At 50.3% G+C, this 139,568-nt stretch overlaps 4 protein-coding genes, 2 long non-coding RNA genes and 1 pseudogene across 11 annotated transcripts in view; all 7 read right to left on the bottom strand.

The window, feature by feature from the left end:
• The window catches only part of BCL3 (BCL3 transcription coactivator), an 11,650-nt gene extending 4,537 nt beyond the window's left edge, over positions 1-7,113 (bottom strand). The window contains exons 1-2 of the mRNA XM_015441828.3: positions 6,775-7,113; positions 4,420-4,573 (exon numbers count right to left, since the gene is read on the bottom strand). Coding sequence (XP_015297314.1) covers positions 4,420-4,573; positions 6,775-7,030 — 410 coding nt within the window. The 5' untranslated portion in view covers positions 7,031-7,113. The remainder of the gene's footprint in view (positions 1-4,419; positions 4,574-6,774) is intronic.
• A 19,479-nt stretch (positions 7,114-26,592) lies between these two features.
• LOC102135277 (uncharacterized) lies at positions 26,593-32,573 on the bottom strand. 4 transcript variants are annotated; one of them, XR_012427679.1, is made up of 5 exons: positions 32,435-32,573; positions 31,478-31,571; positions 30,846-30,911; positions 28,162-28,326; positions 26,593-27,204 (listed from the first exon to the last, which is right to left on the bottom strand). It is a non-coding gene; the product is annotated as an uncharacterized lncRNA (long non-coding RNA). The 4 variants fall into 4 exon arrangements; XR_286643.5 differs by lacking the exon at positions 32,435-32,573 and adding an exon at positions 31,899-32,028; XR_012427681.1 differs by lacking the exon at positions 30,846-30,911.
• Positions 32,574-45,990: 13,417 nt separating this feature from the next.
• Positions 45,991-55,000, bottom strand: CEACAM16 (CEA cell adhesion molecule 16, tectorial membrane component). Its single transcript, XM_005589544.4, has 6 exons — positions 54,964-55,000; positions 52,783-53,127; positions 52,180-52,458; positions 50,632-50,910; positions 48,338-48,664; positions 45,991-46,214 (listed from the first exon to the last, which is right to left on the bottom strand). Exons 1-6 carry the CDS (start codon positions 54,998-55,000, stop codon positions 46,204-46,206), a joined length of 1,278 nt encoding a protein of 425 aa, XP_005589601.1. The 3' UTR covers positions 45,991-46,203.
• A 4,739-nt stretch (positions 55,001-59,739) lies between these two features.
• LOC135968610 (uncharacterized) lies at positions 59,740-64,857 on the bottom strand. Its single transcript, XR_010583529.1, has 2 exons — positions 64,355-64,857; positions 59,740-59,921 (listed from the first exon to the last, which is right to left on the bottom strand). It is a non-coding gene; the product is annotated as an uncharacterized lncRNA (long non-coding RNA).
• Positions 64,858-73,652: 8,795 nt separating this feature from the next.
• On the bottom strand, positions 73,653-86,589 carry CEACAM19 (CEA cell adhesion molecule 19). Of its 2 annotated transcripts, XM_045379004.3 has the most exons (8): positions 86,369-86,555; positions 85,395-85,763; positions 81,941-82,091; positions 79,283-79,366; positions 77,897-77,943; positions 76,920-77,005; positions 75,381-75,434; positions 73,773-74,574 (listed from the first exon to the last, which is right to left on the bottom strand). In XM_045379004.3, exons 1-8 carry the CDS (start codon positions 86,421-86,423, stop codon positions 74,521-74,523), a joined length of 900 nt encoding a protein of 299 aa, XP_045234939.1. In that variant the 5' UTR covers positions 86,424-86,555; the 3' UTR covers positions 73,773-74,520. The 2 variants fall into 2 exon arrangements, with proteins under 2 accessions (XP_045234940.1, XP_045234939.1); XM_045379005.3 differs by lacking the exon at positions 79,283-79,366 and having other exon boundaries at positions 73,653-74,574; positions 86,369-86,589.
• Positions 86,590-91,293: 4,704 nt separating this feature from the next.
• On the bottom strand, positions 91,294-113,620 carry LOC102136444 (poliovirus receptor homolog). 2 transcript variants are annotated; one of them, XM_045378998.2, is made up of 8 exons: positions 113,290-113,620; positions 109,625-109,972; positions 107,339-107,635; positions 103,428-103,545; positions 99,407-99,555; positions 98,419-98,577; positions 96,077-96,108; positions 91,294-95,679 (listed from the first exon to the last, which is right to left on the bottom strand). In XM_045378998.2, the coding sequence occupies exons 1-8, from the start codon at positions 113,366-113,368 to the stop codon at positions 95,608-95,610; spliced, it is 1,254 nt and encodes a 417-aa protein (XP_045234933.2). In that variant the 5' UTR covers positions 113,369-113,620; the 3' UTR covers positions 91,294-95,607. The 2 variants fall into 2 exon arrangements, with proteins under 2 accessions (XP_045234933.2, XP_045234936.2); XM_045379001.3 differs by having other exon boundaries at positions 93,866-95,679; positions 109,625-109,895.
• LOC123570221 (mitochondrial import receptor subunit TOM6 homolog pseudogene) lies at positions 111,315-112,038 on the bottom strand (annotated as a pseudogene).
• Positions 113,621-139,568: the final 25,948 nt, after the last annotated feature.

Below are 139,568 nucleotides of genomic sequence, written 5' to 3'. Positions count from 1 at the left end.
TTTTGTATTTTTAGTAGAGACAGGGTTTCACCATGTTGGCCAGGCTGGTCTCTAACTGCTGGGTTCAAGTGATCCTCCTGTTTCAGCCTCCCGCAAGTGCTGGGATTACAGGCATGAGCCACCATGCCCAGTCTGGAACAAAAGTTTTGACTAAAAGGGAGATAAGGACAAACTGGGATGGGGCCATTGTTCTGGAGGCTATACAGCCCAGAACCCCCTTCCAGACTGAAGGACTTACTCCCTCAGCTTCTGGGAAGATCATCAGCTTTCAGACCATTTGGGAATTACCCTCAGCTGAAGAGAGCTGCTTGCCCAAGGTCACGCCCCATGTGAATCAAGAGCAGTTGCCCTTCAATGGCATCCAGTCACTGGTTAATGCCAGCGTAGAAGGCCTAGCCTCCTGACCCCAATGCTGAAGGCCATTCCAGCTTCAATATTCTCTGTGGGATGGCTGAGGCCGCGCAGAGGCGACACTGCAGCTCAACTTCTCCTTCTGCCCAGATGGGCTTCCTTCATCCCACAGGTGTTGATGGAGAGCATTTCCAAGGAACTTCCTGCTCAGTTTCCAGAGACCCCAACCTGGAACAGCTATTTGGAGACTGATGTGTGTGTGTGCGCGCGCGCGCGCGTGCGTGTGCACACCTGTGCATGTTTGCTTGGGATGGGGGACAGAGTGGAGGACCCAAGGAGGCCTGTGTGTACACAGTGGGCGGCAGGATCTTTATTTAAAGTCTGTTTACTGAGTAATTCCTTTCTCACCACCACTCGTCTCTCTCGTGGAATGTGTCTGTAGAATCCAGTTTAAACCAGCCTCCCAGGTGGTTCTGATGGAAATGAAGAAATCCTGGGGCCAGAGTTGCAAATTGGGCCACAACCGCTCCTAGCCTAGCCGTGTGCTAGGGCAAAGCCATGGCGGCCTTTTGGAGCCTCAGTTTTCTGCTAGGTGAAGTACAGCGCCCACATGCCAGGGTGCGATCACGCAGGTGAATTGCTGAACCTGACTCCTAATTCGTGAAAAACCAAATTTAAAAATAAAACGTTGAGGGAGGGGCCGGTGTCCCTGGTAAGGCCCCTCGCTTCTCTGCATCTCCCAGGACCCCTGGCCTAGGTCCCTCTCGGGGCGGCCAGGGTTAAGTGAGGGCAGACGGAGCGAATGATTTCAGAGAAACCGTCCAGGCCTGAGTTCCCATAAACGCGCGGGCCGCAGGGGGTGGGGCGGGGCTGGAGGAAGTGGGGACGGGAGGGGCGACCCAGCCCTCGGACTTCCAGTAACAGGTCTGCTGGGCGGGGCTCCGCTTCCTGCTCCCGGGGGAGGGAAGCCTGTCCCGCCGGGGATCTACCCTGGCCACCCCCGGCACCCCAACTTCCATCCTCGAATGGGGCGGGGGAAAGGGGAGCCCAGCCAAAGAAGACCTAGCTCCCTTGAGGTGTGTGTGTTGTGGGGGGGGGGGCATATAATCCCGAGTCCTCCAGCCTGGGGGACCCTCTGGAACTCCACCCGTTAGGGTTCAGACTCCAGCTGGCTGCAAGTCCTCCTTATCCCGGCATCCACTCCCAACATCTCTCTGGGAGCCAGAAATAGCCCTAACTCTTCTTTAAGAATAAGGACGTCCCCCGTCCTTCGGAGCTCCAGGATCCCAAACTACCTTGCCTGTCCTTGTCCCCTCAGAGACCCAGAAATACAGCGCCTCAATCCCTGCCCTTTTGGGGACACTGACTTTCAGGCCCCTCGGCGTGAGCAGTTTCACCCGCCCAGCGCTTAGAATGTCCTGCCGCCGCTGTCGTGAAATTCTTAAGTTTTGAGCAAGGGACTCTGCAAATTTCTGTATCTGGTCCTGCCCCTAAAGTCCCTCTGAGTGCCAGGTCCCCAAGCTGCCAAGCTGCTCCTCATCCCCTCGGAGATTAAGGAATAGTTTCCCAACTTCTGCCTTCTGAGACTCAGAACATCCCCCCCACACCGCCCCCCGTCATCCCGCCCCCTCCCCAGGTTTCTAGCTGCCCAGTCCCTAACCTCTTGGGGGTCCAAATGCCCCAAGGCTCGTACCCGCCTGTGAGAAGATGCAAGCCCAGCCTCCCAACCTTTTGGCTTCTGCGGTGACCCAGACTTAGCGTCCCCCGCCCTCCTCGCCCCCACTGCCCGCCCCCGCGGGTGTGAAGTGGAGCCGGTGGCGCAGGCTGGGGCCGGGCCGCTGCCCGTTCCGGTAAAGTCTCAGCCCCAGCGGAAGGGGTTAAGGTTGGAGGAAGCGCCAGGAGGGGGGAGGCTGCGAGTGAGTGACGGGTGCTGACGTGGGGGAGGCAGAGCAGCTGGGTTGCGGTCAAGTTCTGCGGGAAGGGATTTCCCCCAGCAGGCAGCTGAGGCAGAAGTGTTTGCCTTGGGGGAGAGTCGGGGAGGGAAGGTGGGGGGAGGGCCCGGGACTGGAGACTGGTGGGCCGAGCGGCCTCTAGCAAGCACACTGCTTTTCAACGGCATGGAGAGTTCACCCCTGGGGGCAGAGACTAATTAAGTCCACTTCATAGATGACCCCCCAGAGGTACCTAGAAGGGGAGGGAACTAGGTTTTATTAGCTCTTTATAATCTCAGCCACTTTCTCCTGCTAGGGCTCTCAAGATGGCCTGCAACCACCCTGGGAGCTCTGCTCAAACACTACCCATTTCCATGCATTGAGCACTCACTCTTTGCCCAGCCCTGTTCTGTGCACTGTATTAAAACATGTATACAAGATCTCACTGAATCCTAATTGTGATAGGTGCTATTATGAGATCCAGTTTCCAAATAGGGAAACTGAGACTCAGTGACATGAAATCACTCAGTGGGCCAGTGGCGGAGCAGCCCCCCTGCTACTTCTCTGCAGAAGTAGGCCTGTTCATCTCTACCTGTGGTTTCCAGGCCCCAGACTAATTCTCACATAAGCGCTTTGTATAAATCATGTCATTTCTTCCTCCCAGAGACCCTCACACGTGATGGTTCCTGTTTTTACAGAGAGGGAAACTGAGGCATAGAGTGAGGAGAAAGTGGCCATGCTGAGATTCAAACCCAGGTCGATAGAATAATAAGAATCATGATGATCAATTGTAGTGAGTGCTTACTATGTGCTAGGCACAGACTAAACCCTCCCGTGCAACACTTCTCAGCAGCCTCACAAACATGTTCTTCAAACTGCAGGTGATAAACCGTGGGGGTTATGAAATCAGTTTAGGGGATCTTCAAATTAATGTAGTGGGCTGTGACCACAAAACAATGAAGTCGACTAGAATAGAAAATGGCAAAGTAAAGCTGTAAAGCTGGGCTCGGTGGCTCGCACCTGTAATCTCAGCACTTTGGGAGGCTGAGGTGGGAACATGACTTGAGCCCAGGAGTTTGAGACCAGTCTGGACAACATAGCAAGACCACCATGTCACTACAAAAAATATATATATATATTAGACAGGTGTGGGAGGAGTGCCTGTGGTCCCAGTTACTCAGGAGGCTGAGGCGGGAGGATCACCTGAGCCCAAGAGATCAAGGCTACAGTGAGCTATGATTGCACCACTGCACTCCAGCCTGGGTGACAGATCGAGACCCTGTCTCAGAAAAAAAAAATAGAAAAAAAAGAAAAAAAAAAAGGAAAAAAAGAAAATGTCAAAGTAGAACCCACATAGTAAGGGTGAGTATTGTTTCATTTTGTGCAACTTTAATTTCAGGTTTGTGTGTGTGTGTGTGTGTGTGTGTGTGTGTGTGTGTGTGTGTGTGCTGGGTTTGAGATAAAGTAATAGTAATATTAACAAACACTCAACATTTATGCCAGGTCCAGTGATAGGAGTTTTACATGTATAATTCATATAGTAAGTTAATCAATGAACTGTCTTTCTTAAGTTGTGATAAAAAATCTGAAGACCACTGTTCCAAAAATAGTGTTCTAGGGGTGGGCTTGGGGCTCATGCCTGTAATCCCAGCACTTTGGGAGGCCAAGGTGAGTGGATCACTGGAGGTCAGGAGTTGGAGACCAGTCTGGCCAACATGGTGAAACCCTGTCTCTATCAAAAAATACAAAACTTAGCTGGGCGTGGCAGTGGGCACCTGTAGTCTCAGCTACTGGGGAGGTTGAGGCACGAGACTTGCTTGAACCTGGGAGGTGGAGGTTGCAGTATGCCGAGATCATGCCACTGCACTCCAGCCTGGGCGACAGAGTGAGACCCTGTCTCAAAAATCAAAAACAAAAACCAAACAAAAATAGTGCCCTAGGAAGTAAATGCTTTCCGGGTGCCCATTATTCAGAGGAGGAAACTGAGGCTCAGAGAGGGGAAGGGCCTTATTCAAGGTCACACAGCCTGTGGTAGAGACCGAGTTCTGACTCAGGTCCACGGGAGCTGAGTGGCCCTGTGTTATGGACAGCTGGTCTTCCCAACCACCCCTCCCCTTAATAGGGGACTATCACTCACGTGTCTCCGTCCTCATCTGCTCGGGTGGCCATGGCGATGTCAGCAGAAAGGGGGTGTTCCATGGGGCACATCATGGGGTACAGGGGTGTAGGCAGGTTCACCAGAGGAAACGGGGAGCCCATGGTCCGAGTGGGGTACAAAGGCAGTAAGGCTCCTAGGCAATGGAGGACAGAGGAGGGACATGGGTGAGGCCACACTCACAGACCCTCAACCTGCTCCCCACTTCTAGATCGCTCCCTACTTCTAGATCTTTGCTCCTGCAGTGTCACCTACCTTTTCTCCCAGGTCCCTTTTGCATCCTATACTGGGTCCTCAGGGCCTAAAACAAACCCCCTTCCACATCCCTCCTCTGGGCTCCGGCAGCTTCCTCTCCCTCCAGGGCTGGTCACCCTTATTGTCACTTATCTTCTGACCCCAATCTCCAATCAGACAAAGGGTCCCTTAAGAACAGAGGGCGCACCCATCATCACCTAGCAGGGAACCTGAGGGACTGTCTGCGGAGTGATTGTGTGGCTGATGAAGAGCTGGGTGCAGGGTGTGGGATAAATGTAGAGTGGGTTTGGAGAGAATGGAGGGAGAGAGGAGGTGTCACCAGAAGCCTGTTCAAACTGTTTTTGAGATGGAGTCTTGCTCTGTTGCCCAGACTGGAGTGCAGTGGCACGATCTTGCCTCACTGCAACCTCCGCCTCCCAGGTTCAAGCGATTCTCCTGCCTCAGCCTCCCAGGTAGCTGGAATTACAGATGCTCACCACCACATGTGGGTAATTTTAGATCAAACTGTTAAAAAAGGGGCCATGGCAGGCCGGGGGCAGTGGCTTGTGCCTCTAACACCAATACTTTGGGAGGCCGAGGCGGGTGGATCACCTGAGCTCAGGAGTTCAATACTAGTCTGTGCAACATGGTGAAACCCTGTCTCCACTAAAAATACAAAAATTAGCCAAGTGTGGTGGTGCATGCCTGTAATCCCAGCTACTCGGGAGGCCGAGGCACAAGAATTGCTTGAACTTGGGAGTCGGAGGTTGCAATGAGCTGAGATCACGCCAATGCACTTCAGTCTGGGTGACAGAGCAAAACTCTGTCTCAAAAAAACAAAACAAAGCAAAACAAAAACAAAAGGCGGGGGACCACAGCAGCAGGCAAATCTATACCAACCCATCACACAGACGGGGAAAACTGAGGCCTGCGTTCTTACTCTTGGAATGGGAAAGCTGGGAGGCCGTGGCAGAACTCCTGACGCATATAGCTTGAGGCTCTCCAGCTGTCACACTGATGGGGTGGGAGGTGCAGAAACTACCTAAAGTCTTGGGGCTCTGGAGAAGGGCTCTCTGCAGCTTTGGGGGTCAATTGGGGATGGTGACACGGCTACAGCTGTGCTAGGGGACACCCCTTCTTGAGATCAGGGATGGAGATGGGTTGGAGGGAAAAGTGTGCTGTCTTTGTCCTCTGCTGATCCTTGTGGGTCCTCTGTTCTTGAACTCTCAAGTTTCCAGGTCCCCGTATCTCCAATACCAGGCCTTGGGGCCCTGAGGCTTTCTGTCTGGAGACCCCTGAATCTTTCATCCTGCCTCTAAATTACCCAGAGTCTCAGAATTACCCAATCTTAGGATCCTCAGTCCCCCGATCCCCTCCGGCCCACCTGATCTTGACCTCAAATAGGACCCTGATCGCTCGTGGTCCCACATAACTGAGTACCCAGAACCCCGGGTCTCTGTTCCCCTGGGTCCTCAAGACCCCCTGGTATCTGGGTCCCTGGAGCTCTGGTTCATTCCCTTGGATCCTTGTGATCCCAGGTATTGGGGTGCTCAGAACCCCATCTCTGTTTTCATAATGCCCATGTCTCCAGATATCTTGGGTTCCTGAGATTGTGACATCCTGAGATCCTCAGTATCTGTCTCCTTAGAACCCCAGTCTCTGTTACCCTGACTTCCTTTGATTCTAATAGCAGGATACAAGGAACCCCAGTTTCTCCAGCCCAGCTCAGCTTCCTCATAACCCTACACATCTGGTTTAAAAGCTTGTACTTTTTTGTCCCCAGGACACCAGGCTCTGTGTCCTGATTCCTTGACACCCCCATATTTGTACCAGTGGGCATTGTCCCTGGCCCCCCCATGTCACTCAGCCCTTGGGCTCTGCCCCCCAGGGTCCCCAAACCCCCAGATGCCTGTGTCCCAAGGCACAGCTTACTGGCTCCCTGATGATCTCCTATCTGTATCCCTGGAACCTGGGGTTACATCCTCTTGTCCCCCAGGTTCCTGGAGATAGACGGGTTTGTGCCTCCAGCTGTGTCTCCTGGCTCTGGTGACCCTATGCTCTGTGTGGCTCCTACCAGGCCCAGACCCTCGGGGGGCCACTCACCCGGGTAGTACAGCGCCTCCGGCCTGGCCAGGCCGTGGGGGGGCCCGGGGACCGCCGGCAGGTCGCAGCCGCCGCGCAGGGGGTCCAGGGGGACAACAAGGCCCGCAGCGCCGCGGGGAGCGGCGGGCTCCGGGGAGGGCGCGCGCAGCGGGCGCTTGCGGAGCGGCAGTGCGGCGCCCGGGAGTCCGGCGGCCTTGGGTCGGGTGCGCAGGTCCACGGGCCCCTCGTCCATGGCCCCCGCGGGGCATCGGGGCATGGGGCCGCCGGGGACGGCGGCCGGAGAGCTGCTGGGCTCGGCTGCACGGGAGGGTGGTTTCGCCGGGCGCCGGGACTTCCCCTGCAGCCGGCTGAACTGAAGGGACTTTTGTCGGCCGGGGCGGTGCCGGCCGCCCGCCTCCCCGCCCCCGGCCCCCCCCGGGGCCACCCGTACGCCCCAGGGGTTTCCTGGACCCGCCGCTGCTCCCGCCGCTCTGCGGTGCAGCCTGCTGTGCGCCCCGCCCGCGCCGCGCCCCGCTTGCCCCCTCCCGGCCCGCGGCGCCCCGGGCAGCCAGGCCTTGGCGGGGGAGTGGGAGGAAAGGAGGGGTGGGGAGAGAGGAGGCGGGGTCGGAGGGTGGGGGGGTGTCCCTACCCCTGCTGCCAAGGGCCGCTCTCAGTCTCTCTGCCTCTGTTTTTATCTTTCTGGCTCTATCTCTCAGCCTCTCTATCGCTGAGTCTGTAACTGTCTCTCTGGTTCTCCTGTCTGAGTAGGTGTTTCTCTTCGCACCCCCGCGTTTGTCTCTGTATGCTCTGTTCGGTCTCTGTCTCTCTCTTTTGTCTCTTTGTGTCTGTCACCATCTCTCTGTCAGTTGCTGTCTGCTTCTCTGCCTCTCAGGAGGCCTTGGCATCTCTGGGACGCAGGTTCGAATCTCGGTTCCCACTTCCTCGCTGGGTGACCTTGGTCAAACACTTCCCCTCTCTGAGCCGTTTCCTCCTTAGTGGGAGTGAAGAGACGCACCCGGGGCAAGGACTGGCACTCGGCAGGCGGCCAGGAACGATTCCTCTCCCTCCTCTCTTCCATTTCTGCCACTCCACGTGCCTCTTCGGCTGTGGGTCTAAAGGGGCTGGGGGTGGGGTGAGGGTGGGGAGCGCTCTACTGATTGTGTCTCTGTCCGCGTTGGGGGCCCTGCACCCAGCCAGGGCCCCCAGGGCACCGGGGTGGGTGCTCGGAAAATCCTAGGTGCACAGAGAGAAAGAGACATGGAGACAGGCGCAGAGATCTTGAGAGAAAGAGAGATAGCAAGAGACACAGACGCCAGGCCAGAGTCAGCGCGACCGAGGCCGGTGCTGCAGGAGAGGGGAGCAGTTTGGCTTCCCCCTTACTTCCCCTCCCACCGCGAAGAGGGGTTGATGGGTGGGGAACAAGCCAGGCGGGTTGGGGGCATGACTCAGGCAGGAGATGGGAGGGAAGGAGGGGGGAGGCGGGACTCTTCCCGGTCTCCTCCCCTTCTCTGCCTCTCCCCGCCCCGGGGTGGGGCCCCGAAGGTCCGGGGCTTTCCCGGATTTCCCTGGGGGCGGGGCAGCCGCTGGGGTTGAGTCCGGGTCACTGAGTCACAGGAGGCGGAGAGGGAGGCTTTGGGCACACAGAGGGCGGGGCATGGTGGCTGCACCCCAGACCTGCCCAGGGGGCTTGCGGCGTCTCTCTGGTTCTCTCCCCCGGTCTCCTTCTGTCTTCGCAACTTGCCTGACCTCCCTCTGGTTGTCTCCCGCCCCGCCCTCTGTCTCTGTCTCCCCATCTCTGTTGCTGTCTCTGTCCCCTGGGACCTTGAAAGTGGGTGTTGGGGCCCAGGGAAGGGACTTTGGCCGGACTCAGGCCCCACCCGAGTGGATCGTTAACCCAGGATGTGAGAAGTGGCTGTGGGGAGAGGCCTCATCCCTTCCCTCCCTGATCTTTTCTGCCTACCCCGCTTCATCGTAAAACATCCCGGGCACAGACCTGTGTTCAAATTCTGCCTCTACCCCTTGCTCCGGGTGGGACCTTGGACAAACCATTCCATCCTGAGACTCAGTTTGTTCTTCTGGAAAATGGGACCAATGGCAACCCCTGCCTGCTGGTGTTGCGAGGGCCACAGCAAAGGGAGAGGAGGAATTGGGTTGGATAGGCTGAGTTTTGTGTTCCCTGCCCACCCAACCCCACCCCTGGGGACCCTCAGACACAGGAGAGGGGTGTGGAGCACTACCCCACAGCACAGAAAGGAAAGCTGAAGTTTGGAGGGGTGAGGCTTAGGGTGGGGACCCTCAGAGGTAGGGTCGGAAGGACACCCAAGCCTGTCCCACTCCTGGCATCCCGGGGCAGGTGGTGCAGTGGTTCCAACCTAGCAGGACTGGAGAGGGGAGAAGATGTGATGGGTCCTGCGGGGGCTTCGAAGGGCTGGGAGAGAGCTTCCCGCTGGGAGAGAGGGTGCTGCTGGGAGAGAGGGTGCTGCTGGGAGAGAGGGTGCTGCTGGGAGAGAGGGTACTGAAAGTTCTCTGAGGTTGGATGAGGGATAATAGGGTCTGAAGGAGGAGGATCTGAAGAAGGAAGACAGGTCTGAGAGAGAAATAGATGGGTTAGTGGGAGGAGGGGGAGAGGATCTGAAGGAGGAGGTAAGAGTCTGAGGAAGGAGGCGAGGGTTTGAGAGAGGAGGTGAGGGTCTGAAGGAGGAGGCAGGGGTCTGAGGGAGAAGTTGAGGGTCTGAAGGAGGAGATAAGCATCTGAGGAAAGGGGCGAGGGTTTGAGAGAGGAGGTGAGGGTCTGAAGGAGGAGGTAAGGGTCTGGGGGAGGTGGTGAGGGAAGGGGAGAGTATCTGAGGGAGAGCACACAGTCTGAGGAGTCTGAGAAGCTCTAAGTGAGGAGACGCAGCTCTAAGGGAGGAGGAGAGAGTTGGAGGGGAAAGAGGAGTCTGAGGGAAGAAGATTTGGAGAGAGTCTGAGGGTAGAGGCCAGATCTGAGGGAGGAGAAAGAGGTTGGGGGAAAAGATCTGAGGGTGGAAGGCATGGACTAGGGGAGGAGGAGCTCATGGGGTGGAGGGGTAGAGAGGCGTGCCTCCGGAGCCAGCGGGGACCAAGGGGAGGGAAGGGAAGGGAGGCTGGGAGGCAGCCCCGCCCTGCAGCTGTCTCTAATTTCCCAGAATCTTCTGCTCTCAGGAAAGTCCCAGCTCCCATAGCAGCCTCCCTCCAATGTCGGGAACGGAGGATGCGGAACCAGGATGGCCACCCCCACTGTTCCCCCCTCTCCTTGCACCCCAGACGGAAAGGACTAGGGTCTCCTTTCTCTGGGCCTTGGCCTCTGGAGGGCCCCCACCCGCAGGGGCAGCCCCTGGATGAGTCTCAGAAACTTCCCAGAGGAGGCCCGGAAGTTCTGCTTGGTGTCTAACCACTTTCCCCTCATGCAGGCCGCCCTTTGTACCTGTTCAGATCTCCTGCCCAGCTGCTGCTTCTTTTCCCCCAGCCCATCCTGGGAGAGGAAAGGCCAGGAATTTACCTGCTCAAAGTCCTGAGAGGGAAACGAAATTCCATCTGGAAGTCTGTAGGTTTGAGGCATCTTTCTTGCTCTTAGGGGCCTCAATTTCTCTTTCTAAGAGGAGAGAGTAGGGCTGGTCAGGGCCTAAGTTCCCATCTGGCTCAATTATTGGGTCTTGTCCTGCTTTTTTTTTGAGACAAGATCTGGCTCTGTCTCCCAGGCTGAAGTGCAGTGGTGGGATCATAGCTCACTGTAGCCTTGAACTCCTGAACTCAAGTGGTCCTCCTGCCTCAACCTCCCAAGTAGCTGGGACTACAGGCATGTACCACAATGACTGGCTAATTAAAAAAAAAAAATTGTAGAGTCAGGGGTCTCACTGTGTTGCCCAGGCTGGTCTCGAACTCCTGGGCTCAAGCGATCCTCCCGCCTCTGTCTCCCAAAGTGCTGGGATTACAGGCGTGACCACCACATCTGGCCTCCTTTGTTTTGAATTGAGGCCTGGGTGCAAGTCCTGTCTCCTGATCCTTAGCTTTGTGACTTCCGGGTGGTTACTTAACCTCGTGGAGCCTCAGCTTCCTCATCTGCAGAGTGGATCACATCAAGAAAATATGACTCTGTCCTATGGAGCCTGATGTATAGAAAGCTCTCAATGCAATTTAGCTGCTATTAGTTTTATAATAATAACAATAATAATAATAATATAACATTATATATTATTATTGTCCTCATCAAATATCCTATGTTTTCTTTTTTTTTTTTTTTGAGATGGAGTCTCGCTCTGTTGCCCAGGCTGGAGTGCAGTGGCCGGATCTCGGCTCACTGCAAGCTCCGCCTCCTGGGTTCACGCCATTCTCCTGCCTCAGCCTCCGGAGTAGCTGGGACTACAGGCGACCGCCACCTCGCCCAGCTAGTTTTTTGTATTTTTTAGTAGAGACAGGGTTTCACTGTGTTCGCCAGGATGGTCTCGATCTCCTGACCTTGTGATCCGCCCGTCTCACCCTCCCAAAGTGCTGGGATTACAGGCTTGAGCCACCGTGCCTGGCCCTATGTTTTCAATAGCAGGACCTGCTTCATTGGGGAAAATAGGATTCAACATGCTGGGCTTAGAGACATAGTTTTGAGCCCTGGCTCTTTCATGTGCCAGTTGTGTGACCTTAGGCAGGTGGCTTTCCCTCTGTGTGCCTTCCTTGTGACTTTATTATTTTTTAATTTTTATTTTTTGAGATAGAGTCTCGCTCTGTCACCCAGGCTGGAGTGCAGTGGCATGATCTTGGCTCACTGCGATCTCTGCCTCCCTGGTTCAAGCAATTCTGCCTCAGCTTCCTGAGTAGCTGGGATTACAGGTGTGAGCCACCGTGCCCAGCCCCTTGTGACTTTAATAATGGGGAATGGGGCTGGGCATGGGGTGTGCTCCTGTAGTCCCAGTACTTTGGGAGGCCAAGGTAGAAGGAAGAATCCCTTGAAACCAGGAGTTCAAGATCAGTCTGGGCAACAAGGTGACACCCTGTCTCTACAATTTTTTTTTTTTTTTTTTTTTTTTTTGAGATGGAGTTTTGCTCTTGTTGACCAGCCTGGAGTGCAATGGTGCAATCTTGGCTCACTGCAACCTCCACCTCTCGGGTTCAAGCGATTCTTCTGCCTTAGCCTCCTGAGTAGCTGGGACTACAGGCTCATGCCACCACGCCCAGCTAATTTTTGTATTTTTAGTAGAGATGAGGTTTTACCATATTGGCTGGGCTGGGCTCGAACTCCTGACTTTATGATCCACCCACCTCGGTCTCCCAAAGTGCTGGGATTACAGGCGTGAGCCACCACGCCAGACTTACAAAAAATTTTTAAAAATTAGCTGGGCTCAGGGGGCACCTGCAGTCCTAGCTACCTGGGAGGGTGAGACGGAAGGATCGCTTGAGGTGTAAGGCCGCAGTGAGCTATGATCATGCCACTGAACTCCAGCCTGGTCGACAGAGTGAGACTCTGTCTCAAAATAATGGTGATAGTAATAATAACAGGATGATACCAGATCCTGTTTCACAGGCCTATTGAGCAGATTAAATAAGAAAAGTGTGTGGAATAAATGAATGAATGTAATGTTTATTTCTGTCTCCACACTGCTGGCCTTAACCCTTACCCTATCCAGCAGACCAGGGCCTCCTTCTCACCCTTTTCTACACACAGAGGACACAAGACAGAAACATTCACTCTGGCCTGAGCTGCAACTAAGAATTGGCCCACTTAATCCTCTCAACACCTTGTAAGAAAATTCAGCTAAAAACCCCATTTTATAGAGGAGGAAACAGGCACAGAGAAGTGAACTCACGGCCCGGGTCACACGGTGAGGAACTGGGGAGAGCTGAGATTTCAAGCCAGGTCCCTGTGACCCCAGCACGCTTCTGACCTGGGAGAAGTGGTCATGAGTCTCGGAGACTGCAGGTGCACCCTTCCAGTTTGATTCTAGACCCCTTCTCCCTGGGAAGAAATGGTTTGGATGGGGAAACTGAGGCATGGAGAGGGAAAGTCACGTGCCCGAGGACACCCATGGAGATCCACACCCGGGAGCTCTTCTCTGCTGCCTCCTGGTATGGGGAGGGTCCGTGGGTGGAGAGAGGATGGCATTGCAGCAGGAGGGAATAGAGTTAGACTTAAGGGGCCGGGCATGGTGACTCATGCCTGTAATCCCAGCACTCTGAGAGGCCGAGACCGGAGGATCCACCTGAGATCAGGAGTTCAAGACCAGCCTGGCCAACATGGCGAAACCCTGTCTCTACTAAAAATACAAAACTTAGCCGGGTGTGGTGGCGGGCCCGTGTAATCCCAGCTACACGGGAGTCTGAGGCAGGAGAATCGCTTGAACCCGGGAGGTGGAGGTTGCAGTGAGCTGAGATCGTGCCACTGCACTCCAGCCTGGGCAACAGAGCAAGACCCTACCTCAAACAAAAAAGAAAAAAAAAAACTAGAGATAGACTTAGGGGTCCCTTGAGGAGGAACAACCACTAGAGTCTCTAGGGAGGTTCAGGGAGAGCAAGTGAGTTCTGCAGACAGAGGGATACAGAGACTCTAGGCCCGGATGGGGAGGGACAAGCCCAAGGTCAGGCTGCCTCCAGTCTGGGCCCTGGGCTGGAAGTCTACACCGCTCCCTGAGGCTGCTCTGCCCCACCCCCATGGGTGAATGCGGGCCAGCTTCCTGGAGCATGGCCGGCACCTCCTGGTTCCTCCCCACCCTGGAGCCTTGGCAGCTGTGGGAGCTCCTGGCATTGAGCAGAATCAGCCCATCTGGGGCCTAAGCCAAGACTTAATCTTCCCCTTTCTGCCTCTTGCTGGGTCTGCACGCACGACGCTGAGTCAGAGGATTGCGACATCCTCTCTTGGCAGGCCAGGGAGACTAGGCGCTCTCGCCCACCCCTCCGCCGCCCCTGCCAGCTGCCTTGATCACAGCGGGGTGATTCGGTGAGGGGAGTGTGGAGATCAGTATCTGCCCTGGGTGGGTGGATGGGGGTCTGGGAAGGTGGGGTGTAGGAAGGAAGGTCCCAGTGGTCCCAGCGAGGTGACAGTAGACAATCGGGTATTAGTGGGCTAGTGTCCTTATCTGTGAATGGGGCCCTGTCTAATTGTTTGGGTTCGAATCCCAGTTCTGTCACTTACCAGCTGTGTGATCCTGGGCAAGTGATTTATTTACCCTCTCGGAGCCCCAGTTTCCTCATCTATAAAATGAGGGTGAAAACAGTGCATGCCTTCCAGCAGTGTTGTGAGAGTCAAATGAATTCACACACGTCAGCACAGTCTTGGCACAGAGGAAAGTCTCAGTAAATGGAAGATATTATTTTAAAATGATTGCTATTATTCATATAGGATGGGAGTGGCAGCCACAGAGACAGGCAGCTCACATCCCCCTTCAAGAAAAAACCTGTTGGCTGGGTGTGGCAGCGCATCCCTCTAATCCTAGTTCTTTGGGAGGCCAGGATGGGAGAATCTCCAGGGCCCAGGAGTTCGAGACCAGCCTGGGCAACAGAGCAAGACCCCATCTCTAAAAAAAAAATACTTTTTTTTTTTTTTGAGACAGAGTCTTGCTCTGTTGCCCAGGCTGGAGTGCAGTGGTGCGATCTCGGCTCACTGCAACCTCCGCCTCCCAGGCTCAAGAGTTTCTCCTGGCTCAGCCTTCCAAGCAGCTGGGACTACAGGCACACACGACCATGCCCAGCAAAAAATTTTTTTTTGTTTTTGAGACAAAGTTTCACTTTGTCATCCAGGCTGGAGTACAGTGGCAGACGTGGCAACCTCTGACTCCTGGGTTCAAGTGATTTCTCCTGCCTCAGCCTCCCAAGTAGCTGGGACTACAGGCAGGTGCCACCAATCCTGGATAATTTTTCTATTTTTGGTAGAGATGGGGTTTCGCCATGTTGGCCAGGCTGGTTTCAAACTCCTGACCTAAGTGATCCTCCTGCCTCGGTCCCCCAAAGTGCTGGGATTACAGGCATGAGCCACCATTCCTGGCCTCTACAAAAAATACAAAAATTAACCCGGCATGGTGGTGGTGTGCCTGTGGTCCTAGCTACTTGGGAGGCTGAGGTGGGAGGATCGCCTGAGCCTGGTGGGGCTGAGGCTGCAGTGAGCTATGATCATGCCACTGCACTCCACCCCGGGTAACAGAGTGAGACCCTGTCTCAGAAATTAAAAAAATCAAATGGACTTTTGATCTTGCTGCCAGGCATGCAGAGATAGCCGACAGCCTCTGACGTTGGCAATTGGCTTCTTTGAGTTCTGCCTCAGCTTACCAGCCAGGGCATGGTCTCCTGGGCAGTCTCCAGCCAATGACAGGTGGGGTTCAGAGGTGCTAGCCATTTCTGACCAGTGTGGGACTTCTCTAATGAAAAAGCCTTTCTGTGGGGGAGCATTACAACTTGGTCGTCCCCCTTGCTCACTCCTCTTGCTTCCCCCTTTCCTTTCTGAGGTGCTGTGCCCTGCATATATATATATTTAATATATATATGTGTGTGTGTGTGTGTATATATGTATTTAAGAGACATATATGTATGTAAGAGACAGGATCTCACTCTGCTGCCCAGGCTGAGGTGCAATCATAGCTCATTGCAGCCTTAACCTCCTGGCTCAAGCGATTCTCCTACCTCAGTCTCCCGAATAGCTAGGACCACAAGTGCAGTGCTCCCACCTCAGTCTCCTGAGTAGCTGGGACTACAAGTGTGTAGTAGAAATTAGCCTGGCTAATTTCTTTTTCTTTTTTTTTTGAGATGGGGTTTCTCTCTTATTGCCCAAGCTAGCAATGGCAGGATCTCAGCTCACTGCAACCTCTGCCTCCTGGGTTAAGTGATTCTCCTGCCTCAGCCTCCCGAGTAGCTGGGATTACAGGCATAGGCTACCACGCCTGGCTAATTTTGTATTTTTAGTAGAGACGAGGTTTCTCCATGTTGGTCAGGCTGGTCTCAAACTCCTGACCTCAAGTGATCTGCCCGCCTTGGCCTCCCAAAGTGCTGGGATTACAGGTGTGAGCCATCGTGCCCAGCCACTCCTGGCTAATTTCTAAAATTTCTGCAGAAATGGGATCTTGCTATGTTGCCCAGGCTGGTCCATAAATCTTTTGCATGCCCAATTCCCTATAAACGTCTGTCTTCTGGGGGAGCTGAGCTGTGACAATGGCACTGGAGTCAGACAACCTGACTGTGAGTACTGGCTCTGCTACATACTCATCTAATCTCTTTGGGCCTCAGTTTCCCTGTCTGAGTCACAGAATAATGACAATAAGAATAACAACACCATGGCTGAGAAGATCTAGTGAGTCAGCAATACAGCCCTTGGCAGGGTTGCCTGGCAGAAAGTGAGGACTGTATACATACATCATCCTCATCCTTGTTCCTAAAGAGCCGGGGCTCTGGAGTCAGACCCACTTGGGTCTGTTCCCCACTCTGCCAGTTTCTGGCTGTGTGGCCTCTGGCAAGTGCCATGCCCTCTAAGCTTTGTTTGTAAAGTGAGGACAGACTCCTTCTTCTCAGGGTAGGGTACTGGCGAGGTCAGGCATGGAAAGCCCCAGTGGGGCCTGAGATGCTGTGGACATGCAATAACCAGGGTGTCCTGGGGGCTGGGTGATAGGTGAGCCGTGATCTGCAGGGCAGGCATGTCTGGCCCCCCAGTGAGGCCCTGGGCTTGGGCTGACGGATAAAGGGAAGTCCCAGGGCTGGGGAACCATGGTGTCCTCCTGCAGAAGTTCCCTGATTCTAGGATTCACCAGGGAGATGGGGAGGGGAAGCCCCCTGCCGTGCTCATTCAGGCAGCCAGAGGGCAGGGAGAAGGTAAGGGAAAGAAGGCGCTGACATGGTGGGGGAGTGCCTCCCCCATTGGACTAGAGCTTCCCAAGGATGGGAGGAAGACCTCTGCCACCAGACTTGGAGGCCCCCAAGGTGGGGACCTGTTTCCCGTCAGTGTAAGAGTTCCTTGAGGGTTTGGATTGCATTCTTCCTCCTCCATCAGATCAGAATCTCCCCGAGAATGAAAGTGTGACTTCTTCACAGATTAGATAGCTCTAAAAGTGGATTTTGCCTCTCCCATCAGTTCCCTGAAGATGCATGGGGCATCTGGGTTCAGGACTAGATCTAAAAGGAAAAATATAATAAAATAAGGTGGGGCAGCATGCCTCCCTCCTCTGCCTAGATTCTCAATTGAGGGGAGCAATTTTGCCCCTCCTCCCCCGAGGACATTTGGATGAATGTCAGACTAGACTAGAGTTTCCTGAAGATAATGGACATGCCTCCACCCTCATAGGAAACCTCCCTGAGGGTGGGTTTGGGTCCTGCCTCCTCCATCAGACTAGAGCTCACTATGCTGTAAAGCTTGAATCCTTCCTGGGACTAGGAGTACTGTCCGAGTAAAATTAAGTTTTGTCCCTCAAACTAGACTAGGAAATATAAATTTCCCCAGGAGGGAGTTGGTATGTGCCTCCTCCATCAGATTTGTGGTTCCTTCTTGACTTGAGTTGGGGGAAATCATGCCTCCCCTATCAGCCTAGCCACTCCCTGAGTAGGGGCAAGCCCTCCCACTGAATTAGCAGCCCCTCTTCTTAAGCCCACCCCGGCAGGGTGGAGCATGGTGCCCATCCAGGAGGAAGGGACAGTCCCTTTCCTGAAACTCCAGCCTTTTCCCTGGAAGTCGGTGCCTCCCCTACTCAAGGCCACAACCTGCCCTGTGGCCACCAGGGTTTAAAAATACAGATGCAAAAGTCCCTCAGGCTCCTGGGAAAGCCGAGTGACACTGGGCCCTTCCTCATTTGAGCCGGGGACATGGCACGCTCACCTCCCTTGTTCCCAACCGTCATCCCAGTGTCCCGGTCTGGGGCACCCTACCCTCCAACACATTTCCAGGATACTGAGGATGGGGCGGGGCTGTCTCTACTGCCTCATCCCTGCGGAGTCAGGTGGTCACAAGCCAGGAGCAAATGCCGACACGGCAGCCTGTCAGCCAAGCGATCCTGGGCAGGCTCAATTTCCACATCCAAAAAGATCGGGACTGGCCCAGGATTGTTGAGGTTGCACCTCCTCCCAGGGACAGCCAGGCTCTGTGGTGGCTGGTGGGAAGAGAAATAGATGACCACTCTTACTGACGTCATGCTCGGCAGGAGGTGGGGTGGGGGCGGGGAGGCGCTGGCTTGTGGCCTTTACTTTGAACATCACCTACCCCTGAACTTGCCACTTCAGCCCACTGTGGTCACACAGAGTCACAGCACATTTGCTCACTTCTGGGAAAATCAGATTGTATTTGGTGTTTTGGATCCCAAATTCTCCCGTGGGTTCCCGGTGTACCCTTGGGTCTCCGTGCCAGGGCTCAGAACTTTTGCCCACTGCCCCCTGGAAAGCCACGTCATTTGAGGAACAGAGATTTGGAATCGTGTGATTAAAAAAAAAAAAATCCCTGAAAATTATGAAATATAACATGGGGAGAATTGCGTACAATTAAAATACACTGTTCTGTTTCAGAGACTTTTGTAAAGGAAACAGTTAGGTTAAGAAATAGTGTTGCTGGGCCAGGCACGGTGGCTCATGCCTCTAATCCTAGCACTTTGGGAGGCCGAGGTGGGCGGATCACCTGAGGTTAGGAGTTTGAGAGGAGCCTGCGCAACACGGCAAAACCCCATCTTTACTAAAAATACAAAAATTAGCGGGGTGTGGTGGTGCTCGCCTTGTGGTTCCAGGCACTCCGGAGGCTGAGGTGGGAGAATCGCTTGAACTGAGGAGGCGGAGGTTGCAGTGAGCCGAGATTGCACCAATGCACTCGAGCCTGGGTGACAGAGTAGGACTCTGTCTCAAAAAAACAAACAAACAAAAAAAACCAAAAAAAAAAACCCAAAAAAACAAAAACCAGAAATAGTGTCACTAGTTCCTCAGAAGTTCCTTCATGCCTCTTCATGCCTCACAGCTCCCTCCCTCCTGGAAAGGTAACCTGTATTCTGACTTTTATGGTATAATTTCCTTGCTTTTCTTTATATTTTTGCTACCTACGACCACTATGGTTTTGAATTTTTAATAAAGGAAATCTTTTTTTTAGATGGGGTCTCACTTTGTCATCCAGGCTAGAGTACAGTGGGTGTGATATAACTCACCGGAGACTCGAACTCCTGGCCTCAGCCAATCTTCCCGCCTCAGCCTCCTGAGTAGCTGGGACCCCAGGTGCATGCCACCATGCTTGGCTAATTATTTTTTTATTTTTATTTTTTTGAGACAGAGTTTTCCTATTGTCGCCCAGACTGGAGTGCAATGGCGCTATCTCGGCTCACTGCAACCTCCACCTCCCGGGTTCAAGCGACTCTCCTGCCTCAGCCTCCTGAGTAGCTGGGACTACAGGTACCCGCCATTATGCCCAGTTAATTTTTTTTTTTTTTTTTTTTCGGTATTTTTAGTTGAGACGAAGTTTCACCATGTTGGCCAGGCTGGTCTTGAACTCCTGACTTCAGGTGATCCACCTGCCTCAGCCTCCCAAAGTGCTGGGATTACAGGCAGGAGCCAACGTACCTGGCTGCTTGGCTAATTTTTAACGAAACTTTTTATAGAGATGGATTCTCGCTAGTTGCCCAGTCTGGTCTCTAATTCCTGGCCTCAAGCGATCCTCCTGCCTTGGCTTCCCACAGTGCTGGGATTACAGGTGTGAGCCACCATGTCAGGCCAATAAAGGGAACCTTTTTTTATTTTATTTTATTATTTTTTTGAGACACAGTTTTACTCTTGCTGCCCAGGCTGGAGTGCAATGACACGATCTCAGCTCACCGCAACCTCTGCCTCCTGGGTTCAAGCGATTCTCTTGCCTCAGCCTCCTGAGTAGCTGGGACTATAGGCATGCGCCACCACGCCAGGCTAATTTTGTATTTTTAGTAGAGGCAGGGGCTTCTCCATGTTGGCCAGGCTGGTCCTGAACTCCTGGCCTCAAGTGATCCACCTGCCTCAGCCTCCCAAAGTTTTGGGATTACAGGCTTGAGCCACTGTGCCCACCTATATAGCACAATTTATGAATTTGTTGATGGGCAGAAGGTTGGTTTCCATTTTCTGACTGTTTTGGCCAATACTGCTCATGCTCGTGAGCGTGTGTTTTTCTGCATTCTCCAGGACTAGAATTGTTAGGCTACAGGGTTTCCCCATGTAGAAGACATGGCCAGACGCTTTTCCCACATGCTCATGCCAATTCTCACTCCTATCTTCAATGTCTGTTGTGAGTTATCCTTGCCCCACATCTTTTCCAGTACTGGATCTACCAGATTTAAAAATATCAGTCATCCTGGTATGTGTATGTGTGGATTGGAATCTCAGGGTGGTTCTAATTTGCATTTCCTGGATCAATAATGAGATTCAGCACTTTTTCCTATATCTATTGTTCACTTGAATTCAAGCATAAGTGAATCTTAAGGACAAAGAATTCTAGACCCCTACAATCTTAGGGGCAAGGAATTCCAGGCTGGGCACAGTGACTCATGCCTGTAATCCCAGCACTTTGGGAGGCTGAAACAGGAGGATCACTTGAGCCCAGGAGTTTGGGACCAGCCTGGGCAACAAAGTGAGACCCTACCTGTGGTTCCAGCTACTTAGGAGGCTGAGGGGGGAGAATCTCTTGAGCTTGGGAGATTGAGGCTGTAGTGAGCTACGATCATGCCACTGCACTCTAGCCTGGGCAACATAGTGAGCCCCTGTCTCAAAAAGAAGAAGAAGAAGAGGAAGAGGAAGAGGAAGAGGAAGAATTCTAGAATCCTAGACTTTTAGGAACAAGGGATTCCAGAACCCTATGCCTCAGTTTCCCCATTTGGATAATGGGGATAATAGAAGTCTCTAACTCATCATGTAGGTAATGTTATATGTGTACACCTGGCATGAAACTTGGCCCATAGTGAGTGCTCAGTAAATGTGATTTCTGTCATGGCAAGAATTTTATACATTTTGTTCTCCCTTGAATCCTTGGGACCTAGGGCAGAATAGAGGCTCAGTAAGTATTTACTGAATGAATGAATCTTAGTATCAAAGGATCAAATAAACCTGCAGTTACAGAACTTTAGGAGCAAAAATGGGTAGGATTTAAGAAATTAGGCCAGGCGCGGTGGCTCACACCTATAATCCCAGCACTTTGGGAGGCTGAGGCAGGCAGATCACCTGAGGTCAGGAGTTCGAGACCAGCCTGACCAACGTGGAGAAACTCCATCTCTACTAAAAATACAACATTAGCCGGGTGTGGTGGTGCATGCCTGTGATCCCAGCTACTCGGGAGGCTGAGGCAGGAGAATCACTTGAACCCAGGAGGAGGAGGTTGCAGTGGGCTGAGATTGCACCATTGCACTCCAGCGTGGGCAACAAGAGCGAAATTCTGTCTCAAAATAAATAAATAAATAAATAAAATAAAAATTAAGAATGATCAGAGTATTGGATAAAGAAAAATGTGAGCCGGGCGCGGTGGCTCAAGCCTGTAATCCCAGCACTTTGGGAGGCCAAGGCGGGTGGATCACGAGGTCAGGAGATCGAGACTATCCTGGCTAACACGGTGAAACCCCGTCTCTACTAAAAATACAAAAAACTAGCCGGGCGTGGTGGCGGGCGCCTGTAGTCTCAGCTACTCGGGAGGCTGAGGCGGGAGAATGGCATGAACCCGGGAGGCGGAGCTTGCAGTGAGCTGAGATCACGCCACTGCACTCCAGCCTGGGAGACACAGCGAGACTCCGTCTCAAAAAAAAAAAAGAAAAATGTGGTACGTATACACCATGGAATACTATGCAGCCATAAAAAGGAATGAGATCATGTGCTTTGCAGGGATACAGATGGAGCTGGAAGCCATTTATCCTCAGCAAACTAATTCAGGAATAGAAAACCAAACACCACATGTTCTCACTTATAAGTGGGAGCTGAATGGTGAGAACACATGGACACAGGGAGGAGAACCACACACACTGCGGCCTGTTGGGACGGAGAGTGGGGAGGGAGAATATCAGGAAGAATAGCTAATGCATGCCGGGCTTCATACCTAGGTGATGGGTTGATAGGTGCAGCAGACCACCGTGGCACACCTCTACCTGTGTAACAAACCCGCACATCCTGCACATATACCCTGGAACTTAAAAAAAAAAAAAAAAAGAATGATCAGAGTCTTAAGAACTAAAGAAAGGTAAAAATGCATCCTTGGCAAACTTAAGATTCACTATTTATTTATTTATTTATGTATTTATTTTTATTGAGATGGAGTCTCACTCTGTCACCCAGGCTGGAGTGCAGTGGTACGGTCTTGGCTCATGCCAACCTCTGTCCCCCAGGTTCAAGTGCTTCTCATGCCTCAGCCTCCTGAGTAGCTGGGACTACAGGTGCGTGCTAGCACGCCCAGCTAATTTTTTTGTGTTTTTTAGTAGAGACGGGGTTTTGCCATGTTGGCCAGGCTGTTCTCGAACTCCTGACCTCAGGTGATCTGCCCACCTCAGCCTCCCAAAGTGCTGAGATTACAGGCAATTCATTATTATTATTATTTTTAGATATGGGGTCTTGCTTTGTCACCCAGGCTGGAGTGCAGTGATGTGATCATAGCTCACTACAGCTCCAAACAGGAGGCTCAAGTGATCCACCTGCCTGGGCCTCCCAAAGCACCGGGACTACAGGCATGCACCACCTCGCCAGCCCTCTATCTTAAACTTTTAGAAACGAGGAAGCTGTCCGGCCAATGCCGTCTGGCTCAGAGTGAGAACAGAGAAGAGAAAGGAATGGGGGCCCAGGTCTTCTCACCCTCCCTGTGTCCCCTCCCCCAGGTGTCTCTTATAGCCCCTTCTCATTTCCATGGCCTTTCCTTGGCCTCCCCACCTCCTCCTGCCTGGTCCTCCCTTTGCACAGGATGAAACTTGAGGAAGCTGCTTCTTCCTGAGCCCCATCATTGGGAGAAAGTCCAAGATCCTGCTGCAGAGGACCCACGCCAGGTACCGTGTCCCTTCAGCCTTATCCCTCTGGCTCTGTCCCACCCACAGCCCTTTCTGCCTCTTAGCCAAGGCCTCTCCCCCGCCATCCTCCTTGCATACATACCCCTTTCACTTCAACCTCAAAACTATGCCTCTTTCTTGGAGATCCAAACCAGGTCACATGGTAAGTGCTCAGTAAACACATCAGGCTCCAGCTCTGACCGCCTTTCCTCCAGGAAGCCCTCCCTGATTTTTCTTTCCAGTCTGAGTCAGGAGCCCCCTGACCCTGCCAGCCCCAACATTCTGGGATGCGACTGTCTGCGGAGGGATGGACCAGTCTTCCCCATGTGTGAACCTGTGAGGGCAGGCCTGGGGCTGTCACTGCTGTGTGTATCCAGCACTGCCCCAAACAGCAGAGGCCTCTGGGTACGGGCTGTGAAGCCCGTCTGACTGTTCACAAGGCTACTGTTAATTGTGTGCCCTCAATGCCATTCCTCTGGGACCCCAGGATGGCTCTACTCACTTTTCCAGGTCAGCAAAGGAGTGCCCGATGGTTCAAAGGGATGCAGGTGAGGTCCTGACAGTGCTCAGCCCACCGCCCGCCCTCCTGAGACACAGAAGCCATTGTCAGCTGCTCAGGTCTTTGTCTCTAGTTCCACTCTAAAAGCTCATAAAGCCCCTCTGTTTCAAATGCAAACGTTTCTTGCATTGTGAATCCACAGTGAGACCTGAGACCTCAGCACCTGCCCTCAGTGATCATTCCCTCCTCCCCAACTCCCTCATCCTTTACCCAGGCACAGAGAAGTTAGGAGCTTTGTCTAAGGTCACACAGCCAATAAGGGGAAGAGGAGCTAAGTGTGTGTGTGTGTTTTTTGAGACAGAGTCTGGCTCTGTCCCCCAGGCTGGAGTGCAGTGGCACGATCTCGGCTCACTGCAAGCTCTGCCTCCTGGGTTCAGGCCATTCTCCTGCCTCAGCCTCCTGAGTAGCTGGGACTACAAGCGCCTGCTACCACGCCCGGCTAATTTTTTATATTTTTAGTAGAGACGGGGTTTCACCATGTTAACCAGGATGGTCTCAATCTCCTGACCTCGTGATCCACGCACCTCGGCCTCCCAAAGTGCTGGGATTACAGGCATGAGCCACCGCGCCCGGCGTTTGTTTGTTTTTTGAGACGGGGTCTCACTCTGTCACCCAGGCTGGAGTGCAGTGGTGCAATCAGGACTCACTGCAGCCTACACCTCCTGGGGATCAGGTGATCCTTCCACCTCAGCCTCCTGAGTAGCTGGGACTACAGGCATGTGCCACCATGCCCTGCTAGTTTTTGCTTTTTTTTTTTTTTTTTTTTTTTGTAGAGACAGGGTGTTGCCAGGCAGCCCAGACTGGTCTTGAACTCCTGGGCTCCAGCGATCCTCCTGCCTCAGCCTCCCAAAGTGCTGGGATTACGGTCCTGAGCCACCGCACCAGGCCAGTAATTTAGATTTTGAAAATCAACTGTATTGAGGTATAATTAACATACAATAAAATACACCTGTTTCAACTGCGTGTGTTTGGCCGGGCATGGTGGCTCATGCCTGTAATCCCAGCACTTTGGAGGCCAAGGCAGGCAGATCACTTGAGCCCAGGAGTTTGAGACCAGCCTGGGCAACATGGCGAGACCCCATCTCTACAAAAAATAAAAAAATTAGCTGGGCGTAGTGGCGCATACCTATAATCCCAGCTACTTGGGAGGCTGAGGCACAAGAATCACTTGAACCCGGGAGGTGAAGATCGTAGTGAGCTGTGATCTTGCCACTGCACTCCAGCCTGGGTGACAGAGCGAGACTCTCTCAAAAATAAATCAATTAAATTAATTAAAATTAAATTAAAGAAGAAGTATGTTAGATGAGTTCTGATAAACATGTACAATCATTTAATCATATGCTGATCAAGATGTAGAACATTTCTAGCACCCAGAAAAGGTCCCCTGTGCCGTCCCTGCAGTCATCTCCCGTTGTCCTCAGACCCTGGCAGCCACCAATCTACTTTTTCTTTTCTTTTCTTTTCTTTTCTTTTCTTTTCTTTTCTTTTCTTTTCTTTCCCCCCCTTTTTTTTTGAGATGGAGTCTCCCTCTATTGCCAGGCTGGAGGGCAGTGGGGTGATCTCTGCTCACTGCAACCTCTGCCTCCTGGGTTCAAGCAATTCTCCTGCCTCAGCCTCCCAAGTAGCTGGGACTACAGGTGCCTGCCACCACGCCTGGCTAAGTTTTGAATTTTTTGTAGAGATGGGGTTTCACCGTGTTAGCCAGGATGGTATCAATCTCTTGACCTCGTGATCTGCCCGCCTCGGCCTCCCAAAGTGCTGGGATTACAGGCATGAGTCACTGCGCCCGGCCTCTTTTCTTTTCTTTTTTCTTTTTCTTTTTTTTTTTTTTTTTGAGACAGAGTTTTGCTGTGTCACCCAGGCTAGAGTGCAGGGGCGCAATCTTGGCTTGCTGCAGCCTCTGCCTCCCAGGTTCAAGTGATTTTCCTGCCTCAGCCTCCCCAGTAGCTGGGATTACAGGCAGACGCCACCATGTCTGGTTAATTTTTGTATTTTTAGTAGAGATGGGGTTTCACCATGTTGGCCAGGCTGATCTCGAATTCCTGACCTTAAGTGATCTACCTGCCTGAGCCTCCCAAAGTTCTGGGATTATAGACATGAGCCACCATGCCCAGCTACATCTGCCTTTTTTTTTTTTTTTTTTTTTTTTTTGAGATGGAGTCTTGCTCTGTCACCCAGGCTGGAGTGCAATGGCACGATCTCGGCTTACTGCAACCTCCACCTCCTGGGTTCCAGAGATTCTCCTGCCTCGGCCTCCTGAGTAGTTGGTATTACAGGTGCCGGCCACCACGCCTGGCTAATTTTTGTATTTTTAGTAGAGATGGGGTTTCACCATGTTGACCAGGCTAGTCTCGAACTCCTGACCTCAAGTGATCCACCTGCCTTAGCCTCCCAAAGTACTGGGATTACAGGCATGAGCCGCCACACCTGGCTGCTTTTTATCCCTATAACTTTGCTTTTCCAGGATGACATGTAAATGGGATTACAGAATACGTAGTCCTTTAAAAATAAAAAATCATTGGCCGGGCGCGGTGGCTCAAGCCTGTAATCCCAGCACTTTGGGAGGCCGAGACGGGCGGATCACGAGGTCAGGAGATCGAGACCATCCTGGCTAACACAGTGAAACCCCGTCTCTACTAAAAAATACAAAAAACTAGCCGGGCGAGGTGGCGGGCGCCTGTAGTCCCAGCTACTCGGGAGGCTGAGGCAGGAGAATGGCGTAGACCCGGGAGGCGGAGCTTGCAGTGAGCTGAGATCCGGCCACTGCACTCCAGCCTGGGCGACAGAGCGAGACTCCGTCTCCAAAAGAAAAAAAAAAAAAATCATTAACAAATTTACCTACAGTAAAATTCGCTCTTTTCAGTGTGCATTTTTTTTCTTTTTTTTTGAAGAAGGGTCTCACTCTGTCACCCAGGCTGGAGTGCGGTAGTGCTATCACCACTCACTGCAGCCTCAACCTCTCAGGCTCTAGCGATTCTCCTGCCTCAGTTTCCTCATTAGCTGGAACTACAAGTGCACGCCACTACGCACAGCTAATTTTTGTATTTTTGGTGGAGATGGGGTCTCACTATGTTGCCCAGGCTGGTCTTCAACTCCTGGCCTCTTGCTTTGGCCTCCCGAAGTGCCTGTGGGGCATGCAGTTCTTTAAGCTTTGACAGGCTCATGTGGTTGTGTAGTCACCAGCAGAATCAAAATATGGATATGTCCAACCACTCCTAAAACCCCTCATCTGCCCTTTTGGGGTCATGCCCATCCCCAACCCCACCCCTGGCAACCACAGGTCTGTTTTCTGTCCCTATAATTTTGCCTTTTCCAGAATGTCTTGTAAATGGAGTAATGTAGTTATTATCATTATAATCATCGTCATCATCATCATCATCATTATTTTTATAAAGATGGGGTCTCACCATGTTGCCTAGGCTGGTCTCAAACTCCTGGGCTCAAGCAATTCTCCCACCTCGGGCTTCCAAAGTGCTGGGATTACAGGCGTGAGCCACCGCACCCGGCTGAATACTGTAATTTTTGAGCCTAGCTTCTTTCACTCAGCATAACACAGTTGAGGTTCATCCATGTTGTGTGTATCGATAGCAGTTCCTCTTCATTGCCGAGTGATATTCCACTCTGTGGATGGACCACAGCTCACTTACGCACGTACAAGCTGAAGGACATTTGGGTTGTTTACAGTTGTTGGCAATTATGAACAGAGCTGCTGTGAGTGTGTGCATACAGTTTTTTTGTGTGTGAAAATAAGTTTTCATTTATCTCGGGTCAATACCAAGGAATAAAATTGTTGGGTCCTATGGGAAGTATATATTTAATCTTGCGGGAAGTTGGCAAACCATTTTCCAAAGTGGCTGCTCGGGGCTTGCATGCCACCAGCAGCCTGTGGAAGTTCTGGCTGTAGAGCTACGACGTGAGTCCGGGTCTGAGAGATGATGCTGAGCTCCTCGGCATCAAGCCACACCCGTCCTGAAATAGAATAACAATTGCGGCAAGAGCTGTCTTCTGTCCACCAGTCGACACTGTGCGTGCAACTATTAAAAAAAAAAGAAGGGGCCGGGCGCGGTGGCTCACGCCTGTAATCCCAGCACTTTGGGAGGCCGAGACGGGCGGATCACGAGGTCAGGAGATCGAGACCATCCTGGCTAACACGGTGAAACCCCGTCTCTACTAAAAAATACAAAAAACTAGCCGGGCGAGGTGGCGGGCGCCTGTAGTCCCAGCTACTCGGGAGGCTGAGGCAGGAGAATGGCGGGAACCCGGGAGGCGGAGCTTGCAGTGAGCTGAGATCTGGCCACTGCACTCCAGCCTGGGTGACAGAGCGAGACTCCATCTCAAAAAAAAAAAAAAAAAAAAAGAAGGAGGAAGCTTTTCTGGTGCTGATGCGGTGTGATCTTCCAGATGTATTGCTGTATTGCTAGGGGAAGATGCAGGCCACAGCAAGACCGTGCACAATTTGCATAAAGAGGGAAGGACACAAGGATTACAGGCGAAGTGGCTCCCACCTGTAATCCCAGCACTTTGCAAGGGCAAGATGGATGGATCCCTTGAGCCCAGGAGTTCGAGATCAGCCAGGGCAACATGGTGAAACCCCGTCTCTACCAAAAATATAAAAATTAGTTGGGCATGGTGGTGCGTGCTTGTGGTCCCAGCTACTAGGGCCGCTGAGGTGGGAGGGTCATTTGAGTCCAGAAGGTTGAGGCTGCAGTGAGCTATGCTGGCACCACTGCACTCCAGCCTGGGTGACAGAGTGAGACCCTGTCTCAAAAAAAAAAAAAAAAAAAAGAAAAGAAAAGAAAAAGAAAAAGAACAGAAACTGGGAGGTGAGAACGGGACTGGGGAGGGGACGGGCAGAGTCGTAGTAGGGAAGTGACTGCTCACTGCCATTTGGTCCTTTTTGAATTTTGGAACTTGTGAACGCCTTACCTTTTCAAAACAAACACATCCGATTCATTCACTCTGCTAACAGGTTTTTCAGGCCATGCCCCGGTGTTGACCAAATAAGATTCCTGCCCTTGGGGAGTCACAGACTCTTCCATCCATCCAGGAGACAGTCAACAAGACAAGGAAAATACAGCCAATGGCAGGTATCTGCTATGGAGAAAAATAAAGCTGGTGAGGGAATAAGGGAGATGGAGGGTAGGAAGTCGAAGCTGTTATTTAAATCCAGCGGCCAAGGGAGGCCCTCCAAGGAATGACGTTTGGGGCTAAGACTTGAGGGAGGGGAGGGAATGAACCATGTGGACATCTGGGGGAAGCGTGTTCTAGGCAGAGGGAACAGCAAGTGCCAAGGCCCAGAGGTGGGTCGGAACGGCTCTTTGAGGCCAGTGTAGCTGGAGCAGAATGAGCTGGGGGAGAGTGGAAGGGAGGATGGCGGGGGAGATGGTGGCAAGGAGATGGATCAGGATCTTATGAGCCACTGTAGGGACGTAGGCTTTTACTCAGAGGGAGATGGGAGCCATGGAGGGTTCTGGGCAGGGGAGGGATAATCTGACTTTTTTTTTTTTTTTTAAGATGGAATCTCACTCTGTTGCCCAGGCTGGAGTGCAGTGACGCTATCTCGGCTCACTGCAACCTCCGCCTCCCAGGTTCAAGCGATTCTCCTGCCTCAGCCTCCTGAGTAGCTGGAATTACAGGCATGCGCCACCACGCCCAGCTAATTTTTATATTTTTAAAGTAGAGACAGGGTTTCGCCATGTTGGCCACGTACCATGTTGGCCAACTCCTGACCTCAGGTGATCTACCTGCCTCGGCCTCCCAAAGTGCTGGAATTACAGGCATGAGCCACCACGCCCAGGCCAGGTTTCAATTTAATTTAATTTGTTGTTATTATTATTGTTTAGAGACAGGGTCTTACTCTGTTGCCCAGCCTGGAGTACAGTGGTGCCATCTTGGCTCACTGCAGCCTCGACCTCCTGGACTCAAGCAATCCTCCCACCTCAGCCTCCTGATGACTTAGGTGTTAACAGGATCCCTGTGGCTGCATGTAGGGGAAAGACAGGTCCCTTCGGGCACGCGGCAAGGACCCAGGCAGGGAGACCCGTGAGGAGGTGACTGCATGGTCCAGGCCGTCCGTGATGGTGGCTGGACCAGAGTGGGGACTTTTTTTTTTTTTTTTAAGAGAGAATCTTGCATTGTCACACAGGCTGGAGTGCAGTCGCGTGATCTTGACTCACTGCAGTCTCCACCTCCCGGATTCAAGTGATTCTCATGCCTTAGCCTCCTGAGTAGCTGGGATTACAGGTGCATTCCACCACACCCAGCTAATTTTTGTATTCTTTAGTAGAGACACCACCATGCCCAGCTAATTTTTGTATTTTTTGCAGAGATGGGATTTTCACCATGTTGCCCAGGCTGGTCTCGAACTCCTGGGCTCAAGTGATCTGCCTGCCTTGGCCTCCCAGAGTGCTGGGATTACAGGCATAAGCCACCATGCCCGGCCAATTTTTTTTTTTTTTTGAGATGGAGTCTGTCCGTCGCCCAGGCTGGAGTCCAGTGGCGCAATCTCAGCTCACTGCAACGTCTGCCTCTGGGGTTCAATCAATTCTTGTGACCTCAGGTGATCCACTTACCTCAGCCTCCCAGAGTGCTGGGAATTACAGGTGTGGGCCACCACGCCCGGCCCCACATCTTTACCTCTTTCGGTGATGGGGGCTTTTGGAGAGGTACAGGGAACCAGGAGAGGGAGGACAGAGAGGACCAAGGAGACCGGGCCTGCCCTGTTTGAGCTGAGACCTGAAGAGTGCGGGGAAGTGTTTGAAGGAGGTGAACAAAAGGCTTTATTAGGAAACCAGAAAGGAGGCTGGGCGCAGTGGTGCATACCTGTAGTCCCAGCATTTTGGGAAGCTGAGGTGAGAGGATGGCTTGAGCCCAGGAGTTTAAGACCAGCCTGGGCAATGAGTGAGACCCTATCTCTAAAAAAAAAAAATTAAAAAATTTACCCAGGTGTGGTGGCATGTGCCTGTAGTCTCAGCTACTCAGGAGGCTGAGGTGGGAGGATCACTTGAGCCCAGGAGGTTGAGGCTGCAGTGAGCTATGACGGCGCCACTGTACTCCAGCCTGGGGCCAGAGCAAGACCCTGTCTTTTAAAAAAAAAAAAAAGAGAGAGCAAGAAAGAGAAAGAAAATACAGGCAGCGAGTGGTCAGGCTGTGGCTGTGGTACAGCACTTGGTTTTCTCCTGGGGGCACTGGAGAGCCATGGCAGATTCTGAGCAGGGGTCAGGATTGGGTTTCCAAAGACGCCTCTGGCTGTGGTGCGGGCAGGGAGACCAGCTGTGTAGCAAGACACCAGGTGGCCTGGGTTAGGAGGTGGGTCAAAGAGGGAGGGGTGAAGGTTACCAACCATAGGTTTAGGAGGCAATCTTCTTGGAAGGAAAGGGTGGGGTGCATGCTGGCTTGCTGACGCCACTATCAGCCACTGTCCCAAGGTTTTCTTGTGCGTGAACTCATGGAGCCTTCACCACCACCCAGTAGGGATCCTCATTGCACAACTGGGGAAACTGAGGCTGAGAGAGACGCGCTCGATGGCCCCAGATCTCACACAGCAGGTTATAGGAGCCAGCATTCAAACGCCTGGAGTCTGACTCCAGAGCTGGGGCGTTTTCACACACCTGACTCCTTAAAGCTGGAGAAGCTGAGGCTCCCAGTGGGGGTGAAGTTCCAGGTTCAAGACCACACTAGAAAAGAAGAATTGAACCCACACCTTACCACGGGACACGGCCCTGCCCATCCCCTCTGCTCCCAGCAGCGTGAGAGCTCGACCTCCGGGGAGTCCCCGTTCTGGGTTGGGCGCCACTCCTCCCTCCCTATCCGCTTTGCGCCCAAGCTGTCTCCGGACTTTAACCCTGGGCTGCCACCGGTGGCTGGCGACGCTGCCGATAAGGGGAGGTGGTTGGTGCAGAGGCCAGCAGGGCAAAATTCCCCTACTCCCGGTGCCAGGGGAGTTACCCAGGGCAGGGGCGGGGGCGGGAGAGGGTGGGGGCAGAGCAGCCGGCGGAGGAGGAGGGGGAGGCATCTGCAGCTCGACAGAGAAGTAGTATTTGCTTCTCTGTGCCTCAGTTTCCCTCTTGGTAAAATAGGCATGGTTCCTTCTATGGATGTAAGAAGGACTCAGGAACCTTTGCAAGGGCGGAGGAGTCCAACCCTCTGGTCTGACTGGGAGACAAGGTGTTCCCCAATCTGATGGTGGGGGACAAGGTGGCCCAGCACAGTGAGAAAAATAAGGAAACTAAGGAGCTCTCACCAAATCCCATGAGGGAGACAGGATTGTCCAAATCCAGTGAAGCAGATAAGAAGTCCCCTGCAGCAAGAACGAGTGTCCAGTCTGTATTTCCAGTCTGTCAGGGAAGATAAGGAGCAACATTATGATGTGTGAGACAATGCATTTCTAATCTGATGGGGGAGATGGGTAGTCCTAGTCTGATGGGGGTGTTGAAGGGCTCCCATGCCTTCTGGGAGAGCTGATGAGCTTCCAAATGAATGATAGAAATGGGGAACTCCTCAAACTGGTAGGGAGACAAGGAGTCTGCTAGTCTGATGAGGGAGGTAAGAATCCCCCTGTCTGAAGTGGGAGCCAGGGTGCTCCAGTCTGAGATTCCAAAGTGAGGAAAGAGACGTGGCTTCAGTCTGAGATTCCAAGGTAAGGAAAGAGACAAAGAACATACTCGCTGCAGCTCAGCCAGCTCCTTCCTGAGCCCGGGAGTCAAATGGGCCCAGGATGCCTGGCCAGGGAGCCAGGACCTAAAGACAGAGAGGATTTGCTCTCCTGATCCCGGGGCAGTTCTGTCCAGCTCTGGGCCTGATCTACTTTTGGCAAACAAAGACCTGGCTGGTGGTGTACGGGCACCACCTAGCGGTTGCCATGGGCACGCCTTCCATCTGGAACTTGGGGAGAGCGGCGCCTTGGAAGACCAGAGAAGGGCTCCTTGGACTCTCTCCCTGGGACCTGGGTCCAAGTCCCAAACTACCCCCTGAAACTGGGTTCTATGCGTCACTCCATTCACCCTGCACATGGCAGCTGGGGGAGTCTCTGGGAAGTACAAGCCTACCCCTGTCTCTCCCTTGCTCACAACTCCACGGTGGCTCCCCGGTGCCCTGGGAGGAAGTCTACACCCGGCCACAAGGCTGACTTCTTCTGAACAAGCCTCTGCTTCAATTGAACAATGAGTAGTTTCTCAAAGGTGTCATATGCAAAACTTACCTTCAGGCCTTCGCACAGGCTGTTCCCTCTGCCAGGAGCACCCTTCCCTGCCTCTTCCCCAGCATCTCTCCTACTCCTCCTTCAGGTCTTGGAGTAGATGTCTCTGCACTTGTGAGCTCCCTGGTCAGGGTCACGGTCTGGTGGGGCTGTCGTGGTCACTGCTGTGTTCCCCTGGGGCCTGACACTGACAATGCACTCCAGGGAATGTTTATTGAATGAATGAATGAATGCCAAACTAAAGTGTTTGCCAGGGCAGTCGTAGGAGATTTTAATCAGGGCCAGGACATGGTTGGATTTAGAAGCCCCTGGGTTCCCACTTTTTTTTTTTTTTTTGAGAGAAAGATGGAATCTCACTTCGTTGCCCAGGCTGGAGTGCAGTGGTGTGATCTCGGCTCACTGCAACCTCCACCTCCCAAGTTCAGGCAATTCTCGTGCCTCAGCCTCCCGAGTAGCTGGGATTGTGGGTGCAGGCCACCACGCCTGGCTAATTTTTGTATTTTAGTAGAGACAGGGTTTCACCATGTTGGCCAGGCTGGTCTTGAACTCTTGACCTCAGATGATTCGCCCACCTCAGCCTTCCAGAGTGCTGGGATTACAGGTGTGAGCCGCTGCGCCTTGCTGGAAGCCCCTAGGTTCCCTCTCAACCCTGGGCTTTTGTACATACTCTTCCCTCTCCCTGCACTATTTATACCTAGTAACCCCCGTTCATCCTCTAGGTATCAGATGAGCTGTCCCTTCCTCCAGGAAGCCCTCCTTGACCCCAGTCTGGGTCAGGCACCCGCTCTGAGCTCCTGCAGCCTCCTGGGCTCCTCCATCCCAGGCTGTGAATTCTACTGAGTCATTATTACCTGGGGACAAGTCTGCCTTCCCACTGGATCTGGGAGGGCAGGGCTGGGTTCTGTTCACCCTCTCTGCCTTCTCCTCTGAGCTTACAACATCTGCCAGGACCTAAGTTCAAATCCAGACACCCCCATCTTTGGAGATCCTTAGGTGAGTGTGGGCTTCTCTTGGAGCCCCTGCTTTCTCGTGTGAAATGTGGGGAGGATGAGAAGCGTGCATGGAAAGCCTCCCAGCGCTGCGGTGGGGCAGTGAAGAGATGAGATCCTGAAGTCCCCAGCTGACCATGGGCCGGGTGACTATGGGTGACCCACTTCCCCTTTTGGGGTTCATCTGGCTGGATGAATGGTAGCAGTAGCCCCATCCTGCCGGGACATTCTGGGAGGCCCGCCTGGGGCTTCCCGAGGTGGGAGGGTCAGGGACAGGCTGAGGGAAGAGGTGTCTGCTGGGTTAGGGGAAAACCAGCCTTCCCCATCATGAAACGGATGATGGGAGGGAAACAAACAAAGCTGGCTCCACCAGGTCGTGAGGGGAAGTTCGGGGAGAGGATGAGGGGGCCCCACGAGGCGGGTGAAAACCACAGTCCACAACTCGTCGCCAACTTCCCGCCTGGAGCCTGTGTGCCTCGGGTGAGGCTCCCTGCTCATTGGCCTTAAACAAGGCATATCTTCATTCCGACCTCCAACCCAGCCCTGCCTGCAGGCTCTGGCCTCAGAAATGGCAGCTTCATCTTTGCAGTGGCTCAGGCTCAAAGCTTGGAGACCCCTAACTCTTTTCATCCCTTGCAGCACAATTCTGCCCCCAACAGTCTCTTTCTACCTGATGGCCAGAGGGATCCTGTTAGAATCTGAATCAGGGCTAGGTATGATGGCTCACACCTGTAATCCTAGCACTTTGGGAGGCCGAGGCGGGTGGATCACCTGAGGTCAGGAGTTCTAGACCAGCCTGGCCAACATGGCAAAACCCCGTCTCTACTAAAAATACAAAAATTAGTTTGGCGTGGTAGTGTGCACCTATAATCCCAGCTACTCAGGAGCCTGAGGCAGGAGAATCACTTGAACCCAGGAGGCAGAGGTTGCAGCGAGCTAAGATGGTGCCATTGCACTCCAGTCTGGGAGACAAGAGCGAAACTCTGTCTCAAAAAACAAAACAAAACAACAACAAAATTAGCTGGGTGTGTTGGCACATGCCTATAATCCCAGCTACTGGGGAGGCTGAGGCAGGAGAATCACTTAAACCCCGGAGGCAGGGCGTTGTAGTGAGCCACTGCACTGCAGCCTGGGTGACAGAGCAAGGCTCCATCTTAAAAAAAAAAAAAAAAAAAAAGAACCTGAATCCGAAGAATCTGAATCCGAACCCATCCAGCCTCTGTGGCTCCTACCTCACTCGGGATGATGGCCAAAATCCTCACCATGGCCCTCAAAGCTGTTGAATCCTTGTTCCTTTTTTTTTTTTTTTTTTTGAGAGGGAACCAACCTCTCTCTGTTGCCCAGGCTGGAGTGCAATGGTGCCATCTCAGCTCACTGCATCCTCTGCCTCCTGGGTTCAAGTGGTTCTCCTGCCTCAGGCTCCCAAGTAGCTGGGATTACAGGTTTGCAACACTACACCTGGCTAATTTTTGTATTTTTACAAAAATAGAGTCGAGGTTTCACCATATTGGCCAGGCTGGTTTCGAATTCCTGACCTCAAGTGATCCGCCCACAGCGGCCTCCTGAAGCGCTGGGATTACAGGCGTGAGCCATCACAACAGGCCATTTTTTGTCTTTTTGATGACAGCCATCCTAACTCAGGTGAAATAATACCTCATTGTGGTTTTGATTTGCGTTTCACTGATGAGTTCACGATGTTAAGTATGTTTTCATATATTTGTTGGCCATTGTATGTCTTCTTTTGAGAAATGTCTGTTAAGATAATTTGCCCATTTAAAAAATTATATTGTTGACCAGCCATGGCGGCTTACGCCTATAATCCTAGCACTTTAGGAGGCAAAGGTAGGACAGCGGCTTGAAGCCGGGAGTTCGAGACCAGCCTGAGCAACACAGTGAGACCTTGTCTGCACAAAAAGTTAAAAATAGCCAGGTGTGATGGTGCACAGGGTGGTCCCAGCTACTCACTTGGGAGGCTGATGTGGGAGGATTGCTTGAACCCGGGAATTGGAGGCTGCAGTGAGCTGTAGTTGTGCCACTGTACTCCAGCCTGGATGACAGAGCAAGATGTTGTCATCAAAAAGACAAAAAAATGGCCAGTCGTGATGGCTCAATCCTTTTTTTTTTTTTTTTTTTTTTTTTTTTGAGACGGAGTCTCGCTCTGTCACCCAGGCTGGAGTGCAGTGGCGCAATCTCGGCTCACTGCAAGCTCCGCCTCCCGGGTTCACGCCATTCTCCGGCCTCAGCCTCCCGAGTAGCTGGGACTACAGGCGCCCGCCACTGCGCCCGGCTAATTTTTTTCTATTTTTAGTAGAGACGGGGTTTCACCATGGTCTCGATCTCCTGACCTTGTGATCCGCCCGCCTCGGCCTTCCAAAGTGCTGGGATTACAGGCGTGAGCCACCGCGCCCGGCCAAGGCTCAATCCTATAATCCCAGCACTTTGGGAGACCGATGTGGGCTGATCACTTGAGGTCAGGAATTCGAAACCAGCCTGGCCAACACGGTGAAACCCCGACTCCACTAAAAATACAAAAATTAGCTGGGCAAGGCAGTGCAAGCCTATAGTTCCAACTTCTCAGGAGGCTGAGGCAGAAGAATCACTTGAACCTGGAAGGCAGAGGTTGGAGTGAGCTGAGATCATGCCACTGCATTCTAGCCTGGGTGATGGATTGAGATTCCATCTCCCCCCAACCCACCCAAAAAAAAGTCAGATTTTTTTTTTTTCTGTTGAAATGTTTGATATATTGTATATTCTAGATAGAGTTCAAGACCGGCTTGGCCAACATGGTGAAACCCGTCTCTACACAAATACAAACATTAGTTGGGCGTGGTGACAGGCACCTGTAATCCTGGTTACTCAGGAGGCTGAGGCTGGAGAATCGTTTGGACCTGGGAGGTGGAGGTTGCAGTGAGCCAAGATTGCACCACTGCACTCTAGTAGCCTGGACGAGAGTGTGAGACTCCATCTCAGGAAGAAAAAAAAAAAAAAAAAAAAATATATATATATATATACACACACACACACACACACGCACACACACACATGCATACATACACACACACGCATATATACACACACACACACACACACACATAATTAGCAGATCATGGTCATGGTGGTGAGCACTTGTAGTCCCAGCTACTTAGGAGACTGAGGCAGGAGGATTACTTGAGCCCAGGAGTTCGAGGCTGCAGTGAGCTGTGATTGTGCCGTGGTACTCCAGCCTGGGCAACAGAGCAAGACTCTGTCTCAAAAAAGAAAAAAAAGAAGAAATATAAAATGTGAAGTTGGGTTAGTTGTGTAAGCGATAAATGCTGTGAAGAATAAAGCCAGACAACTTTGGGTATACAGGGGACCCCTCTGAGGAGGTGACATTTGAGCAGAGACCTGACTGGGGTGATGCAGGTGTCTGAGGGAAGGACATTCCTGGCAGCGGGAACAGCCAGTGCAAAGGCCCTGAGGAAGGAGTTGCTTGATTTGTTCAAACAATAGCCAGGAGGCCAGGGTGGCTGTAGTGAGTGAAGGAGAAGAGAGGATGAAGGGAATGAGGCGGGGGGTAGGCCTGCAGACCGTTGTAAGGGCCCTGGAGTCTGATCCAAAGGGGAGATGCTCCAGGAAATGTGACTCTACCTCTCGGGGCCTCAGTCTTCTCTTCTGAGAAATGTGCAACATGACGCCTGCGTCTGAAGGTCGCGTGGGGACTCAGGGAGCTCCTGCCTCCACAGGCAGGAGACAGCCGCACAGGTGAGGCCCTTTGGCTGCACTGGTCCTGTGCAACCTTGCAGATTTGGGGTGCCCTCTCTGGACTCGGCATTCTCCACACTGTGTGTCAGGATGGGCTGAAGCTGATGGGGTTCACTCCTTGGTTCCCAAAGTCTGGCCTGCCTTGGCACCCCCTCCTCTGTCCTCCTCGTCTGTCTCCTTCCTCTTTCTTCTCCTCTTCTTCCCCCATCCCTCCTCCTCCTCCACCTCCTCCACCTCCTTCTTCTCCCTTTTTCCCGTTCCCCTTTTTTCCCTCCTCCACCCTCTTCCTACTCCCTTCTCTTTCCTCTTTTTTTGCTCTCTCTCCCTCCTCCCCCTTCCCTCCTCCCTGCTCTCCATCCTGAATCAACATTCCAGTCCGTGGAAAAAAACAGGGCAGGCTTCCTTCCTCTCCCTGGCAGGGCTCCAGAGAGGGACTGGGCCATTGTGTATTCTGGCCTCAAGGTCACCCCGACTCCCTGCCCTCCCCAGTGCGGTTATTTGAGAAAAGGCAGCTTGGGTAAGGGGGAAGGGATTGGGGCTGAGAGGGGTGTGATCTGCCTCCCCGCCCATGGCTGGTGGCATCTGAGGGCCCCTGGTGCCATAGAGCTTCGTGGCTTTATGGGGGAGGCGAGGAGCCACTGTGGACCTGCTCAGGACAGCGAAGGGCGCCAGTCTCAGCCCTTGTCTGAAACCTGCTGTGTGACCCTGGACTAGTTCCTGCTCCTCTCTGGGCCAAATCCTGGCCCCCGCTCCTTTCTGGTTGAGTAACTATGGGCAAGTCACCTCCTCTTCTTTGTGGTGTCTCACTTTCCTTTTTTTTTTTTTTTTTGGTCAAACAGTCTCTGCATCTGAGTCCCCCAACTTTCCAGCTGACAAAAATTCCCTAGACCCTTTGTTAAAAATTCTGCTTTCTGGGCGTGGTGGCCAGCGCCTGTAATCTCAGCTACTCGGGAGGCTGAGGCACAAGAATAGCTTGAACCCGGATGGCAGAAGTTGAAGTGAGCTGAGACTGCGCCACTGCACTCCAGCCTGGGCGACAGAGCAAGACTCTGTCTCAAAACAAAACAAAATAAAACAAAACAAATTCCGCTTTTAAGTCCTCGCCCTGGAGAGACAGGTTTTCTGGGCCCATGGATATATAATTTTTTATTTTATTTTATTTTATTGTATTTTATTTTTTGAGACAGGGTCTTGTTCTGTCTAATAGGCTGGAGTGCAATGGCACCATCGCAGCTCACTACAGCCTCAAAATCCTAGGTGAAAGCAATGCTCCCATCTCAGCCTCCCAGGTAGCTGGGACGACAGACAAGTGCTGCCATGCCCGGCTCATTCTGTTGTTTGTTTTTTGTTTTTGTAGAGACAGGATCTTGCAATGTTTCCCAGGCTGTTCTTGAACTGCTGGCCTCAAGTGATCCTTCTGCCTCAGCTTCCCAAAGTGCTGGGATAATAGGCGTTAGCCAGTGTTCCTCGCAAGGACGTTTATGTTAATAAACATCTAGGAGATTTGGGAAATGTATTGATAGTTCCATTTCAAAGGGAAGCTTTGAGGAGCAAGTCAGAGAATTTGTGCTGACAGCACCTAACCCTGGAACCTGTGATGATGAGCATTGTGTTTCTAAAACTTCATATGCATTTATTATTATTACTTTTATTACTTTTTTTTTTTTTTTTTTTTTTTTGAGACAGAGTCTCACTCTATCTCCAGGTTGGCTGGAGTGCAGTGGCGCAATCTTGGCTCACTGCAACTTCTGCCTCCTGGGTTCGAGTGAACTCTCCTGCCTCAGCCTCCCAAGTAGCTGGGACTACAGGTGTGCACCACCACAGCCAACTAATTTTTTTTTTTTTTTTTTTTTTTTGAGACGGAGTCTCACGCTGTTGCCCAGGCTGGAGTGCAGTGGCGCGATCTCGGCTCACTGCAAGCTCCGCCTCCCGGGTTCCCGCCATTCTCCTGCCTCAGCCTCCTGAGTAGCTGGGACTACAGGCGCCCGCCACCGCGCCCGGCTAATTTTTTGTATTTTTAGTAGAGACGGGGTTTCACTGTGGTCTCGATCTCCTGACCTTGTGATCCGCCCGCCTCGGCCTCCCAAAGTGCTGGGATTACAGGCTTGAGCCACCGCGCCCGGCCAAATTTTTGTATTTTTTAGTAGAGATGGGGTTTCACCATGTTGGCCAGGATTGTCTCAATCTCTTGACCTCGTGATCCACCTACTACTTTTTTTTTTTTTTTTTTGAGATGGAGTCTCACTTTGTTGTCCAGGCTGGAGTGCAGCAGTGCGATCTCCACTCCCAGCAAATTCTGTCTCCTGGGTTCAAGTGATTTTCATGCCTCAGCCTCCCAAGTAGCTGGGATTACAGGCATGAGGCACCGCTTCCAGCCTATTATTACTTTTTGTAAGCAAATCTCAGTGATTACAATGTAAAGAACATCATATATTACATAAATCGAGGCAAACCTGCTTAGTAGGATTAAGTTTGCCAGGACAAATGTTATCTTTGAGGCAGGGTGTGGTGGCTCACACCTGTAATCCCAGCACTTTAGGAGGCTGAGGTGAAAGGATTGCTTGAGCCCAGGAGTTTGAGACCAGACTGGACAATATAGCAAGACCCTGACTCCACAAAAAATATAAAAATTGCCAGGCATGGTGGCTCATGCCTGTAGTCCCAGCTGCTTGAGAGGCTGCAGTGAGCCATGATCACATCACTGTACTCCAGTCTGGATAATACTGAGACCCTGTCTGAAAAAAAAAAAAAAAAAAGAAAAAAAGAAAAAAAAGAGGCTGGGTGCCGTGGCTCACGCCTGTAATCCCAGCACTTTGGGAGGCCGAGGCAGGAGGATCACCTGAGGTCAGGAGTTCTAGATCAGCCTGACCAAAATGGAGAAACCCCATCTCTACTAAAAATGTCCAAAAAAAAAAAAAATTAGCTGGGTGTGGTGGTACATGTCTGTAGTCCCAGCTACTGGGGAGGCTGAGGCAGGAGAATTGCTTGAACCCAGGAGACAGAGGTTGCAGTGAGCCGAGATCGTGCACTGTACTCCAGCCTGGGCAACAAGAGTGAAACTCCATCTAAAAAAAAAAAAAAAAAGAAAAAGTAAAAGAAAAATGTTATCTTTGCTTTTTCCATCTGCCTGTTGTTAAAAGCTAACACCTGGCCAGGTGCGGTGGCTCAAGCCTGTAATCCCAGCACTTTGGGAGGCCGAGACGGGTGGATCACGAGGTCAGGAGATTGAGACCATCCTGGCTAACACAATGAAACCCCGTCTCTACTAAAAAATACAAAAAACTAGCCGGGCGAGGTGGCGGGCGCCTGTAGGCCCAGCTACTTGGGAGGCTGAGGCAGGAGAATGGTGTGAATCCGGGAGGCGGAGCTTGCAGTGAGCTGAGATCCGGCCACTGCACTCCAGCCTGGGCGACAGAGCGAGATTCCGTCTCAAAAAAAAAAAAAAAAGCTAACAACTTAGTCCGGGTCATAGGCACTTATTGAGCATCCATGTTCCAGGCTCTTTACTTGTATTAACTAATGTAATCTTTTCAACAATCCTAGGAGGCAGGGGCAGTATTATCATCTCCATTTTACAAGGAGGAAAAGCAAGCAATGTACCCAAGATCCCACAGCTAAAAAGAGTTCTGTCTGACCTCAGAGCTGTGCCCTGAAACCCCCTGCTCTGCTGAACAATGGAGAGGACTCCCCCACCAGCACCACCACCTAGGACCCATGGGAACTGTGAGACTTGGAGCAAAGTTTTCAAGTCTCTGTGCCTTAGTTTCCTCACCTGTAAGTTGGGGGAATGATAGTAACTTCTCTTAAGAGCTGCTGTAGGAATTGAGATCTTGCATGAAAAAGGACAAAACCAGTTGATACGGTTTAGCTCTTCGTTCCCACCCAAATCTCAGGTCCAGTTATGATCCTCAGTGTAGGAGGAGGGACCTCATGGGAAGTGATTGGACCATGGGGATAGTTTCTAATGTTTTAGCACCATTCCCCTCGTGCTGCTTGTTTAAAAGTGTGTAGCACCCCACCTTCTTCTCCTGCTGGCCATGTGAAGATGTGCTTGCTTCCCTTTCACCTTCTGCCATGATTGTAAGTTTCCTGAGGTCTCCCCAGAAGCAGAAGCCTGTATAACCCACAGAATCATGAGTTGATTAAACCTATTTTCTTTATAAATTACCCAGTCTCAGGTATGTCTTTATAGCAATGTGAGAATGGACTAATACACTGATGCTCGAGATATAGGAGTGATTATTATTTTGTGGTTATTGTTATTATTCTTTCCTAGACTCTTAATGAAGGGGATTGTACTACTTGGGATAATTCAGTAAAAGAGCACAGAGATGCCCAGAGGGACGGAGGACCTAGTCTTGGGGACATCTGAGCCTCCACCACACCCTGAGGCTATGGGATCTGACTTGACCTAGAAACCTGAGCTGCTTCTCTTTCCCTCCCTCTACCCCTCCTGCTGGCCTCATTCTGCATCAACTGCACACAATTACAGCTCAGAGCAGCAGCTCCCATCTTTCCCAAACCCCTGCTACTGGGGCTGTGACTCTTACTCCTTGGGCTCAGGTGAGGAAGGCCATTTTGCCTAGCTGGGAAGGTAGAAGTTCCAAGGCTTGGAGTGGCCAAGCCTGCCAGCTGCCCACCTGGGACATTCTTTCAGTCTTTCTTAATACAAGAACCTTGATGTTAATTGGGGCAGCAACATACCCAAGGCAATGACTGAAATTCCTTGCCTCCCTTGCAGCTAGGGTGGCCATGGTACTATGAGCTGGCCAAACAGATCTAAGCAGGGGTTGTTGGATGGGCCTTAGGTAAAGTTCCCTTAAAAGGAGCACAGTTCATAAATTGGCTAGGAGGAATTTTTTTGTTGTTGTTTCCCTTTGTCCCCTTCTTTGTGCTTCTTGCCTGGAATATGGATGAGGCAGCTGTGACTCCAGCAGCCATCTTGGGCCATGAGGTGATGGAGAGGAGGGAAGCCCCAAGGTAAGGAAAATGGAACAGAAAAATAGAGCTGTGTCCCTGATGACACTACAGGGCCTCCATTCCAGCTCTGAACAATCTGCTTCTGGAGATTTTTTACGTGTGAGAAAAATAATCTTCTAGCCATATAAATGAATCCCTGTATATCTATTTCATCTATTTGTTTATGTTAGTTCCAATATCTCTTACTAGCCACTGAAGATAATTTCTTTTCCTTTCTTTTCTCTTCTTTTTTCTTTTCTTTTTGAGATGGAGTTTCACTCTTGTTACCAGGCTGGAGTGCAATGGTGTGATCTCGGCTCACTGCCCCCTGGGTTCAAGCAATTCTCCTGCCTCAGCCTCCCAAGTAGCTGGGATTACAGGCCACCCTTTTATCTTATATATTAATCTCCTTGGCTCTTTATTATTTGTGTTCCTTATTTATACTTCTGTTTTTTGTTTTTGTTTTTCTTGATCACACCACGCCTGGCTAATTTCTTTGTATTTTTAGTAGAGATGGGGCTTCACCATACTGGCCAGGCTGGTCTCGAACTCCTGACCTCAGATGATCAGCCCACTTCAACCTCCCAAAGTGCTGGGATTATAGGTATGAGCCACAGCGCCCAGCCTAGCCACTGAAGATAATTTTTTTTTTATTTTTTTTATTTTTGAGACGGAGTCTTTCTGTGTCACCCAGGCTGGAGTGCAGTGGTGTGATCTTGGCTCACTGCAAGTTCTGCCTCCTGGGTTCACGCCATTCTCCTGCCTCAGCCTCCTGAGTAGCTGGGACTATAGGTGCCTGCCACCACGCCCAGCTAATTTTTTGTATTTTCAGTAGAGACGGGGTTTCATCGTGTTAGCCAGGATGGTCTCGATCTCCTGACTTCGTGATCCACATGCCTCGGTCTCCCAAAGTGCTGGGATTACAGGCGTGAGCCACCGTGCCTGGCCAAGAATTTCTGTTATATCTAGACTCTAGCCCCATCTATGTCAAGTTTTTATGTGAACTTGGGTGGATAGGGGTGGGGTGAGGGTGGGAATATGGATGCTACTTCTTCTTTCTGGGCTGGATAGTGTTGGGGTTAGCAGCATGGGCTCAAGTCCATCCTCATGTCCCAGCTAGAAGCCCCACAATGGAGACCACTAATTTAGATAATAGCTTTAAAACTCCATAGAGCTCCCTCAGGGTCCCCTCAGGTGAGGTGGAGTCAGTGGGTGGAACTTTAGACTCTCTGCTTCCTCATTGGCTTGAATTGGTCACATGGCTGCTTGTAGCTGCAAGGCAGTTTGGGAAAGTGAGTACCTGACGTTTTCAGCTTCTAGAGAGGGAGGCAGTGTCTGTGTCATGGAAGCAGGGTGGGCAGTGGTATGGGGAGCAACCAACAGATCCCTCTTCAGTCAATGTATATTTATTGAGCAACCTTTGCTTCAACCAGATCAGTTTCTCTTTTCTCTCTCTCTCTCTCTCGTTTTAGAGACAAAGTCTTGCTCTGTTGCCCAGGATGGAGTGCTGTAGGGTGAGTATAGCTCACTGCAGCCTTGGCCTCCTGGGTTCAAGCAATCCTCCTGTCTTAGCCTCCCATGTATCTGGGACTACAGGCATGCACCACTATTCCTGGATAATTTTTGAAAAATTTTTGTAGACATGAGGTCTTGCTACATTGCTCAGGCTGGTCTGGAACTCCTGGGCTCAAGTGATCCTCCTGGCTCAGCCTCCCAAAGTGCTGGGATTACAGGTGTGAGCACAGCACCCACCCCAGGGCCTTTTATCTTACATATTAATCTCCTTAGCTCTTTATTATTTGTGTTTCTTATTTATACTTCTCTTTTTTTTTTTCTTGATCACACCTGCAAAAGGTCTGTCTATTTCATTTATGTTTTCAAAGAATCAGCTTTAGGTTTTATTGGTCATGTTTTGTTTTGTATTTCATCTATTTCTGCTTTTACCTTTCTTCATTCCTTAGCTTTTTTCTTTGGCTCATTTTGTGGACTTTTTCTAGTGTCTTGAGTAGAAAGCTTGTTTTGTTCATTTTCAGTCTTTTTCCTTTAGTACTCTCAGTGCTGATAAGCTATCATTTTTCTCTTCAAGGATGGCTGTGGCCATATCCCACAGGTTTGATGTATATGATGCTTTTACTGTCATTTGATTCCGGTTGATATTTTGTATTTTAGTTGCTTCTGTAGTCCAAGTGTCACTTTTTTTTTTTTTTTTTTTGAGATAGAGTTTTGTTCTGTCGCCCAGGCTGGAGTGCAGTGGTGTGATCTCAGCTCACTACAACCTCCGCCTCCCAGATTCAAGCAATTCTGCCTCAGCTTCCTGAGTAGCTGGGATTACAGGCACACACCACCATGCCTGGATTATTTTTGTCTTTTTAGTAGAAACGGGGTTTCACCATGTTGGTCAGGCTGGTCTTGTACTCCTGACCTCGTGATCTACCCGCCTCGGCCTCCCAAAGTGCTGGGATTACAGGGTTGAGCCACTGTGCCTGGCCCCAAGGGTTACCTTTTATTCGTAAAATGTAACATTTTTTATGAGATGTAGTCTCACTCTGTTGCTCAGGCTGCAGTGCAGTGGTGCGGTCATGGCTCACTGCAGCCTCGAATTCCTGTGCTCCAGTGATCTATAGGCATGCACCACCATGTCTGGCTAATCCCAATGTTATTTAAATTTAAGGAATTCTTTTTCAACTCTGTAGAAACTTTGGAGGAGACGAGTGTAGCTATTGAATTGGTATCTATAGGTGGTTTCATTTATTTATTTATTTTTAGAAATAGAGACGGGATTTTGCCATATTGCCCAGGCTGGTCTCAACTTTCCAGGCTCAAGCGATTCTCTCACCTTAGTCTCCTAAAGTGTTAGGATTACAGGCATGGGCCACTGTGCTGCGGCTATATTTGTTGCATTGCTATTTTAAATATTAATAATAAATTGACCTGCTGTGTAAACTTGCATTTGAAGAAAGGGCTCTGAGTCTTTTAAAAATGGTTTGGAAAAGTCTGGTCTACCTCAAGTCCACACCTTTTTACTGATGGGCAAACTGAGGCTCCAGTGAATCCGTGGCAAATTCAGGATTATGATCCAGATTTTGTAACCCACATTCTGGAGGTCTTTCACCACCCATCACCCCAACTCAACACAATCATCCCCAAAAGGGCCTTTCTCGTCCCTGCCCAAACCTGTCTTTCTATTCGAAGCCTGGACTCGGCCATCACCACTCTGACCAATGCCAAGAGCCTCTTTCCAGTGGGGCATTGCGGCTGGGTGGGGCCTGTGGCTCCCATTAATGAGAAGAGTTAGAAAACACACTCATTCTGGCCCCCACTTCCCAGCTCTCCACTCCTAGCCTCTACCTCTTCCCCGCTTGCATTCATCCACCCACAGGGTCTTTTCTGTGGCTAGAGAAGGATGGAGCTATTTTTAGGGTTGTGCAGGTAATGTTTGAGAGACGTGCGGGGAATCCCAGGACAAAGTTGTGTCTTTGATTAAATGGGTGAGGACTACCAGAAGGTGATGGAAGTCTTCTTGCGAAATATGGTCATTTCCTAAGCACAAGCAGCCCTGTTTTGGGGCCCAGGTGACAAAGTGAGGTGCAGTGTAGGGGAGAGCCACGTCCCACAGAATGCTGGTGCCTCAAGAGGGGCAGTCCTTGGCCAGCTGGGGAGCAGGAGTCTCACATATAACCTGGGGCACTGCGGGAGGGGCACAAGGCCCTGGCATCCAGCAGTGGGGTGTGGAGCACGGTGATCTGGGCCCATCCTCCTGCATGTGCACACCCAGACTGAGAAAAGTCTTGGGCGGGAAAGGAAATGAGTGTGGCCACCAGGAAATGGCGGGGCTAGCGGTGGTGGAAGGAGAGACTGACACACATGTGCATTAACCAGGACTTTTATGGCCTCGGTGGCTCCCCAATAGCTCAGCGAGGGAGTGGGGCCCTGTGGCTCTAGCTCTAGGGTGGAGGCAGGAGAACAGCAGGACCACAGCCTGGCATCCTTGCTGTGGGGGGAGCGGTTCCCACTCAGAGGGCGAGGACCAGAGGATGGTGCGAAGAGCTCTTCTCTCTGGATGTCTCCAGGGTCACGCTGCTACCCCAGGGCTGTGGGGGCAGATGGGGCGAGGGGACGAAGGAGGCTGTCAGAGAGATGGAGGACCAGGTCCCCAGTGCCCCCACCCCTTCTGCTCCCCTGCCCACCCCGGGCCACCCAGTGACCCAATCCACCCCACGCTCAGCCTGTGCCAGGTTCAGGTTCAGGAAGGTAGCGTTGGTCCTTGTGCGAGGGAGGGAGGTTGACTGTGAGAAGAGAGAATGGGTGAAAAGGAATCCCGATGCTTTGTTGGGGTGGCCTGCTGCCACTGAACAGCATTCTCCCTTAACACTGACCCAGAAAACCAGGGTTTGATCAGTGAATGGATGAAAGTGGGTGACTGGCAGTGGTTGAGTCCTTGATCCTGGAAATTTCCAGTGATAGGGGAGGCACCATCCCGAACTCAGGGACATGGCTTCTGAGAGTGCTCTGGCTGCTGGGGGAGGCAAGATTCCAGACTTGGGGAATGATCTCATCCCCAGTGTCTGAGAGCTAATGGGGGAAACCTGGCCCTACTGTAGGGACATGGACTCATAGACCTCTGGGGATGCTCAGTCAGATGGAGGAGACATGGACCCTGACTCTGGGAGCTCCCAGTCTGATGGAGGAGACATGGTCCCTGACTCTGGGAGCTCCCAGTCTGATGGAGGAGACATAGTTCTTGCCTCTGGGAGCTCCCAGTCTGATGGAGGAGACATGGACTGTGCCTCTGGGAGCTCCCAGTCTGATGGAGGAGATATGGTCCCTGACTCTGAAAGCTCCCAGTCTGATGAAGAAGACATGGTCCCTGACTCTGAGAGCTCCCAGTCTGATGGAAGAGACATGGTCCCTGCCTCTGGGAGCTCCCAGTCTGATGGAGGAGACATGGTCCCTGCCTCTGGGAGCTCCCAGTCTGATGGAGGAGACATGGTCCCTGCCTCTGGGAGCTCCCCGTCTGATGGAGGAGACATGGTCCCTGACTCTGGGAGCTCCCAGTCTGATGAGGGAAACATAGTCCCTGACTCCAGGAGCTCCCAGTCTGATGAAGGAGACATGGTCCCTGACTCCAGGAGCTCCCAGTCTGATGGAGGAGACATGGTCCCTGACTCTGGGAGCTCCCAGTCTGATGAGGGAAACATAGTCCCTGACTCCAGGAGCTCCCAGTCTGATGAAGGAGACATGGTCCCTGCCTCTGGGAGCTCCCGGTTTGATGGAGGAGACATGGACCGTCACTCCGGGAGCTCCCAGTCTGATGGAGGAGACATAGATCCTGACTCTGGGAGCTCCCAGTCTGATGGAGGAGACATAGTTTCTGACTTTAGAAGCTCCCAGTTGATGGGGAGATACGGTTCCCAACATCTGAGAGCTCCCAGTCTGAGGGAGGTGACATGGTCTTCAACATTTGGGAATTCCCAATCCAGTGGAGGAGACATTGTTCCTGACTTCTAAGAGCTCCCAGTCTGATGGAGGAGACATTGCTCCTGACTTCTAAGAGCTCCCAGTTCAATGGGGAAACATGGTGCCCAGCATCTGGGAACTTCCATTCTGATGGAGGAGACGCAACTTTCACACATAGAAGCCTCCATCCTAATGGAGTCGATCATCCTTATTTCAGTTTGAAAGAGAAACTCCACCATCTGATGATAGAAACTTTGCCCTCACGATGATAGAAAGGAGGAGACATGATCCCCATTGCATAGGATCTCCCAGTCTGATTCATCCTTACTCTATGCCTGCAGTCTGATAGGAGAGGTAAACTCCCATCATTAACCCATTTCCCCAATATGGACCCTATGTTTTAGGGTCCACCTGTCTGTGGGAAAAAGGATGCTCCACCGTCAGACTCTTTTAAAACCTTCAGTCTGCTATACCTCTTATTTGAGAGAGAAGGCATGGGGGTCCCCTTTATCAACCCTCAGTCTGATGGAGGAGTCCAGTCTACCCACAGTGTAGGTCATTAGTTTGATAGAAGAGGCAGAGCCGTATTTGGGGACTCCCAAGTTAGACGGAGGAGACAAGGTCTCTTCCTTCAGTCTGATGGGGGAGGGATATCCATCTTTGGTCTATGTCCCCCAGCCTGATGGAGGAAGCAAAGGCTCCTTTTGGGAGCCCTTGTCTAAAAAGGGGCATGCCTTGCCCTTTCCCACACACTCACGGGCCACCTGCAGCTCCACTTCCAGTGTCTCGGTCTTGCCCTGCAGTGTGACGGTCTTGAGTGTGTAGCGGCCAGTGTCTGTGAGGTTCAGCTTTTGCACCAACAGTGAGCAGTTGGGGAAGCCCACCTCCCGGCCTGTGTGTGCGGGGCCTGCAATCCAGGTTCCTGACGGCAGCTGGCTGAGCAGCCGGTTGGGCTCGGAGGCAGGCCCGCGGTACCAGGCGTAGACCAGCAGGTCCTTGGGGTAGCCCTGCACGGTCAGCGTCACGTCCTGGCCCTCCATTGGCTTGGTGGGCACGGGCACGATCATCATGGCAACTGCTGCAGCTGGGGAGAGAGCGAAGGGGCTGGGTCAGCTTGGCCTGCATCTGGCATCGTGTCCCCCTCCCATTCCCTGCTGGCCTCCCCCCAGCTGGCTGGCACTCCTCTTGTAGGGTGCTGGGAAGGAGACTGAGGAAGGAGGTGACTTGTGTCGTGGTGGAGGTGGATTCTGGGTCCCAATAGTGTCTGCTAGGGGACTGTGTCTCCCCTATCAGACTACAAATTCCCAGCCTTTGAGAGGTGTCTCTCCCATCAAACTGGAAGACCCTGGAAGGTTAGGTCATGTCTCCTCCATCAGAATGGAAATTCCTGAAATATAGGGGCCATGTCTCCCCTATCAGAGTGGAAATCCCAGAAAATGGGGACCATGTCTTCCCCATAAGATGGTTGGGACTTGCGTCTGTCAGACCGAGAGACCCCAGAATGTGTAAACCATAGCTCCTCCATCAGATTGAAAGATTCTAGAGGGTGGGAGGCCATGTCTCCTCCATCAGATTGAAAATTCCTACAAGGTGGCAGCCCTGTTTCCTCCATCAGATTGAGAAATTCTAAATTGTTGCTGGGTTTTTCCAATCAAGTTGGGGACCTTAGAAATTAGAGGGAAATGTCTATTCTATCAGACTGGAAATTCCTAGAAAGTGGGGACCTGTACTCCTCCATCAGATTAGGAGTACCCCAAAGGTGGATACCCCATCAGACTAGGAACGCTAAAAAAACAGGGCCATGTCTCCTGGAGACCACGTCTCCCCATCAGAAGGAAAATTCTCCCCAAGTGCAGACTGTGTCTCCTCCATCTGACTAGGAACCCACTGAGGGTGAGTTGTCATATCTCCCTCATTACTGGTTGGAAGCTCATGGAGGATGAGGCATTGCCTGTTCTCTTTGAGCAGCAATTCCTTGAATAAGGGAGCCATGTTTCCCTGTCCCAGGACCGTCTCTCCAAGGACAGAGGCCATGTCTCCTCCATCGGATTAGTCTCCTTTTCTTCTGTCTCTCTCCCAGCACCTGCCACAGAGTTGCTGACAGTACTAGAAGCCCTTGGGAGCAGTGTATCCACTCCCTAAACATACCTGCATACCTTGGACACCCCCCATCTTGGCCTGCACAGGCAGGGCTTGGGGTAGTGCCTGAGGTCATCTGGTCCATCCCCCTGTCTCCCGTCAAGACCAGCTGCCAAAGCCCCAGGTGAGTGGAGCGGGAGGCACACTTACCTCTGGGGATGCCATTTCAGCTTTGGGTGAAAATCCACCCCTTGGATGAGACCCAGCCTGTTAGTGGGAGGGAGGGAAGGACCATTTCCCACTGTCCCCCAGGGATGATGGCCACTTGGGAAGGAACCGAGGTGGAATTAATGAGGCCTTAATATTCAAAGCCGCCATCCCCGGAAGATGAGAAAATGTTGCCTGAGGATCGCAATGGCTCTGAAATGACAACCACCTGCACTGCCCCAGCCCTCAGGTCATTTTAGGACAGAAGCAAGATGACAATGCCTCCCCAGCTGTTTCTCCATTTGCCAGCAATTGGCTGTGATTCTCCAATTGTGTGTGTGTGTGTGTGTGTGTGTGTGTGTGTGTGTGTGTGTATGCCTGTCATCTGGGTCAGATAACTGGGTAGTCTAGTTGGCTGCACAGAATTTCAGCTGTCTGTGTGGTGGGGGGGTAGGTCAAGCCCCTAAGCAGCTGGTGACTGAATTTAGAACAGTGGCACCCACCTGAAGTGACATCTGAGTGATTTTCCACTCTGTCAACCCACAATGGTTTGCCATTTGTTCTCCAGGTGAACAGGACATGGGCTGTCTCCCTTTAGACCCAGATGCAAAGGGATCCACTTGATATGCCACTTTGTCACAGCTCATCAATGAACTGTGAATCTACCATGTTCCGATTCTCTTTTGGGCAAATGGTGGCTTAACCCTCACAGCCTGATGAGGCCTCCATGGGGATTGGGGGCTGGTCAGGCTGGGGGTGACTCACCAGAGAGCTTGACCACGACTGAGGCAGATCCAGATAGCAGGGTCTTGGTGTTCTTCGCAATACATGTGTACGTCCCCTCCTGGGCAGCTGTCATGCTGCTGATGTTGATGTGGTCTTGACCGTTCTTTAGGGCCTGCCCATTGAAGGCCCACACATACTCGGGCTCTGGGCAGGACCTGGACACGCACCACAGGGTGAGGGACGTGTTGAAGTCAACTTTGATGGTGCAGCCTGTGCGGGTGGTGGAATCCTGGAGGATGGCCACACGTTCTGGGCCAACTGTGAGGGCAGGAGGGAGAGATGGGGCAGTATAGGGAAGGAGGAGTGGAGGTGGGAACCCCTGGTTTTCTCTCCACCAGGCTAGGTCCCTGGGAATATCTTGGCCTCGTGGAGGGGAAAAAAAAGCTCTGGCCTTAACTCTAACTTGTTCTGGGATCTTGAGAATCACTCCCTCTCAGAGGATCTCAGCTTTCTGTTCTGTAAAAAGAATGTGTTGGGCCAGATAACATTTCAAGGTATTTTTGAAATCTATGGCTCCATTGACAAATAAAAAAAGCCTAAATGATTTTTTGTTTTTTTCTGACAAAGCCATTCTAAGAGTGTAGAATTCTAGGGCTTTAAGAAATGGTGCTTCTAGGTTGTAAGGTTCTAAGGTTCTAGAAATCTGTTTCCAAGATTCTAGACTCTAAGATTTCAGGATTAGATTCTAAGATTCTAAGAAACTCTGCATCTAGAGGTTCTAAGATTCTCAGAGTCTGGAATTCAGTGCTTCTGAAGTCCAGAATTCTCTGGTTGTAGGATTCTAGGATTCTAGGCACTAAGTTTTTCTACATCACGGGTCCTCATGTACCTCGGTGATTTATTTTCCCAGGATTCCACACTGCACATCTGCTGCCCCTGGGAATGACTGTGTGCTTTGGTTATGTTGTTAAATTTTGTGTCCCCTCCGATTACACTATTTCCTCCCCCGCTCCCTTTTCAAAGCAACTGGCCGTTTGCTTTCTCTGCAGATATTGCTCCTAACTGAAGGATTATTCAATAGTAAAGGTGGTCTGTAGAAGTCCTTTAGGATATGGGGCAAGTGTATGTTTTTTTCTTTCTTTCTTTCTTTCTTTTTTTTTTTTTGAGACAGCATCTTGCTCTGTCGCCCAGGCTGGAGTGCAGTGGTGTAATCATAGCTCACTGCACCTGCAACTTTGGCCTCTGGGGCTCAAGCCTCCTGAGTGGCTAGGACTACAGGCATGTGCCACCATGCCTGGCTAATTTTTATGTTTTTGGTAGAGACGGGGTCTTGCTATATTGCCCAGGGTGGTCTCAAACTTCTGGGTTCAAGTGATCCTCCTACCTAGGCCTCCCAGAGTGCTGGGATTACAGGCATGAGCCACTGTGCCTGGCCAGGGCAAGTGCACTTTAAGAGAGGCCCCTGTTCCCCAACCCCAGCTTGCCTGCTGACTCGCTGTGTGCCCTTGGGCCCCCTCTCCTGGCCTCGGTTTCCCCATCCATGAGGTTTGGACACTGGGTATCTCTGGTAGGGCCAGGAGGACTCACAGTACACGGTCAGGTTGATGGGCTCACTGCGGCTGACACTGACCGGGTTCCACACCTCACATTGATAGGCACCGGCCTCCTCCCGGCGGATGCCATGCCTGGCCAGCACCCGGCCGTCAGGGGACAGGCCCAGGCGGAGAGCGACGGGCAGGGCCCCACCGTTGAAGAACCAGCGGACCTCAGCTGTGGTGCTGGGGCTGCCGCACATAAGGCGTAGGGTGTCTCGACGCTCCACCAGTGCCGTGCTGTTGGCCAAGACTGTGGGCTGGGCCAGGATCTCTGTGGAGGCAAGAGACAGAGGGGGAGGGGGCCAGGCACCGCCTGCTCCGAGGGCCTTCCCTTCCCCAGACAAGGGGCATGGCCGGATTGTGGCTGTGCCCCTACACCCTCAGCCGGAGGGACAAAGAATGGGTTTAGGAGGCAGGTCTAATCCTGGAGGCCATCCTGAAGGAGATGAGCATTTTGAGGTTATTTTAGAAACTTTTTCCCTGATGGTTTAAACATTGTTGGATTTTTTTTTTTTTTTTTTTTTTTTTAAGAAGGATTGAGAAGGAGGTTGGAAGGCCCGGCTGGGGCAGAGGCGGGTGTTGGGGGGTGTCTCACCATAGACCTGCATGTGTCCGTAGCCCACCTCAGTCTGAAACTGCCTGTTGTACGTCTGCAGGATGTAGGTGCCTGAGTGCCGGGGCAGGACGCCCTGGATGTCCAGGCTGCCATCGGGGCGCACAGCCTCCCGCCCCGTGTGGGCCGGGCCAGGAGTCTCATCGCCTGTGCTCACAATGTAGCTGGCCACCAGGTACGATACGCTGAGCGTGGGCCCCGCGTACCAGTTGTAGGCGAGCAGTTCCCCCGAAAGCCCGTGGACGACCAGCGTGATGTTGTCCCCTTCGGTCGGCTGGGCAGGCTCCAGGGTGATAGAGATCTCAGCCCCCACATTCAGGAATGTGGCTGAGGAAGAGGAGTCAGAGGGGTTGGATGAGGCAGGTTTGATCAATTGCCCCATTTGACAGAAGAAGAGACTCAGGCTCGGGGCACGTCCCCAGCCCAATGTCCTTCTGTATAAACGAGGACAGGCAAAACCAGGATTTGAACCTGCGACTCTCTGACTCTCAACATCTCAGCCACCTAATCTTTCTGGGAGTTTATCTATAGAGTGGCTTTGAGTACACTCTCTCTGTGTTTCTGTTCTTCCAACTGTCACGTGGGGATGACAGGTCTACCTGCCTTTAAGGTTGTAAGGATCCCGTACACATAACACATTTAGAATGCCTGGTATACAGTAAATGCCCAATACATGTTAGTCAGATGCAGGAGCTCAGTCCCAGGGAGGGACTCAGTCCCAGGGAGGGAGGGATGTGTTGTGAGGATTGGGTTTGACGGACTGTGCCAAGGATCTAGCATCACATCTTGCATACAGCAAGTGCAAAGCAAGTGCTCAGCCCACAGGACCTGTGGCTTTAAGCAGGACCCAAAGGGTTTTCCCATCGTGACAGTCACCAAACCAAGTCTCACGAGATTCGGCTGCGTATCCAGCCCAGCTAATTGTATGGCCCCATGTAGGACGTCAGGGCCTGCCCCCTGGGTCCTGACTCCCAGTCGGGGGCTCTTCCTCTGCCTCTCCAAGCTCGCCTACAGTGGAAAGCAGGGGTAAGATGAACACGCTCCATCCCTTTCCTTCTCAACCAAGCAGATCAGCCCCAAGACTGATGAGATGGTTGGGGCTGCTTGGGTTTGAATGACGTGTGGTTGCCTGGAACGGGCGGCTGTGACAGTGCTCACGTAAAAAGGACTTACATGCCTGGCCAGCTTTCTGGTACTTTCCAGGCTGTTAGAGTGTGGCTAGGAGTGAGGGGCTAGCCCTCAGTCCTGCCACTTTTTGGCTGTGTGACAGCAGCCAATGATTTCACCTTTCTGAGCCTCGTTTTCTCCCTATGAAGTAGGGGTTCATGTGTGGGCCTCCCTCATAGATGGTTTGGGGTATTTTTTAGAAATGGAGTCTTGTTCTGTTGCCCAGGCTGGAGTGCGGTGGTGCAAACTTGGCTGACTGCAATCTCCACCTCCTGGGTTCAAGTGATTCTCCTGCCTCAGCTTCCCGAGCAGCTGGGACTACAGGCATGTGCCACCACACCTGGCTAATTTTTTGTATTTTAGGAGAGATGGGGTTTTACTATGTTACCCAGGCTGGTCTTGAACTCCTGACCTCAGGTGATCCACCCGCCTCGGCCTCCCAAAGTGCTGAGATTACTGGTGTGAGCCACCGCGCCCGGCCCCTCATAGGTGCTTTTAAACACATGAGAAGCTCTCAGAACAGCTCCGGGCACACAGCAGATATTGTGCTGCTTATAATGGTCTTTACATGACTCTGTCAGTGAGGCCTATTTCACAGGCACACAGAGGCTGAGAAGGGAAAGGCCACTGCCCCAAGCTGCCTCTTCCAGGAGAAACAGCTTCTGGGAAGAGTTTAGCCTCGTCAAGGCTTCCATAGCTGATAAAACAGAAACCCGCAGGAATGAAGGAGCAACAGCGACTCCCTTGTCCTGGCTCATGCCCTGGGCTTAGAAATCTCCAAAGCCCATCCTGAAAACCTCTCCGGGTGGCTGTCCCCAGCCTGCCCAGTGCAGGTGCCTCTTGGAGGGGTGAACTGTGCTGGTGTGAAGCAGGGCTGCCCTCCCTCCCTATCACGCTGGACTTCTGCTCACACCTTCCCTCTTTCAGACGGGGGTCCCCTCCCCTCCCTGGGGTCCTCAAGGGACTGAGGTGCTGGGGGGTGCCATTCTCGCTCACCACTGAGGAGCAGCCAGCTGTACCCAGTCAGCGCCATCTTTCACCCCAAACCGAGTCTTGGAGATGGTGGCGTTGAAGTCCCAGAGCTCGGACTCCCTTCCTGGTTGGGGCTCGGCTCCGTCTGCCGCAGGACCTGGGAGGGTTTGGTGATTTGGAGCCAGGGGAGATCACCTGAATTTGGAGGGATCGAGTCACCAAGGATCTGGGGCCCAGTTTGGGTACCAGGGTGGGTGTGGCGGGCACCGGCCAGAGGCCGTGACCTGGGCAGGCCTCCTGGGGCAGCCGCCTAACACTCTTTGTGCCGAGGGCCCGGATTTGGTACTGGGAGAGGAACCAAGTCCCCGAGAAGAGAGGAAAAGTAGGGGAAGATTTTCGGGTAGTGCTTACCGACCACCCAGGCCCATGGCCTCCTCAGAGAGCTTGGGAGTCACCAAGGAATAAAATCAGTAAAAAGTCACTGCACCTTTCCCAGCCCCACTTGGTGCAGGGGACCTGTAGGTGTTATATCAGTGGATGGCGAAACAACCCTGTAAAGTGGGCACTTTTCAGACTCCCCCTTTGCAGACTGAGATGTGCCAGGTGGGGACTCCCACTTGTCCAGGTTCCCGCGGGGAGAGGGGATTTGAGCCCTGTTCTGTGTGCAAACCCAGATAGAAGGGCAGGAGGCTGTATGGCTACATGTTTTCTTTGGGGCTCTCCTTGGCTTCCTGCAAAGTGCTCAGAAATTCACATTCTCTTTCTCCCTCTTCGGAGGCCTTGTTTTCCCCTCTCTGTCAAATGGGCATATTCGGAGGCTTTGGGGCCACGGAGAGCTGAGTTTTGACACCGGCCCTGCACTTACCCAAAGTGGGGCTGGGGACAGTCCCTTGTTGAGACTCCATTTATTATTCTGAAAAATAGAGATGATGGCCAGGTGTGGTGGCTCACGCCTGTCATCCCAGTACTTTGGGAGGCTGAGGCGGGCGGATCATTTGAGGTCAGGAGTTCGAGACCAGCCTGGCCAACATGGCGAAACCCTGTCTCTACTAAAAATAATAATAATAAAAATAGCCAGGTGTGGTGGCAGGTGCCTGTAGTCCCAGTACTTTGCGAGGCTGAGACGGGCAGATCACCTGAGGTGAGGAGTTCGCAACCAGCCTGACCAACATGGCGAAACCCCGTATCTATTAAAAATACAAAAGTTAGCAGGGTGTGGTGGCCCATGCCTATAATCCCAGCACTTTGGGTGGCAGAGGCAGGAGGATCACGAGGTCGGAAGTTCCAGATCAGCCTGGCCAATATGGTGAAACCTTGTCTCTACTAAAAATATAAAAAATTAGCTGGGCGTGGTGGTATGCGCCTGTAGTCCCAGCTACTCGGGAGGCTGAGACAGGAGAATCTCTTGAACCTGGGAGGCAGAGGTTGCAGTGAGCTGAGATCTCACCACTGCACTCCAGCCTAGGCAACAGAGTGAGACTCCATCTCAAAAAATAAAAACAAAAACAAAAAAATAAAAGTTAACTGGTCTTGGTGGCACATGCCTGTAATCCCAGCTACTAGGGAGGCTAAGGTAGGAGAATCACTTGAATCCAGGAGGCAGAGGTTGCCGTGAGCCAAGATCGTACCACTTCCCTCCAGGCTGGTCGACAGAGCAAGATTCCATTTCAAAAGCAAACAAAAAAATAGAGATGATATGGACGTTACTTCAGGGTTGTTGACAGCAGTTAGTGAGATGCTACAAGTCAGGGATTTGAGCCAGGACCTGGTGGACGTGGATCTGATTGGTGTAACTGTTATTAAAAGTATAGGCTCTGGCTGGGCATGAGTTCGAGACCAGCCTGGCCAACATGGTGAAACCCTGTCTCTACTAAAAATATTAGCTGGGTGTGGTGGTGAGCACCTGTAATCCCAGCTACTTGGGAGGCTGAGGCAGGAGAATCGCTTGAACTCTGGGCAAAAGAGTGAAACTCCATCAAAAAAAAGTATAGGCTCTGGACATAGTTCCACTGTTTCCTACCTCCAGGACCCTGGGCAATTTATGGAATCTGCCAGGCCTCAGTTTCCTTATTTGTAAAATGGGGAAAACAATAGTACTCATATCACAGGGCTGTTGTAAGGATTAAGTAGATACACGTGTAAAGTATGGTACTTGCCACGACTGGCACAGAGTAAATGCTCAGTAAATCACTCATTCATTTATTGGACAAACATTGAATGAGCACCTATTGTTTGCCAGGTGCTGTTCTAAGTGCTGAGGATGTAGCTGTGCACAAGACAGATGAAATCCGTGTCCTTGGGGGGCCGACATTTGGGGAGTAAATAAAGGAAAGGTAAATGTCTTCCACGTCAGATTGAAAAATAAAGTCAGAAAGGGGATTTACCATTTTATTTTTTGTAGAGATGGGGTCTTGCTATGTTGCCCTGGCTGGTCTCAAACTCTTGGCCTCAAGTGATCTTCCCACCTTGGCCTCCCAGAGTGCTGGGATTACAGGCGTGAGCCACTGCCCCTGGCCTGGTTTGCTACTTTAAGTTGGGGTGGAGGGAGGGTACCAGGGAAGGTGTCTCTGAGATGATGCTGGGCAGGAGCCGAGGGGGTTGTGGTGCTGGAGCTGCTGATAGCTGTGTTCTTATCACCCACATCCTGATGGCTTCTGAGTCCTGGTTCCTCTGAGGCCTCCACAGTCTGCTTCTGGGCAGGGGGCCACATCTGTGCTCACCTGTCCTGGTTTGCCTCCAGCACTGTGTCCTGGGCTGCCCTCACGGGGTAGGGTACTGACAAGCGGGAGGAGGCCCCGAGGAGTCATGGGTGAGTGCAGGTGAGAGGCACAGAGAGCGTCCTGGCACCTCCTGCTCCCCCCTCCCCACCTGTGACCTCACCTCACCCTTCTCCATCCTGGCCCAGAGCCCTGGGACCTCATCCCAGTATCAGTCAGGATGCCTCCCCGATGTCCCTGGGCACCTCTCACTCACCTTGTCCCAAATTGACCTGGGAGTCTTCCCCCAGAAGTGTTTCTTCTCCTGGTTTCCTTGTCAGGGAAGGCGCCACTACCCACCTCATCACTGGGAAAAGAGACCTGGGGCCTCCTCCCTGATGCCTCCCCCTACTCCCCGAACATGCCACCCCTTCTGGCAGCTGACTCTAAGTATATCTTCTCTCCGTCCCTGAAGCCCCCGCCCTGGTCTAGGTGACCACCCCACCAGCCCACCTTGCGTGGGTCCTCCTGTCTCCCCACCAGCCTCCTCCCTAGTCTCTGGCCCTGGTCTCCCCATCTCCCATTGCCCCTCCACATGGCAGACAGAGGCTCTTTCTAAAACAAAAACCTGCCTCTGCCCCTCCCTGCTCAGAACCTGCTGTGGCTCCCCAGTGCCCTTGGGAGGAAGCCCAGGTTCCTCGCTGTGGCCCAGGAGGTCCTGCCCGGCCTGACTCCTGCCCACCTGACCAGCTACATGGAACACCTCTTGCTTCTGGGAACCCTCTGCTTCAGTTCTTCTGTCTCACTTGCACTCTACCCAGAATATCCCTGCTTCCCTCTGCTGTATTCCACTGCCTTCCCCAAACCCCCTCCTCCAGGAAGCCCTCCTGGACTCCAAGGCCTGGAATTCCCTGTCCCAGCCCTGACTGCCTTGGGTTCTCGCTGTCTGAGGCTGGGTCTTTTCCCCCCACTGGCCTAGGAGCCTCAGCTGGGCAGGACTGAGCTGTCACCACCATGTCCTCAGCACTGCCCAGCAAATCGCCTGGCAAGCGCAGGGGCTCTGAGCATGTTTGTGGAACTGGACACCAGGTGTGGATGACATAGAGAGAGAAGTCTTCAGAGAGGCTCAGGTTCCTTGTGATCTGCTGTCTGCCTGCAGAGTGTGACCAGGCTGGGCTCTAGAGGCACTGCAGCGTCACACCCACCCTTCCCAGTCCGCCCCCATCCTCCACCCCCCGCCCCTCCTCTGGTGCTTCCGGCTGTGAGCCCAGATCCTTGGTTCAAGCAACAGCTGCAGGCTCTTTAGCACCTGCTGTGCGCCGCCCAGCTGGGCAGAAAGCAGACAGGGTTCTCATGGGCAGGGGCTTTTGCCTGCTTGTGCAGTGGGTGGGGGGCGGTCATGACACCGACTTCCCTGGGACTCTTCTGAGGATTCAAATAGGCACATGGGGCGCTCGGTGCTGGGCCTGCCTCAGATCACGTACTGGGGGCACTGCGGCCGTTGTTCCTCCACCATTTGGCAAACGTTTATGGAGCACCTACTATGTGCCGGGCACTGCACTAGGCGCTGTGGGGTTACAACCATGAATAAAATAGACATAGCGCTGACCTGTCGATTGGGGAGACAGTTAATAGACGAATACAAACATGAGCAGTATTAGAACAGATGGGGACAATACTATGGAGAAAAATAAAGCAGGGGAAAGGATGGAGGTGGTCGGGGCACTGGTTTATGCAAGGCAGCAAGGTAACATTGTCAGAGTGACATTGGAGTAGAGGTTCAATAAGAGGGACCGGGCGCAGTGGCTCACACCTGTAATCCCAGCACTTTGAGAGGCTGAGGCGGGAGGATGACTTGAGCCCAGGAGTTCAAGACCAGCCTGGGCAACGTAGCAACACCTATCTACAAAACATTTAAAAATTAGCCAGGAGTGGTGTTGCACGCCTGTAGTCCCAGCTATTTGGCAGGCTGAGGTAGGAGGATTGCTTGAGCTCAGGAGATTGAGGCTGCAGTGAACTGTGATCTCCCCACTGCACTCCAGCCTGGGTGACAGAGCAAGACCTTGCCTCATTAAGGAAAAAAAAGCACACACCCACAGTAACATAAAACAGATAATCAGTTTTTTTACATTGATTCTGTGCTGAAATGACATTTTGCATATGTTGTGTTAAATACATTCATTTTGCCTTTCATCATGAGATGAGGCTGGGAAAGGTCGAACTGTGTTCGTGGCTCCAGTCTTGTTCCTGTTGGGCAGTGCTGGACCAGGCAGGAGGCAGTAGTGGCTGAACCAGGGATGGGAGAAGTGGTCAGCTTGTAGATGTATTCTGCTGATATCATTCTTCTTCTTTTTTTGGAATGGAGTCTTGATCTCTTATCCAGGCTGGAGTGCAGTGGCGCGATCTCGGCTCACTGCAACCTCCACCTCCTGGGTTCAAGCGATTCTCCCACCTCAGCCTCCTGAGTAGCTGGGATTACAAACATGTGCCACAATGCCAGGCTAATTTTAGTAATTTTAGTAGAGATGGGGTTCTCCATGTTGGCCAGGCTGGTCTCAAACTCCTGCCCTCAAGTAATCCACCTGCCTTGGCCTCTCAAAGTGCTGGGATTACAGGTGTGAGCCACTGTGCCTGGTCCATTATTCTTTTTGACAGCTTCAGCTTTTCCTGTTATCTCATCCAGCTCCCCGCTGCCCACCCCCAAGAAAACCCATTTTGCAGACAAGTAAACTGAGGCCCCAGGCCATTGCCTCATGAAGTTGGAGCAGGTGAGTCTTAACTTCTCTGCACAGCCATCTGGGGACACGGTCTATGACCTTGTTTGGTCAGGGTTGCCCCTTGCCCGCCAGCCCTCCTACCTCACCAGTCACTTAGTTCCCTCGGGAGTGGGAGGGAGGCTGGGAACTCCTTTATCTCCTCTTCAAGACCCTGCCCACCACTGACATCATCAATATGTATTAGATGAAAACGGTGGACTTGGGCCTCCATGGCACAATCCGTGTCCCATCCTCCCTAGGCAGGGATGGGGAGGCCTCGAGTCGGAGGATTTGGCTGGAGCTAATCTCTTAGGCTGAAGCAGGTTTCCGAATCCCTTTCAGCCTCCCCTTATCTTGGGCGGGGCAGCGGGGGCCATAATATTTGCTCAGGGATCTGACCTCAGGGTGTGGCTTCCTGTGCCAGCCTAGCAAGGCCTGAAATTGACTCTGTCTGGGCCTGGAGAGGTTGTTCTTGGGGAGAAAGGACCAAATGTCCCCTTAATTCCTGATCCTAGAAAGAGCACCCAGGCGGCCAGGTGCGGTGGCTCACACCTGTAATCCCAGCACTTTGAGAGGCTGAGGCGGGTGGATCACTTGAGGTCAGGAGTTCGAGAGCAGCCTGACCAACATGGAGAAGCCCCATCTCTACAAAAAAAAAGAAAAAAAAATTAGTCAGGCATGGTGGCTGGCACCTGTAATCCCAGACACTCAGGAGGCTGAGGCAGGAGAATCACTTAAGCCCGGGAGTCAGAGGTTGCTGTGAGCCGAGATCGCACCACTGCGCTCCAGCCTGGGTGACAGAGTGAGACTTCGTCTCAAAAAAAAAAAAAAAAAAAAAAAAAAAAAAAAAAAAAGAGCACCCAGGCTTCCATGCAGGCTTCCATGCAGGCTTCCATGCAGGAGAGGAGGCAGGTGGATTGGAGAAGCCCCGGACCTTTCCATAGGCTGTTCCCTGTGCCTGGATACCTGTCCCCACCCTCCTCACCTCATTCATTTGGGTTTTTCCAAGCCATTCAATCATTTAACAAATATTTATCAAGCATGGACTATGTACCAGGCTGTTTGCAAAGGCATATCCTTTCCTTTGTTGGACTAAATCCTATTGGAGGGAGATGGGCAATAATAATTTAAAAAAAAAACCCTGATATGGCATTTAATGCCAGGCAGAGATAAAAGCTATAAAAAGTAAAATAGGTCAGGTGCAGTGGCTCACGCCTGTAATCCCAGCACTTTGGGAGGCCAAGGTGGGTGGATCGCTTGAGGCCAGGAGTTTGAGACCAACCTGGGCACCATGGTGATATCCTCTCTCTACAAAAAAACATAATAATTAGCCAGGCGTGGTGGTGTGCACCAGCAATTCCAGCTACTTGGGAGTCTGAGGTGGGAGAATCGCTTGAGCCCAAGAGGCAGAGATTGTGGTGAACTGAGATTGCACCACTGCACTCCAGCCTGGGCAACAGAGCGAGATCGTGTCTCAAAATAAATAAAATCAAATAAAATAGGGCAAGTGGGTAGAGAGCAGCGGGGGTTGCTGTTTTAGTTTGGGAGGTGGTGGCGGCGCTTTCTGGCCTGAAGGAGGTGACAGAGGAGGAGCCTGTGGGTGTGTGGGAGGACGGTGTTTTTGGTAGAAGGTACAAGTGAATTCAAGGCCCTGGGGCAGGAGAGCCTTTGATGAGCATAAGGACGTCAGGGAGCCTGGTGTGGCCGGAGCTGAGTGAGGGGCAGGGGAAAGTGGGAGAAGGTGGTCAGAGGGGAACCAGCCACCTAGAGCTTTTCTGGAAGGTGCTGGAGGGGAGGGAGTGAAGGTCAGAGTTAGGGGGATAGAGGCCAGCAGAGAGTGCCAGGGTTCTGTGAGGACCCTAAAGGGACCTGGTTAGGGGTTCCTTCCTCTCTCTCCACCTCATTTTTCCCTTCAGGAAAGTGGGAAGGGGTTGGACTTGATTGGGAATGATGGTTAGGCCTGGGTCAGGCATGGTGCCTCACTCCTATAACCCCAGCATTTTGGGAGGCTGAGGTGTGAGGATTGCTTGAGCTCAGGAGTTTCAGACCAGCTGGGGCAACACAGTGAGTACCATCTCTACCAAAAATAAAATAAAAAGAAAGGCCGGGCACAGTGGCTCACACCTATAATCCCAGCACTTTGGGAGGCCAAGGCGGGAGGATCACCTGAGATCAGGAGTTCGAGACCAGCCTGACCAACATGGAGAAATCCCGTCTCTACTAAAAATACAAAATTAGCGGGGCGTGGTGGCGTGCGCCTGTAATCCCAGCGACTGGGGAGGCTGAGGCAGGAGAGTTGCTTGAACCCAGGAAGTGGAGGTTGCAGTGAGCCGAGATCACACCATTGCACTCCAGCCTGGACAACAAGAGCGAAACTTTGTCTCAAAAAAAAAAAAACAAAAACAAAAACAAATTAGCCAGGTGTGGTGGCACATGCCTGTAATTTCAGCTACTCTGGAGGCTGAGGCAGGAGGATCACTTGAACCCAGGAGACGGAAGCTGCAGTAAGTTGTGATCGCGCTACTGCGCTCCAGCCTGGGGGACAGAGTGAGACTCTGTCTCAAAAAAAAAAAAAAAAAGAATTTTTTAGAATTCTTTTCTCGTTCCATTAGAATGGTTAAAACAATTTTTTCTTTTTTTTTTTTTTTTTGAGATGGAGTTTCACTCTGTCTCCCAGGCTGGAGTGCAGTGGCACAACCTCAGATCACTGCAACCTCTGCCTCCTGGGTTCAAGCGATTCTCCTGCCTCAGCTTCTCGAGTAGCTGGGATTACAGGTGCATGCTACCATACTCAGGTAATTTTTATATTTTTTCAATAGAGATGGGGTTTCACCAGGATGCCCAGGCTGGTCTCGAACTCCTGACCTCAAGCGATCTGCCCACCTCTGCCTTCCAAAGTGCTAGCTGGGATTACAGGCCTGAGCCACTGCACCAGGCCAATGGTTAAAACAATTTAAAAACCACTTTTTTATTATGGGAAATTTTACACACCCATTGAAAGCAGAGAGAAGTGTCTCCCCTAGCAACCACATACCCGTCACTCAGCTCATGAGCAATCTGGTTCCCTCTCCTCACCCACGGCCCTCTCCTGTATTATTTGAAAGCAAATCCCAGCCATCAGATCATTTTATAGCTATTTCCGCCTGTATCTTTAAAAGATAAGGACTCATTTTATAAACACTCTCACAATGCCATCATTTCACCAAAACAGTGAACGTAAAAATCAACAATTCCTTAGTATCTTCAAATACTCAGTGTTCGAGTTTTCAGTTGTTCAGAAAAGCCATGATTTCTTTAATAATATCATAATTCCTTTTGGGCAGCCATCACTCAAATCTAATTTTAGAACACTTTTATCACCCTGGGAAAATTCCCTTCTGCTAGGATCCAAAAGTGGTTCAATATTTTGAAATTTCTGCCTCAGCAGTGAAGTGCTTTTTGCTGACAGAAACTTACCTGGAACCCCAGTGTGTTCAACACATAAACAAAACCTCAACCCATACCTGTCCACACCTCCCCCAGGTACAGGATCCCCATCCAGGGCTGTAGGCAGACCTGGGGGTGGGGGAGTTGGTGGACGGTGGTGAGGGGGCTGTGTATACCTCTAGCGGTCTACCTACATATATTGACTGTGTGACCCTGGGAACCCGCACAAAGCCTTTTTGCACACAGAGTTGAATCGGGAGGGCAGGGTTTTCCCCGTGAATCATAATGACTCTTGGTCATGGCCCAGCCCACTTCCTTCCCTGCCACCAACTTACTCATTTGTAAAGCAAGGAGCCACAGCCCTGAGAGTGTAGGGTGTACCAGGGCTCGTGGGAAGAAGAGGTGGCAGAGGGAAGCAGTGTCCCCTGGTGGGCAGAACTTGGGTGGAGGGCCTGGGAGCCGAGGATGGGCATGGAGGAGCATCTTAGTTCCAGTCAAGGACATTGGTCTCAACCTAATTAGGCCAAACGTACTTACAGTGCCTGAAATTCCACCATCAGCGAGACCTCCTTTGGGTTAAGCATCATTCTCTCCTCTGTGCCCTTTGTAGAGGGCAGACAGCTCTCCTTGGACACACAGACCCCGCTTGAATGGGCACTGGTTTCATCTTGGTTCACCTTCCTTTCAGGTTGGAATGAGCAGAAGACAAAGTTTCGGCATTAGAAAGACTTTGGTTTCGTTCTCAGCTTGTCCACTGATACCCTGTGTGACCTCACCTTTTTTTTTTTTTTTTTTTTTTGAGACAGGGTCTCGCTCTGTCGCCCAGGCTGGAGTGTGGTGGCACAATCACGGCTCACCTCAGCCTTGACCTCTTGGGGTTAAGTAGTCCTTCCACTTCAGTCCCCCAACTAGCTGGGACCACAGGCACACACCACCACATCTGGCTAATTTTTAAAATTTTTTGGCCCAGTGTGGTGATTCACGCCTGTAATCCCAGCACTTTGAGAGACTGAGGTGAGTGGATCATTTGAGGTCAGGAGTTCAAGACCAGCGGGGCCAACATGGTAAAACCCCCATCTCTACTAAAAATACAAAAATAAGCCGGAAATTGTTTGAACCCAGGAGGCAGAGGTTGCAGTGAGCCGAGATCATGCCACTGCACTCTAGCCAGGGTGATGGAGAGAGGCTCCATCTCAAAATAAATAAATAAATAAAAGTAAATAAATAATTTTTTTATGTGTACAGACTGGGTCTTACTATGTTACCCAGGTTCATCTTGGACTCCTGAGCTCAAGAGGTCCTTCTGCCTCTGCCTTTTAAAGTCAGGGGATTAAAGGCATGAGCCGCTGTGCCTGGCCAGCTTCACTTACTTAACCTCAATTTCCTCATCTGTAAAATGGGAATAATCATAGTACTAGGTTGGTGCAAAAGTAATTGCAGTTTTGCCATTACTTTTTTTTTTTTTTTTTTTTTTGAGACAGAGTCTTGCCCTGTCACCCAGGTTGGAATGCAGTGGCACCATCTCAGCTCACTGCAACCTCCACCTCCTGGGTTCAAGCGATTCTCCTGCCTCAGCCTCCCGAGTAGCTGAGACTACAGGCACATGCTACCACACCCGACTAATGTTTTATATTTTTAGTAGAGATGGAGTTTCACTGTGTTAGCCAGGATGGTCTCAATTTCCTGATCTCATGATCCACCTGCCTCAGCTTCCCAAAGTGCTGGGATTACAGGTGTGAGTTATTTTATTTTATTTTATTTTTTGAGACAGAGTCTCGCACTGTCGCCTGGGCTGGAGTGCAGTGGCACCATCTTGGCTGACTGCAACCTCCACCTCCCGGGTTCAAGCGATTCTTCTGCCTCAGCCTCCCAAGTAGTTGGGATTACAGGCACCTGCCACCACGCCCAGCTAATTTTTGTATTTTTAGTAGAGACCGGGTTTTACCATGTTGACCAGGCTGGTCTTGAACTTCTGACCTTGTGATTTGCCCGCCTCAGCCTCCTAAAGTGCCGAGATTACAGGCATGAGCCATTGCGCCCGGCCAATTTGCCATTCCTTTTTTTTTTTTTTGAGATGGATTTTCACTCTTGTTGCCCAGGCTGGAGTGTAACGGCGTGATCTCAGCTCACCGCAACCTCTGCCTCCTGGGTTCAAGCGATTTTCTTGCCTCGGTCTCCCAAGTAGCTGGGATTACAGGCATGCACCACCATGCTCAGCTAATTTTTAGTAGAGGCGGGTTTTCTCTATGTTGGTCAGGCTGGTCTCGAACTCCCGACCTCAGGTGATCTGCCCACCTCGGCCTCCCAAAGTGCTGGGATTACAGGCGTGAACCACTGCACTTGGCTTGCCATTACTTTTAATGGAAAAACTTCCTTCCAGAACAGTTGTGAGGTTATCAGTGAATAAATGTAAAGCCCTTAGCACAGTGCATGGCGTATAGTAAGTACTCAATAATGTTTATTATTAATTATTATTATTACATTAGTTCCAGGTCATCTCCCCTACTAGACCTCAAGCTTCCTAAGGGTAGGAGCTGGGTTGGTTCATCTTCACCTCTCTCATGCCAGTCAAGTTCATGTAACAGAGTTTGGAGATAGTAATTGCTCAATAAATGTTTGTCAATGAATGAATGGGGACTGCTAGGTTGGGAAAGGGAAGGATGTGTTTAACGAGCATCCACACTCCTTGGGCCTCTGCCTTGTGCTGGTCAGTGCTGGAGCCCTTCAGTGATGGAGACAGCACTTGTGCTTATAGGGCTCATAGTCCAGTGGGACAGACCCATCCCCAGGCAGTGATGGCCCAGAGTGGGCAGGGCTGGGGTGGGTGAGCTCACAGGAGGGATCTGACCCAGCTTGGGAGTCAAGGAGGGCTTCCTGGAGGAGGAGATGAGTTGAGACTTGGAGGGTGAATGGGGTGGGCAGGAAGAGTGGAACTGTGTGCCTGGGGGTGTGCAAGGGCCTAGAAGTGAGATGGAACACAGTGTGTGGGGAAACAGAAAGAAGTTAAATCCGGTGGACTGTAGACGAGGGGCAAGGGTGAGAGGGTGGTGGGTGCTGAGAGGTGAGACTGAGCATCCCCTGGACTTTGCAGGTGTTAGAGGCTGTGGTGAGGAGCTTGGACTCTGAGGGCACTGGGGAGCCACGGATGGTTTTGAGCAGGAGTGGGCTAGGTTGAGTTTGGGCTTTAGAAAGATCCTTTGGGCTGCTTTGTGGTAGGAGAAAGGGAGTGGGGAGGAGTCCGGGTGGGAGGCTGGGGCAGGGAGAGGAGAGAAGCTGCCTGGCCCAGGGCTGGGCTGCAGGGACAGGGGAAGGCCAAGTTCAAGAGGCCTGGAGGGCAGGGCTTGGTGCCTGCAGTGAGAGTGGGGAGGGAGGTGTCCAGGTTTGGCCTTGGGCAGCTGGATAGACTCTCTGGGTTCCCAGCGGGGTAAAAAAGAGCAGAGACAGGGTGGGTGCATTGAGGGGCTCCGGGTAGCTGCTGGGCTTGTGCTTGGGTCTGTGTGGTCCTCTGCTGCCCCCTGCTGGCTCCGGGCTGACCCTGTCTTGCAGCAAGTCTGGCAATAGTGACGACCCAATAAGCACAAACCCCAAACAGTGAAAGAAGGTGACATTTCTGGAGCGACAATGAGTCAGGTGCTACAAGGAGCACTCATATTCACTGTCCCCACTCCCACACCCCGACCCCGGTCTCCAGCTGTCCCCTCCTGCAGACTCAGGACTGAATTCTCAAACCCGCCTGCTTTCTCTCTCCACTCTCCCTCCCTCTTTCCCTCCTCACTTTCTTTCCCTTTCTTTTTTCTTTCTCTTTCTTTTCTTTCTCCACCTCTTCCCTCCCCCCACTCCTCCTCCCTCCCCCACCCCCTTTTTTTTTTTTGAGACAGGGTCTCGCTCTGTCACCCAGGCTGGAGTGCAGTGGCGCGATCTCGGCTCACTGCAAGCTCCGCCTCCCGGGTTCACGCCATTCTCCTGCCTCAGCCTCCCGAGTAGCTGGGACTACAGGCGCCCGCCACCTCGCCCGACTAGTTTTTTGTATTTTTTAGTAGAGACAGGGTTTCACCGGGTTAGCCAGGATGGTCTCGATCTCCTGACCTTGTGATCCACCCGTCTCGGCCTCCCAAAGTGCTGGGATTACAGGCTTGAGCCACCGCGCCCGGCTCTTTCTTTCTTTTTAAAAGTATTTTGCGAATCTGGCAGCCTCTGAACCAGATTAGGTTCAGAAAGTCTCCATCCTTTCTTCTTTTTTAAACAGTTTTGAGGTGTAATTCATATACCACACAATTCATCCATGTAAAGCATACAATGTTGGCTGAGTGCCATGGCTCACACCTGTAATCCCAGCACTTTGGGAGGCCAAGGCAAGCAGATCACTTGAGGTCAGGAGTTCGAGACCAGCCTGGGCAATGTGGCGAAATTCCATCTCTACTAAAAATACAAAAATTAGCTGGGCATGGTGGCGCATGCCTGTAATCCTAGCTACTCAGGAGTCTGAGGAAGGAGGACTGCTTAAGCCCAGGAGGTTGAGGCTGCAATGAGCCCACATCGCAACCACTGCACTCCAGCCTGGGTGAAAGAGCAAGACCCTGTCTCTTAAAACGAAAACAAAACCAAAATAAAGGGTATACTTCAACAGCTTTTAGTATATTCACAGAGTTGTGCAGCCATAGTTACAATCAATTGGAGAACATGGCTGGATGCAGTGGCTCATGCCTGTAATCCCAGCATTTTGGGAGACTGAGGTGGGCGGATTGCCTGAGTTCAGGAGTTCGAGATCAGCCTGGCCAACAAACCCTGTCTCTACTAAAAATACAAAAATTAGCCAGGTATGGTGGCATACACCTGTAATCCCAGCTACTCGGGAGGCTGAGGCAGGAGAATCGCTTGAACCCGGGAGGCGGAGGTTGCAGTGAGCTGAGATCATGCCAGCCTGGGTGAACGAGCAAGACTCCATCTCAAAAAACAAAACAAAATAAAACAAACAACAAAAAAAATTGAGAACATCCTATCACCCCTAAGAGAAAGCTTGTATCCACGAGCAGTCACTTCCTCATTCCGCCCTCCTTCTCAACCCTAACAACTACTACATCCACTTTTTGTCTTGATGAATTACCTGGGCATTTCATAGAAATGGGATCCTACCATATGGAGTCCTTTGCATCTGGCTTCTTGCACTTAGCACAGCGTTTTCTGGGTCTTCTTTGCTGCAGTATGTATCAGGGCTTCATTTATTGTCATGGCTGAATAATGTTCCCCTGGATAATACAGCCATGCATCGCTTCATGATGAGGATATGTTCTGAGAAACGAGTCCTTAGGCGATTTCATTGTTGTGTGAACATTATAGAATGTGTTTACACAAACCTAGATGGTAAAGCCTACTACACACCTAGGGTATAGGGTACAGGCTATTGCTCCTAGGTTACAAACTTGCACAGTCTGTGGCTGAAAACTGTAGGCAATTGTAGCACAATGATAAATATTCCTGTATCTAAACATAGAAAAGATACAGTAAAAATACGGTATGACAGTCAGGTGTCCTGGCTCCTGCCTGTAATCCCAGCACTTTGGGAGGCCAAGGCACGTGGATCACTTGAGGTCAGGAGTTCAAGACCAACCTGGCCAACATGATGAAATCCTGACTTTACTAAAAATACAAAAATTAGCTGGACATGGTGGTGCACACCTGTAATCCCAGCTATTCAGGAAGTTGAGGCAGGAGAATCACTTGAACGCAGGAGGTGGAGGGTGCAGCGAGCTGAGATTGTGCCAGTGCACCCCAGCCTGGGCAACAGAGTGAGACCTTCTCTAAAACAAACAAACAAAACAAAACAACAAACAAACAAAAAACGGTATTATAATCTTATGGGACCACTGTCATACATGTGGTCAGTGGTTGATGGAAATGTTACGTGGTGCATGACTGTACCATATATATATATTTTTTGACAGAGTCTCACAGAGTCTCACTCTTTTCGCCCAGGCTGGAGTGCAGTGGCACGATCTCGGCTCACTGCAACCTCCACCTCCCAGGTTCAAGCAATTCTCCTGCCTCACCCTCCCGAGTAGCTGAGATTACAGGCACCTGCCACCACACCCGGCTAATTTTTACATTTTTGTAGAGACAGGGTTTCTCCATGTTGGCCAGGCTGGTCTCAAACTCCTGACCTCAGGTGATCCGGTCCATCTCGGCCTCCCAAAGTGCTGGCATTATAGGCATGAGCCACTGTGCCAGGCTGACTGTACCATATATGTTTATTCATTTATCCTGACTTGAAGTGATGGCTCATGCTTATAATCCCAGCACTTTGGGAAGCTGAGGCAGGAGGATTGCTTGACCCAGAAAGTTAAGACCAGCCTGGGCAATATAGTGAGACCCCATCTCTATTTTATTTTTTTTAATTTTATTTATTTTTAATTTATTTATTATTATTATACTTTAAGTTCTAGGGTACATGTGCATAACGTGCAGGTTTGTTACATATGTATACTTGTGCCATGTTGGTGTGCCCCATCTCTATTTTAAAAAATACATATCCAGCTGAGTGCAGTGGCTCATGCCTATAATCAGCACTTTGGGAGGCCGAGGTGGGTGGATCACTTGAGGTCAGGAGTTTGAGACCAGCCTGGCCAACATGGTGAAGCCGCGTCTACACTAAAAATACAAAAATTAGCCGGGCATGGTGGTGCATGCCTGAAGTCCCAGCTACTCGGGAGGCTGAGGCAGGAGAATGGCTTGAACCCAGGAGGTGGAGGTTGCAGTGAGCCAAGATTGCACCTTTGCACTCCAGTCTGGGCAGCAGAGTGAGACTGTCTCAAAACAAAAACAAAAACATAAACAAAACAAACAAAAAACCCATTCATCTGCTCATGGACATTTGGGTTATTTCTACTTTCTGGCCATTGTGAATAGTGCTGCTGTGAACATTTACACAGAAGTGTTTGTGTGGCCATGTTTTGATTTCTCTTGCAAACCTGGCCCAGTCACAGTGTGTGCAACACTCCTGCTCCACACCCTCCCATTGCTCGAAGCATTCCCCAGGAGATGACCCTCTCCAGCACCTCTTCAGCATGCCAGTTCCAGCATCTGCTCCATTCCTTCATAGCTTCATCACCCCTGACATTGTGTTCCATGCGCTTTGTCTGTGGCCTTTCTCCCACTAGCAGGTCAGCTCTCCAAAAGCAGGCATCACTGTCGGGTTCATGGCTGTCTCCCCAGAGCCTAGAATAGGGCTGTCCATAGCAGATGCTCAATAAATGTTCATTGAAATGATGAACAAACCAATGATTGGCACACTCTTCTCTCCAATCCCCTGTATCCAAACCAGAACCGAATTCTGTCAATGTTTTGTTTTAGAGTGTTGCTCTGTTGCCCAGGCTGGAGTGCAGTGGCATGACCTCGGCTCAATGCAATCTCTGCCTCCCGGATTCAAGTGATTCTCCTGTCTCAACCTACCACCATGCCTGGCTAATTTTTGTATTTTTAGTAGAGACAGTGTTTCAGCATGTTGGCTAGGCTGGCCTTGAACTCTTGACCTCAAGTAATCCGCCTGCCTTGGTCTCCCAAAGTGCTAGGATTACAGGCATTTGCCACCATGGATTTCAGTCCTCCTGCCTGCAGAGCCAGGAGTTCGAGACCAGCCTGGCCAGCATGGTGAAATTCGTCTCTACTGAAAACACACACACACACACAAAAAGTAGCTGGGTGAGGTGGTGTGCACCTGCAGTTCAGCTACGTGGTAGGCTGAGGCAAGAGAATTGCTTGAGCCTGGGAGGCGCAGGTTGCAGTGAACTGAGATCGCGCCACTGCACTCCAGCCTCGGCGAAAGAGCAAGACTCTGTCTCAAAAAAGAAAAAAAAGAAGAGAGAGAAAAGGTGGAATCCCTCACACTTCTAGCCCTGGACCCTGGCTACCTGGCTGACCTGGTTGACCATCTTAGCAAGGCGGTCAAAGGCCCAGGCATTGGGTGTCTAGAGTGGTCTGGGGAAGGAGAAGTCTTCCAGGGAGTATTTGCATACTGAGTCAGCATGAGACGCAACTTCCCCTTCTGTGATTTCTTCCTCATCCTCTGTATTAGTTTCCCATTTCCTGTAAAACATTGCCACAAGTTCAGTGGCTTAGAACAACACAAGTTTTTTTATCTTACAGTTCTGGAGATCAAGAATCCAAAAGGGGCCTTGCTGTACTAAAGCCAAGGTTTCAGCGGGACTGTTGCTTTCTGGAGGTTCTAAGAAGAGAATCCATTTTCTTGCCTTTCCCCAATTCTGATTTTTTTTTTTTTTTTTTGAGACAGAGTCTCGCTCTGTCACCCAGGCTGGAGTGCAATGGCGTGACCTTGGCTCACCGCAACCTCCGCGTCCTGGGTTCAAGCGATTCTCCTGCCTCAGCCTCCCCAGTAGCTGGGATTACAGGCGCCTGCCACCATGCCTGGCTAATTTTTGTATGTTTGGTAGAGATGGGGTTTCCCCTTGTTGGCCAGGCTGGTTCTTGAACTCCTGACCTCAAGTGATCCCCCTGTCTCGGCCTCCCAAAGTGCTGTGATTACAGGCGTGAGCCACCACCCTTGGCTCTGATTTTTTTTTTTTTTTTTTAGAGACGGGGTCTTGTTATGTTGCCCAGGCTGGTCTCCAACTCCTGGCCTCAAGTGATCCTCCCACCTTGGCCTCCCAAAGTGCTGGGACTGCAGGCGTGAGCCACCGAGCTTGGCCCTCTTCCAGCTTCTAGAAGTTTCTTGCATTCCTTAGCTCATGGCCCCCTTCTGTCTTCAACACTCACAATGGCCCACGGAATCTTTCTCACACTGAATTGTTCTGACTCTGAAGTGCTGCCTTGACTTTCGGCTCCTTTTCCCATTTTCAAAGGGTTTTGCTTCCTTTGTTGTCATAGCCCCTCTGACTCACGCTTCCTGTGTCCTTCTTGATTATAAGGACCTGTGTGATTACATGAAGAGCCTGCCAGGGCAATCCAGGATAATCTCCCAAAAGCAGGATGCTGAACTTAATCACAGCTGCATTCTTTTGTCATATAACGTAACATTCATAGGGGTTAGGATGTAGACGTCACTGGGGGCCCGTTATTCAGCCTTTCACAGCACCCTGCTTCCCAGAGCCACAGTCTCGGCAGTGCCTTTCCTGGCCCTGCGCCACGTGCCCCTCCGTCCATCTCCTGACATCAACACCCACCCACCCTTTCCTGCTTCCCCACTCTCTCCACCACACTGGCCTGCTTGCTGCTCTTTTTTTTTGAGGCGGAGTCTTGCTCTGTCACCCAGATTGGAGTATAATGGTGTGATCTTGGCCCACTGCAAAATCCGCCTTCCAGTTTAAGCAATTTTCCTGCCTCAGCCTCCCCAGTTGCTCCATTTCCCCAATACACTTATCCCCATCTGACAGACAGCGCATGTTCATTATTTTATTTCCTGAGTCTCTCTTTATTTACAGGCGCCCACCACCATGCCCGGCTAATTTTTGTATTTTTAATAGAGATGGGATTTCACCATGTTGGCCAGGCTGGTCTTGAACCCTTGACCTCAAGTGACCTGCCTGCCTTGGCTTCCCAAAGTGCTGGGATTACAGGCGTGATCCACCATGCCCAGCCGCCTTGCTGCTCCTTAAATGTGCCAGGCATGCTCCTGCCCCGGGGCCTTTGCACTTGCTATTCTCTCTGCCTGGAATGCTCTTCCTCCAGAGCCCCACAAGGCTCCCTTCTTCCCCTCCTTCAAGTCTTTGCTCATTTGTCACCTTCTCAGCGAGGACCTCTCTGCCCTCTCTAATTAAAAATCTCAGTCCCCCAATACTCTCGACTCCCCTCCATTTCTCCAATACACTTATCCCCATCTGACAGACAGTGCATGTTCATTATTTTATTTCCTGAGTCTCTCCCCTGCCAGAGCGACCCTCTGGGAAAGCAGGAGTTTTGTTTTACTTTCTATCAAGGCTGCAAGAGTCTAGAACTGGGTCTGGCATACAGCAAAGGCTCATTTATTGCTGAATGAATGCGTAGATTGGGGGAGGGGAGGACAAGGTGAGGCCACATTTGGGACCGGGGCTGGGGTGGGGTGGAGAAGGGAGCTGCTGCCCAGAGGGACTCGGTGAGATTCAGGGTGGGGGCCAAGGCCAGCAGCTGGCAGCGGTTTCTGAGAGCGGCTGGGCCTGCCTGAACAGGGAAGGGGTCCGGCAGCCATGGTCACCTTGCTGGGACTGGCGTGTGGGGCCGCAGGCCTGTAAGGCTGGGCCTCTCTGCCACCTGAGGCCTGCATGGCGAGGTGTCTGCCTTGTCCCCAGGGGAAAAGACTCAGGGTCACTGGTGGAGTTGGGGTAGGGCATTGAGGACAGACAGTTGGGAGCCCAGCCAACTGCCTGGGAGGCAGGCCTGAGGCCACCCCCTTGTCCCCAGATATCCAGATCTTGGGGGACTTTGGCAGGGAAAGGGGCCAGAGCCTGATTTTCACAGGCACATGGCCCAGGCCAGCTTGCTGGAAGGAACAGACCGAAGGTGGGCATGCATTCAGGGGCTGTACAGGGACCCAGGCCTGTTACAGTCTCCTGTCCCCCTGCCAGGACACCTGCCCCATGTGCTGCTGAGTCCTTGGCCGAGTCCACCTCATCGGCCCCACAGCTCCCCATGGCCTTGTGCTGCTGGTCTCAGGTGTGAGGCTCCCAAGGGAGGGCTAGGGCCTTGTCTTCTCCCCGGCTGGCCTGGGCCAGGACTCATCAGGAGGTTGGCACCAGCTGGCAGTAGGGGGCAGGGTCGGGGTTTAGCAGGTCCTGCTTGGGGGGGAGAGAGAACAGAATTATGACTGGGTGGAGGGTGAGAGTCTTGGGGAGACAGAGAGGGACAGAGGATGAAAGACAGAGTGAGATGGGGAGAAATATATAGAGAGAAAGAATGGAAGAGCAAGGTGGAAAGAGAGTGAGACGCAGAGAAAAGAGGTCCTGGAAGAACCAGGAAATGAGGTGGACACAGTGACAGAGACAAAGAGGCAGGAGAGACAGAGAATGGAGAGAGAGACAGAGATGCAGAGAAACAAAGATGTGTAAAGAGATGCATCTTAGACAAGGCAGCATGAACAAACTGGAAACAGAGAAAGAGAGATTAAAAAGGACACAGCCAGAGAAATTGAGAGAGAGAGAGAGAGAGTCTAAGAAAGGGGAAGACAGACACACAGACATATGTAGGCCACTCAGAGAGAGACAGAGCCACAGGGACAGACAGCAGACAGGAGGGGATGGAGAGGGACTGAGCCCTGTGGTGGGGTTTCACTGGGGACCCGACTGGCTGTGTGGCCCCGGGCAATCCCCTGTCCCTCTCTGGGCCTTGTTCCTCCTGTGCAAATTCAAAGTTTTGGATCCCTTTTGCAAAGAAGGAAATCACAGCCTTGGGAGGAAAAGGGACTTGCCAGGGTCTCTCAGGGAGGCGGTTTGGGCTTCTCCGAGAGCTGAGACCATGAGGCTTGTGGGGACAAGGGGAGGAGAGCCCCCAGTTTTGGTTGTCTTGACCCCTCCCCACCCAGGCTTCGGGGCTCCTGGATCCATGGGATCCCCACCACCCCTCCCAGCTCCCAGCTCCATACCTCGTACTGGTGGTTCTCTGGCCCCGCCTGTAGGGGTGGGAGCGTGGGCAGGGGCTGCAAGGCAAGGACACAGGTGAGTGGGCGCTCGGCACCCCCACCCTCTAATCTTTGACCTTTGGTTCTGGGACACTCTCAGATTCCAAGTCCCCATCATCCCTCCCAGACTGCGAGGCCCCTGGGCAGAGGGGATTAGCTCCCTTGCACCTCAGCGTTCTCTTCTGACAAATGGGTACTGGGCCCCAGCTTTGTGTGGTATCCTGTCAACCACTCCGTTAACTCTCAGTCTACCCCTGTCAACACCTCTGGTTCTAAGCTCTTAGCCTTAGTGTTTTAAGTTTCTCTTATTTTTCGCTGTTTTAGAAAAAGACAGGATCTTGCTCTGTCACCCAGGCCAGAGTGCAGTGGTGCAATCATGGCTCACTGCAGCCTCAAACTCCTGGGTTCAAGGGATCCTCCCTCCTCAGCCTCCCTGGTAGCTGGGACTATAGGTGCACACCACCATGGCTAGCTAAAATTTTGTAGATATTTGTAGATATAAAATTTTGTAGATTTGTCTCGCTATGTTCCCCAGGCTGGTCTCAAATTCCCGGCCTCAAGTGATTCTCCCACCTTGGTCTCCCAAAGTGTTGGGATTTATAGGCGTGAGTCATCATGCCCAGCTAAGTTTTTCTTTTTTTTTTTTTTTTTTGAGATGGAGTCTCGCTCTGTTGCCCAGGCTGGAGTGCTGTGGCCGGATCTCAGCTCACTGCAAGCTCCGCCTCCCGGGTTCCCGCCATTCTCCTGCCTCAGCCTCCCAAGTAGCTGGGACTATAGGCGCCCGCCACCTCGCCCGGCTAGTTTTTTGTATTTTTTAGTAGAGACGGGGTTTCACCGTGTTAAGGTTTTTCTTTTTATTTAATCTAAATAACCTCTTTTTTTTTTTTTGGGACGGAGTCTCGCTCCTGTCACGTAGGCTGGAGTGCAGTGGCATGACCTCAGCTCACTGCAACCTCCACCTCCTGGGTTCAAGCGATTCTCCTTCCTCAGCCTCCCAAGTAGCTGCGATTACAGGCATGCACCATCACACCTGGCTAATTTTGCATTTTTAGTAGAGATGGGGTTTTGCCATGTTGGCCAGGCTGGTCTCAAACTCCTGACCTCAGGTGATCCACCCACCTCAGCCTCCCAAAGTGCTAGAATTATAGGCATGAGCCACCGCGCACAGCCTAAGTAACTCATTTTTATACACTTTTTGTTATATATATAAAACCTCCCCATTATAAAGGGAATAGCTGCTCAGTGCAGAAAACACAGACAAGTATAAAAGAAAAGAAGATAAAACCCACCCAGCACCCTTCACACCCCAGAGACAAATGCTGCTTCTGTTGTGCTGTTTCCTTCCAGTCTCTTTTCCTTAGGATTTTTACAAACAGGGAACAATATATAGAGAGTTGAGATTCCCAGACTTGGTGTCAAGGTGGCCCAGAGGACCACAGCCAGCTCAGAGGGGAGGTGCCTGTTAGCATTGGCTTCAGGGGAGAGGCTGGGGATGGGACTCACCTGGGCTGGGTTTATGGACTTCATGTCACTGATGGGGGACACCAGGAGGACCGGAGAGGGCATCACTTCATAGATGTTGTTGTCACCTGAAACAGGGGACAGGGGAGGTACCAGCTGACAGATGGGTCCCACAGGCCACTCTGGCTGCCTGTTGACATTCATTTATTTATTTATTCAACGAACATTTGTGAAAATTCTTCTTCTAGCCAAACCCAGTGCTGGGGACACAGTGGCGACCATGTCAATCCCGGGCCTGCCCTTCCGGGACTCACAGTCCTGTGGGGGACACAGACCAATCTCCAGAGTGACAACCTGGAGTGTTTAGGGCTGGAGTGGGGGGACTAGGGGTGGGTGGGAACCCAAGAGGGGGTGCCTAAGCAGCCTAGCACTCAGTGAGGGCTTCCTGGAGGGGGCATCTGAGATAGTAGAGAGAAGTAAGAGTGAAGCTAAGGCAGGAGAGGGTGAATGCAGAGGTCTGGTGAGAGAGCCAGCTGTGTTTCAGAAACGATGTTTGATCTGTCTTATGAAGGGCCTTGAGAACCATGTTAAGGAGACTAAACTTTGTCCCAAGGGCACAGGGGAGCCATGGAGGGCCTTTGAGCAGAGGAGTAACAGGATCAGAATTTTAGAAAGATCTTGTCTCGGGATGGGTTGGAGGTGTCTGGAGGCTGGGAGACCAGTGAGGAGCTGGGTGTGGGGGGGTCTAGGAGGCTGTTAGTGGCCTGTGGGGGTGGATAGGATCCACTCACATGATGGGATGGGGGTGCCAGCCATTGAGAAGAAGAGAGAAAGCAGGTTTGGGGTGGTGCCGATGTGCTCAGATTATGTGGGTGGAGTTCAGGGGGCCCCAAGGAGGTCTCGGGCAGGTGCATTGGGAGACCCCTGAGTGAGGGAGAATAAGGGGGCTTGTGGCTATGGGAGAGAAGGGAGGAGCTGAGAGGAGGGCTAGGTAGTGAGATCTGGGGCTCTTGCCTTACCAGCATCATGAGCAGGGCCCAATTCTGGTTTCTCTGTGGTCGCCATCCTGGGGACACATGGAGGGAATTGATATTAGGATAGAGAGACACTCGGGTGGATGGAGAGAGACTTAGAGAGGCTGGAAATCCCACCAGGCCCCTGAAAGCCACATGGTCTCTCCTTCAGAGTGAGCTAGGATGAGGCCTGAACTATCCCAGACTCTTATTCCATAATCCCCATCCGCAGTCCCTCAGTTTCCCTAGCCACCACCTCATGCCAATGAGCAACGTTCTCCAGACATCACAGACATCACCATTTACAGAGATCACCCACATGGTCCTGCTCCATCCATCTGTCTTAGATTTCCTTAATGTTTCTCTTTATATTGATTCATTTGAATATCCTTATTTATTTTTTATTTTTATTTTTATTTTTTTTTGAGACAGAGTCTCGCTCTGTCGCCCAGGCTGGAGTGCAATGGCGTGATGTCAGCTCACTGCAACCTCCGCCTCCTAGGTTCAAGGGATTCTCTTGCCTCTGCCTTCCAAGTAGCTGGGATTACAGGTGTGTGCCACCATGCTCGGCTAATTTTTTTTTTGTTTTTGAGACGGAGTCTCGCTCTGTTGCCCAGGCTGGAGTGTAGTGGTGCAATCTCAGCTCACTGCAAGCTCTGCCTCCCAGGTTCACGACATTCTCCTGTCTCAGCCTCCCTAGTAGCTGGGACTACAGGCACCCGCCACCATGCCCGGCTAATTTTTTGTATTTTTAGTAGAGATGGGGTTTCACCGTGTTAGCCAGGATGGTCTCGATCTGCTGACCTCGTGATCAGCTCGCCTTGGCCTCCCAAAGTGCTGGGATTACAGACGTGAGGCACCACACCCGGCCCATGCTTGGATAATTTTGTATTGTTAGTAGAGACAGGTTTTCACCATGTTCGTCAGGTTGGTCTCGAACTCCTGACCTCAAGTGATTCACCCGCCTTGGCCTCCCAAAATACTGGGATTACAGGTGTGAGTCACTCACCCGTCCTGAATACCCTTAATTTAAAAAGTACACTGGAACCAAGTGAAGTGGCTCATGACTATACTCTCAGCACACTGGGAGACCAAGGCAGGAGAATTTTTTGAGGCCAGGAGTTTGAGACCTGCCTGACCCACAAAGTGAGATTCCGTCTCTACAAAAATTAACCAGGCGTGGTGGTGCGCACCTGGGGTCCCAGCTACTTGGGAGACTCGGGGTGGGAGGATAGTTTGAACCAGGGAGGTCGAGGCTACAGTGAGCTATGATTGCACCACTGCACCCCAACCTGGGCAATAGAGTGAGACTTTGAGTCTGAAACAAAAGTACTCTTGACACCACTATAGCGAGTTTGTTAATTCACCAAATAAGTATTTACAAGCACCAACCATGTGCTGGGCGTCACTGAAGGCACTGGGGACACAGCAGAGCACAAGATGGACAGAGATCCCTGGCTCCCTGGAGCAGGCAGTCTAGCGGGGAAAGAGAGGGGAAGAAAATTGGAGTAAAGCATTGACAGTAGAATATCAGAGAGCAACATTCCTTCCCTATGAAGGAAAATGGAGAGGGGGGAGGGGGTGGAAGGTGTGCGTGCAGTTTTGAGTACAAAAAATAATAATTGACTGGGTGCAGGGGCTCACTCCTGTAATCCCAGCACTTTGGGAGGCCAAGGCGGGCAGATCACCTGAGGTCAGGATTTGAGACCATCCTGGCCAACATGGTGAAACCCTGTCTCTACTAAAAATACAAAAATTAGCCAGGCGATGTGGTGGGTGCCTGTAATTCCAGCTACTCAGGAAGCTGAGGCAGCATAATCGCTTGAACCCGTGAAGGGGAGGTTGCAGTGAGCTGAGATCGTGCCACTGGATTCCAGCCTGGGCGACAAGAGCAAAACAAGAAGCAAGCAAGCTTGGAAATGGTGCATTCCTGTAGTCCCAGCTACTTCGGGAGCTAAGATGGGAGGATGGCTTGAGCCCAGCAATTCAAGACCAGCCAGGGCAACACAGGGAGATCTTATTTTTACAAAAAGTAAAAAATAAGCTAGGTATGGTGGTGCATGCCTGTAATTCGAGCATTTTGGGAGGCTGAGGTGGAAGGATCACTTAAGGCCAGGAGTTTGAGGTCAGCTTGGGCAACATAGCAAGACCCCATCTCTACAAAAAATAATAATACAGATAATTAGCCAGGTGTGGTAGCACAGGCCTGTGGTCCCAGTTACCCAGGAGGCTGAGGTGGGAGAATCACTTGAGCCCAGGAGTCTGAGGCTGTAGTAAACTATGATCACGCCACTGCACTCCAGCCTGGGTGATAGAGCAAGACCTTGTCTCTCTAAAAAAGAAAAAAGAAATAGACCAGGCGCAGTGGCTCACGCCTGTAATTCCAGTACTTTGGGAGGCCGAGGCCGGCGGATTGCCTGAGATTAGGAGTTTGAGACCACTCAGGGCAACATGGTGAAACCCCATCTCTACTAAAATACAAAAAAATTAGCCGGGTGTTGTGGTGCATGCCTGTAGTCCCAGCTACTTGGGAGGCTGAGGCACGAAATTGCTTGAGCCCCGGAGGCAGAGATTGCAGTGAGCCAAGATTGCTCCACTGCACTGCGGCAAGACTGTCTCAAAAAAAAAGAAGAAGGAAGAAGGAAGAAGGAAGAAGGAAGAAGAGGAAGAGGAAGAGGAAGAAGGAAGAGGAAGAAGAGGAAGAAAGAAGAAAGAAGGAAGAAGAAGAAGAAGAAGAAGAAGAAGAAGAAGAAGAAGAAGAAGAAGAAGAAGAAGAAGAAGAAGAAGAAGAAGAAGAAGAAGAAGAAGAAGAAGAAATCCATGGCACATAAGGAAGAGTTAGGAAAGGAGACAAAATTGCTGCTTTCAAATTCTGGGAACTGGTGAGTGGCAGAAAAATTAGACATCTTATCTACAATCAGTTCAGAATCAATTTCAAGAGACAAAGTTCTGAAGACGCTGATGTCATAAGAAAGGAATTTTTCACGAATAGACTCTCCCTGGGGGAAACAGGACCCCAACTCTCTCTCTCTCCCCACAAAGAGGTAGGTGGCATCTGATAGCTTTGCCTGCCGCTGGCCACTCCCCTTCTTTGACAATAGCATCCAGTTTTCCTTTGGAGGGCTGGTCTACACTCTCAATTCATTTGATTAAACGGAGTTGGATCTATCCCAGGCTCTGGGGCTGCACAAATAGCCCAAGTTTGGCCAATCAGGGCTTTCCCTGGCCACCAACCCCTGGCCACAGTGATTGGGTCATGAAAAGTCAAGTGATCTGAGTTAAGCCAATGAGAGGTAGACTTGGGGCTTTTGCTGGAACTACCAGGAACAAGGTTGTCTCCTTGCTAGGAATGGCTGAACCGGTGGAGTATAAGCCTGCCCCTTGGGAGTGATCTTGTCGCAACAGGGGAGAGCCTGCCTAAGAATGAAGCCACCGAAGAAAAATACAGAGTTGAGGAGTATATAAAGGAGTCACTTGAGAACACTGAGCCCCTGGATGCAGCCCTACCTGAAGTTAATAAGTTATGTAGTATTAAACAATTCCTTGTTTTTGGGCAGGGAACAGTGGCGCATGCCTGTATTCTCAGCACTTTGGGAGGCCAAGGCTGGAAGATCACTTGAGCCCAGGAGTTCAAGACCAGCCTGGGCAAAACCTCATCTCTACAAAAAAAAAAAAAAAAAATTAGCCAGGCCTGGTGATGCACACCTGTAGTCTCAGCTACCTGGGAGGCTGAGGTGAAAGAATCACCTGAGCCCAGGGAGGTCGAGGCTGCAGTGAGTCGTGATTGCACCACTGCACTCCAGCCTGGGTGACAGAGCGAGACCCTGTCTAAAATTCCTTGTTTTTGGTAAGTCAGTTTAAGAATAGGTTTCCTGTCCCTTGCAATGCAGAATTCTGTTTTACACAGGATAGAAAGATCCTTTTCACCCCAGGAGTTCCAAGATTTGATGAGATTGTGTATGAGCCGGATGATGTGACTTGTGGAGGAATCCACGGGGCTTGAGAAGACAGTGGGAGGAGACAGGAGAGGGACGCCTGGGGACCCTGTACCTGTGGCTCTGGCCCTTCCAGTTCCTTGTCACCAGGAGATAGGCAATGCAGCTGATGAGAAGGGCCCCAGCAGCAAGAGATCCAATGATGGTGGCTGCCAGGATCCCAGCGTTGGTGGGCAGGTGTGTACTGGGTAGTTCCTTATTCTTTTCTGAGGGATGAGAGAAAGAAAGAGAGAGAGGGGGGACTGTGCGACGTCTCCTGAGGGCTCCCCCAATCCCCCACCGACTGTATCAGTGACTGCCTGGAGAACTGAGGTGCAGTTTCCTATTTCTAGCCCAGAGCTTTCTCCTGCTTTTCAGATTTGAGTATCCAACCATCTGGGTGGCACATAAAATCCAACATGTCCCAGTGGGCCGGGCGCGTTGCTCACGCTTGTAATCTCAGCAATTTGGGAGGCTGAGGTGGGAGGATCACTTGAGCCCAGGAGTTCGAGACCAGCCTGGGCAACATAGTGAGACCCTATCTCTATTAAAAAAATTTTCAACATGTCCCAGATGGAACTCCTCAGCTCTCCCCTATCTCAATGTCACCAGTTCCCTAGGGTTTCATATGATCCTCACAGCACATCCAAAATCTGTTTGCTGACAAGCTCCCCAACTCTACCTCATCAAATTGATTTTTTTTTTCTTTTTTGAAACAGCATCTCACTCTGTTGCCCAGACTGGAGTGCAATGTCATGATCGTGGTTCACTGCAGCCTCGAATTCCTGGGCTTTAAGCCATCCTCCCACCTCAGTCTCCCAAGTAGCTGGGCTACAGGCACACACCACTACTCCTGGCTAATTTTAAAATTTTTTGTAAAGAAGAGGTGTCACTAAATTACTCAGGCTGGTCTCAAATTCCTGTACTCAAGCAGTTCTCCCGCCTTGGCCTCCCAAAGTGTTGGAATTACAGATGTGAGTCATCGAGCCCAGAGCCAATCTGCTTTGCTTTTTCTCACCTCAGTTGATGATACCTGAATCCTTTTAGCAGAAGGATGAGGTTCTGGGCTGTGTTTTGCAGGAGATGTAGGGGACTCGGAGGATTCTTAAATTGGACTTGCCAGAATTAAGACCATGCCTACCTGGCTCTTACCCTCTGACCTCCCCGCTTTACTCTCAAACTGGACATCTGTTCTATCCCAACCCTTCTTGGCAGCTAAGCTCATAGATTACGAGATCCTAATGCTGCCTACTGGCTGTGTGACCTTGGGCAAATTACTCCATCTCTCTGTGACTTGGTTCGTCTGTGAAATGAGAATAATACGAATGCCTAGCTCTTAGGGTTGTTATGAAGTTTGAAATACACACACACACACACACACACACACACACACACACACACACACACACACTGTTCTCTCAATGATCCAACAAAGAAACTCTATGCCATTTTACAGATAAGGAAACTGAGGCATGGAACAGTAAATTGCCTTGCCTGATGGCTCACTATAAGTGCAGTGCTGGGATCATACCCAGGCCACCTGAACTCCCTAATGACCACGCTGTGCAGCTTCCAAAAGGGGCACCTGTGACCTGGGAGCCCTGGAAACGTGGGGAGAAGCCACCTCAGGCTCCATGAGTGAAGTAAGGACTGTTGTCTCCAACCGGACTAGAGGGTCATTTTATGCAGATTTGTGTAATCAAATGAATGCATGTGTTGAATTAACTTTTGCCTATTTCATCTGTTTCTCTAAAATTTTTTCTATCCACTGTCCAAAACCCATTTTAAAATTTAACTAGGGACCAGGAGTGGTGGCTCACGCCTGCCAGCATTTTAGGAGGCTGAGGTGGGTGGATCACCTGAGCTCAGGAGTTGGAGACCAGCCTGGGCAACATGGCGAAACCCAGTCACTACCAATAAATAAAAAAAAATTAGCCGGATGTGATGGCACACGCCTACAGTCCCAGCTACATGGGAAGCTGAGGTGGGAGGATCACTTGAGCCTGGGAGGTGGAGGTTACAGTGAGCCGAGACTGGGCATGATGGCTTACTCTTGTAATCCCAGGACTGGGAGGCCAAGGTGGAAGGATTGCTTGAGGCCAGGAGTTTGAGACCAGCCTGAGCAATACCAGTAAGACCCTGTCTCCACAATTTTTTTTTTTTAAAGGCATGCAATCTATTTACAAGTGCTCTACCCTCATGATCTAATCACCTCCCACAAGCCCCACTTTTTTATTTTTTGAGATGGAGTCTTGCTCTGTTGCCCAGGCTGGAGTTCAGTGGCATGATCTTGGTTCACTGCAACCTCTGCCTCCCGGGTTCAAGTGATTCTCCTGCCTCAGCCTCCCATGTGGCTGGCATTAGAGGCACTTGCCACCATGCCCAGCTAATCTTTGTATTTTTTAGTAGAGCCAGGGTTTCACCATGTTGGCCAGGCTGATCTCGAACTCCTGACCTCAGGTGATCCACCCACTTCAGGCTCTCAAAATGCTGGGATTGCAGGTATGAGCCACTGTGCTTGGGTGGGACCCAAGTCCCACCTTTTAATACCATCATCTTGGAGTTTAGGATTTCAGCATACGAATTCTGGGGTGATATGCATCCTGTGGAAATGCCAAGGGGCCACAGCACCTCCATCCCTCAATCAGCTTCTTCTTGTCTCTCCTCTAAGGTCACTTCTTGAGTGAGGTCTCCCTGATGACCCCCCTTCCCATGTCACATCATTCTGGTTCATGTTCTTTACTCAGCAAGTCATAACCACTGCGTGCCTCTATTTTTCAATCTGTAAAATGGAGACAATAATGGCACCCACCTCATGGAGTTGTTTTAAGGTAAAAATGAGTAAATATAGGGTAGTGGTTCTCAACCAGGGGTGATTCTTATCCCAGGCTGGAGACATTTGGTAATATCTGAAGACATTTTTGATTGTCATGACTAGGAAGGTGCTACTGGTACCCAGTGAGTAGAGGCCAGGGGTGCTGCTGAAATCTCTGCAACGCACAAACCCTCTAGTGGGAAGAACTGGCCAATACAAAACATCAGTAGTGCTGAAGCTGAGAAACTATGCTTTAGGGAAAAGGTTTAAGATGGTGCCTGGCTCTTCACAAGCACCCAAGAAATGCCAGCTGTCATTATTGTCCACCATCCTGTTCCTCACACTTTGCCCCAAGTGGATTCATCAGTAAATACTCGCCTTATGAACATAAAGATTGAGGGATGCATTCCTCACAACCAGGCATACAGTAAGTGCTCAATTAAAATGTGGTTAATGTCAGTGCATGTGAAAGGTAAACGAGATGGTACATTCTCCAGTGTCAGGCACAAGGCAGGCATTTCATAGATATTTTATTAGTTAATGCATGTGAGGGTTAAAGACTATCTCTGGGGACTGGTACACAGTAGACGCTCAATATGTGTCAAGTGAATGAATGAGAGGACCAAATGAAATGGTGTTTGCACAGCACCTGGTGCATGGTAGCTGCTCAGGGCTCATTAGCTTCCTCACCTTATCCCCAGACCCTAACACTTACCAGCTACCTGGACCTCAGTCTTGGCCTTCATAGTCCATTCAGAGTTGATGGTAACGGCTACTTGGTAGGTGCCACTGTCTGTAGGCTGGGCGCGGCGCAGCAGCATAGAACCATTGGGAAAGCCCACGATGTCTCGCTGTCCCATGGCACTGCCATCCCTCTGGGGCCGTTGTATCCCAGGGATGTAGGTAAATAGCCTCGTGCCTCCATACATCTCCTCCCCCAGGTACCAGTTGAAGTCCTGGAAGGTGTCTGGGACACCCTGGACTGACAGGAGAAGGTCCTGATTCTTTTGAGGCTGTTCTGGAACCTTCTGGATGTGGAGGGCTGCCTGGGAGCCTTGGAGCATCCAGAGAACCAGGATTGAGGCTGTGGGAAGTTATAGGGAAGGGCTGAGATCAGGGGTGTTGCCAGGGACCATGGCATGCTCCTCTCTAGATACAGATCTTCAGCCGGGAGCAAGGACTTTGAGTGCTGCTCATTGGAAACAATGCTGGGATTGATTAGTGATGTCTGCCCTGGGTGCAGGCGTGGGAACATAGGCATAGATACCACAGATTTGCCATCCTATTGATCCAGAGGTTTTTCTACCTTGAGATGCTGTGTGGCCTGCTTCTAAACACATGGACTCTCTGAATTCATTCATTCATTTATTCAACTAATACTTATAGGCATATGTAATATATAAACCATAATACCAACTATATATAATACATCTAAACTTCCTTCAATTTCTAGACACTGGAGATATAGCAGGGAACCAAACATACATAAATTCCTGACTTCATGGTCCTAACATTATGGAAAATTCCATAGATAAAATGGCAATGAGGCTGTGATTCTGTTGCCCCTCCCCCATCATACTCTCATTTCATCCTCTCAGGTAATCTTTCCCTACTTCTAAGAGGAAACTTCAATCTCTGGGCTGAGTCCTCATTTTTCCCCTCGGCCTTTAGGGTCTATTTCCTCCTTACCTGAGAGCAGGAGGCTCTTTGAGAAGCAGCCCTGGGTCCCCATGGGAATCTCCATCTTGGCGTCTTGTGGAAATGCCAAGGGGCCACGAGCTGGACACTAAGGGGGCCAGAGGGGTGGGCCCTGGCTGTCTGAAGTAGGCCAGCTCAGTGGGGATCCCAGGGGTGCCTTAGAGACACCGCTGAGGCTGGCCCAGCCCCAGCATGCCCTGTCCATGGGCTCTGGAGGCTCCACCTATACTCCTTGGGATGGAAGCACAGACAGAGGTTGAACCAGTTTTTCAGGGTGACTGGGGAACTTCCCAGGACTCCTCCCCTGACCCTCTTCAACCTCTTTTTCTCATTCAGCGTGACTACAACAGCAGTCACTATAGCAATAGTCATAGCAGCTGCTGTTTGAGCAATTCCCCTAGGTTTGCTCAAACACACACTACCTCATTCAGCAGCCACCATAAATAACTGTTCCCATTGCACAGATGTGGAAACAGAGGCCCAGGAAAAGAAACAAGTCTGCCAATAGACAGAGGTGGGATTTCACCTGTGACTGACTCACTTGAAGGCTCTGAGACAGGCCGGGTGCGGTAGCTCACGTCTGTAATCCCAGCACTTTGGGAGGCCAAGGTGGGTAGATCATGAAGTGAGGAGTTTGAGACCAGCCTGGCCAACATGGTGAAACCCTGTCTCTACTAAAAATACAAAAATTAGTCAGGCATGGTGGTGGGTGCTTGTAATCCCAGCAACTGTGTAGGCTGAGGCAGGAGAATCACTTGAACCTGGGAGGCAAGGGGTTGCAGGGAGCCAAGATCACGCCACTGCACACTAGCCTGGGTGACAGAGCGAGACATTGTCTCAAAAAAAAAAAAAAAAAAAAAAAAAAAAAAAAAAAAAAGCTGTTAGCCTAGTGGTTTTTTATTTTAATTAATTTATTTTTTTTGAGATGGAGTTTCGTCTTGTTGCCCAGACTGGAGTGCAATGGCGTAATCTCGGTTCACCGCAACCTCTGCCACCAGGATTCAAGTGATCCTCCCACTCAGCCTCCCGAGTACCTGGGATTACAGGCATGCGCCACCACGCCCAGCTAATTTTGTATTTTTAGTAGAGACGGGGTTTCTCCATGTTGGTCAGGCTGGTCTTGAACTCCTGACCTCAGGTGATCTGCCCACCTCGGCCTTCCAAAGTGCTGGGATTACAGGCGTGAGCCACCGTGCTCGGCCTGTTTTTTTTTTTTTTTTTTTTCTTGAGTCAGGGTCTTGCTCTGTCTTTCCATTCACGAACATTATTTTGTAGTTTTTAAGAGTGTGTGTGGTTTTTTTTTTTGAGATGCTGTGTCACCCAGGCTGGAGTACAGTGGCACAGTCTCAGTTTACTGCAATCTTCCCAGGTTCAAGCGATTCTTCTGCCTCAGCCTTCTGAGTAGCTGGGATTACAGGCATGTGTTACTATGCCCGGCTAATTTTTGTATTTTTAATAGAGATGGGGTTTCGCCATGTTGGCCAGGCTGGTCTCAGACTCCTGATCTCAGATGATCCTCCTGCCTCAGCCTCCCAAAGTGCTAGGAGTATAGGCATGAGCCACTGCACCCAGCCCCAGAGTGTATGTTTTGTACTTTTCTGGATCATGTTTATTCCAAGTGTGTTATTCTTGTTTTTTTTTTTTGTTTTTTGTTTTTTGAAGACAGGGTCTCACTCTGTTGCCCAGGCTGGAGTATAGTGGCATGATCATTGCTCACTGTAGCCTCCAACTCCTGGGCTCAAGCAATCCTTCCATCTCAGCCTCCTGAGTAGCTGGGACCACAGTTGTACACTAACATCCCTGGCTAATTTTTTTATGTTTTGTAGAGATGGGATCTCACTATGTTGCCCCAGGCTGGTGTTGAACTCCTGGGCTCAAGTGAACCTCCTACCTTGGCTTCCCAAAGTACTGGGATTACAGATGTGACCCACCACACCTGGCTTAGCCTAGTTTATAAAAAGCATTCTCCGTTCATTCCAGCATACACTCCCAGTGCCCAGTCGTGGGTGCTGGGTGATGTTGGTGACACAGTGATGATTGAGACCATCTCTGCTCTGCCCTCCGTCCACAGTAGGGCACACAGTCCTGTAGGGTGTGGTGGGCAGACCCCTCTCACACAATTATGATCCAGGGTGATCAGGGCTGAGATGGAGGAGCCCAGAAGTCTGGGAGAACCCAAGGAGACACACCTCATTCAACCTGAGGGCTAGGGAGGGCTTCCTGCAGGAGGGGGCATCTGAGCTGAGACCTGGAGTGAGAGTAGAAATGAGGCAGATGATGGGGTGAGGCAGCGTGAGATGCACCAGGCAGCATAAACAGCAATGCAAGGATGTGGAGGCTGAGATAGTCATCAAGGCATATTGAGGAGGTTGCAATATCTTGGGTGAGTGGAGGCAGGAAGGAGGGCGTGGGGCATGTGTGTGTAAGGCTGGGAGGTGGGAGAGATCAACTATGCTCTGTTGGTTGGATCAACAGAGCTTGGGTGATGGAGGGTCTAGTGTTATGCTGTTTAATATCATAGCTATTAGTCATATTTAAATATAAATTTAGGCCAGGCACAGGTGACTCACACTTGTAATCCTACCCCTCTGAGAGGCTGAGGTGGGAAGATTGCTTGAGCCCAGGAATTTGAGACCAGGCTGGGCAACATAGTAGGACCCCATCTTTACAGACAAAGAAATTTAAAAAATTAGGTAGGCTTGGTGGCTTTCAACTGTAGTTCCAGTTACTCAGAAGGCTGAGGCAGGAGGATTGCTGAGCCTGGGAGGTCGAGGCTGCAGTGAACTTTGATCATGACACTGCACTTCAGCCTGGGTGACAGAGTGAGACCCTGTCTCAAAAAAAAATACTGAATAGGCCAGGTGTGGTGGCTCATGCCTGTAATCCTAGCACTTTGGGAGGCAGAGGCAGGCAGATCACTTGAGGTCAGGAGTTCGAGACCAGTCTGGGCAACAGGATGAAACGCTGTCTCCACTAAAAATACAAACATTAGCTGGCTGTGGTGGCGCACACCTGTAATCCCAGCTACTTGGGAGGCTGAGGCAGGAGAATCGCTTGAACCTGACAGGTGGAGGTTATAGTGAGCTGAAATTGTGCCACTGTACTCCAGCCTGGGCAACAGAGCAAGACTCCATTTCCAAAAAAAAAAAAAAAAAAAATTGAAAAAAAAAATATATATATACACATATATGTAAAAGTGTATATATGTGTATAAATATGTATACATAAATGTATATACATGTGTATATATATCAAAGTAATTAAAATTAACTGCATTAAAAAATGCAGTTCCTCAAACTAGCTACTTTCTTTCTTTTTTTTTTTTTTTTTTTGAGACAGAGTCTCGCTCTGTCGCCCAGACTGGAGTGCAGTGGCGCGATCTCGGCTCACTGCAAGCTCCGCCTCCCGGGTTCACGCCATTCTCCTGCCTCAGCCTCCAGAGTAGCTGGGACTACAGGCGTCCGCCACCACGCCCGGCTAATTTCTTTTTGTATTTTTAGTAGAGACGGGGTTTCACCGTGTTAGCCAGGATGGTCTCGATCTCCTGACCTCGTGATCCGCCCGCCTCGGCCTCCCAAAGTGCTGGGATTACAGGCTTGAGCCACCGCGCCCGGCCAACTAGCCACTTTCAAGTGCTCACTAGCCTCATGTGATCAGTGGCTACTCCACTGAACTGCACAGATGGAGAACGTTTTCATCATCATCTCAGAAAGTTCTGTTCGGGAGCGAGAGCTGACCTTGGGAGCCGAGGCAGGCGGTGCCAGGCATTTCTACCCGGTGAGGTCCATCAGGAAGAGACAGCTAGGTCGGGGTGTGGCGTACCCATAGCACTTTGTGTGTGTCTGAGTGTTCCGGACACACGTCTTCAGCTTGTCAGGGGTGATGTATCTTCTAGAGGCCTCAGGTTGAGGCAGATCAGGAATCTTGACGTTAAACTGCCTTGAAGGATGGAGCGGCCGGCTATAGACTGAATGGCTGCAGACTCCAGGGCAGCTCTGCCATGAGCTGGTGAGTCTGGCTGAAAACCTGGTTCTACCCGCATTTGGCTGGGGGATTTTGTGGCAAATGACTTCACCTCTCTGGGCCTCAGCTTCCTCCGCTGGAGAATGGAGATAAGCATCACCACCTCACAGGGATGTTGGGAGAACTGGATGCAAGAGGCCCGGCAAACAAGCAACAAATGCCTGTCATTGTTATTATTATTATTGCTGTTGACCTTGTCTTCGGACTTGCCCCATCTCCCACATTGCCCCCACCCCTTGTGACCCTGCTCAAGAGAAGTGTGTTTTCCCTGGAGGGATTTCCAATCCTCCACAGCCTCAATGTTCCTTAATGCCAGGAAGATTTCATGCTGGGTTCATGGGGTCAGAGTACCCTCAGAATCCACCTTCAATCCTTTTTTTTTTTTTTTTTTTGAGACAAATTCTCACTCTCTCCCCCAGGCTGTAGTGCAGTGGCACGATCTCAGCTCACTGCAACCTCCGCCTCCCGGGTTCAAGCAATTCTCCTGCCTCAGCCTCCCTAATAGCTGGGACTATAGGCGCGTGCCACCACGACCGGCTTATTTTTGTATTTCTAGTAGAGACGAGGTTTCACCATGCTGGCCAGGCTGGTCTGGAATTCCTGACCTCAGGTGATCCACCCACCTCGGCCTCCCGAAGTGTTGGGGTAACAGGCGTGAGCCACCGTGCCCAGCCATTCAATCCTTCCTGCAGTTTTGTAGTTTCCTTGGTCTGTCTCCTGGGGAGAGGTTGTTGCAAACCCAGCAGTTATTTCCAGGCATGGATTAAGCAAAGCCAGCTACTCTGGATTTTCCAGTGGCTGGATTCTACTCCCCGTCTGTCTACTTCCCTCCCTCCCTCCCTCCCTCCCCCTCTCTCTCTCTCTTCACCCTTTCAAACAAGGACTTCGATTCCTTTTGTATTATTAAAAGAAGAGTCAAGGTTTAATGCAGAACTTTTAGTCAGTACTTAAAAGAGAATACAATTCAAACATGTTACAACAACCCAGACAGAAGTAGTCACTGCTGGTAACAGAGGTCTAGACTTCCATCCTGTCCTGCAGCCTTCATCCGGGCCTCTCCCCAGGCCCAGAGGGCAGGTCGCGATTGGTCCAGCCATCCAGGCGGTCCTATTCTTTTGGCCAGGGATTGGTTAAGCGGCAGGCAGCGCTGGTGAATGAGACCAGAAGAGACGCTGCTGGGTGAGGTTTCTGCTGCTGGGTGAGGTTTCTCGTTCCTACAAAGGCTCACCCAGGTAGGGATGGGCAGCTTCTCTGGGTCTGAGTCTGGATGTGATGCCTGGAATGCAGCAGCCATCTTGGCACCAGAGGGTGATGCCAATATGTGGAGGAAAGCAGAACAAACAGCAGAACAGCAGAACTGGGCCCTGCATGCCGTGCCCGGAGTTGAGCCAGACAATCCAGTTCTTTTTTTTTTTTTTTTGAAGACGGAGTCTCACTCTTGTCACCCAGGTTGGAGTGCAGTGACTCGATCATGGCTTCCTGCACCCTCCACCTCCCGGGTTCAAGGGATTCTCCCACCTCAGCCTCGAGTAGCTGAGATTACAAGCATGCATGACACGTCTGGCTAATTTTTTTTGTAGAGACAGGGTTTCACTATGGGCTAGTCTTGAACTCCTTACCTCAAGTGATACACCCGCTGTAGCCTCCCATTACAGGCGTGAGCCACTGCGCCCAGCCCATAATTTTTTTTTAAAAGTTAGATTTCAGTAGCATAGGCATTTTCACCACAAGCAATCAGTAACCCAGAGGCTTCTGGGAACTCACAGCTCCTCAAGGTGAGATCATATCGACCTGAAAAGATTCCCGACTCCCATGCAGGAGCAATGCGGAGGGAGGGTGTCCAGTGTTTTAGCCCCTTTATGATCTCCGTTATACCCCGCCCCCCACCAAGACTCTGATATGGATAGTTGCGGTTTTCTTAACCTTACTATAAGTTTATAGAACATCTATACCAAAATTCTGGGCCTACTCTCCATTCCTGGCTCTGTGGATCCCAAGGATGCCCCCTTCCTCCAGAAAGAGGTCATCATCTATGTCGCTGGTGGGAACAGAACTCAGCACAACTTCTGGGAGGGTTCATTTGTCAATATCTATCACAATGACAAGAAACAAACTCTTTGGCCTAGCAATTCCACCTCCAGGAGTGTGTCCTACACTCAGGTGTTGACATAAGCTAAATGACAGTGTGCATTGGCCAGGCATGGGGGCTTATGCCTATAAATCCCAGTATTTTAGGAGGCCGAGGCGGGAGGACTGTTTGAGCCCAGGAGTTTGAGACCAGCCTGGGCAAGATGGCAAGATTCCTGTCTCTGAAATAAATAAATAAATAAATAAATAAAATAAATGACAGTGTCTAAAGTTATTCACTACAACATTGTAATAGTAAAAGGCTGGAAATGATACAAACGCCTGTCTTTAGGGGCCTCGTTAAAAGAGCCCTGTAAATCCCTCCCATGGAATATGAGGTGGCTGTAGAACAACTAAGGTTGTAAGAACAACAACTCTGAATTACCAGAAACTGAGCAACAAAAGTAAGGTCCAGGGCGGGCACGGTGGCTCACATCTGTAATCCCAGCACTTTGGGAGGCCGAGGCAGGAGAAGCACTTGAGCCCAGGAGTTCCAGACCAGCCTAGGCAACATAGTGAGATGCCCATCTCTACAAAAAATTTTTAAAAATTTAGCCAGGTGGGGTGGTGCCCACCTATAGTCCCAGCTATTCTGGAGGCTGAGATGGAAGGATCGTGTGAGCCCAGCAGGTCTAGGCTGAAATGAGCCATGATCACGCCACTGCACTCCAGTCTGGGCAACAAAGTGAGACTCTGTTTCTAAAATAAATAAACAAATAATAAATAAATAAAATGTACTATTCAATGGTTTTGCAATTAATTTTCTAAAATTGTGGTTAAAAAGAGATAACAGAAAATTTGCCATTTTAGCTATTTTTGAGTGTATGACTCAGTGGCATTCATTACATTCATAGTGTTGTGTAAAACTGGATATCCACGTGTAAAAGAATGGAGCTGGACCATTACACTCTAAACACAAATTAGAACGGATCCCTCATGTCTTTTTATAACTTCCAGTTTTGGGAAGTTTCTGTACTATCTAATTTTTAAAAGTTAGCTTGGCATGGTGAGGGGCACCTGTGGTCCCAGCTACTTGGGAGGCTGAGGTGGGAGGATTGCTTGAGGTCCGGAGTTAGAGGCTACAATGAGCTATGATCATGCCACTGCACTCCAGCCTGGGTGACAGTAGACACTGTCTCTTAAAAAATTTTTTTGGAGAGGAAAAAAAAAACAAAAAAAGACAAGCTGTTCCTAAGGTGCCTGGGAATCCTAGCCCTCACAGCCTTCTTCATTTAGCATCTTGCTTCCATGCCTCCGGTTCCATCCCATGTGGTGATGGTACACATGAAACCCGTCTCCTCCTTCATTTCCACAAGAGACCCCATTGCACACAGCCACTGGAGGTACAATAAATAAGTTTTAATGAGATTTTGGGCGCTGGAGAAAGACAAGGAGCTTATGTGCCACCAAAGCAACCAATGTTCCTTTGTCTCCCCAACTCTGTGGGGTCCCACTGGCCTCATCACCCCTTGAACCCTTTGCCACTGCCATCCTGCTGGTTCGTATCTCTTCCCCACACTTCTCTGTTCCCCACTCTTCCATCTCTGTCCACAGCAGATCCTCCGTCCCACTTATTTTCTCTTGCAGAGCAGCTCAGGCTTTGTATTCTCATTTAGCATCTTGGCCCAAGGTCTTTTCTCCCTCAAGGTATTTTCCCAAACAGTTTTCTTTATAAGAGGAATTCTGGTGTCTGCCCTCAAGATCATAGACCTTTTTAAAGTAAACTTATCAGTTGCATCTGAGCAGCTCGGCCTCCTGGGTCTTGGGTCGCATCCATCTTGGTCCTATAGGAGCATGTCCTGAGCAACTGCAGTGCCGCCTCCCCCTGCATCCCCTCCCCCTGGAGCTGGAAATAGCATTTGCTTCTTTTGTGGGTTATTTCCTGCCAGTCCCAGCTTGCTGGCTGCAGATGCTGGCCAAAAGTGGCTGCAGCTGACTACCTTCAAGTTCATGTCCAGTAGTTGTCTCTGCTCCTTGGACACGCCACAGGCAGCTGCTTGCGGCCTGAGTTGCAGCCTCTGGTGACCAGGGTCAGCGGCTATTTCTTGTAACCACAGAAGTCTGACGGATACAGAGAATTGGAAGCTCAAGGCCAGAGGCCAAATTTTTACCAAAATTCTCTGGTGGTCCACACCCTTCTGTGTGGTCTGCTATGCAGTAGAGGCTTAACCTTGCCCAAACAAAGATCTGGCCCTTTATCCTCAGCTCCTGGGCATTCATCTCCAAGCCCTTGGAATATCCTGCTGGTAGCTGATCTGAGAGTCTTGGGCCACTCTGGGCCACATCATAAATGATGTGATTTATGGTGGGGGTCTTGGGCCACACGGTATTGGCTTGATGTATGAGGTCAGTCATGTGGGTGGTGAGCTGCTTAATTCGGCATTTTGGGAGGCCAAGGCAGAAGTATCACTTGAAGCCAAGAGTTCAAGACCAGCCTGGGCAACACAGGGAGACCTCATCTCTACAAAAAATAAAAAGATTAGCCAGACATGGTGGCACATACCTGTAGTCGTAGCTACTCAGGAGGCTGAGGTGGGAGGATGACTTGGAGTTGAGAAGTCAAGGCTGCAATGAGCTGTGATTTCACCAATGCACTCCAGTGGGCCAACAGAGCCAGACCCTGTCTCAAGACAAACAAAAAACTCTGGACACGAAGATCTCGAGTGAGCTGCTCTGGTTGGCAGTACTTGCATGTCATCACGTGTGTTGCTGTGAGAATCAGGTGCTGCCTCTATGGCTCCACTGGGAGACAGCAGCTGGTAGCCGGCGCCTCATCTCTCCTGGAGTGTGGGCTGTGCACCTCCTCCCTGTGCTGATCTTAATCCCTATCTTTTTACTGTAACAAGCTGTAACTGTGAGCCTAACAGCTTTCCTGAGTCTAGTGAGTCCTTCTAGCAAATGAACGGAGGGTGGTCTTGGAGACTTCTGAACTTGCACCTGCCTCCCTCGTTTTGAGGTCTGGCACAGGGAGGGAGGCTGGTCTCTTTGGAGGGGGTCTTCATCCATTGGGGCGGGGTCCAACTCCGGAGGCCCATGTCCTTGCCAGCTCCAGTCTCTCTCCCTGCTCAGTCCCGACGGTGTCACCTTGTGCCCTCTGTCTGTGGATCCTGGCAAAAGCTGGCCTCTCTGCTCACATCTGAATAGGAGATATACTAGAAGAGGGTTTTCACACTTTAGCCTCAGGGTTCTTTTGAACAAAATCAAACACCTTCCCACCAAAGCCTAATGTGCAAAGAACGGCAGGCCCATCCCCTCCCCTCTCCCTGGAAGCCAGGGCGGTGCTTCTCAAGGTGTGGCCACGGGTGGAATTGAGGCCGGGTCGGGGGACGGTGGATATTAAAATGCAGATTCCCTGGCCCTATCACAGACCAGACTGTCTGGGGCTGCGTCTTAGCAAACTCTACAGCGGATTCTGCCCAGCAGGAAGGGTTGGGAAATGCTGCTTGGGGCACCAGGAGAAAAGACCCAGGCTCTTGCGGGCATCTGGAGACGTCTGGTCTGTAGTCTGTGCAGACCCCACACCCTCCTTAGCTCCAACACTGCACTTACCCCATTAGCCGAGGCGCTGGCATGCTCCTTACCTGGGGAAATAGGAGGGGAAGTCGTCAGGAAGGCATAATGCTGGGAAGCATGGGAAGAAGACATGCCTGGGTGTCAGGGCCCTGAAAATGTCAAGTTCTGCCTCTGCTATTACATGCGGGCGCCATTTCCCTTAATGGTATACACGTGTGTGAGACAGGGATGGCGGGGGTGCTCTGTAAGGATCTGGTCATTCAGTTATTCACTTGGTTATTAAATATCCATAAATATCGAGCCTGGCTCTAGAACCAGATGGATGGGTTCAAATTCCATCTCTGTCCTTTAGGAGCTGTGTGAACTTGGACAAGTGACTTAACCTCTCTGTGTTGCAGTTTCCTGGACTATTCAACAGGGGTGTATTTAGCAAATAGTAGTTATTATTCAGCAAATAGTAAATGTCTATTTTGTGCCAGGTACATTCTAAGTGCTGGGGACATAGCTGTGAACAAAAGAGATAAAAATGCCTGTTCTTGGCCAGGCATGGTGGCTCACGCCTGTAATTCCAGCACTCTGGGAGGCTGAGGTAGGCAGATTGCTGGAGTCTAGGAGTTTGAGACCAGCTTGGGCAACACAGCGAAACTCCATCTCTACTAAAAATATAAAAAATTAGCCAGGCATGGGAGCGCATGCCTATAATCCCAGCTACTCGAGAGGCTGAGGTGGGAGAATCACCTGAGCCTGGGAGGTTGAGGCTGCAGTGAGCCAAGATCACACAACTGCACTACTCCAGTCCGGGCAACAGAGTGAGATCTTGTCTCAAAAAGAAAAAAAACCAAAAAACAAAAACCAAAAACCTGCTCTTGTGCAGTTTATGTTAATAATAACAATAATAGGGTGGGCGCAGTGGCTCACGCCTGTAATCCCAGCACTTTGGGAGGCCGAGGCAGGCGGATCACAAGGTCAGGAGATCGAGACCACAGTGAAACCCCGTCTCTACTAAAAATACAAAAAATTAGCCGGGCACGGTGGCGGGCGCCTGTAGTCCCAGCTACTCAGGAGGCTAAGGCAGGAGAGTGGCGTGAACCCAGGAGGTGGAGCTTGCAGTGAGCCGAGATTGTGCCACTGCACTCTAGCCCGGGGGACAGAGTGAGACTCTGTCTCAAAAAAAAAAAAAAAAAAAAGAGATAATAATAGTAACAATAATAGTAATAATAGCAATCACAATCTGGGGTGTGAGAGCCTAGTGGATCCTTGGCCCTGGCTTGGGGGTCAGGGAGGGCTTCCTGGAAGAGGCAGCATCTGTCCGGGATGTGAGGCAGCAGCTTTGTTTAGTGGTTGAGGGAAAAGCTTGGTAGTCAAAGATCTGGCTTCTTCTCTCCATCAACCACTTTCCAGCTGTTTGACCATTAGCAGGTAACTTCATCTGTCAAACAAATATTTCCTCCTCTGTAAAATGGGGCTCATGGGAGAACCACTTTGCTGGGTGCTCCTTGATGAGATTGTACAGGCCAGGTGTGGTGGCTCACGCCTGTAATCCCAGCACTTTGGAGGCTGAGGTGGGTGGATCACATGAGGCCAGGAGTTCAAGACCAGCCTGGCCAACATGGCAAAACCCTGTCTCTCCTAAAAATACAAAAATTAGCTGGGCACGGTGGTGCGTGCCTGTAATCCCAGCTACTCGGGAGGCTGAGGCATGAGAATCGCTTGAACCTGGGAGGTGGAGGCTACAGTGAGCCAAGATCGCGCCACTGCACTCCAGCCTGGGCGACAGACAGAGAGCCTATCTCAAAAATAAATAAATATATAAATAATAAAAAAAATTAGAAATTGAAATCGAGGGGGTTACACACACAAAGTGGCACGTAGACGGTGCTCAGCAAAGTATTGCTCCTTTGATTACAGAATTAGCTGGCGCACTTCTCCAGAAGGAGGGTGCTCCAGGCAGGGAAACGGCCTGTGCAAATCTCTTGAGGTGTGACAGCATCAGACCCTTTTAGAGCTGAGGATCAGAGGTGCCAGTTCCTGCCAACTTCTCCTAGGAGTCACTCCTGAACAAGGCAGATGGAGTAAGGCTGAGGGGTTAGGCATTATTTCACCCTCTATCCATCTGGCAGGGACTCCCACATCACCTGAATTAAATTTCAAAGTCCCTACCACAGCCTTAAGGCCCTATATGCTCTTCTCCCACTCTGTAAATAAGATTTGTAAATGAACCAGTGAACGAGACTCCCTGGCTCTGCACCATCATTGGTCAAATGGGGGAAACCTCATGGCAGTGGGGTGATGATTCAGTGAGAAGCACATGGGAAGGACTCAGCACAGAGCCCAGCACATAGTAGGTGCTCAATTATGGCAGCTCTGGTGATGCTCACTCGAGGGAGACAGATGATGGCACCAAAGAAACTCTCGGGAACATCTGAACCGATAGAAATAAAGCCCGATCCCCACGAGGGTCAGAAGAATCACGATTCCCAGAATCAGGAAGATGATGATGTTACTGGACATGCCTGAGTGCTCACTGGGAGGTCCCTCTGAAAGACAAGGAAACAGGTATTTAGGTAAGAAAACTCTTGGGGTTTATCCCTCATTCTTGAAATGGCATCTCAAATTTCCTTGGGGAGCCGCCACTCCACCTGCCTCAGTCTAGTTAATTTAGGTGGACTGGATCCCACCCTCTAGTTCCTAGAATGGTACTTTGACACAGGCCTGGCCAATCAGAATATTCCATTCTCCCTGGCTGCTATGATTGGTTCATAGGTGGGCTGTGGCCTAAGCTGGGCCAATGAGAGCCAGCCCTGGGACTTTGGCTACAGTTATTGAAAGTGGTGTGTTTTTTTCTCCTGCTGTTGCTATTGTGGTAGGATGTAAGCCTGTCGCTGCTGAGGGCCATCTTGCTTCAAAGGCTGCCTGGGAATAAAGCCAGTATAACAAAAAGAGACAAGAGATGTACAAAATAAAAGTTTCTGGGTTACATGGTTGGAGCCCCTGGATCTAACCATAAACTGAAGGTGAATTTTCAATACAGTCTTGTTTTGTTTGTTTTTTTGTTTAGACTACTTTGTGTTTCTGTCAATTGCAATTGATAGAGGTCTGCCTAATACATTTGGAAAGGCCTGAGTCCCTGAGAGAGAGGGATTCCACATCTATCCCAACCTGTGTGTGTGGAGGGAGTGTATTCAGGCAGCTGAACAACGGTACCAGTGGTATAGGTATGGAGTTAACAGGGGAGTACAACTGGCCCCACTGGTCCTTTTGTGAGAAGGCTTAGGAGAAGGATGGGAGCCAGAGAGCACTGGAGAGGGAACCCTGCCTCGACCTCTTCCTTTGGTCCCTGTTCTCCCGACCCAGGGAGTTCCTCACCTTTGACCTGGACGGTCAGTTCTGCCTGGCGAGCTCCTAGGGCATTGGTGACGTTGCAGATGAAAGTTGTGTTGATTGGTTTGTCCACAGGACGGATCAGGAGCTGGGCGCCCTGGGCCACAGCGAAGGGTGGCAGGGGACCCATGGTCCTGGGAGTGACAGAAAGGTGAGGAGGTGGCCTCTGCTGCAGGTCCGGAGTGACAGTGATTGAGCACTCACTGCGTGCCAGGAACCCTCACACCCTCTATGGCATAAGCGGAGAGCAACTCTGGAGGCCCCCCAACTCTTCCCTTCCTCTCATGCCCACACCCAACCCATTAGCCAATCCTGTCGGCCCCGCCTTAAGATCTACCCAGAATCCCACCGCTCCTCAGGGCTTCCAGGACCACCTCCCTGCTCTGGCGCGGTGCATCCGGGCCCCCAGCAGCCGCCTCCACACTGGGCTCTGTTTCTGCCCTGGCCCCCTCATCTTTTCCCCACATGGCCACCAGAGGTCGCCTGTGAACCCTAAGTCAGTTCCCATCCCTCAGCTCAGTACCCTCTGGCGGCTCAGCCTGACAAGAGTTAAACCGAAGTCTTCTGTCACAGGCCCCACGTGATCTGGTCCCTGCTACCTCTGCCCACGTTTTCCATTAGTCTCCCCTTTGCTTCAGCCTCTGCATCCACAGTGGCCTCCTTGTTGGTCCTCAAACTCTCCAGTTAGGTGTCCGGTGTGTTTGCTTATGCAGGGACTGATGGATAGAAATGGGTTTGCCCATGCTGTTCCTTCTGCCCGAATGCTTTCCCCCCAGGTACCCACAGAGCTCACCCTCATCTCCTTCAGGCCTCTGCTGGGATGTCACCTTAGTAACACCTCACTTGGCCACCCTATTTCTTTTTTCTTTTTTTTTTTTTTTGAGACGGAGTCTCGCTCTGTCGCCAAGGCTGGAGTGCAGTGGCCGGATCTCAGCTCACTGCAAGCTCCGCCTCCCGGGTTCCCGCCATTCTCCTGCCTCAGCCTCCCTGGTAGCTGGGACTACAGGCGCCCACCACCATGCCCGGCTAGTTTTTTGTCTTTTTTGGTAGAGACGGGGTTTCACCGTGTTAGCCAGGCTGGTCTTGATCTCCTGACCTCGTGATCTGCCCGTCTCGGCCTCCCAAAGTGCTGGGATTACAGGCTTGAGCCACCGCACCCGGCCTGCCACCCTATTTCAACTGTGACGATCACCCTTCCCATTCCCTTCTCTCTTTTATTTAATTATTATTTTTTTGAGACAGGGTCTCACTCTGTCACCCAGGTTGGAGTGCAGTGGCGCCATCTTGGCTCACTGCAACCTCCACCTCCTGGGTGTACAGAATCTCCCCACCTCAGCCTCCTGAGTAGCTGGGACTACAGGTGTGTGCCACCACACCCGGCCAATTTTTGTATCTTTTTTGGTAGAGATGGGGTTGTGCCATGTTGGCCAGACTGGTCTCGAACTCCTAGCCTCAAGTGATCCTCCCATCTCTGCCTCCCAAGGTGCTGGGATTACAGGCATGAGCCACGACACCCAGTCCCATTCCCTTCTCTGCTTTATCTTCTCCATGGTATTTATCACCATTGCATACACACTACACACTTTATGACTTTATCTTGCTTCTTGTTTCTTTCACCATTATAATGGAAGCTCCATATGGGGAGGAAATTTGGTCTGTTTTATTGACTCGCATATGTTGGTTAGTTGCACCTGGCTTACTTACTACAGTAAGCAGTCAAGAAATACTGGTTTAATGAACAGAGGTGGAGGAGATGGAAGCATCGGGCTTTGGGCACTCTGCAGACCTGGGATGCAAACGCAGCCATCCGGATCAAGAGCCTGAATTGTGGCACTTTGAGGCAGGACAGTAAAGGCACCGTCATACCAATCGAAACCTTTGACCAGCAATTCCTTCCACTGACAACTGCTGACAAGTGACCACTGGGGATGGTCACCATCATGGCGTTTGCAGAGTTGAAAATGGAAAATGACATCTGTGTCCTCTACTGGGGACTGGTTAAATAACTGATGTCATCTACATATGTTGGAATCCCTTCCCTGCCCTTTGGGAGGCCCAGGCGAGAGGACTGCTTGAGTACAGGAGTTCAAGACCAGCCTGGGCAACATAGTGAGATCCTGTCTCTATTCTTAAAATTTTTTTTTTTTATTAAAGTGATGGAATCCCAGCAACATTGAAAAAGGGGCCAGGTTAGCCAGGCGTGGTGGTGTGTGCCTGTAGTCCCAGCTATCTGGGAGGCTGAAGCTGGAGGATCACTTGAGCCCAGGAGTTCAAGGCTGCAGTGAGCTGTGATTGTGCCACTGCATTGCAGCCTGAGCAACAGAGTAAGGCCCTGTCTCAAAAAACAAACAAACAAACAAAAAACAGGGGATCTGGGGGTGCTCTGAAGTGCATAATATGATTGATGGATGAATGGAGGGACCGAAGGAATCACAGAAACATGATAAAGCAAGCACAGTAAAATGTTAGTGGGGGAATTCACGTGGTGGAATCTTAAGTGTTCACTGGAAAATTCCTACGATTTTTCTGTATGTTTGACAGTCTTCCTAATACAACGTGGGGGAAAATGGAGTGTGGATCTCTGTGCTTTGACATGGGAAGATATTCACAAGATACAGGAAAAGTTTCAAAATTATATGTATAGCATAATTCCAGTCTTTGTTTAGAAACAGAGAAAAAAGACAGAAGGATGTATAATAAGTGGTCACTGGGTATTTCTGGAGGTGGCTGGGTACACTTGACTATAGGTGCTTCTTTATTCTTTTTTCTCATAACTAATTTAGTTGATATTTCTACAGTGGACACAAGTTACTTTGGTAATAAGGAAAAAGACGTAAGGCTGGGCGAGGTGGCTCACACCTGCAATCCCAGCACTTTGGGAGGCTGAGGTGGGTTGATTGCTTGAGCCCAGGGGTTGGAGACCAGCCTGGGTAATGTGGTGAAACCCTGTCTCTGCAAAAAAATACAATGAAATTAGCTGAGTATGGTGGTGTGTGCCTGTAGTCCCAGCTACTCAGGAGGCTGAGGCGGGAGGATCACCTGAGCCCAGGGAGGTCCAGGCTGCAGTGAGCTATGATCACACCGCTGCACTCCAGCCTGGGCGACAGAGCCCCTTCTTAAAAAAAAGAAAAAAAGGCGGTTCAGTAAAATTATGTATTATAAAATTTTGTATTATCCCTTTGCCTTTTTCTCATCCTGCTCTTGACCCCAGTTTCAGTATGAATCTGGAGAAATCTTATTGCTGTGAGCCTCAACTTTCTCATCTAGACAATGGGGATAGTACTTGCTCCATCCAGAGATAACCAAGTAGGTTACACAAGGTGACGGTGAGGTGGTTACAGTCTAGCGTGGGGGTGTCCAATCTTTTGGCTTCCCTGGGCCACACTGGAAGAAGAAGAACTCTCTTGGGCCATACATAAAATACACTAACACTAATGATAGCTGATGAGCTAAAAAAAAAATTGCAAAAAAAAATCTCATAATGATTTAAGAAAGTTTACAAATTATGCGGCCTGCAGGTTAGACAAGCTTGGCCAAGAGGCGGAGGACCAGCTTTGGAGCCAGGGCTGATTCAAGGGCCGCTTCTGCCCTCTCGTGGCTGGTCTTTAACCTGGGCATGACAACAGCTGCTGACTCTGCACAGCATGGGGTCACGTGGGATTCGGGGGAAGTACCGGGCACAGAGCAGGCACACCCCAAGAGCAGGTGCATCCACCAGCCAGGATTAAACCACCTGCTAAACGCCTCAACTGGAAAACAGAGATGTCAAAACAGAGATGCCCCCCCATTGGGGGACCCCGAAGTCAACCTCCTCTTTTTTTCTTTTCTGAATCCCCCTGCTCTCTTAGACCAGGATTCCAGGTCCCCAGCCTCTCCTCCCTCAGACCCAGGGGTCCAGGTCCAGCCCCTCCTCCCTCAGTCCCAGGAGTCCAGGCCCCCAGCGTCTCCTCCCTCAGACCCACAAATCCACACCCCCAGCCCCTCCCCCCTGAAACCCAGGACTCACGTGCTCCAGTTGTAGCCTGTGGGCTCTGGGTTGCTGCGAGCGTCGCAGGTCAGGGTGGCCTCATTCTGGCTGAGGTACCAGTTGTTATCATAGCCAGAGATGGATACCTCTGGGGGGTCTGCAGGAAATGGACACAGAGGTTCAGAGACAGGGAGACTTTGGGGAGCCGAGGGCTACGTGGGATTCACATCACTGCAGGAAAAGGCCTGGGGATATCTGGAAAACAGCGGGAGCTGCAGAGGCCTAGGAGTCGTCTAGGGAGATGGGGTGCCGCAGAGAGCAGAAGCCTGGGAGTCTGTGGTCAGTGGGCACATGGAGAGGGCTTCTGAGGACCTGCTTTTCTCCACTAGCTTTCCTGGGTGGCCCGGACCAGGCATGTCTTGGGTGTCCTGCGGGAAAAGGCCTCCTCCTTTTCTCACTCATAGGCAATGACCACTCATAACACACGGCAGTGTATTCAAGGCTCCGACAAGTCCTGCGGGAAAGAGTCCTGGATAACCCTGCTCTAGGCTGCTGCTCAGCCATCCCCGATGTGATTTCAATGTCCTCAGGGGGCAGGCCAATGAGACAGGGTTTTTTGGGGGGCGAGGGGTAGGAGTCAGTGTAGATCTCCTCCTCGCTTAGACCCAGTGACAGTGTTGAGGGACTCCAGGATAGACAGTACCTGAGGAAATCTGTGTACCACTTGCCTGGCGGGGGAGCAGGCAGTATAGACAATGATGGGAGGAACAGTATGAATGATGCCTAGAAGAGCTTGTGTGGATATTACTGATGGGCTCAGTGTAGACAGGATATTGGAATATTACAGTAGATGCTACATTGTCAGGCCAGTGTTGAAAATGTAGTGGTGGGGGTGAGATCACCCCCACCCCAGGAGCTGGTGAAATTAAGACAGGCCCTGTGTGTGTGTGTGTGTGTAGACAGTATTTGGATGAGCCAGTGTAGACAATGTGGGAGCTTAGTCTAGATCTGCGCTGTCCAATGTGGCACCTACTGGCCACATGTGACCATTGAGCACGCGAAATATAGCCAGGCTGAAATACACACCAGATTTCAAAGGCTTTACTAGGGCAAAATAAATGGGAAAGATCTCAAGAATAATTAAAAAAAACGATTACAAGTTGAAATAATATTTTGGGTATATTGGGCAATTATTAAAATTAACTTTGGCCAGGCTCATGCCTATAATCCCAGTACCTTGGGAGGTTGAGGCAGGAGGATCGCTTGAGCCTAGGAGTTTGAGACCAACCTGGGCAACATAGGGAGATCCTGTCTCTATAAAAAATAAAAATAGGCTGGGTGTGGTGACTCATGTCTGTAATCCCAGCATTTTGGGAGGCCAAGGTGGGTGGATCATGAGGTCAGGAGTTTAAGACCAGCCTGGCCAACGTGGTGAAACCCCATCTCTGCTACAAATACAAAAATTAGCTGGGCACTGTAGCCAGGGCTTGTAATCTCAGCTACTCAGGAGGCCGAGGCAGGAGAATCGCTTGAACCCGAGAGGCGGAGGCTGCAGTGAGCCGAGATCGCGCCACTGCACTCTAGCCTAGGTGACAGAGCAAGACTCCGTCACACACACACACACACACACACACACACACACACACACGAAAATTAGCTGGGCATGGTGACACATGCCTGTAGTCCCAGCTACTCAGGAGACTGAGGCTGAGGTGGGACGATCAATTAAGACCAAGAGATTGAGGCTGCAGTGAGCTGTGCCACCGCACTCCAGTCTGGGTGACACAGTAAGACCCCGCCTCAAATAAATAAATAGATAAATAAATAAACAAATACATTTCATCTCTTTCTTTTCTTTTTTTGATTTTGAGACAGAGTCTTGCTCTGTTGCCCAGGCTGGAGTGCAATGGCGTGATCTTGCTCACTGCAACCTCGGCCTCCCTGGTTCTAGCAATTCTCCTGCCTCAGCCTCCCGAGTAGCTGGGATTATAGGCACCTGTCACCATGCCTGGCTAATTTTTGCATTTTTTGAGACCAGCCTGGCCAACATGGTGAAACCCCGTCTCTGCTACAAATAGAAAAATTAGCTGAGGCAGGTGGCTCACTTGAGGTCAGGCTGGTCTGGAATGCCTGACCTCAGGTGAGCCACCTGCCTCAGCCTCCCAAAGTGCTGGCGTGAGCCACCGTGCCTGGTCTCTTTCTTTTAACTTTTTAATGGGGTGTCTGCTGGAGAATTAAAAATCCTATATGCGCTTGCGTGCTATTTCTGTTAGACAGCACTGGTTAGAGAGTCCCTGGGGCTGTCAGTGGAGATAAACGTGTGGGTGTCAATGTCGATGACGCCGTGAGGGAGCTGCTGGAGGTAACGCCGTGCAGGAGAACCAGGACAGATGCTGTCAGGGGCCGTGCAGACAGAACACAAGGAGGCCAGTGTGGTGATGTGGGGTGAGACTCCATAGCCTGTAAGTGAGCCAGTGTAGACAACATTGGGCAGAGGAGCATGGAGACTACACTGGGGGACTCTGCAGACACTGCTGAGGGGAGCCAGCACAAACAACGTGGGAAGATCAATGCAGCCAGCACCCGGCAGAGATGGTCGATCGTGGCTCAGGGGAACTGGTCGATACAATGTGGGAGGTGAATGCAGACAGTTCTCCAGGGAGTCAGTGTAGACAGTGTCGAGGGGCACTTTAGAGAGTGCCTAGGAGAACCAGTGTAGAAAAAGTGGGGTGTTTATGTAGACAGTGGTCACAGGAGCCAGTGTAGACACCATGTGAGACAGTGAAAACACCCCACAGCTGATGGCCGAAATAGCTGGTGTAGACAATGGGGATAGTGCTGTCTGTGGCCCAGAAGAGCCAATGTAGACAATGGTAAGGCAGTGTAGAAAATGGACAAGAGGCCAGGTGCAGTGGCTCACGCCTGTAATCTCAGCACTTCGGGAGACTGAGGCGGGAGGATCACTTGAGCCTAGGAGTTTAAGACCAGCCTGGGCAACATAGCAAAACTCTCTCTACAAAAAATTGTAAAATTAGCTGGGCATGGTGGCTGTACCTGTAGTCCCAGTTACTTGGGAGGCTGAGGGGGGAGGATCACTTGAGCCTGGAAGGTTGAGGCTGTAGGAGCCATGCTCATGCCCCTACACTCCAGCCTGGGTGACAGAGTGAGACCCTGTCCAAAGGAAAAAAAAAAAAAGGCCGGGCATGGTGGCTCATGCCTGTAATTCCAGCACACTTTGGGAGGCCGAGGCAGGCAGATCACCTGAGGTCAGGAGTTTGAGAACAGCCTGGCCAACATGGTGAAACCCTGTCTACTAAAAATACAAAAATTAGCCAGGTGTGGTGGCATGCACCTGTAATCCCAGCTATTTGGGAGGCTGAGGGGAGAACCACCTGAACTTGGGAGGCAGAGGTTACAGTGAGCCGAGACTGTGCCACTGTACTCCAGCCTGGGTGACAGAGTGAGACTTTATTTCAAAAAAAAAAAAAAAAGAAAGAAAGAAAGAAATGGACAAGGGAGTGGGTGTAGACAAGAAGGGCGGCAGTGCTGATTGTGGCCAGGAGAACCAGTGTAGCAATGTGGGGAAAGTCATTGTGGATAGTTGCCTGGGGAAGCAGGTGCAGGCAGTTTGGGGGCAGTGTAGACTGTGCTCAAGGGAGTCAACAGAGTGTGGGGTATCCGTGCAGACAGTGGCTAGAAGAGCCAGGGCAGACAATCTGGGTACCAGCATTGACTATGGCCCGAGTAAACTGGTGTAGGCAATAGGGACAGTGCTGTTTATGGCCCAGGCGAGCTGGTGCAGATAATGGGGGTGGGTCGTGTAGACAGGAGTCAGAGGAGCCATTGCAGATGAAGGAAGCAATGCCTACAGTGCCTTGGGGAGTAAGTGTAGACAGTGGTAGGGGCAGCCTGGCAGGGGATCTTGCCGTCACTGACTCGGGCACACTTACAGTAGACGGTGAGGTTCACAGTCAGCAGCTGAGGCTTCTCAAAGCTCTCGTGCTCCACCTTGCAGGTCACACTCTTGCCGTCCACCTGGCTTGAGGGCACCAAAATCCAGAGGCTGGTGACAGTGACTGTGCCAGACAGGAACCCTGGCGCCTGGCTGGTATTGGGCATCCCGCCCAGGTCTGAGTGCCAGGTGATGTGGGCCGGCGGGCGACCCCCTGTGGAGACGCAGCGGGCCACGGGCACCGGTTTTCCAGTGAGCTGGACCTTCTGAACCTCAGCTGTGTTCTGGGGCTTGGCTGGGAAGAGGAACAAAAGCAACAGGTCATTCAATGAACCCCTCCGTGGTAGAAGGAGGCATTCATTAAGGGTACAGGATGGCATGGTGGCTGGGTGGGGTGGCTCATGCCTATAATCCCAGAACTTTGGGAGGCTGAGGTTGGTGGATCGCTTGAGGTCAGGAGTTCGACACCAGCCTGACCAGGGGAAACTGTCTCTACTAAAAATGAGCCAAGGTGTGGTGGCACACACCAGTAATCCCAGTTACTTGGGAGGCTGAGGCCAGAGAACTGCTTGAACTTGAGAGGTGGAGGTTGCGGTGAGCTGAGATTGTCACTGCTCTCCAGCCTGGGCAACAGAGCGAGAATCTGTCTCAAAAAAAGAAAAAGAAAAAAAAAAAAAAAGGATACAGGATGGCATGGTTTAAACCCCTGCTGTGTCCCTGAGCAGCTGGGTGGTCTTGGGCAAGTCTGTGCCTCAGTTTCCTTGTCTGTTGACAGGGGTAGTGATGGCACCATAGGCAATAAGAATATGCAGGTGAAGCTGTCAGAATGGCACATAATAAGTGCTCCATAAATACTGTTTGCTGGAAAGTGCTGGGGCCCAGCAGTGACCAAAATAGCCCTGGTTCTGCCCTCATGGGTACAGTCCAAGGGGGCAGACAGACTCTTTCCTAGGCAGTGATGACTCGGAGAGGGCAGGGCTGGGAAGGGGAAACCCAAAGGGGATTATGCTAGTCTGGGGCTCAGTGGAGGAGAGGAAGCCTGAGCCCTGAAGTTGAGAAGGGAAGTGACTTGCCCACGGTGACACAGCTGTAAGCAGCAGAGCTAGGCTTTCACATAAGGTCTGTCTGACTCCAAAACCACCTTGACCATCTCTTAATCATCATCCTGGTGATTCCCAAACCTGGAACTTGCTTCCCCATCATTACCTGTATTCTTTACCGAAGATTTCTCCTTAACTTGACTTGCTGTTTCTGTTTTACCCTCATCCTAAACCATGACACCTGGAATCCCAGGCTTGCTGGAGCGACAAGAGCTGCCTGTGGTCGGGTGTTGTGTGCCAGGCACAGTTCCAAGCCCTTGACATTTCATGAGTTTCTCATGCACAGGCCTGGAATAGTTCTTGGCACATAAGCTTAAAAAAACCAAACCAAACCAAACTAAACAAAACAAAAACAAGTTGGGCGTGGTGGCACATTCCTGTAATTCCAGCTACAGGAGGGTAGGAACATCCCTTGTGCGCAGGAGTTCCAGGCTGCAGTGAGGACCTGCTGTGACCACACTACTGCACTCCAGCCTGGGCGACAGAGCTAAACTCTGGCTCAAAAAAAACAGGGTCAGTTTTCTTGAATCCTCATGGTGATCCCCATCCCACAGATGAGGAAACTGAGGCACAGAGATTTCTTGCTCAAGTTCCAAGAGGAGGGCCTCATGGAGCTCATGAAAATGAAAGCAGATCCCCTCCTCTTTTGGGTATCAGGATCCTTGCTTTCCTGTCTGTCTGTTTCAACTTTCTCCTTTTTCACCAAATAAAGTAACAGTAACTGACAGCTCTAAGGGGCTCACATGGGCCAGCGGTGAAGCTCTAAGGCTGCACCGGGACACTCAGGACAGCTTTCCAAGGGTGATACTATTGTCACCAACCCTTTTACAGATGAGGAAAGGAGGGGCCCAGAAGAGGCCACCCAGGCCTCCTCCCTTCCTTTTGGGTCCCCTCCCAGCTCCCTTTCCAATACACACCTCCCTCTCCCTAAGGGCCTTCTAACCCGAGGCTTGGGGGGTCCTTACTCCAGGAGATCTCTGCTCCCTTCCTGCCCTGCAGCCTCTCCCCCCATGTGCCTCCCCCCACTCCACCCCCATCATTGCGCTGCCCCTCCTTTTGTCCCCAGGGAATCTGCTGTGGAGGGAATCCCCCTCCCTCCCAGGCCTCCCCACTCTTTGCTGACTTCCCTGATCCTCCCACCAAGTCTCCACCTTTCATTCAGACTCCCCAAAGCCCCGGCTCACCAAGCACTCGGAGCCAGATATCCACGCTCCTGCTGCCCTGTGGGAACGCGACGAACAGGCAGGTGTAGTTGCCTTCATCCTCGACACGCAACCCGAACATCCTCAGCGAGGCATCCCGGAGCTCTGTGCCCAGTCTGGCAGCCACGAATTCCAGCCGTTTGGGCTCCGAATAGTTGGGGCCCTGCGTTTGGTGGAAGACGGCCATGCTGCCGGATTCACCATGCCGCGACCAAGTCAGCTGTGACACGTGAGTCTCCTCCATGCCGGGCACCTGTAGGTAGCAGGGCAGCGTCACGGAGTCGCCCAAGAAGCCGGGCACCTGGGTGGGCGCCTGCACGACGATGTCCCCTGCGGAGAACCGAAGAGAAGGTGTCAGACCCGGGGCGTTCCTGGGCTAGATAGTGAGGGGCTCCGGGAGCCCGGGCACCTGGGCGTGCAATTGCACGCTGGGGCCCTGGAGACCTGGTGGACGGTGGGGTGTGGGGGGAGGGGGGACTGGGGCACTAGTTGGGGTCAAGGCAGGCGAGGAGGTAAGGGCGTCCGGGATGGTCTGCAACTTGGCCGTGTTCCTTCACTTTGGCTATTTATTACTATATTTCTTCTATTATTACCGTATTTCCCTTAATCTCAACATCACTGATTTAAAAAATTGTGGTAAATATTGTGGTTAAAAAACTAAATTTACCATTTAAGCCATTTAAAGCATAGAGTTCAGTGGCACTACGCACATTTCACAGTGTTGTGCAACCGTCACCATTATACAGCTCCAGAACTTTTTCTTTTCTTTTCTTTTTTTTGAGACGGAGTCTCGCTCTGTCGCCCAGGTGGAGTGCAGTGGCATGATCTCTGCTCATTGCAAGCTCTGCCTCCGGTGCTCAAGCGGTTTCCTGCCTCAGCTTTCTGAGTAGCTGGATGACAGACTCCCACCACCACACCCGGCTAATTTTTTAATTTTTTTTTAGTAGAGATGGGGTTTCACCATGTTGGCCAGGCTGGTCTTGAACTCCTGACCTCAAGTGATCCTCCTGCCTCGGCCTCCCAAAGTGCTGGGATTACAGGTGTGAGCCACCGCACCTGGTCCAGAACTTTTTCATCACACCGGTGTCGTAGCTTTCACATACCATGACTGTCGTTATTTACAGCACAATTGCCATTAGGGGTTAGAATACCCCCAATGTAGAAAATGGGGAGAAATCCTGCATCTTCAAATCCATGAAAGGCTGTATTATTACTCTGGGTGGATCCTGGTTGGAAGAATGTGGGGGATCGTGGCACAAGAGGAAGGCAATTATAGTGAGGCTTCAGGCCGGTTACTTAACCTGTCTGATTCTTTTTCCTAGTTTGTACAATGAGACTTAGAACAGTGCACACTCACAGGGCGCTGACACATTCAGGGCCTATTCTGGGTGCTTCACATATATCTTGGCATTTAATCCTCAAATAGCCCCCTGAGGCCAGCACTACTGTTAACATCATTTTACAGACAGGGAAACTGACACAGAGTATAGCGTCCTCCAAGTCATACAGAGGTTTAGTGGCAGAGGTGGGATTTGAACTCGGGTGGTCAGAGACTGACCTCTAATCCCCCAGGTCCTATATAAAAATCTTTCTGCTAAGGGCCCTAGCACATAGTAGGTCCTCAACATGTGTCAGTGCTTATTGACACTAATAAACATAGTCTTATGCATTCTTTTTTATTTTTTAATTTTTTTAATTTTTATTTTTTGTGTGTGTGCGGTATTTATTTCAAATGTTTGTTAAAACAGCACTGTTATTTCTCAGGACAAGAGCAAAGATCACCCCCTGCAGAAGCTTGGGAACTATGTACAGAACTTTATAGAACAAAGGCAATACTTTAGCTTAAGCCTGTCTGCTGACCAGAGAATGGAATTCTGCGTGGACTCAAGGAACAAAAGGAAACTAGGCAGGGAGAGGGAAGAAAAGTGCCCATCTGAATCAAACTTCAGCCGCTATCAGGGCACATCTTCTGGTGGTCACAGATTGTAGGCTGTTTTTTGGAAGATTCGGGTTCAGCACAGGATTCCATTTGTCTACTTGGCTATACCCCCGGCTGAGGTGCCATGGGGTCGATGTCACTCCAGTTCCTGGCCAGCCAAACTCCGGCTGCAAAGAGTCCCAAATTTAGTATCAAGTTCCTCCAGAAGTCATTCCTATCAGTGGCAAAGCGGTATACGCCCCAAAGCCAATCTCCCACGTTGTCCGGTATTTTGGGAGTTTCGTTAGCCGAGCCAGCAGCACTCACCTAGACCCCACAGGAAGCCATAGTAGCAAGCTTCGCATGGGCCTCAGTGGAGGTTTCTTTTTTATTTTTAAATTTTTATTTAGCTAATTATTTTTGTAGTGATGGGGTCTTGCCATGTTGCCCAGGCTGGTTTTGAATTCCTAAACTCAAGTGATCCTCCCACCTCAGCCTCCCAAAGTGTTGGGATTACAGGCATGAGCCACTGTGTTTGGCTGCAATCAGCCTGGGCAGCATAGAGAAACCCTATCTCTAACAAAAATACAAAAAAATTAGCCAGGTGTGGTGGTGAGCACCTATAATCCCAGCTACTCCAGAAGCCACAGTGAGAGGATCACTTGAGCCTGGGAAGTCCAGGTTGCAGTGAGCCAGGATGGTGCCACTGCACTCCAGCCTGGGCAACAGAGCAAGACCTTGTCTCTCTCTCTCATACACACAGATACACAATAAATATATATATACACACACACAAAATATATAAATACATAAAATATATATTATTTATTTACTCATTAAATGTACAATAAAATATATTTTCTTATATAGATAACATGTATGTTATAAATATATTTAATATTTACTAAGAGATATATTGTACATTATGATATAATATATTATTATTTATATAATACATAATATATATATTTATCAGGAGACCAGCCTGGCCAACATGGTGAAATCCTGTCTCTGCTAAAAATACAAAAATATTAGCCAGGCATGGTGGCACATGTCTGTAATCCGAGCTCCTCGGGAGGCTGAAGCAGGAGAATCGCTTGAACCCGGGAGGAGGAGGCAGCAGTGAGACAAGATCAGGACATTGCACTCCAGCCTGGATGATGGAGTGAGACTGTCTCAAAATTAAAAAAAAAAAAAAAAAAAATGAATGAATGGCCAGTCCCTTGGAGTCAGACATTGGGGGTCAGAGGGGTAACGGTGTCAAGTGTCACCCACTGTCCGCCTCCCCAACTTCAACCATCCTCTCCGTCCAGACCCAGCCCGCCAGCAGGCTGCTGGGTTATGGCCTGGGTGTGCTGAGCAGGAACCTGGGTAAGGTAATCCCGCATGAGTCACCATCTGCTGATTTTCCGAGATTCTCTTGCCTTTTTGGGAAATGTCCGCACCCAACTCCATCCCCTTTCCGAGGGGCCCAGAGGAGGGTCTCGTGCCCACCCTGTGTTGCTGCCAATTTCGAGGAAGTTCTAAACCCAACTCCGACCGCTCTCCGGATGGCTACGAGGAGGGTCCTGCCCTCGCCCCGTGTTCCTTCAAACCCCGGGGCAGAGATGGGGGGTGGGTGGCGCCGGGCGGCGCCGTCATCTTCGGGGACCCAAGGGGCCAAATACCCGGCTTGGATCCGGAGCTGGAAGCGAGAGAGGGGCCGCCGGACTGCGCGGAGGTCACTCACCGGTTCCTGGGGGTGGCCAGGACAGCACCAGTAGCGCCAGCAGCAGCGGAGGCCATGCGGCGGCCATGGTTCGGGCCATGCCAGTTGCTCCGGACAGCTGGGCCTCGGGCGGACACCTCCTTCTCGCTTCCCGGCGCCGCTCGCTCTGCCGCGGCCGCTGCGAGTCCAGCCCCCGGAGCTCAGGTCCTGGAATCCCCGGGGGGCCGCTCCGTCAGTGCCTGGAGTGGGAAGGGGAATACCCACTTCTTCAAATTCCAGACCAGGGAGCCGAGGGAAGTTGGCGGCGAGTCCCCTCAGGCGCGGGGGCGTCACCCAGGCTGCGCCCCCCCCCACGTCCCGGCGCGCCTGCGCCTGCGCAGGTCTCTCCGGGCGCTCAGTCCCGCTACAGACGCGCGCTCGCTCCCTCAGCGCGCTCTAGAAGAGGCGGCTTCCCGTGTGAGGACGCCCACATCCCAGGTGAGGAAACGGAGGCACGCGGAGAGATTCAGCAGCTTACTAACGACTCGCGGTTGCCGAGTGGCAGAGCTGAGGTTTCAACTCGTGATGGGACAGATCCTGAGCCCGCCAGGCTGTCCTTCCACCCAGCCTAAACCCATGGGCTTTGGGGTCAGACAAGACCTGGGCTCATGTTGAGCAAGTGGTTTCTCCTCGAGGGCCCTCAGATTCTTTATCTGAAAAATGGGCATAGTAGGGCGCGGTGGCTCAGCAATTTGGGAGGCTGAGGCGGAAGGACTGTGTGAGCCCAGGAGTTAGAGGCTGCGGTGAGCCACCCTCGCGCCACCGCACTACAGCTTGGGTGACAGAGCCAGACCTGTCTCAAAAAAAAAAAAAAAAAGGTTGGGGGCTGGGGCGCAGGCGCAGTGGCTGACCCCTTTAATCCCAGCACTTTGGGAGGCCGAGGCAGGAGGATCAGCTGAGGTCAGGAGTTCAAGGCCAGCCTGGCCAACATGACACAAACCCATCTTTACTAAAAATACAAAAATTAGCTGGCATGGTGGCACATGCCTATAATCCCAGCCACTAAGGAGTCTGAGACAGGAAAATCACTTGAACCTGGGAGGTGGAGGTTGCAGTGAGCCAAGATCAGGCCTCTGCACTCCAGCCTGGGTGACAGAGCGAGACTCTGTCAAAAAAAAAAAAAAAGAAAGCAAAAAGGGCATACAACGTGGTCTGTAAAGCTTAAACAAGGAACTGCTTAGCTCAATTTCAGGGATATAGTGTGTAATAAATAAAAAGCAGATATACCAACAATAGCAGCAGTGGCAGTGACAATTATTGTTATTGTTGCTTTACAGTTGCCATCAAATAATAATGTTCATGAGAATGGTAATTCATTCATTCTTCACTCAACGTGTATTTATTGAGCCAGTCAGTATCCCAGGCGCTGGGGATACAGCAGAAAATATGACAGACAAAAATCTCTGCCTTTAATGAAGACCATGTTCTGGTGGAGGGAAACAGACCATAAACAGATTAATACCAGAACTCCAGCAGGTCTGGGGGAGATAAGGGTTATAGACCAACCTGCAGTAGGGAGAGGCGAGGAGGGTGGGAGGAAGGGAGGGGGAGAGAGAGAGAAATAGAAACAGAGAGAGACACTCAGAGATAAGGGCTGGGAGACAGAGATAGAGAAAGATTGAAAGAGATAGAGACACAGCATAGACAGAGCGAGATGAGATTGAAATGAGAGGTGACAGAGAGACTCAGAAAGTCAAACCCTAAGAGAGAGAACCCAAGAGACTTCCTGGTCCCCAGAGGTGTCTGTCCTGGCCAGGGTCTCCATGAGGCTGACTAACAGCTCTTGTCCCTGTTCTCTGACATCCTTATATCCTTTTTATTTTTGTTTTTTTTTAGACAGGGTCTCACTATTTCACTGAGGCTGGAGTGCAGTGGCGCCATCATTGCTCATTGCGGCCTCCACCTCCTGGGCTCAATTCCCTCAGCCTCCTGGGTAGTTGGGACCATGGGCATATGCAATCACGCCCAGCTAGTTTTTAAATTTGTTGTAGAGACAGGGTCTTGCCATGTTGCTCAGGCTCATCTTGAATTCCTGGCCTCAAGCGGTCCTCCCACCTTGGCCTCCCAAAGTGCTGGGATTACAGGCATGAGCCACTGTGCCCGGTCCCACATTCCTGTATCTTTTTGTAAAATCTCTCCTTTGGCTTTTGGCTGGCTTGAAGCTTTCTTTCCCCGGGTGCCCTCTCTAACTTAGATCTGATTCTTGTGTATGACACATCTGATGCTTGGGGTCTCTCACCCTGGATGTATGTAGGTGAATTTCTAAATGGAAACATGGAGGCTGGTCTCTTGGAAATCTCTGAATTTTCTGTCACTCTTGTTCTGCTGAGTTATTTCCAAATTGGGAATCTGTGGCCATTGTTATGTTCCTTCTCTGGACGATGCCATCACCATCTGGGGTTCCCCTACCTCTCTGGGCTCCCCAGTTCCTATCTCCAGGGCCTCCTCTCAGGGCCCTGGAGGGTCAGAGGCTGCTCTGAAGAAGCAGGCTTTGAAGAAAAAGCAAGTTTGGTTCGGGGCATATCTGCTTGCTTCTGTGTTTCTCTGTCAAGAGTCTAAATTCCTTGAGTGTTTGGACCAGACATTTTCTTCACTCAAGTGCTGAAATATCATCTGAAAAAATAGTGAATGGAGATCTCCAATGGGCATCCTATTTTTTGTGTGTTTGTTAGTTTGTTTGTTTTGAGACAGAGTCTCGCTCTGTCTCCCAGGCTGGAGTACAGTGGCGTGATCTCAGCTCACAGCAGCCTCCGCATCCAGGTCAAGTGATTCTTGCGCCTCAGCCTCCCAAGTAGCTGGGATTACAGACCTGCACGACCATACCCAGCTAATTTTTTTGTGTTTTTTAGTAGAGACGGAGTTTCACCATGTTGGCCAGGCTGTTCTCGAACTCCTGAGCTTAGGTGATCCACCCTCCTCAGCCTCCTGAAGTGCTGGGATTACAGGCGTGGGCCACAACACCCAATGGGCATCCTCTTGATGCTGTGGTTTTCAAACTTCTGGATCCAAAAGGATCATCAAGAAACTTGTGTAATTAAGCAAATATGAATCCATTTCCTTATTCTTCCCTCTCCCATTAAAAAATAAAATGGTGGCATTGTTCTCTTTCTGTTTTTCACTTAGCAACATATCTTGTTATTTTCCCATAGGCAGATATATTGAGCTACCTCATTCATTCATTCATTCATTCACAGATGTGTAGTATTCCATTACATGAATGCACCATCATTTTTGAAACTGTCTTCAGGGGATGGGCTTTTTTGGGTGTTTCCAGCCCTTTTGTACTTGCAAACTGTGCTTCCCTGGGTCATCATGTCCATGGCATTTCCCATGTATGTGACAGTATCTGTCATATTTATTCCCAGAAGCTGATTTCCTGGGCCACAGGGCATGCACATTTGTGGTCTAGAGGATATTGCCAAATTGCCGTCCAGCAACCATGCCAGCAAAGTAAGGGCGTGGAGTGGCTTCTACCCAGGAATACTCACGGCAGTTGGGGAAGGTTTAAAAATTTCAGATATGCCCCCACCCCCTGTATCTCTACAAAAAATTAAAAATATTAGCCAGGCGTGGTGGCACATGCCCATAGTCCCAGCTACAGCTACTTGGGAGGCTGAGGCTGGAGGATCGCTCAAGCCCCGGAGTTTGAGGCTGCAGTGAGCCATGATTGCACCACTGCACTCCAGCCTGGGTGACAGGGTGAGACTGTCCACCCCAAAAAAGAAAATGTCAGATGTGAAGCTTTGTCCAGAAGGGTGTGATGTAGGAGGCCTGGGAGCAGGGAGAGAAGGAGAGAAAGACATGGAGAGCAAGAAGAGGAGATGGGGAATGAGGGCTCCAGAGACTCCCTTGGTTCAAATTCTGCTTTCACCAATTGGTAGCTGGGAATCCTAAGCAACCGGTATCGCTTCTCTTGCCTCTTTTTTCTCATCCACAAAATACGGGCTCGTGAAAACATGTGGTGTTAGTTAAATAAGTTATTTAGAAACAAGTTATATGTGGCTGGGCGTGGTGGCTCATGCCTGTAATCCCAGCACTTTGGGAGGCTGAGGTGGGTGGATCATTTTGAAGGGGGCCTGCCCCTTCACCCCTGTGGGTATTTCTTCCAAGGTGAAGATGAGAGACTGAGAAAAGAAATAAGGCACAGAGACAAAGTATAGAGGAAGAAAAGTGGGCCCAGGGGACCGGTGCTCAGCAAGTGAGGACCTGCACCGGCACTGGTCTCTGAGTTCCCTCAGTATTTATTGATCACTTTCCCTACTATCTTAGTGAGGGGCATGTGGCAAGACTATAGGGTAATGGTGGGGAGGGGGTCAGCAGGAAAGCATGTGAGCAAAGGACTCTGTGTCATAAATAAGTTTAAGGAAAGGTGCTGTGCCTGGATGTGCACGTAGGCCAGATTTATGTGTGACTTTACACAAACATCTCAGTGCAGTAAAGAGCAGTATTGCTGCCAGCATGTCTCACCTCCAGTCATAAAGTGGTTTTCTCCTATCTCAGTAAATAGAATGTACTATCGGGTTTTACATCGAGATATTCCATTCCCAGGGAGGAGCAGGAGACAGATGCCTTCCTCTAATCTCAACTGAAAAAGAGGCCTTCCTCTTTCATTAATCCTCCTCAGCACAAACCCTTTACGGGTGTCGGGCGCGGTCAGGTCTTTCTCTTCCCACGAGGCCATATCTCAGGCTGTCTCCGTGGGGGAAAACCTTGGACAATACCCAGGCTTTCTTGGGCAGAGGTCCCTGCAGCCTTCCACAGTGCATTGTGTCTGGGTACTTGAGACTGGAGAATGGTGGCGACTTTTACCAAGCATACCACCTGCAAACACATTTTTACCAAAGCACATCCTGCACAGTCCTAAATCCATTAAACCTTGAGTCAATACAGCACATGTTTCTGCGAGCACAGGGTTGGGGCTAGGGTTACGGATTAACAGCATCTCAAGGCAGAAGAATTTTTCTTCGTACAGATCAAAATGGAGTTTCTTATGTCTTCCTTTTCCTGCATAGACACAGTAACAGTCTGATCTCTTCCTTTCCCCCACACATTTGAGGTCAGGAGTTCAAGACCAGCCTGGCCAACATGGCGAAACCCCGTCTGTACTAAAAACACAAAAATTAGCTGGATGGTAGTGGTGCGCACCTGGAATCCCAGCTACTTGGGAGGCCGAATCACTTGAGGTGGAGGTTGCGGTGAGCCAAGGTTGTGCCACTGCACTCCAGTCTGGGCGAGAGAGTGAGACCCTGTCTCAAAAAAAAAAAAAAAAAAGGAAATAAATTACATGGTTTAAAAAGTTATTTATTTAGCTGCTAACAAATGGCAGCAATTATTATTGGTATCTCCTGGGGCTTATGATTCTTCATCCAAAAAATGGCATAGCATGACATAGTGGCTCAGACCTGAAATCTCAGCACTTTGGCAGGCTGAGGTGGGAGGACTGTCTGAGAATAATGCATTAAAGCTCTTTGGTGCAATGCCTGACAAATATCACTATGGACACCTGGCTGCTGTTTAAACAATTTTTAAACTTTTTTTGGCCAAGTGTCGCTCTGGTGCCCAGGTTGAAGCGCAGTGGCACAATCTTGGTTCACTGCAACCTCTTCCTCCTGCGTTCAAGCGATTCTCATGCCTCAGTCTCCCAACTAGCTGAGATTACAGGCACGCACCACCACGTCTGGCTAAGTTTTTTGTATTTTTAGCAGACAAGCCTTCACCATGTTGGCCAGGCTGGTCTTGAACCCCTGACCTCAGGTGATCCACCCGCCTCGGCCCCCCAAAGTGCTAGAATTACAGGTGTGAGCCACTGTGCCTGGCCTGCTATGACACAATCATGTAACGTAAATAGTCAGTGGCTGGCACATGGAGAACCCTCAACAGACAAGACTTGGACTGAGTTCTGCCACTATTATTGCTAAGCAGATGCCACGTTAGGTGGTTCTGCATTGGTCACAGAAGTACCGAATGTTCCTCAAATGTGAGATATATCCCCCAGAGGAGTTTCAGCCACATTTATGTGCCCTGTGCCTGCCATCTGTCAGGATCCTCATATGGAGAGGTATTAAACTCGAACAGCGCAAAGCTCAAAGGTTGATCTTATTTGCAAACATGCCTCTCCCACTCTCAGGAAGAGAGGCTTCATGAGAAACCACTGAGAAGTGGTGGTGTTTTTATTTAGTTTTTGGTTCTATTTGAAAAAGAGAGAAAAAAAAGCAACATGTGTAAAAGACATATTTTGGGGTCTGGCCAATTTCCAAGGTGAAACCTCCCCCCTGTTTGCTGAGCACTGAGCTCCCACAGACAGGGATGAGCCTCTGATGCTTTGCTTGCACAACGTGTCACAGTGATGGGACCAAGGATGGCACCGAGTCAACCCATCAGATGCTTTCTTGAAGTGTTTCAGAAACAGGGCAAAGGGAGTCTGGTTAAGTTGGGTTGTTCCCTTGAACAGGGATGTTGGATGTTGTAGACTTGGAAGCTGTGGGATGGGGTCTTTTCCCACGTGGATAGAGAAGTACAAAGTGCCCATCTGCAGAGAGAGACAGAGAACTGTGAATTCCACGTGCAGGAGGAAAGAAATTGTAAGGACTTGGGGTGGCGGTGAAGTGTGTGGGTCGGGGAGGCTGGCAGAGAGAGCTGTGTGTACTTCCACATTTCTTGGTAGATTGCAAAAATGGCCACAGATTTTTCCCTTCCTAGTAAGAGGTGGAGTCAACTTCCCCATCCCTTGAATTTGGCCAGTCATGTGACTTTGGCCAATGAAGTCCTTTCTGTGGCAGAAGTGATGGCATGTCCACTTTGAGCTTGAGACTTAAGGGGCATTGCAGTTTCTACTCTTACTCTTGGAATCCTTTCTCTGCCATGTGAACAAGCTTGGGTCACCCTGCTGGAGGATGAGAGACAACATGAAGGAGAGGCCAGTTGTCCCAGCTATGAGGCTATCTTAGTCCACACAGCCCCTGGGCAATCTGCCAACTGACCCCAGATGAAGGAGCGAGCCCTACAGAGACCAGAAGAACTATCCAGCTGAGCCCAGCCCAAATGGATGACCCATGAAATTGCAAGCTAAATAAATGACTGTTGTTTCAAGCCACTGAATTTTGGGGAGGTAGTTTGTTACAAAGCAAACGCTGACTGTCACACCTATGGATTGCTGAAAAATTTCATAGGTCCTTAGATGAAACTGTTCATTTTAGTTTTTCCTGAGCTACTTCAGTGAGTTTCTTTTGCATGGAGCCCAAGAGGTTTGTGAAATATAGAGTGCTTGTTTAGGTCGCTTCCAGGAATTTGATGAGCTGGGCAGATGGGGTGCTGGCAGTTGGCAAAAGGAGAGAAAAGCAGCTCCTGGAGCTCTCCACAGGAGGGGAACATCTCACAGACAAATGATCAGGGAACCAGGAGGGAGGAAGTCACAAATGGACTCTGCCCAGGAACCTCATTCTATTCCCAAACCTAGGATTTCCTTCACACCCTTTCTGGTATTACCTCTTAAGCTGACAGGAGAGTTGCCCACATTTCAGCTGCATATTCCTATTCTCTGCCTGTCAGTCCTGCAGTGGAGAGAGAGAGAGAGAGACAAAGAGAGAGAGAATGAGAATCATCAACTGAATTATTATTTGCTCCCCAAATTAATATGTACTCCTAACACTCCAATATAACTATATTTGGAGATAGATTCTTCAGACACAATAAGGTTAAATGAGATCATAAGAGTGGGATCCTGATCCAATAAGACTGGTGTCCCTATAGGAAGAGGAAGAGACACCAGGGATGAGCATAGAGAAAAGGTCACGTGAGGACACAGTGAGAAGGTGGCCTTCTACAAGCCATGGAGAGGGTCGCTATGGGACATAAAATTGGCTGCCACCTTGATCTTGGACTTCCGGCCTCCAGAACTGTGAGAAAATAAATTTTTGTTGTTTAAGCCCCCCAGTCTGTGGCGTTTTGTTACAGCAGCTGGAGCAAACTAATACAATCATCATCATTGAGGTTTATTGAAGGCTCATCACATTCCAGGCACTGTTAATAGCTCATGACTCCCACCATTTTACTTAATCTTCACTCCTGTCTTTGGAGGGAAGTATAATCATATTCCTGGGGGTTTTTTTTTCCTTTTTTCTTTTTTTTTTTAGAGGATTTGGAAGCACAAATAAACAAGGCAAAGCAGCTTATTGCATAAAGCAAATTACTGATAAACGTCTTACTTGTGAAATAACTATTCAGGGAAAGAAATGGAAAGGTTTGGTAGATACAGGAGCGGACTCTGTTGCCCAGGCTGGAGTGCAGTGGCACTATTTCGGCTCACTGCAACCTCTGCCTCCCAGGTTCAAGCGATTCTGTTGGTAAAAGGCCCCCCAAAATCTGGCCGTAAACTGGCCCCAAAACTGCCCCTAAACAGTGGCCTGACCCTCCGGATCTTTCTTTTCCGGAGGACACTTGGCAAAAAGTAGTTGCCCCAGTGACTGTTCGAGCAGCGTCTCAAGCAACTGCTGTCAGTTCTATTTAGGCAGGAATCCAGCAAGCTAGAAGAGAAGGGGATTTAGAGGCTTGGCAGTTCCCTGTTAGAATACATCCCCCAGACCAACAGGGAAATATTATAGCTACATTTGAGCCTTTTCCTTTTTGAGTAATTAAATTACTCAAATAATTTAAACAAGCTATTAATGCTAAAAAAAATGTAGAAATAATCAGCAAGTCAGGCCACTAGATAGGGGAAAAAAGAAAACTGCTGATCCGGAAATATGTCCAAAATGTAAAAAAGAAAAGCACTGGGCTAATCAATGTCACACTAAGTTTGATAAAGATGGGAACCCGATTTCAGGAAACACCATGAGGGGCCCGTCCTGGGTCCCGTTCCAAACTGGGGCATTTCCAGCTCAGGCCATTCCCTCACCCCTGTACAATGTCTGTCCCCTGCCACAGCAGGTAGTGCCGCAGTAGATTTATGCTGCACAAAAGCTGTGAGCCTTCTGTCTGGGGAACCCCCACAAAAGGTCCCAACAGGAGTCTGTGGACCCTTGCCAGCAGGGATGATAGGATTACTTTTAGGAAGGTCTATTTTAAGTTTAAAAGGGATACAAATACATACAGGAGTCATTGATTTAGATTACCATGGGGAAATTCAAATTGTTATATCTACTTCTGTTCCCTGGAAAGCGGAGCCGGGAGAGCGCATAGCACAGCTCCTGATTGTGCCATATGTGGGAATGGGGAAAAGTGAAATGAAACCAACAGGAGGATTTGGAAGCACAAATAAGGCAAAGCAGCTTATTGGGTAAATCAAATTACTGATAAACGTCCTACCTGTGAAATAACTATTCAGGGCAAGAAATTGTAAGGTTTGGCAGATACAGGAGCAGACATTTCAGTCATTTCTCTACAGCACTGGCTGTCTGCATGGCCAATTCAACCTGCTCAATTTAACATAGTTGGAGTTGGTAAAGCCCCTGAAGTATATCAAAGTAGCTATATTTTGCATTGTGAAGGGCCCAATGGACACTTTGGGACTATTCAACCAATTATAACTTCTGTACCTATAAATTTATGGGGGAGAGATTTGTTACAACAATGGGGAGCACAAGTTCTAATTCCAGAACAATTACATATCCCTCAAAATCAACATATGATGTATGAAATGGGGGATGTCCCTAGTATGGGGCTAGAAAAAAACTTGCAAGTTTTGAAAGAACCACTTCAAATGGAAAGACAAAGTTCCCACCAAAGATTAGAATATCATTTTTGATGGTGGTCATTGTTAAGCTTCCAGAACCTATACCTTTAAAATGGTTAACAGATAAGCCAATTTGGATAGAACAATGGCCGCTGAGTAAAGAGAAACTGGAGGCTTTAGAGGACTTAAAATTGGCCTTTAATAGTTACAGATTTAAAAGACTGTTTTTTCACTATCCCCTTAGCTGAGCAAGACTGTGAATGGTTTGCATTTACAATTCCTACAGTAAACAACCTGCAGCCTGCTAAGTGTTTTCATTGTTTTACAGATGGGTCTAGTAATGGTAAAGCTTCTTATTTTGGCTAGAAAAGTAAAGTTTTCCAGATGCCCTATACTTCAGCTTAGAAAGCGGAGCTTGTAGCTATAATTGAGGTATTGACTGCTTTTCATATGCCTATTAATGTGATTTCTGATTCTTTATACATGGTCATTCCACACAGTTACTTGAAAATGCTCAGTTATGATTTCATACAGATGAACAACTGATGACAAAAACAAAAAGAGGGAGAAAGGCCTTATACAAGGGTCTAGCTGCCTTCCCCTGCCTCCCCACTCCCTCTCTGACCCACATCCTACTTCTCTGCCCATTCTTCACACTACTGTGGCCACCCTGGGCTCCTCACTATTTCCTGAACATGCCAGGCAATCCTGCCTCAGGGCCTTTGCACTTGCTGTTCCCGCTGCTGGATATGCCATTCTTCCAGACCCTCACATGGCTCCCCACTCCCTTCCTTTGCTCAAATGCTACCGTCCCAGGGAGGCCTTCCCTGACTCGTTAAATGCCACCCCACTCTACAATCTTTGTCCTGCTTCCCAGCCTCACTCCTCTCCTTAGCACTCATCCAACATACTATCTTTTTTAAAAAAATTATTATTATTACTTTTTTGAGACAGGGTCTCACTCTGTGCCCAGTGTGGAGTGCAGTGGCTTGATCCTAGCTCACTGCAGTCTTGACTTCCTTGGGCTCCGGTGATCCTCTCATCATAGCCTCCTGAGTAGCTGGGACTATAAGTGCATGCCACCATGCCTGGCTAATTTTTATATTTTTCAGAGAGATGACAAGATGTCTTGTCATGTTGCCCAGGCTGGTCTCAAACTCCTGGGCTCAAGTGATCCGCCCACCTTGGCCTCCCAAAGTGCTGGGATTACAGGTGTGAGCCACTGCACCTGGCCCATCCAATACACTATCTATATTTCACTCATTCATTGTGTTTCTTGATGATATCCCCGACCAGAATGCAGGTTTCTTGAGGGCAGGGACTTTCTGCTGTTTCTTCCCTTGGTATCCTCAGTGCCTGGCACAAAGCGGTCACTCTGCAGATACGTGTAGAGAGGACGAACATAGTACTTACTACATTCCAGGCACTGCTTTAAGTTTCTTAGAAATATTTGCTCACTGGACAGGTGTGGTGGCTCATGCCTGTAATCCCAGAACTTTGAGAGGCTGAGGCAGGCAGATCATGAGGTCAGGAGTTTGAGACTAGCCTGACCAACATGGCGAAACCCCGTCTCTACTAAAAATACAAAAATCAGCCGGGTGTGGTGGTGCACACCTGTAATTCCAGCTACTCAGGAGGCTGAGGCAGGAGAATCGCTTGAACCTGGCAAGCAGAGGTTGCAGTGATCTGAGATCGCTTCACTGCACTCCAGCCTGGGCGACAGAGTGAGACTCCGTCTCAAAAAAAAAAAAAAAAAAAGCAAAAGAAAAATTCACTCACAGCAACCCAGAGGGTCAAATGCTGTTATTATCATCCCCATTTTGTAGATGGGCAAACTGAGGCACAGAGAAGGGGAGTGGCTTGCCCACAGCCTCACTGCTAGTAAGTTATGGAGCTGGGACTTGAAGCCAGACAGCCCAGCTCTAGTGTCCTCTTCTATCTCTTTGTTGCTGTGATCCCATTTTGGAAACCAATGAGTCAGATGCGCTCCTCAGGGGTCCCTATCACCCTCCCGGATGGGGGTGTTGGTTTCATCTCTGTTTCCTTGTTGAGCCAGCTCTGTGTCTCATGAGGGTTGAGTGGATGTTGCCCAGTGGACGGGTGTGAGGGATGGAGGTACCTTAGGCTCTGGATGATGGTGAAACACACGCCTGCAATCAGTGTCCCGGCTCCCAGGATCCCAGCCACAAGGAGCCCGATGGCAGAGCCTCCTGACAGGGACAGAGTGGGGTCCGGCTCCATGGGCTCTGCTTCTGTGGGCTGTGCAATGGGTTCTGGGGACCAAGGAGGGGTGAGATTGGAGGAGCCATCTGCCCGCCCTCCCTGCGCACCCCTCCTGCCATTCCCCCTCCCAAATGTCTCTTCAATCCATCCTTCTCTTCCATCCTCCAGGTCTCCGGTCCCCTCTCCTCCCTGCTCTCCTGCCCCAGTCCAGCGCCCATCCACCTTCCTACCACATGGAAGCCAGGAGGATCTTTCTAAAGCTCGCACCTGACACTGTTCCTCCCCTGCTCAGAACCCTGCTATGTCTCCCCAGCACCCTGGGGCAGAAGTCAGTTTCTCACCTTAGCCTTCGAGGCCCTGCCACCTGGCCAGCCTCATCTCTCTCATTGCCCTGCCTTTATAGACATGTAACCCTGGACTCCACTCACTTTTCCAAGCTCATCCCTTTCTTTCTCTCTTGCCTCCAGGCCTGTCCACGCTGCACTCTCTCTCTCTGGAATGCCATTTCTCTCTCTTGGCTTGCATAATTCCTTTTTTTTTCTGAGACAGAGTCTCCCTCTGTCACCAGGCTGGAGTGCAGTGGCACAATCTTAGCTCACTGCAACCTCCACCTCCTGGGTTCCAGTAATTCTTGTGTCTCAGCCCCCCTGGTAGCTGGGATTACAGGCACGTGCCACCATTCCCAGCTAATTTTGGTATTTTTAGTAGATTCGGGGTTTCACCATGTTGGCCAGCCTGGTCTCAAACTCCTAGCCTCAAGTGATCCACTCGCCTCAACCTCCCAAAGTGCTGAGATTACAGGAATGAACCACTGTACCTGGCCAGCTTGCATAATTCTTATGTATTGTGGTACCAGCTCAAATGTCCCTTCTTCCAGGAGCCCTCCTTAACTCCTAGGCTGAGTCCCATAGCTCTCTGGGCTCCCCCATCCCAGCCCTGCCCACTCTGGTGATCACTGTCTGTGGACACAGGACTGTGAGTCTTGTGAAGGCAGGGCTGCAGCTGTCTTGGTCACCAGAGCATTCCCAGCACTGCCCAACATGGGCTGGCCACACAGCAAGTGCTCATAAACATTTCCTGGGCAGCTGATGAATGAGCAAAGGAGGTCTTGGAAGTGTTGTCCTTCTCAACGAATATCAGGGTCACTAGGTGCTATAAGATTTACATTTTTTTCCCCCAGTCCATCAGTCCTGAAGCTCCCACTGGACCCTGGCCAGGAAGGTGAGGTGGTTCTCTGGGACCCAGCCAAGCTGAGATTCCCATCACCCTTTCCATTTCCATGTCCCAGCTCTGGACCTTGACTCATGCATTCTTTGCTACCCCAAATACCCTTCCTCTCTTCTCTCCTGGCCAGTTCCTCTGCATACCTCTAGTTCACTCCAAGCCATGGTAGTCCATTTTCATACTGCTATGAAGAAATACCCAAGACTGGATACTTTATTAAAAAGGAGGCTTAATGGACTCCCAGTTCCACATGGCTGGGGAGGCCTCACAATCATGGCAGAAGGTGAAGGAGGAGCAAAGGCATATCTTACATGGCAACAGGCAAGAGAATGTGTGCAGGGGAACTGCCCTTTGTAAAACCATCAGAACTCGTGAGACTTATAGACTATCATGAGAACAGCATGGGAAAAACTCGACCCCATGATTCACTTACCTCCTACTGGGTCCCTCTCATGACACATGGGGATTATAAGAGCTACAATTCAGGATGAGATTTGGGTGGGGACACAGCCAAACCATATCACCATGTGTCCCTCCATGAATAACACACTAAAAACAATATTCACCATAACAGCTGCTTTTTTTTTTTTTTTTTTTTTTTTTTTGAGACGGAGTCTCCCTCTGTCACCCAGGCTGGAGTGCAGTGGCCGGATCTCAGCTCACTGCAAGCTCCGCCTCCCGGGTTCACGCCATTCTCCTGCCTCAGCCTCCCGAGTAGCTGGGACTACAGGCGCCTGCCACCTCGCCCGGCTAAGTTTTTGTATTTTTAGTAGAGACGGGGTTTCACCGTGTCAGCCAGGATGGTCTCGATCTCCTGACCTCGTGATCCGCCCGTCTCGGCCTCCCAAAGTGCTGGGATTACAGGCTTGAGCCACCGCGCCCGGCCAACAGCTGCTATTCAAGGCACCTGCTGCCTGACAGTTGTTCTGCCAAACTCAGTCACCCCTTGTTTTCATTCCTTATAACAACCCTGCAGAGGTATATAGGATTACCCCCATTATACACATGAGGAAACTGGGGCTCAGAGAGGTGAAGTCGCTTGCCCTAAGTTACCCAGCCAGGAAGGCATGGGAACAGGGACTGAACTGAGTTTTGACCGGGTCCCAAACTACTTCTCTGATCTTGACAACTTGCTGTTATTTTGATTGCCACCCAGGGCTCCACATACTGACTGCATATGGTAATAGCTACAATTAATAATGACAATGCTAATTGCAACAGTGATATTGGCTCATGGTTATTGAGCACTCATTAGTGTTCAATAGTGCTAGACATTATTGTTTTAAGCTATTCACCTGCTTATCTCATTGAATACTCACAACCACACTCTGGGGTAGGCACTATTATCTTCCCAGTGCTATAGATGAGGAAACTGAGGCACAGAGAAGTCAAGGCACTGGGTCAGAGTCACACAGCCAGGGATTCAAATTCCAAAGCCATTGCTTTGAACCACTCCTTAGATGATGACAATGGTGAATTTTTTTTTTTTTTTTGAGACAGTCATCCTCTGTCACTCAGGCTGGTGTGCAGTGGTATGATCACAGCCCACTGAATAAAGAAGAAGAAGAAGATGAAGAAGAGGAGGAGGAGGAGGAGAAGGAAAAGGAGGAGGAGGAGAAGAAAGAAGGAAGAAGAAGAAGAAAGAAGAAAAAGAAAGAAAGAATAAAGAAGAAGAAGAAGAAGAGGAGAAGGAAGAGAAGGAGGAGGAGAAAAAAGAAAAAAGAAGAAGAAAGAAGAAAAGGAAAGAATAAAGAAAGAAGAAGAAGAAGAAAAGAGGAAGAGGAAGAAGAAGAAGATAAGGAAGAAGAAGAGGAAGAAGAAGAAGAAAAGAAAGAAGAAGAAGGAAGAAGAAGAAGGAAGAAGAAAAGGAAGAAGAAGAAGAGAGGAGAAGAAGAAGAAGAAGGAAGGAAGAAGAAGGAAGAAGGAGAAGAAAGAAGAAGGAGAAAGAAGAAGAAGAAGAAGAAGAAAGAAGAAGACGAAGAAAGAAGACGAAGAAAGAAGAAAGAAGGAAGAAGAAAGAATAAGAAGAAGAAGAAGAAAGAAGAAGAAGAAAGAAGAAGGAAGAAGAAGAAGGAAGAAGAAGAAAGAAGAAGAAGAAAAGAAGAAGAAGAAGAAAGGAAGAAGAAGAAGAAGGAGAAGGAGAAGAAGAAGAAGAAGAGGAAGAGGAAGAAGAAGAAGAAGAAAAAGAAAGAAAAAGGAAAGAAGGGCCTAATAATGCACAGTCCGCCAGATGGATGGAACATTGGAATGACATTTTGCCTATAAAGGGTGTCACGGGGACTGGTCATAGAAGGTGGCTCAATGGAATCAGAGAGGCTGCCACAGGCTGGAGAGGGTGCAAGGCTCTTGGGTGGGGTGGCATGGGATGGGGGACTCACCTGGCAGCGAGATGGTCACAGGCTCGGAGACCAGCTGTTTCTTGCTATTCGTGGCTATGCACATGTAGGTGCCCAGCTGTTCCCAGGACAACCGTCGGATGAACAGCTTCTCTCCCATCCCACAGGGCACCCCATTGAAGGTCCAGCTCAGCACGGGCTCAGGGTCCATTGTCACCACCCACTGCAGGATCACAGAATAGTTGAGCTCACTCTGGATGACTCCCCGGATAGCGGCTGGGAATGTCTTCAGTGGCATTAGTTGGAGGCTGTCTGTGCAAACAGGGAACAAGGCCACAAGAGTGGACACCACTCAGAAAAGCTGGGCATTTCTTCTGCCCACCATAGAGATGTCCATTCTTTCGTGTGTTCATTCATTCATTAATTCACCAATGAATGTGTTTGAAGAGCCTCGTCTGTGCCCAGTGCCCCCAATCCAACCCCTTGCTCTTCCCACTTCCAATGGCCAGCACCTGCATCCCGTTGCCTGAGGACTTTCACTGCTGGCCAAAGCCTACTCTGCCCATGGAGGCAGCAGGCTAGAAGTGCTGGGGAATGAGCAAACCAGAGAGCAGCCCTCCACAATGCCGGGACAGGTTGGTGTATAAATTCCCCAGCTCCCTCGCTGTCATGTGGGATGACTCTGCAGAGTCATTCCACACCAGGGCCCTGAGTTCCCCAATGGGACTGTGCTCCAGTTGCCCATAGTAACCAGCTTGGGAACACAGCTTTTATTATTTCCTGGCTTCTCTGCCTAACTTCCTCACTCTCCAGTTTCTTGCATCTCCCAAACAGACTATCTGACCTTGAATCCTTGCCTCTGGATCTGGGTGAACCAAATCTCAGACTCTAAGACTCTAGGACTTGCGGGCTCAGCATTGATTAAACAGATGCAGTCGCTGCCCTCATTAAACTTACGATTGAGTGAGGAGAGGGTCAACAAACAGACAAATACATATAGTGGTTGTAAGTGCTGTGAGGAAAACTGCACAGGGCTGCAGTGTTGGGTAAGCCCGTTTCAGGTAAGGTGGGTCAAGGAGGGCCTCTTTGAGGAGGTAATGTTTGAGCAGAGTCCTGAAGAAGCAGAGGAAGGAGCCATGTGGATTCCTAAGAAAAAAATGTTCCAGGCAGAGGGAACAGCAAGTAAAAGGCCCTGAGGTGGGTGTGAGCCAAGGTGGGCATAGAGAGGAGGGAAAGGGAGAGAGGGCTGGGAGAAGAAGTCAGAGAGATAATGGGAGCAGATCATGCTGGGGTTTCCTGGGCTAGGGTGAGGACTCTGCTTCTGACTCTGAGTGCGGTGGGACCCATGGGAGGACTGCACAGAGGAGGGACGTGAGTTGGCTTAGGTTTGAACAGGCTCACTCTGACTATCATGTGAGAACTTGACTTTAAGTTTGCAGGAGTGGAAACAGCCCAGTGAGGAGGTGACCCAAGAGGTCCCCACTTCTTGTCCGCATTTTTCAGGTGAAAGGCTCTGAGGTTTGGGGGTCATTAGGGCCAGGGTTCGTGGTTAAGTAGGGACACATCTGGGATTTGAACTCCCAGACCGTACTGGGAACTTCCACTTAGAGCTGATTTCTGATTTCAATGCAATGTTCTAAGTGACAAGAACTTTAGCACAACCAGAGAGCTCATGGAAGGCTTCCTGGAGGAAGTATCTGAGTTAAGCCTTGAAGGAGGAGAAAGAGCCCACTAGGTGTACGAACAAGAGGCAGTGTAATAGCCACCTGGATTGGTCTGGTTTTTTTTTTGTTTTTTTTGTTTTTTTTTTCTCGAAACGGAGTTTTGCTTTTTCATCCAGGCTGGAGTGAAGTGGCATGATCTCGGCTCACTGCAACCTCTGCCCCCCGGGTTCAAGCAATTCTCCTGCCTCTGCCTCCCTATAGCTGGATTATAGGCATCCGCCACCACATCCAGCTAATTTTAGTGTTTTTAGTAGGGATGGGGTTTCGCCATGTTGGCCAGGCTGGTCTTGAACTTCTGACCTCAGGTGATCCACCCGCCTCGGCCTCCCAAGGTGCTGGGATTACAGGCATGAGCCACCACACCTGGCCATGGATTGGGCTCTTACCATGAGCCAAGCACACATGTTAATCCATGGCTTGTTATACTGCAAGCAAGACCCATGCCCAGGTGTCTAAATCATTTAGTAGACTGTGATCAACATTTAAAACATGGAAAGAAATATTATAGAAAACATCAGAGAGCATTGCTCATAGTAATAACTGTCATTACACTTTCCTTTTGGTTAGTTGTGGGATATACTGGGCATGATGTGAAAAGCATTTCTTACGAAAGCCACTGGATGTATTCATTTAATCCTCACAACAATCCTATGATGTAATTATGATTATTCCTTTTTTCTTTCTTTCTTTCTTTCTTTTTTTTGAGACAGGGTCTTGTTCTGTCACCCAGGCTGGAGTGCAGTGGTGCAATCATAGCTTACTGCAACCTCCACTTCCTGGGCTCAAAGGTTTCTTCAGAGTAGTTGGGATTATAGACGTGCACCACTACGCCCAGCTATTTTTTGTAGAGATGGGGTCTCACTTTGTTGCCCAGTCTGGTCTTGAACTCCTGGGCTCAAGTGATCTACCCACCTTGTCCTCCCAAAGTGCTGGGGTTAAAGGTGTAAGCCACTGTGCCTGGCCTTATTCCCATTTTGATGAGAAAAGGAAGGCTCAAAGAAATCAAGTCCTTTGAAACAAACAGGGCTATTATTTTTTTCTTTTTGAGACAGGGTCTTGCTGTGTCCCCCAGGCTGGAGTGCAGTGGCAAGGTTACAGCTCACTGCAGCCTCAACCTCCCGGGCTCAAGGGATCTTTCCATATCAGCCTCCTGTGTGCCTGGGACTATGGGCGCACATCACCAGGCTTGGCTAATTTTTAAATTCTTTGCTGAGATGGAGGCGGGGGGGGGGGTCTCATCATGTTGCCCAGGCTGGTCTCAAACTTCTGAGCTCAAGCAATCCTCTCACTTCAGCCTCCCAAACTGCTGGGATTACAGGTGTGAGCCATAGCACCTGGCCAGGGCTAACATTTACTTGCTGTTTGTCAGGCATTGTTGTAGGCATTTAGCACAGATTAACTCACTTACTCCTCACAGTCAACCTATGAGGTACGTTCTGCTATGACCTCATTGCACAGATGGGGAAACAGAAAGTTACTTTTTTGCAGGGACTCAGGGGCATAATGGATGGCAGAGGGATTTGATCCAGGGAGTTCTGGCTGCAGAGCCTGCACCACCGAGCATGAGTTCCTGCAACCTCTCTCTTTAGAAAGGGCGCTTCGGGCTGAAAATGGCATAGGCAAAGGTGTGGAGCTAGGCCTTTAGAAGAATTAGCCTTCAGACCAGGCACGGTGGCTCATGCCTGCAATCCCAGCACTTCGAGAGGCCGAGGCAGGTGGATCACCTGAGGTCAGGAATTCGAGACCAGCCTGGCCAACATGGTGAAACCCTGTCTCTACTAAAAATACAAAAATTAGCCGGGCGTGTTGGCGCGTGCCTGTAATCCCAGCTACGCAGGAGGCTGAGGCAGGAGACTCGCTTGAACCTGGGTGGCAGAGGTTGTAGTGAGCTGAGATCACACCACTTCACTACTCCAGCCTCGGTGACAGAGCAAGCCAATCAAAAAAAAAAAAAATTAGCCTTCAAATCACAGAAATACAGATGGATGAACCTCAGCGGTCCATAAATTCTCTGGGAGGGGAGTAAAAACCCCTCTGTGCAGAAGCGGGGTTCTAAGCACGATACCCACCTTTACATTGTACCATGGAGATGTTGCCGGGCTGGAGAGGCGGCACGGAAGTAGAGAGGCCCCAGGATCAATGAGTCGTCATACGACCTTTGCTCAGTCCTTTGCTCATCACATGACCACAGGCCATTGATGTCACCTCTCTGAGCCTCAGTTTCCCCACCTGTGCAATGGGTTGCTGCTCAGAGCTGCCGCTTCTTGGGCTGCTGGGAAATCATTCAGTGTCTGGCACGTCAAGAATGCCCAGTGAACTGGCTCCCTTCACTATTTTTTTTATTGTTTAACGAGGTGATTAGGTTAAAATGAAGTTCTTAGGGTGGGCCCTAATCCAACCTGACCAGTGTCCTTATAGGAAGAGGAAGTTTGGACACACAGAGAGACACCAGGGATGTGCACACACAGAAGAAAGACCATGCAAGGACAGGATGAGAAGGCACCCTTCTGCAAGTCAAAAAAGAGAGGCCTCAGAGGAGATGAAACCTGCCAACACCTTCATCTTGCAATCCATCCTTCAGAACTTGAGGGAATAAGTTTCTGTTGATTAAGCCTAGAGTATTTTGCCCAAGCTGACTAAGAGTCTCTGGACTATCTTCTGAAAGGAGGATGGGTCTAGTTACTCTCAGGACTTTGTTTTCCTAATTCAGATATGAAAGTTTGAGTCCAGGTGATAAAAATATAGATGAAGTTGAAGGCTGCTACCAGAGACCTTCTCTACATTTCCCAAGTGACGATGAATGTGTATCTCATGATTGTCTGTTGCAAGGCTTGGCTGGTATAATTTGGATATTTATCCCTGCCGAAACCTCATGTTGAAATGCGATCCCCAATGTTGGTGGTGGGGCCTGGGTAAAGCTGTTTGGGCCATAGGGCGGATCCCTCATGGCTTGGTGCTGTCCTCATGGTAGTGAGTTCTCATGAGATCTGATTGTTGTAAAATGTGGCACTTCCTCTCTGACTCTCTCTCTCTCTCTTGCTCCTGTTCTCACCGTGGGAGACACCTGCTCCTCCTTTGCCTTCCGCTATGATTAAAAGCTCCCTGAGGCCTCCCTAGAAGCTGAGCAGATGCTGGCACCACGCTTCCACCTGTGGAACCATGAGCCAGTCAAACGTCTTGTTCTTTTTTTTTTTAAATAAATAACCCAGTCTCAGGTATGTCTTTATAGCAATGCAAGAACAACCTAACACAATGACAAAAAATAGCCACAACACATTGCAACTCCTCTCCTTAAAAGGTGGGACCTCTTTCCCTCCTGTTGAAGCTGGGCTGGCCATGTGACTTGCTTTGGCCAGTGGAAGGTGGCGGAAGCAATGGCGGTCAGTTTTGAGCCTGGGCCTGAAGGAGTTTTGGAACTTCACCTCTTATTCCTCTTCCATTGCTCAGTGCACAAACCCAGGATAGCCTGCTGGAGGTTGGGAGGCTCTGCGGCCCTCTCACCCCCATCACTCCAGCCACCAGCTGGTCCATGGCCAGGCACATGAAGGAGGTCATTCTCGATCAGCCAACACCCAGACACCTCAACAGCTGACCACAAGAACTGTCCAGCTGGATAAGTGATTGACGTTTTAAGTTTTGGGGTGGTTTAATGGGGAGCAATGGATAACCAGCACAGAATGTGTCCTGTGGGCTCTTCTGGGGTCCTGTGGGTCTGCTTTCTGAGAAGTCAATCCCTCCTACTGTGGGGCCCCACTCACTCTTGACATGGATCTGCTTTGTTGCACTCCTGCGTCCCCTGCTGGTTTCCAGCACAACGGTGTAGCTGCCCGAGTCCTGAGCCGTCACGTTTCTAAGGACCAGGCTGCCTTGGGTTCCCAGCATCTCCCGGCCAGTGTGAGCAGGTCCTGGGAGGCCCTCCGGGGAGAATATCATGGCTGCTGGCTGGGCGTCATACCCTCGGAACCAAGACGTGGTGAGAATACCTTCAAGACTTCTGGGGACAGGAAGGTGGACACTGGCTCCTTCAGTCAAGGTGTTCAGCTGTGCCGAGAAGGGCAGCTCCGAGAAGACAGAGCAGGTGCAGGATGTGAGCAGGGTGCCTTGGAGGAGCAGGGAAGGAGGAGGAGATGAGGGGAGCAAGTGAGACCAAAGGCAAAATGTTGTCCCTGCAAGTGACCGTTCCCAAGCCACTGAAAGTGAGCGTGGAGCATCAAGAGTTGCTGATGACGGTGACAATAATGATAAAAGTAGAGTAGAAATAACAGAGAACGTTCACTAGCACCCACCACAAGCCTGACTCTGTTCGAAGTGCTGAATGTGTATCAAATCATTGATTCCTCTCCTTGATCCCATGAAGCACACACTTATATTATACTGGATGTTGCAAAAAGTGGTTTTCTACCCTTCTCTGCTCCACTCTGCTGTCTGAAAGGCTGACTTCTCTGAGCTGTGTTGTTGGGGTCCCCTTACCTTTTGCTGCTGGTTGGTTTCTGTCAGCGGGCACATTGGCAGAAGACGAGAGGGCAGCAGGGAAGTAAGTTTGAAGGGATTAGTCCTACAGTTGGCTGGGTCCTTTTGTTCCAGCCCACAGCCCCTGTTGAGTGTCCCTCTCCATATACTACTACTGTCTTCTGGTTCTGGGATCTGCTTTTCTCCTTATGGCTTCTAGCCTGAGGGAGGTGACAGTTCCTTGCTGTTGTTAGCCCCTGGGTGCTGTATTATCCCATGTTGTTCTTCCTATGCCTCACCTACACCTCTGCTGCAAATAGTCCCTGTCTTAAACTCTCCTTACTACTCCCTTAGAGTAGACCATCTGTTTCTTGCCTCAACCCTGATAGGACTGTTATGCCAAATTTACAGATGAAGAAACAGAGGCTCAGAACATTTAAAACATTTTTCCAGGATGTCATAGGTGGTAAACAGCAGTACTGTGATCCACAAGCAGGCAATCAAAATTCTCAGCCACTAAACTATACTGCCCAACTCTTGCCTTAGTTTCTCTCACTTCCTCTCATTAAATTTCCATATTGCTTAGAAATTGGAGGCAAACCCTTGGAGTTTGGTTCTGGATCCCAGCAGTTACCCAACCTATTCTTTCTCTCAGTGGAATGGTGTGGTAGGAATACAAGCTCTAGCCATAAAAGACTAAAAAAAAACAAAAAAAAACAAAAAAAAGATATAAAATGAAAAGAAACACCTGAAAGGTTAAAAAAAAATCCCATCATTTGCAAAGTCAAAAGAACAATGACAACCAGGAGAAACTCTAACTGATGTCATGAAGAGCTCATTTCACTAATATATAAAAAGCTCCTGGAAATCAATAAGAAAAATATCAGCAACCCAACAGAAAAATACACATAGCATATGAATAGGCAATTCATAGAAAAGAAAATTTAACTGTCTCTTGACATAGAAAAAATGCTCAATTCTACTCATCATAAGAGAAATGTAAATTAAAACAAACCGAAATAACCCTTTCAGCAAAGATCCAAAAGTTTGATGACTTGTTGTTATGGTGATGCTGAGGGCAATAGGAACTCCCACACTTTGCTCGTACAACCACTACAGAGGGCAATCTGGCAAAGTCTTTCAAAACTACAAATTCCTATAGCCTTTGACCCCATAATTAAATGTCAAGGAATGTGTTCTATAGATAGACTTTCACAGAACAAAATGACTAGTGCATAGTGTTTTTTTTTACTACACCTTATTTACAATGCAAAAGATTGGAAATACCCAACTCTTCAACAATAGAGGACTGATTAAATAAATAATGAACCATTATTTCCACACAATGGAATAATATAGCTATGCCAAAGAATGAGGAAGAATTCATGAACTCTATGAACTGAGTGGGAAAAAATCACTGAGGAAAGCAGTTAAGATACAAATGACAGCCTGGGCTACATAGCAAAATCCTATCTCTACAAAACAATTGAAAAATATTAGCCAGGCATGGTGGTGCATGCTTGTAGTCCCAGCCACTTGGGAGGCAGAGCCAGGGGGATCACTTAAGCCCAGGAACTGGAGGCTGCAGTGAGCTATGATTGTGCAGCTGTGCTCCATCCTGGGCAACAGAGTGAGATCCTTTCTCAAAGAAAACCAGTAATAACAACAACAAAAACCCACACAAAAATCTGAGTTCAAGCTGCCAAATAGTCTAGATGATATGTTACTGTTGGTATAAATGAGGGAGAAAAAATATATGTATTTGCATTGGTTTGTAAATGGATAAAGAAACAGAAAACAGTGACAATTTGTGTGTGTGGTGGGGGGAGTGACATGAGGAACTGGGTAATGTGAATAGGATAAAAAGACAAAGTATTCTATATATCTTTGAGATTAAACCATGAGATTGTATAGCCTACTCTAAATTTAAAAAACTTGAATTAAAGAAATGAGAATATAAATTAGGTTCTTCTTTGCCTCTCTCACACACATGCATGTAGGTACACATAAATTTACACCAGAATGCAGTTACCAGAATTGGACTGTCTGGGTGCAAGTCTTGAAACTTACTAACTCTGGTGACTTTTGGAAAGTTACTCAACCTCTCTGGGCCTCAGTTTCCTTATCTATAAAATGGGAATAATATCTCCTTTTTATGACTTTGTGAGGATTTTTATCTAAGGAACAAAGATTCTCAACTGGGGACAGTGTTGCCACCAAGGGGACAATGGCAATGTCTGGAAATCTTTTTGGTTGTTACAACTGGGGTTGGGGGAGGGTGTCCTACTGGCATCTTTTGGGTAGATGCCAAGGATGCTACCATGTGCAGGTCAGTCCTCAATAACAAAGCACCATCTGTCCTTAAGTGCTAACATATGTATTTTTTGCTCTTTTTTTTTTTTTCTTTTTTAACAAAGAAAAAAGATTTATTTTGGCTCACAGTTTCTGGAGGCTGGGAAGTCCAAGTGCATAGTACTGGCATCTGGTAAGGGCCTTCTTGCTGTGTTATTCCATGGCAGAAGTGCAAGTGAGCACTCTAGATAGAAAATGGAGTGTTAATATTGAGAAGCCCTGCTCTAATGTTTGTGAAGTGTTGAGAACAGTATACTAACAAGGTGACTGTGGCTAAATGCTTGACATTATAATTATCATTATTTTCATTGTTATCATTCTTGCCTCAACAGCAAGTCCTGGGTGTACGGTAATCACTTATTTTAAAAATCTCTTGAAAAAGCAATATAATAGATGGCTACCTTTAAGGATCAGAAGTATCCACTTACAAGATGAATGTTAAAACATCAGCTGTCTTCCTGGTTAAATGAATGAAATGTGGTGGCTAGAGATAACCACTCCCAGGAGCTCATCACCAGATACAAACATGCTGGGCTCTGGAAGGGTGTGTGAGATCTCAGAAGCAGCTTCAGGTGATCAGCTGACACTGCATGCTGGCTGAGTGCCAGGGACCATGCCAAGCCCTACCAACTTGGTATCCTGACCAGGATACCTCATTGAGCCCCCTGAACAACTCTGAAGTTGGTGCTGGTCTGTTTTACAGGCAGGGAAACTAAGGGACAGCAAATTTGAGTCTCAGATTCAAGGTCATAGTGGAGAGCTGGGAGTTGTGGGGGGTCACTCATTGCCCATCTCCATTGAGTTAATCTCCAGGTCAACAGCTGGTGTAACTGCCCTTCCTTCCTCTCTCTTTCTTTCTTTCTTTCTTTCTTTCTTTCTTTCTTTCTTTCTTTCTTTCTTTCTTTCTTTCTTTCTTTCTTTCTCTTTCTTTCTTTCTTTCTTTCTTTCTTTCTTTCTTTCTTTCTTTCTTTCTTTCTTTCTTTCTTTCTTTCTTTCTTTCTTTCTTTCTCTTCCTTCCTTCCTTCCTTCCTTCCTTCCTTCCTTCCTTCCTTCCTTCCTTCTTTCTTTTCTTTCTTTCTTTCTTTCTTTCTTTCTTTCTTTCTTTCTTTCTTTCTTTCTTTCTTTCTTTCTTTCTTTCTTTCTTTCTTTCTTTCTTTCTTTCTTTCTTTCTTCTTTTTCTTTCTTTCTTTCTTTCTCTTTTTTTGAAACAAGGTCTCACTCTGTGGCCAAGGCTAGAGTGCAGTGCTGTGATTATAGCTCATTGCAGCCTTGAACTCCTGGGTTCAAGCAATCCTCCCACCTCAGCATCTCGAGTCTCTGGGACTGTAGGTGCACACCACCATGCTTAGCTAATTTTTAAACATTTTTTGTAGAGATGGAGGTCTTGCTATGTTGCCCAGGCTGGCCTTTGTGATTCTCCGGCCTTAAGTGATTCTCTCCTGGCCTTAAGTGATTCTCTCACCTCAGACTCTGAAAGTGCTGGGCATGAACCACCATACCCGGCCTTGGTGTGACTTTTTTACCCACCCTGCTCATAAATCTTCCATGGCTCCCTAGTAACCTTAGAACACAGTGAAGATTTCTTCTCTTGGTTCTCCTACTACTGCTCCCTACTTCTCTCAGCACTCTCCCCTCATTCTCTGCATCAGCCAGACTGAACTCCTTGCAGTTGTTTTGGCCTTCAGGCCTTTGCCAATGCTATTCTCCCCACCTAGAATATCATTTGTCTTGACTCTTTAACTTCCTGTGATTAAAGTTTTTTGCATAGATAGGCTGGGTGCAGCGGCTCACACCTGTAATCTCAGCACTTTGGGAGGCTGAGGCAGGTGGATCATTTGAGGTCAGGAGTTCGAGACCAGCCTGGCCAACATGGCAAAACCCCATCTCTACTCAAAATACAAAAATTAGCTGGGTGTGGTGGTGGGCTCCTGTAATTCCAGCTGCTGGGGAGGCTGAGGTAGGAGAATTACTTGAACCTGTGAGGTGGAGGTTGCAGTGAGCTGAGATTCCTCCAGCCTGGGTGACAGAGCAAGGAAAGAAAGAAGGAAGGAAGGAAGGAAGGAAGGAAGGAAGGAAGGAAGGAAGGAAGGAAGAAAAGAAAGAAAGGAAGAAAGAAAGAAGAAAAGTTTTAAAAGAAGGAAGAAAGTGAAGGAAGGGAAAGAAGGGAAGGAAAGGAAGAAGGAAAGAAGAAAGGAAGGAAGGAGGGGAGGAAAGAATGGAATGAAGGAAAGAAAGAAGGAAAGAAGGGAAGGAAGGGAAGGAAAGGAAGGAAGAAAAGAAAGG

This window comes from Macaca fascicularis, chromosome 19 (genome assembly GCF_037993035.2).
Source record: "Macaca fascicularis isolate 582-1 chromosome 19, T2T-MFA8v1.1".
In the NCBI taxonomy this organism is placed as follows: domain Eukaryota; kingdom Metazoa; phylum Chordata; class Mammalia; order Primates; family Cercopithecidae; genus Macaca; species Macaca fascicularis.
Note: the sequence above shows the minus strand (reverse complement) of the source record. Positions and strands in the feature narration are given on the sequence as shown.

Bases quoted from the DNA above. Each gene is read 5' to 3' on its own strand.
- CEACAM16 (XM_005589544.4), bottom strand. From the start codon at position 55,000: ATGGCGCTGACTGGGTACAGCTGGCTGCTCCTCAGTG. The intron at 53,128-54,963 runs GTGAGCGAGAAT...CCTCTTCCTCAG, and splicing joins CAGCTGGCTGCTCCTCAGTG to CCACATTCCTGAATGTGGGG. The intron at 48,665-50,631 runs GTGAGTCACCCC...CTCTCTCCCCAG, and splicing joins AGTCGTGGTCAAGCTCTCTG to CTGCAGCAGTTGCCATGATG.
- CEACAM19 (XM_045379004.3), bottom strand. From the start codon at position 86,423: ATGGAGATTCCCATGGGGACCCAGGGCTGCTTCTCAAAGAGCCTCCTG. The intron at 79,367-81,940 runs GTACAGGGTCCC...TTTCCCCGCTAG, and splicing joins TGGAAGGGCCAGAGCCACAG to ACTGCCTGCTCCAGGGAGCC. The intron at 74,575-75,380 runs GTATGGAGCTGG...CCCCCCAAGCAG, and splicing joins CAGAGAACCACCAGTACGAG to GACCTGCTAAACCCCGACCC.
- LOC102136444 (XM_045378998.2), bottom strand. From the start codon at position 113,368: ATGGCCCGAACCATGGCCGCCGCATGGCCTCCGCTGCTGCTGGCGCTA. The intron at 103,546-107,338 runs GTAAGTGTGCCC...CATTTCCTGCAG, and splicing joins TGTGAACCTCACCGTCTACT to ACCCCCCAGAGGTATCCATC. The intron at 99,556-103,427 runs GTGAGTCCTGGG...TGTCACTCCCAG, and splicing joins ACAGGCTACAACTGGAGCAC to GACCATGGGTCCCCTGCCAC.